General features: G+C 46.6%; 1 protein-coding gene across 3 annotated transcripts; it reads left to right on the plus strand.

Annotated features, from left to right (window-relative positions):
* The first annotated feature begins 2,794 nt into the window (after window positions 1-2,794).
* LOC119374067 (GATOR complex protein NPRL2) lies at window positions 2,795-91,145 on the plus strand. Of its 3 annotated transcripts, XM_037644130.2 has the most exons (12): window positions 2,795-2,908; window positions 2,976-3,067; window positions 3,183-3,351; window positions 3,421-3,529; window positions 11,222-11,358; window positions 15,476-15,496; window positions 24,585-24,682; window positions 72,813-72,943; window positions 76,891-76,962; window positions 84,857-84,974; window positions 90,470-90,627; window positions 91,014-91,145. In XM_037644130.2, exons 1-12 carry the CDS (start codon window positions 2,819-2,821, stop codon window positions 91,079-91,081), a joined length of 1,263 nt encoding a protein of 420 aa, XP_037500058.1. In that variant the 5' UTR covers window positions 2,795-2,818; the 3' UTR covers window positions 91,082-91,145. The 3 variants fall into 3 exon arrangements, with proteins under 3 accessions (XP_037500058.1, XP_037500059.1, XP_037500060.1); XM_037644131.2 differs by lacking the exon at window positions 76,891-76,962 and having other exon boundaries at window positions 2,802-2,908; XM_037644132.2 differs by lacking the exons at window positions 15,476-15,496; window positions 76,891-76,962 and having other exon boundaries at window positions 2,802-2,908.
* Window positions 91,146-125,317: the final 34,172 nt, after the last annotated feature.

Raw genomic sequence — 125,317 nt, forward strand, 5'->3', positions numbered from 1 at the left:
CGCCTGTACTGTTTCATAGTTATTGCAGTGAAGACAGAAAAAACCGGGTGCTTCGGCCGCATCCTGCTCACTTTCGAAGCTAGTTTCCTCGAAATAAGCCCACCTGCGACACTTGTTGCACTGGACCATGGTGTCTCCATCATCTTGCTTAGCTTTGCGGTTCTGGCTCCTCGGCATGTTGGACCCTGGTCCGCTTTCGCCACTTGATAATTGTCGCGATGCGCAACCTGTCGCCGATAGGCCCTAAGCCTACCTACCCACCAGCGCAGAAACACGCACACTACACGACACAGCCCCACAAATCCCTTCTCGTACACAGCTCCACACAGCACAGCACCTCACACACATCGCGGGCGGAATCACACACACATATATGCACACGATTACGATCGATTACGATCGATCGCAACACAAGCACAATCGCGAGTGCGGCCATTTCGCTAACGCTCAATGGCCGGTTGGCAGGATCACGGTCACGCGCTACTGGCCGCTGTCGCGGCCACGCGCTGTTTAGCCCGCGGCCACGCGCTGTTTAGGCGGAGGCGTACGTAACCCAAGAGCCGGGTCGCGCTTCTCTGGCAACAGACTTCAGCGACACCCGAGACAAAAAAAAAAAAAAGTTGCACCGGCAGCGAGGTTCGAACCAACGTCCTCGCAGTTCCGAGCACAACACGCTAGCCGCTGCGCCACTGAGGCCAATCGGTTCGGTAGGTCTAACGGGCTGTATTTGTATTTCCACGCTGGACGTAACTTTCAAGACTCGTTATTCTTACGTCCAGACGTAACTGCAACGGCTCGTACCGTTACGTCTAGACGTAACGCTAGACACTCCCATGAAAAAATTACACCATCTCCCGCTAAAGGGGACCATGAGTCGATGCGAAGCCGGAGCACTTGCACGATCGCGTTCCGTTGGCGTTCGTTGGGCATGCTACCGACCTCGCGTCGTGGAACGCGAAGAGGGACGCTACGCGCGTCGTATCTTCCATCTAGCCTGGCCGTTAATTCTCACAGGGCGAGCGGGGAACGCGGTCGACAGGCGGGCGAGAGGGGGGCAGCGTAGGAGAGGAGAGAGAAGGGGAGGGGACGCGCATGCGCTCGAGCTCATCGCGGCGTTGCGCAGGAGAGAATTTCGGCATGTCTAGCCCGCGTTTCAGAGGAAGAGTGGAAAGGGGGAGGGGAGAGGGGGAGGGGAGAGGGAAAGATGAGAGGGAATGTGGAGAGGGAAGTGGAGAGGGGAAGGGGAGAGGGGCAGGGGAGAGGGTGAGTGGAGAGGAGGTGTGTGGAGAGGGTATGCGCATGCGCAGTAAGGGTGGTCACGCCGCACACCACCACCACCGCCGGATTGAGCTCGACCTTAAGATACTTCGCATCTAAAAAAATCACAGCATATCCACGGAGTGAATGATGATGAGTGGGCGAAGCTGCGGAGGTTCACCGGTAAACGGTGAATCTTCCGTGAATTCTGCCCAGTACATCATCACCGACGTGAGATCGGGCGCGTTTATACTAAAGGTTCGATGAGTTATGACGACTTGCAGCTCACTTTAATTTTACATGTACGCTGTGAATTTTCATTGTTTAGAAAACCAATGCTTTAGAAAACGTCTGGCGTCTTTCGTTAAGCAGCTGGCGTATTTTCGTTTTGCTTTAGAAACATCTGGCGTTCTTTCGTTTTTCTTTTACAAAGCATCTGGCGTCTTTCGTTGGTTTATTTCATCAATGAACGGCGTTTTGAACAAAATTTTTATTGTTTAATTACGCACAGGAGAAATCTCACCAGGCACTACCTTGGAGGTAAAGAAAGGCTGCTAATGGGAATGAGAGACAGAAGAAGTCGGCTTTTAGCTAACGCTGCGAATTTTTTATTCTTCAACAGCGCACAGGAAAAATCTCCCACCGGCACCACCTTGGAGGTCAAAGCGTAAGACTGGTTACTCACTACGACTACGACTACGAGGGACGAACGGGTGCCGCCTTAAGGAGCTTCGCCCCTAAAAGCCCATGAGCAGTGAAGTGGGGACACTACGGCTCATTAGTTTTATACAGCTCTACAGCTCCAACTTTCTCCATGGGCTCGGATCCAACGCCAAAGTGTTACGACTGCACTCGCAGCATGGGCACCTGCGCAAATAAAAGCTTTTTTGCACACTAATGTACAAGCGAAGACCTAGCTTATTGCACTCGTTCTCATAAGTGTGTGTCACAAACCTTTTACTAGTTCAACTCTAGGGCAAGAAAGTAACTACAAGCGGTATTCAAGCTGCATTCTGTCGCACAAATTGAACGGTGTTCCCAGGCTACAAGAAAATACAAAAACTGTCACGCTGATCTAAGTAGAGACGCGTACTGCGTGGAGAAATTTCATCGTCGCGCGTAGAAAACATCGCAGAACAAGGAATGCAAGAACTTACCTTGACGTGAGTTGACACCGGCGCGAAGCGCGTTTAGGGACAAGTGGAGCTAGGGGCGTTCTCCTCCTCAGTACCTAGGGCCAGCGGCCGTCTTCAGGGAGAAAAAGTGCCCAGAAGCGCGTTTCAGGCGCTATCGGATGGCGGCGCGACGGTCGGTCCCTGTAGTGGCCACGAAAACAAATGTCGCCCCGGTCGCAGGAGACACTTAGTATTATTGGAATCGAATTCGAAACTCGAATATTCGCACATCTCTAACGAAAAAATATTCGCACATATCTAAGAAAAACGCAGTACTTTAGGCAAAATTTACTAAATAAACGCAGTTTTTTTTTTAATCTAGGGAAGTCTAGGAAAATTTTTTGTCCGACTTGGGGAAAGTCGCTTTCGAAGGTTGGTAAACAAGCATGGCTCTCGGTACAGTTCGCGATAGCCCAATAAAATGCATATTTTTCTGCGAATTTCATCCAACGGCTGGGCCGAAGATAATGTACCAGGTGGGTATTTGCATTCAACTGTAATATGCATCCCGTTGCGTAATATCGAACTGATTGCTCACGACAGGTTCCCGTGAACTACATCAGCGAAGAAACGTTCAGCGCCATCAGCGTCTACCTCATACCGAAGCCCGAACTTCAGCACAAGTTGATCACTGTGTAAGGCTCGATTTACAACTCATTTTGATGACTGAAAATTGGAGCAGTTAACTGCACGCGATAATGAACTGTAGCAGAGTGACTGCGTGACATTTATACACTACCGACTTTCTAGGAACATGTGCGAAATGAAAGTGATCGGCTATCCAGTGGGGATTGACAGCGCCGAATATGACAGGAACAGGCTTATGTTCAACCTCTGCTTTGTCTGTGACGCCAAAATGCGTACAATCCAGTACGAGCCGATCGTGAGAAAGTTGGCAAACTACCTTACCACCCTTGAAGTAAGTGGTGCCACTAGCCTCGGTGAACGTTTTGTTTACTAAAGCGATTGTGCGTTTGGCCCAATGCAGCAAGAGACTAATTTCATCCGCAATGACGCCAAGAAGTGCCAACTGCCGGAAATCATGTCGAAGATCCTCCACGACTTGAACATCAAGCGGAGCTGTTCAATTCCAATAAGTATGCCTTCACAACAGCCTCATTTCTAGGTTCCTAACATCGTTTTTTTCGACGTCATTGCTGTGTTTGTCCTCCTCAGACCCTTTTCTTGAAAATTAGTTACATTGCCCATCCATCGGGACTTTTTAGCGCATAACGACACCGCAAGGCAGAAGACAGGACAAAGCACTACTCTCAGTCGACATTATTTATTGTGCCACTCCCCTCTTTATACAGGACAGATACCAGAAGAACGTGCGTAGTGTACACCATGCGCAGCAGCCACCACAACTTGATCAACCGAGCGCACTCATGATACCGAATCCTAAAAAGAAAATTCCGTGCTAAGCAAGGTTAAAGAAGGAACACTAACGCACTGCGAACCCTGTGAATGTATAAAAGAAGCTTCCGATAATACCCGGGTAGTGGTGTCGGGGCTCTTCTTTAAAAAAATGGTCCTTCTAAACAAAGCTTGACAATTGCACCTTTCTCGGTGTTGAGTTAAATGGGAACCTGTGCCTGTTGGCAGGGATCGCTCATGTTCTTTAAGCCGCTCATTGACGCATTGGCCTGGCTCACCTGCATATGCTTTGCCACAAGAGAGTGGAACCTTGTAGACCACACCAACACTGCATTCTACAGCCTTCAGGTGGTTCTTTTCACATTGCGGTTTATTATTTTCTTTACAAATACGCATGCATGTTGACAGCTTTTGGGGAGCAGAAAATACTAGTAGAACTCGTTGTTGGGCTAGTTGGTGCATTGCATCAAGGAAATATACCCAGCCAGAAACATCCGTTTTCCTGTCTCCTTCGCCATTTCCCGCGTTTGTCTCTTTTCGGCTGGGTATATTTCCTTGATGCAGAAAATACTATTGGAATTTGGTACGTACCTAGTAGCCACATTCTTAAGATTCTAAGCCACTCTGTGGCAATAAGGCACAACTACAGGCCTTAATCAGAATCTTGGAAGAATGCCAACATCATCTTGATCCATAAGAAAGGGGACATCAAGGACCTGAAAAATTACAGGCCCATCAGCTTACTGTCCGTTGTCTACAAGCTATTTACAAAAGTAATTGCTAACAGAATTAATATGACATTAGAGTTTACTCAACCAAAGGACCAGGCAGGATTTCGTACAGGCTTCTCAACAATAGACCATATCCATACTATCAATCAGGTGATAGAGAAATGCGCGGAATACAACCAACCCCTATACATAGCCTTCATAGATTACGAGAAGGCATTTGATTCGGTGGAGACATCAGCATGACGACGCCTATATAGACATAATGGAAGAAATCTACAGCGGATCCACAGCCACTATAGTCCTCCATAATGAGAGCGACAGAATCCCAATAAAGAAGGGCGTATGGCAGGGAGATACGATCTCTCCAATGCTATTCGCCGCATGTTTACAGGAGGTTTTCAGGGCCCTAGATTGGGAAGAATTAGGGATAAGAGTTAATGGAGAGTATCTCAGTAACCTACGATTCGCTGATGACATTGCATTGATGAGTAACGCGGGAATTACAGCTCATGATTACTGAACTGGATACGGAAAGTAGAAGAGTAGGTCTGAAAATTAATATGCATAAAACTAAAGCAATGTGGAACAATCTTGGCAGAGAACAGCGCTTTGCGATAGGTGGCGAGACACTGGAAGTTGTAAAGGAGTACGTCTACTTAGGACAGGTAGTAACCGCGGAGCCGAACCACGAGAGTGAAATAACTAGAAGAATAAGGATGGGTTGGGGCTCATTCGGCAAGCATTATCAAATCATGAATGGTAATCTGCCACTATCCCTCAAGAGGAAGGTATATAACAGCTGCATCTTACCGGTACTTACCTATGGAGCAGAAACCTGGAGACTTACAAAGAGGGTTCAACTTAAATTGAGGACGACGCAGCGAGCGATGGAAAGAAAAATGATAGGTGTAACCTTAAGAGACAGGAAGAGAGCAGAGTGGGTCAGGGAACAAACGGGGGTTAAGGACATCATAGTTGAAATCAAGAAGAAGAAATGGATATGGGCCGGGCACGTAGCACGTCGGCAGGATAACCGGTGGTCATTAAGGGTAACTGACTGGATTCCAAGAGATGGCAAACGCGTGAGGGGGAGACAGAAAATTAGGTGGGTAGATGAGATTAAGAAGTTTGCAGGTATAACGTGGCAGCAGAAAGCACAGGACCTGGTTGATTGGCGGAACATGGGAGAGGCCTTTGCCCTGCAGTGGGCGTAGACAGGCTGATGATGATGATGATGATGACAGGCCTCCTCTTCTGTGTATCACATTTCTCTGGCGCTTGCCTTTCAGCTTCTGAAGCAAAACCTCAGAGACATCACTACCACACTTGGGTAACGTGCACCCGCCACAGTGGTCTAGTGGTTATGGTGCTTGACTGCTGACCCGCAGGTCGCGGGATCGAATCCCGACTGCGGCGGCCGCATTTTCGACAGAGGCGAAATGCTTGAGGCCCGTGTGCTTAGATTTAGGTGCACGTTAAAGAACCCCAGGTGGTCGAAATTTCCAGAGCCCTCCACTATGGCGTCTCTCATAATGATATCGTGGTTTTGGGACGTAAAACCCCGCAAATTACTATTATTATTATTGGGTAGCCCACCTTAAGCAACCTCTTTATTTGTGTGCTGAGGCTCTCACTGGCAATGTGATCGCACATTTCATTATTCCAGACCCATCAAATCATTGGCGCATTTGACAGTCTTTGAGTGCGCAGACTTGTAAGGCAAAAGACCCTTACATGCACATGGCGAGTCTATACAGCAGGCGTGACCTGCTTGTAAGGACAGTTGTAGATCTAGAAACTGTAGTTTACAATCCCTTGTGAGCTGATGTGTGAGGAGTTAAACCTTTGCCATTGTCAGTGAACAGAGTTAATATATTAGCTACTGTGACAGAGCCTTTGTAGTTAGTTTGTTTTATCACAAGAAAATCTTCAACATATCTAAAAATGTGAACCTAGTCATTGTCTGAAACACTCGTGAGAGCGCGGTCAACAAAAGATGAAAAGACATTACAAAAAGCAGGTGCCACACATGAGCCAATACACACTCCATTTTTTTTTTAATAAATAGCTTATTTTCGAACTAGATGTAAGTCACACTTAGCTAAAACTCAGGAAGGGACAAGAATTTTTCCAAGGACATCCCAGTAGCCTTGTGAAAATCTACCTCGCCATTTTCCTCGATGCACGTCGTCACACTACGAAATAGCTCATCGTGCAGTATCGAGTAATATAAGTCTTCAATGTCAACAGAAAAAAATGTTAACTGCTGAATGGTTATCTCTGAGAAAGGAAACAACATCGGAAGAATTTTTTATGCCAAAAGCATCATCGATAGTAGTACATTCATCTGTTTCTGCAAGAGGTGTGTATGGTTTCTCAAAGACAGTGAAATTCGTTTGCTACTGAGGACAAGGAGGGTGATTTCGTGGTAGCTCTGGCTGCAGTATTCAGCAATAAAGCCGTCCAGGTTGTCAACAAGAACTTCATTCCGGCAACAGAAGAAGCTCAAAAGATAAAAAGCAAAGCCGTTTCTTGTTGTATAATATAGGCCTCGCCAAACTTGCTAACGATGTCAAACAATGTAAGATGCTCGCCCTTGGAAGTCTTTTTCACTGCAAAGACTGGCAAAGCAGATGTGTGATTCCGTACTATAGTCATTGAAACCAATCGTTGGCAGAGCCTAATCAGCCGCTTTTTGCAGAAACAGTTGAATGTACTAACTATCGATGATCCTTTTGGCATCAAAAATTCTTCCAATGTTGTTTCGTTCCTCGGAGATAACCATTCAGCAGTCAACGTTTTTTGTGTGGAACTCGATATCACTCCATTGCATGATGAGCTGTTGCGTAGTGTGATGATGTGCATCAAGGAAAATGGTGAGGCAGATTTTTGCAATGCTACTGGGATGTCCTCAGAAAGATTCTTGTGCCTTCATGAGTTCTTTCCAAGTGCTTAAAAAATAAACTATTTATTCAAAAAATGGTGTTATGTGTGGCACCTACTTTTTGTAATGCCTTCATCTTTTGCAGAGTGTGACATTGGGCGAGTGGGTGCATAGTTTAATCAAATGTTTGTGGCGCAACTGAGACAAACAGGAGAAGACGGTATAGGGCTTGTTTTCTTGCTGGTCTCGGTTGCGCCACAAATAGTTGATTAATCTGTGTCTTTTGTTGACCGCACTCTCAAGAGTGTTTTAGACATGACCTGGTTCAGGTTTTTAGATATGTTGACAATTTTCTTGTTGTGATAAAACGAACTAACTATGAAGGCTTTGTCACAGCAGCTATTTTAACTCTGTTCACTGACAAGGGCAAAGGTTTAACTTTCACACATGAGCTCATGAGGGACGGTAAACTGCAGTTTCTAGATCTACAACTGTCCTTACAAGCAGGTCACGCCTCCTGGATGTACTCACCACCAGTCATGGGCATGTTAACAGTAAAAAGTAACACTGTTACAGTTACAGAGTTTCCATAAGTAATCTGTTACAGGTAGTTACTTTGAAAAAGTAACGGCGTTACTTTTCCGTTACTGTAAAAAATAAGTAATCGGTCACAAAACAAATGCTAGAATATATTTAATAAAGACGTACGAAGGCATGCGGGTAGTCAAAACTGCATGTGCTAAAACCCTAAGATGAAGGAAATGTAAAAGAGGGCCCAACACAAGCAATCGTTGTGTACACCTCATTTTATCACAGCAATAGAAGTCCTAGGATACTAGAACTGGGAAAACGTGGTTGATGCACTGGAACAACAGCAGTATCCTAGGACGCTTATTAGCGGTACCCAGAAATGCATGCGAGGAGGAACAGGGAGTGCGTCACAAGTCGATTGTGCCTATTCCCTGTGTTCAAGGTGTATCAGACCCTGTTCGGAGAGCTTTGCGTCCGCTGGGCATACAAACCGTTTTTAAGCCCCGTTATACCTTGGGACATGTGTTGGCGAAACCCAAAGACCAACACCTGCGGATGATCAGAGCGGGATCACCTACAAGTAAATGTGGGGATTGTGCCGCGGCGTACATCGCTGAAACAGGCAGGAAAAACGGGATGTTGCTAAAGCAACCCATGCAACGCATTCTGAGAAAGACGGGGCTTGTTCGACACTGCTGGACAACAGCGCCTAGCTTTGATCTAAACGATGGAACGACGCTGGCTTGTGAACAAAGGTGGGGCGGAAGAAAACTCCTGGAATCGTGGTTCGCTAGCCGCGACGCATTGGCTTGCAACAACCTGAGGATGCCACTTGCATAGGAGGCGAAACGTCTATGTTATTTCATTAATAATTGTTGTGTTAAGTCAGAGTAAACCTTTTACAGTCAGTTCCAAAGAGGTTTTAAAGAATTGCTTAGCTATTTCACGGTATTGGTTCCCGCTTCGCACGGTGCTGCTTTCTATCCGCCTGTCAAACAAGATTAGCTTGGAGCCTCGGACGAAGGAGCCTGCAAATTAGGCATCCTAGTGCTCCACCGGTACGCCAAGAACCCAGAGCTAGAAGCTCAAGTAACAAAAAAAAGATATATGTGCTGAAAGAAAAAATAAACGTGAACTTACCAAGCTGTTCAGTTGCAACATGAATGATTTACGACATCTAGTTAACAAGTAAACTTAAAGTTGCGTTACAGACAAACCTCTGACCTCGGTCTTCTGCAGGGAATGTAATCTTCTTAGTGACCTCCTCTCCTAAACTGCGAGGGGAGCCTTATTGGGGAAAGGTGAATGGTGGAGAGGATATGGCGAAATCGTTAAACGTTGGCCTTTAACATGTGCTGCTATGCATAATTTTTTATAAAAACAGAAGTAACTGTAACGGTATTTCCCGTCACAGTTACTGTGTAAAAAGTAACAGAGCTTAAAAGTAACTTGTTACATCATAACTTCATGATGTAACTAGTTCATCATATATAAGAATTTATCATATGATGGAATTCTTACAAACTCGCCCAGATTTCCCTTCTCATAACTAGTTACAGTTACAAGTTACTGAAAAAGGAACTAGTTACCGGTAACACGTTACTAGTAACTAGTTACTACCCAAGACTGCTCACCACATGCACGTAAGAGTCTTTTGCCTCATAAGTCTGCGCACTCAAAGATTGTGAAACGCGCCATTGCTTTGACGTGTCTCAGATCTTCTTTAATGAAATCGTGTGATCACACTGCGAACGAGAGCTCAAGCGCGGAGTTAAAGATGTTGCAGGAGGCAAATTACCGAAGTGTAGTAGTGATGTCAGTCTCTGAGGTTTTGCTTCAGAAGCTGAAAGGCCAGAGAAGTAAATGTGATACACAGAAGAGGAGGCCTGTAGTTATTGCCACAGAGTGGCTCACAATCTTAAGAATGTGACGACTAGGTATGTACCAAATTACAATAGTATTTTCTGCCCCCAAAAGCTGTCAACGTTGTGCATGCGTATTTGTAAAGAAAATAATAAACCGCAATGTGAAAAGAACCACCTGAAGGCTGTAGAATGCAGTGTTGGTGTGGTCTACAAGCTTCCACTCTCTTGTGGCAAAGCATATGCAGGTGAGCCAGGCCGCTGTGTCAATGAGCGGTTTAAAGAATATGAGTGATCCCTGCCAACAGGCACAGGTTCCCATTTAGCTCAACATTGAGAAAGGTGCAATAGTCAAGCTTTCTTTAGATGGACCACTTTTTTTAAAGAAGAGCCGTGACACCACTGCCCGGGAATTATCGGAAGCTTCTGTTATACATTCATAGGGTTCGCAGTGCATTAGTGTTCCTTCTTTAACCTTGCTTAGCACAGAATTTTCTTTTTAGGATTCAGTATCATGAGTGCGCTCTGTTGAAGTTGTGGTGACTGCTGCGCGTGGTGTGCACTACGTACATTCTTCTGGTATCTATTCTGTATAAAGAGGGGAGTGACACAATAAATGTCGGCTGAGAGTTGTGCTTTGTCCCGTCTTGTGGGGTCATTTTGTGCTGAAAAGGCACTATGGATTTACACCAACTAGCCCGTCGACGCATGGTTCTGCACAATGGCCATGACTGGTTGGTGCTGAGAAATGATCTTTCTAGTGAAACCAGACCATGGTGATGTTTATAATGATTTCATAAACCTTCCTTTCACAGAACTGTATTGCCATAATGAGACATTAGTTTCAGTGCTCCACGGAGCCAGGCACATTGATGGCCACTTCACTTGATGATCCAAGCATACAAGAGATTACCAATCACTCTTGCTGGACATCCACTTCCAGCTGTAATTTAATTAACAGACTGAGGTTAGTACGAATAGTACAAGAGAGGGAATGTTGCAATTTTGTGTAGTGCGATATTGAAACACTCCCTCTTGTGAGGCCAGCAGCTTTCACCTGACTTCAACCAGCAGATTCTCGGGGAGACCTTTAATTGCCAGTAAAGGTTTAGCCTCCTGGCAAGATTTTTTTTAGGCCAGCACACTCTTTCTGACTGCTAACACTGGGCGTATTAATCAACTCGATTAACTAAGAAGGCATTTGTCACTGAGGATTTCAGTTTTAAATTTTTGTCAGAAACATTTTGGTGAGAAACTGTCATCTGCACCCACGCACTCATTCAGAGTAAGTGAAGGCAGATGGGGAACACAGCACTCCTCTCGTGCTAGGATTTTCTAAAAAATTATCTTGCAAGTAGTGCTTCCAAGAACAGGGCTCTTTAGCCTGGCTTGTTGTTCTTTCAGATGAATCAACTACAATTTACCTGAAAGTGACCACAGTGCATGAAGCCCCTCGGTTGGTGTCAGACCATGATGTGCCAATCTTTACAGCCAGTCGCCCTGCGTGCACACCCTCTCAGTGGGACCTCACTACACAACAAGTAAATTTTCACTGCTACCTTGTTGGGTCCATAGGGAAGAGCTCAAATCTCATCCTGATGGGGATGGCATCCAAGAAGGCTCTGCCTCGAGCCAAATCTAATCTGACAGCCCATATTTCTTTTTTAGTATATTGCCCGATGAGTTCAGTACCATAAATATGTCACTGCTCTTTGCTGTTGATAGTATCACTTAGCTCTTTTCAAACAAAACATTTTATTATGATACAATATCAGTGAGAACTAACAGACAACAATGCTAAGGAAAGTATAGGAGATGTTATTTAGAGTAATAGGATATAAATGTGAAGAAAGTAAAGTGGACGAACAGATAACTTGCCGCCAGCAGGGACTGAACCTGCAACCTTCGAATAACGCGTCCAGTGCTCTGCCACTGAGCTACGGTGGCGGTCATCCTCCCGTCCACTTTTTGGGGTATATATGTGCATTTAAACCTAGGAGTGTCAGTCAGCACCAATCGCAGCCATAACGCGTTATTCGAAGGTCGCAGGTTCAGTCCCTGACTGTGGCAAGTTATCTTTTCGTCCACTTTACTTTTTTCACATTCATATCCTATTACTACAAATAATGTCATCTATACTTTCCTTGGTATTGTTGTCTGTTAGTTCTCGTTAATATTGTGTCTAACAAAGAAAAATGAGCCCTCACCTTCCTTCCTTATGATGGCATTTATAATGGACTCTCCAGCTGCATTTTTGCCATTGCCGTGAGGTTCCGTATATCAAGTTGCGATAACATCACTGCATGTGTTCTCTGTGCAAGTGAAAGCGTGCAAGGGCAGCTGAGGCTGGGAATAAATGTGCACGAAAGGCCCGGAGTGGGCCTTGGCAGGGATTAGCTTGCACCTTTGTACTATCCACGGCAAATGAAACCTGAACACGTATAGTGCGCGCCGTCCAGTTATCACCATGGACAGGCACGCATATGCGCAGTGCAGTCAAACCGGATGCGCGCACCTGTCAATGGTGATGACAGGACGGCACACACTATACCGTGCGAAGGCTTTCCGGTGTTTGGGTTTCATTTGACGTGGATAGTACATCCGCTGTGACTGCACCGAGGTTGCTTCTTCACACCAGCATTTTATTGAGTTATGCCAGGAGTTCACTTTACTTTATATAGCATTCCATTTTGTCACTTCACTGCTTCGTCCTTGTGGTGAAACTGTGACTTTCTTATGCTAATACAAAAAACTCGCACGAAAAACAACATACTATCCAGGAAATCGTAAAGGCGAAATTTTACTTAAGATAGGGTGATGCTCTGATAAGGATAGAGTTCCATACCCATGACAATATTGTGAGGCTTTACTGAGACATCTTATATCACGGCCATATCTTTGAGATGTTACAGACACATTATACTGCCCCAAAATTTGTGATAACACAAAAAAAAAGGTTAACGTATATGCATACTTGTAATAACAATTATTGATGTCGTTAGATGGTTGTGAGGTTTCTGAATTTCAGCATGGACTGCAATCTTTATGCACTAGCATTATTGTATCTATACTCCATAAGGATGCAAGCGCTGGAAATTGAGTATGCCGTAGCCAGTGAAGCTGTCTTCAGCTATCTGTTGATGCATCAGGCAGCCTTGCTGGGTCATGTTGACTTTACTACAATCCAACTAGCATTGTAAGAGGTTCTTGGAAGGGCACAGGAGATGCATAGCTGACGTATTCATGCCAGAGTATTCTCAAATGGATGACTGTTTGTAGCATTTATCATAGCCACAGTTTGCCCAGTGGTGCATACTAGATTAAGTGTAGGCACTTGTTGACATTTGTAGAGTTGCGTTTGGGGCCCTTTGTGAAAAATGATGTGCACGTGCTCTGTGCAGCCTCTAGCAGAAAAATGTCCCAACGTGTCATGGTGTTAGACCGAGAAGGAAGGTCTCCCGAGATGGCTGGCTAAACTGTTTATTGATGGGCCATTTGTTACAAAGGAAATTACTTACTAGCAGGACTTCAGAACTCCTCTTGTGGTCGCATGGGGAGTTGAAACATTTTGTTAAAGCAACTGCACATAAAAGTTGGTGATTTCTCGGCATATTTATGTTCCCTACTTCACTTCTACAGTGAACAAAAGCATGGCACTATATGGCAGTACGAGCCTTACATAAAAAAATGTTCCAAGTGAGTGTTTTCAACCTGTGGATAATGCAGCACAGTAGCATAGGTGTCGTGACCTACATTATGCGTTCTCTGCCTCAAATATGTCTGTGTGGCAGCCACTAAGGGGTGCTGGTGTAAAGTGAATTCTAACATTTCTCTCCTGTGGAAATGGCACGGCTGCACTCCTCCAAAAAAACAGTGCACAAGCGTTTGATGAACCTTCAGTTATATTCAAGGGGTCTTAAAGGAGCACTGACATCAAATTTTAAAGTCGAGATGTGCCATTCATTTGATTGCTCGGTATGCATAGGTCTTCTTGGCCAGATTTGAATGGCGTCCGTCGCGTGGAAGTAATTTTATTTCGAGGGCAAACAGCGTACAAAAGCTCAACGGAAGATTGATCTCGCTGCGACATTGACACTAGTGCTACGTGTAAGGTGTGATACATTCCGCAAATACCATCCTGAGTGACGATACGCTAGTAACAATGACGTCGCCGATCTGAGTGTATTTATTGTGGCGCGACGCCAGGCGACGCTCTCACTCCCAGCCAGTGGCTCTCCTCGCTGTCCCCATCCGTGCCTGCGATTCATCGTGTCGCATTGACTAATTTGTCGTGTGCTCCACAGCGCGAGTGCGATCAATCGGAGCGACTACGTGCCAGCATGTCGGGGAACCGCTGCGTAGTGCAGACCTTCTCGTCGAGGCGCGGAAAAAGCGGAAATTGCGTGGCGTTTCATTACACGTACGGTACACGCCAACACGACCACAAGCTATCAAAGTGGAGTAGCCTATAGATAAATAACATTGCTAGCAAGTAACATGCATGTAGCGTTAATGGTGAATGTTAGTTCGTTCGTGGACTTCCTTGCGCTAGCCGGGTTACTGCAGCCGTAACCCTGAGACGCCGGATAGGTGGGGCCATCTGGCGGTGCAAAGAAGAACCTGGCAAGCACAGAATTGTTATTGTAGAAACCTATCGTATTCTATTTCTCCGCTGGTGTGCATTCGCTATGCCGTTATTCCATAGGCCCCTTTGCGTATACCGGAATGCCGTGCACGCCAAAATTCTCTGATATAGCTAATTGAGACACACCAGCGAGTATGGCCCAAGCGTGCGTCCCTGGGCACCTCCTCGTTGCTGCTTGGAACGGCGTCCATTTCTGAATCGCTGTTTTGCAAAGGGTCGAAGCGAAAATGATTCGCGACGTCGCATATCGCGGTGATTCTAAGTTCCAGAATGTCGTCTTCAACACAAGTCGATACTTTTGACGGCGACGACGGCGACGCTGGTGACAAGGCATGACTGAACGTGCTCGCCTAGCAGACGAAATGTTAGCTGAGCAGCTGATCCTCACGTCACTCCTTTCTGTGGACAAGTGGTAAACTGGGGCACGGTCTGGAGTTGACCGCGAGGGAGCGCTGCCAGCGCTAAAAAATGGCGGGCTTGCAGGCCGTTTTGAATCGTGCTAGATACCGGTGATATAAATCAATAAAACAGATAGCCATTCGTCCCTCAGTTGCATTTTCGGTTGCGAATCGCTACTAGGGGGTAGATGACTACTCATCTATGCAAAAATCTTGACATGCGTAAATTTGATGTCAGTGCTCCTTTAATAAAATTTGGCTACTGACTCATTTGCTTTTACTACAGCCTGGCATTTCCCACTTTCTTGTAGCATAAAGTCCTGCAGCCTGACTCATAAACGTGAATGTCTTCTTTGTCTCGCAAGAATTGCCAATTTATGAAGCCGCCTTGCAGCACTGTGTCATGGGCATACCTTTGATGTGTTGTCCTGGTGCAAGCAGCTCATTGTTATTGCGTGCAGTGGTGTGATGTCTGGCTTTCTTCTTTTCATGTGCTGATGTTTGTGGTGCGGTGGCTGCTTATTAATGCCGAGCTGTGTGTGCTCTTTTTCTTTCCTTCCCATGCCCACCTTTATACATCTTTTTTTTTTATTATTTTCCTTAATGGACCATCAGTGGGATATCACAGCAATGCAGGTAAGGCATGTCACATCTGGCACTCTGTTAATAACAGCCATGCTATAACATGTCGCTTTGGGGTTTGGAGTATATACAGTCGAACACAGATATATTGAACCCACATATATCGAATTTTCGGCTATATCGAACTCATAAATTATCCCCTTGAAAATCCTATGTAAAAGTATACAAATTCGCACGTTTATATCGAACGGTATTTTTACCCGCCATCGGATATATCGAACACCGCACGAGCTGGAAGGCGCGCTTCGGCACTCGCTGCACCCCGCGACCTTTGCGGCACCGCGACCTTTGCGGCACCGCGACCTTTGCGGCACCGCGCCTCCGCTGACACCCGATACGCTCGAAAAACGTGAGGGCGAGAGGGCTCTGTGACGTGCCGTTGTGGCTGTCGTATAATTGGGTTCCGAGGCGGCGTAAGAAACATGACCGAACACATTGGAGACCAGGAAGGGACTGCCAGACCCTTTTTTTTTATTCTTCGAAGCTGCCCGAGCGTGCGCAAGCTTGGCATCAATCTTCTTCGTTTTCTTCGCGCGAAAGCGCGAGACACAAACCGAGCGTCGTCTGCTATCGCTCGTGACAGGCTCAGACTGTACTCCTGTTGGACGCCTTCTCCAACTTGCGGAACGGTTTTTTTTTCTTCTCTCTCTCTCTCTTTTTCTCATGCTTTCTCCGCGTTACTGTCAGCTCGGAGAGCAGGAACGAAGTAGCCAGCGGCCTCCTCCTTTCACCTTTTCTTTCTTTTTTTTTTTTTTGTTGCTGTTTTATGAGTTTTGATCAGCCAACCACTGCCCACGCCTTTCGTATTTGCTCAGCCAACCACAGCTCGCGCCTTTCGTACATCGCTGTTGCCCTCGCAGGTAGCCCGGGCCGGGTAGCCATCGCCGCCATCGCGACTGATCGCGAGCGCTTTGTTGGCGGAGTCCACTTCCGTGAGTTGTCGCATACCACCGCATTCCTCTTTTGCGTGCATGCTGTGCAAAGGCGCTGCGGACTGCTTGAATTTTCGACTTCTCGTGTAGCAATGGCCAGCGTCAAGAAGCGCAAGAACCTTGACTTTGCGACGAAGTTGAAAGCGATACAGCGTGTTGAGGTGGGCGAAAAAAGTTCGGCGGTGGCGGATGACATCGTGATACCACGGAGTACGCTGAGCACCTTGTTGAAGAACAAGGCAGATATCAAGGCAAAGGCGGCAGAGCAGCTAACCTCAGGAGGTCGTGTGCACGCTCCTGTGACGATGAGCGCATAGACGACGCGTTTCGTGAGTTGTCGACCCTCTTCCCGGCTGCCGTACCACCCGAAGTGTCTGCGGACGATTTCGTGGAAGTGGACTGCAATGTTCAAGCTGTTGCGAGCTTCGCTGACGAGGACATTGTAGCTGCGGTCGCAGGGACCTAGGATGCCCAGGCCGACAGCTCAAGTGGCGACGAAGATCGTCCGGACGAGGCGGCGGCTACACGTGCGTACTCCGCCGCTGAAGTGGCGGCAGCGTTCGGCTTGATTCGCCGTTGTTTTTGACATGAAGGGAACCGGGCTGTCGCACCTGGACAGCTAAGATAAGCGATTTTTTTTCACGCAAATAAAACATTCTGTTGCATCATGTGTGCGGAATTAGTCGTCATTCTTGAATGCGCCGATTGTAGGTGATCGTCCGCCACTGGTAAGGTCTCGGGACCTGTATTTCTTTATATCGAATTTTTCATATATCGAACTAATTTGCGATCCCCTTCGAGTTCGATATATCCGTGTTCGACTGTATCACCTAATGTTGAACCAATCCTAGGAAATCACTATTGCGGCTCGCTTTGTGTTACCAAACACTCCCAAGTATGTTGGATGTTGCTGCTTTTCCTTTTGCAGGTCTGTTGCCCAAATGTTATTTTTTGGGGTGTATCCATTCTTTGTGGCTCGAGAAGAAAGAAAGTGGCGCTTTTAGGTGAACGAAACGTGGGGTTGTTTGCGGTATATTAGTGCACCTTTCAGTGCATGCCAGCTCACAAATAGGTTGAGTGGACAGGTTTCAGGAAAGCGCAGGAGCCTCGTTATAGCTGGTGCGTGAAGAGGTGCACAGGCCAAGGGTCGACAGGAACACGGCTCAGCATGGCCACGGAGTGCCAGTGCATCGAAGCAAAGTAGCACAAGGGCACAGGGACCCGTGAAAAATGCTACACCACTACAGTGCGCCGCTATTGCTTTCCTTCACATCAAAGCAAGAGCACTGTACTCAAGCATGCACGGACCTGTCAGCACTGCGCTCTATAGTATGCTAAAATTACACAGTAGCTACACTAGTGCACACAGGAATCGCAAGGAGGGAGAGTAATCGTGTTTCGGTGATCCACGCTGGCATAACTTCATTCCCCCGTGCCATGTCTCCCTGTGTAGCTTCCAGTGCGCTCATTGGGACGAGAGAAAGTGCTTAGAGCGTGCGGCAAATTCCTGTAACACCGTTCATTCTTGACAGATTCAAGAACTTTTTGAGGCAATTAATTGGTGAAGGCCGTGAACTCAGATACTGAGATTATTCGATGATTACTTGGAAAAGTGGTTCAGGACCCCTCCTGCGACGCGTTTGTGACTGTCTTATTTATCATTGCAATGCTTGTAGTAATGAATGCCGAGACGAACACAAAAAGAATTAGTACGAAAATTGGTGCACGAAAACTGATGTTATTAGACTTCAAAGTTCAAAACTCGAGCAGACGACGACAAGAAACGTTCCCTTTTGCATTTCACTCTCGCACTGACATCCAAGGCCATTTCCAATCACCGCATGCCTCTTACAGAGACATACCGGAAATCTCGCCTCATCGTGGCCTACACAAAGTGCCTAGCCACTGCTCATTCTGACGGCGTTGCAACCATGTCTACGACGAACCACGTGCGTCGCCTAGCAGGCGGTTTCATGGTTTGTCGTGTAGTGCACACACTGAGTCCTGATGACCTAACAAACCTTGAGCGTGAGCTTTTGCAACGTAGCAATGCCCTGCAGGTAGTGCCGTATCCGTACACACCACTGTAAATTAAAAGTGCGTCACTGAGCCCCGCGTAATGCGAGGGTGGCTCAGAGGGCCCGGATGAAACGCTACCGCCCGATGACGTGGAAGTAAGTGTTTAGAATTTTTCTTTTTTTATTGACAGCATTGTGCCGAACTGAGTGTTGCACAAGTGCTGGTGTGGCCGATGTCGCCCGATGCCGCAAAAGGCAAAACGCGGAAGAGTATCGTTTGATTACCATTCCCACCAGTTCCACAGCCCACCTAGCATCGTGTTTGTTGTTTTAAAAATACATCAGCTAGAAACAGAAATGATTTGTTTCCAAGAAAGCATAAAAAGAGGTTTTCTTCTTTTTATGGCTCAGTAATGTGGCCTAGCTACCACCATATTAATACTACATGGTACTTGTCGCGTCAAGCCAATCAAAACACATGGCCTTTGTCGTCACTGCCACATGACGAAACGTCACTTCCCATAACAAAAAAAGTCTGTGTGTTGCTGTAGTCCGGAATCAAGGTTGTTTATCTGGTGAAATAAAATTATAACGGCTTCGTTTTCTGCAATGCCACTTGCGCAACGGTGTCAGCAACAGTCCACAGTACCGGAACAAGTGTTGAAAATGACATGCTTAATTTGTGTCGCAGGGCCCCTTTAAAGGGGCACTGACACAAAATTTTGCGGCCGAGATAGCCTGTGTGATGGATGCCTGTGAACATGCACATATCATCTACCAAATCTCAACAGCGAATAAATCTTGGCAGGTAGTTTTTATGAACATCGAAGTCCGCATGCACGATCAGCGCTATACGCCACGCCTTGCGACACTGACATCGTCTGAGGTGACCTGACGGTCACCCCCAACTTCCAAGACGTCACAATTGGGGCCTGTATGATGACGATATAGTCGCCATTATGCTTTTGCCATGTTTGCACCAGCAGGCTACTATTCGGCAGCGGCACACAAGTCCGCGGTGGGCGTGCTGAAAGTGTGAAAACCTCAAGAAAGTCGTTGCCATTAGACAACGATAATAACGATGACAGCACAGCACATGCGGCAGGCGAAAGAACACGAGCAGACGACGCAGGCAGTGTGGAAATGCGTCACAGTTCTGTGTGCCGTTTCACACGCTAAACAGCATTAGTAGTTGCACTCGGCAGCTTGTTGTTCTCAGAGCTCTCCTAAACTGAAATTGAGACTAATCAGTAATAAACAGACGGTATTAATTATCTGTCATGCTCTGCAGCAAACGATATGCCGTGTTATGACGAAGATGCACCTAGCAACATATTGCAGCAAAAAGAAAGCACGCCCAAAATTTTTTGTGTCAGTACCCCTTGTAGGAAAAACTTCAACTGTAATTAGTGTGCCATGCTGCATTTTAGGAATAACAGTTTTTTGTTTTACAGTAAATATCATTAAACAGGATGGGGAAAAACATAGATATAAGAGGGAACTTGATAGGAGTGTATGCACCATTAGTGTTGTGATCCAGCTTCAAGGAAGGGAAGGTGTCTAAGCAGTTATGCCTCAGTGATAGCTGTTCTTGTCTCCCTGTTGTATAAGAAAGGAAGTCATTCGAATCTGAAGCAAGTTTCTGCCGGCACATTATTCAAGTGTTGTGCAAGTCCGTGTCACTGTATTCAGTACTGTTCCCGGGCAGATGGATGCACATTAGCATTGTTGGAATCTCCTATAGTTCTTGATTGGAGTGGCCCAGCCCTGCACCTACAGCTGTGTCAGTGAACCAGCCGGCATTGTCTCTGAGGTCCTTTATGTGTACTTCTGTGAGGTTGTTGCCCACCCGTGGATGCTGCCAAAGGTGAACAGGCCTCGACAGTGCACCTTGCAGGCTGGTGCGTGTCGCTATGATGGAAGCCAATGAACAGAGGATTCTAATGACTAGAAAAAGGCACTACTTGCTGGACTCATTCCTCCCTTTCAGCCAGAGAAAAAAAAAAGAAGCTTTTGTGCAGAGCTGCTGAAATTGAATCAAGTCTTGTGGTCTGCCTACAGCACGGGCTTCGTGCACACCAGAGAAGGCTGGCTGCAACCTGGACACCATCTCTCTGGAGCCCTGACTAGGCTATGAACCAGACCACCTTGCCACACTCTTGACAGTGTATGACTACCATGGCAAATAGGCAAAGGCAGCTCTTGCTAGTTTTCCCCTATAACCTCCAAGATTGGCCACATGGCAGTTGTCAGTGAAAGCTGTCTACTACCGTCTTTATACCATATTTGATGAAAAAGTGGCAGTCACATGTCACCCTCTGCAACATTGGTGGGGCAGGGAGCACAGTCTGGGCTTTTTGCTCCTCAAGGTTTTGAACTTTTGTAGGTTTGCCCATAATACTCGACAAAGCTCACTGCTTGCAGGCTTTGAGGAACCTGGTCTGTTTGGGTGCCACTTTGTTTGAGGCAATAATTTGAATAACTTCGTTGTAGCGAGGTTTTACTGTACACTGTTTCCTTCCCAACTTAGTAAAAAAATGTGAGGAGCTTTTCATAGTGCTGAAAACGTTGAAAGTACAGCACTGTGAAAAAAGATATGTGCCAAAAAGTGCCGAATTTGAAAAGAAAGTCCTGAAAAATTTAATCTCTACCTTAACCCAACATTCAACTTTCTGCATGTGCAGCTCTGTAGGTTATGTGCAGCTCTGTAGGTTATGTGCAGCTCTGTAGTACATGTGCAGCTACTAGATCGTGCCAGATCCTTTCATTCTGCGTAAGTCCGATGAATTAGTACAGTTTTTCAAGGATAAACCTAATATTGGATATGCTTTTTCTGTTGACGTCGAGAACCTTTATTACTCAGTACCTCAGCATGAACTACTAGCATCTGTTAAAGCATGCATACAGCAAAACGCAGAGATTTCTTTCCAGAACACGGCGGGCATTAGCTCTGATAACTTTTTAACTTTATTAGATACCTATTTGAACTCTACCTTTATATTATTTGAAGAGCAACTTTTTTTTGCAAAGGGAGGGAGTCTGCATTGGCTCCTGCGTAGCGCCAATTTTATGCGATATTTTTTTGTCCCAGGTCGACCGCGCACTGCACGACGTTTTTAATGAGGGTGGGAGGATTTTACGCGTTTTTAGATTTGTTTACGGTTTTTTAGTAATACTAAGACCACTGGCCGGGGGCTTATACGAGGACCAGGTGGACAGGATTTTAGAGCTTTTTAACCAGCATGGGAAGGGACTGTCCTTTACACGTGAACTTCCTGTGCAGAGCGCACTGCAGTTTTTAGATATTAATTTTAGCTATTCGGGACTACACGTGTGCTCGTCGTATAGACCTCGGGCAAAGAAAGGGATTTTACCTTTCGACTCGTCTCAGACAGTAAAAAGAGCCATTGCATCACTTTGCCTCGAGAGAAGCGCTGAAGAAATCGTGCCACTACGAGGTGCAACGGATGCACAAGTATCGAAGCTGCTGGTGGCAGGCTATCCACCCACAGTGATTACAGCAGTTGCTGAAAGCCTGTTGCAGAAGTGCACACAGCGCATAAACACAGACACCAGTGACTTCACCCAAAAGAAACGTGCTCTAGTAGTCAGTCGTTCCCTATATACATAAGGTTTCGCATAACCTCAAGAAGGTTGTGAACAAGCACGACGTTGGAGTGGTGTTCTCCGCCCCCGACAAGCTCGCCCGACTTTGCCCTCGCATAACTGCGGCGAAAGCAACAAGACGAGGATGCCAAAAAAAGCACCTTTCGCCTTACGTGAAATGCACCTGTGGCGTAGTTTATGATATACCACTGTCATGTGGTAAAAGTTACATCAGTCAAACCGGAAGGTGTGCAAATGACCGTTTCAGAGAGCATGCCCTGAACATAAAAAAGAAGGAAAGAACGCACTTAGCAGATCACATGAGTTCTTGTGGTTGTGAGGCATTGTTTCGCGAGGCAAAGATTCTTGGCAAAAGCCGCAATGAGCAAGCCCGCATGTTACTGGAGGCATTTCTCATTAAGAAGAGGGGGGAAGGGTGCGTTAGCGAACCTTCCGTCATTCTGCACTCGAATGAATTTATCTTCATCGACATGTATATGCGATAGAAAATCTGTTATCTTCATTTCTTGTTTTTTTTTTTTTTTTCATTGAACGGGTCTGCGCATGTGCCAAAGGTATATATATGTATGTTTCATGATGACGTTGTGGCATAAACAGTTGCAAGTAGCACTTGTCCCTTGTGCACCTTTCTTGTGTGTCGTCTTTGTATTGCGCTAAGTAATTTTTGTGAGTACTATGCACCAACTAGGCCCCCAAAAGGTCCTATTAAGCTCTTGCTAAATTGGTGTGGCCTCCTAACGTAGGTATCTGGTAAACACAGCATTTGCTCAAGTGCTCTTGTGGCATCTTAACGGTACTATGTGATGTGCTGTCAGGTAGTGATACATATCATGTGTGGGATGAGTCTTAAGTGTCAGCACATAGAAAGGAGCTCTGCTACCGCTTCATGATAGCGGTGCAGTGATTAGGCTACTAGCTTAACACAATGGCTGCTAGTTTATTCTGTTTAGCAGATGACACAATTCCAAGTTGGACTCATTGCATTAACCACTTGGGCTCGTTGCTTTATCTTTATTGAACAGTAAGCCATGTTGATGTCATCAAGTTGTGTCTTGTTTGTGACTTTATTATTGTGAGCAGCATTCAGTGATGCATGCCTCCTTGTGGTTGCTAAATAGTGCAAATCTGCTGAATCCTCTTGGTGGGCTTATATAAAGAACAAAGCAAGGCAAGAAGCTAGGTGTGTTCGTCAGCGTGCATCACAACCTCGAGCATTTTCCTTTTTTTTTCTTCGAACGCACGGCTTACTTTCAATGTGATCACCAGCATGAGTGCGGGCATGTGGCGGCATCCCATGGCGGCCACAGTAACTATGCAGCTCACGATGCTCAAATCAGCCAATGGTCGGGGTCATTGGGCTTACGGCGCGGTCATTTGGGTATATGGCATCATTTGTTGAGAGAAAAGGGAGCGATCTTTAGCCGACTTTAAGAATCCATTGTAATTTCCAGGCCGTGTCCTGCGCTATAATGTTTGGCCCATGTGCTCTCAGGAGCCTTGACTACCATTTGGCAGAATACTGACAAAAATTACTTAGCGCAATACAAACACAGCACACGAGGAAGGTACACAAGGGACCTTCCTTGTGTGCTGTGTTTGTATTGCGCTAAGTAATTTTTGTGAGTACTATGCACCAACTAGGCCCCCAAAAGGTCCTATTATACCATTTGGCAGCGTTTTCGGACGATGCCAAAAGAGTGTTGCGGGGCCCCTTTAATTAGCAGCTGACACATATGTACACGTAAGTTATGTGGCCAGGGGAACACGCACTGCAGCAATCATTTTCACCGTCAGCCATCTAATTAAATAAAGCCTTTTAGCTGTATTCCTACATCGCTAAGTGTGGTAGAATTCTTCTAGCATGCCCACACTTTGAGATATTTGCCTGCAAATTTTGTCTCATCAGCATGAACCTCTGCCCTTGTATCACCAACTGCCACACTCACAGCCATGCCTAATTTTAAATAACCTGTAAAGGCTAGCTTTAATTTCCTGGTATAAGGATTCAACAGCTACCTTAATAGGAAAAGTGCAAAAATATTGACCAAGAAAGGGAACCCAGTTTGTGCAATGCCTAGCAGACGTGCTTAACTTGTTAGACTGGAAAGGATTAAGAGTGAAGGGCAATTTGTGGTTTGGAGATCCTAATCATGACCTTATCTGTGCAGACTATTAGGATAAGTTTGTTTCAAACAGATTTCTGGCAGCAGTGCTTTCAGCAGTTGTAACATTGTGTCTGCAACAAAGTTGCTGCTTGGAAAACAGTAGTAGTGCATTTGTAACTGCTAGCCTTACTTTCTTGGGGAGGCAAAAGTATTTTTACAGTATAAATGCCAAGAGTTCTCGAGATTACATCATCATTTGTTTTGAGTCCCTCGTTTGGCATGCAGGATTTATGAATAATCAAAGCCCTGCCACTTTTTTTTCTGGTATACACTGAATAATGTGTTGACACTTATCAAGCTACTTTTGAAGGGGAGTGATTTTTGTTCTTGGTGATTTCAGATACTGCCATACATTGATGGCTTCAGGCATGTGGCCAAGATTGCAGTTGAAGCCGATGTTGAAGTTAGCCTAGTCAAAGAGTGCATCCGGAACATGCTGTGAGTGCTCCACTGACAACACTTTCATTGGTGTGTTTATTGGGTGTGTCTAGAAACACGAGGTCCTGGTCATTATTCTCCATTTTCATGAAATTTACTGCTGACACAGGTTGTGGACAATGATTCCGAAGCTACCGTAAAATCCCAAGCAAGCGCTCCCTTTTTCAGGAGATTTGAAATATGCGCCAATGACCGAGCAGGCGTTCCGTCCCCTCCCGCCATTTTCGCTGTTTTATTCACTCTTTTTCATTTACCCGATGAGGCGAATGAAAACAGTGAATGCATGCGTGTTCAATAAAGCATTTCATTAGAAGCTCGGGTGTGCCTTCTTTATTCTGAGCGGCTCTTCCGTCGCCATCTTGGATTTTGATCCATGACCGAGCAAGGCCAAATCTTGTCGGATTATCTTTCACCTTGGGATTTTACGGTAGCCTTGCAAAAAAAATTCATTTGCTTAAAAAAAATGGTACAAATTTTAGCTAACAAGCACCCTTCTCTGCCGTTTCACACTTTCTGAATCTTGAGCCCACTTAGCGAGAAAATGGTACACTTCTTGGTCGCAATATTTATTCCCAACGAAGAACAAAAGATATGTGATCTTATGAGTATGTTATTTCCCATTGCTGTATGGAGGGAAAGAAAAGTCACGAAAATGGTAAACGGCCTGTACCTGTAATTCAGGAATTTACTGCTGTAGGCAAGTTAAACTGATGGTAATAAAACTCAGTAGATGGTTCAAAATTGTGCTGAAACCTATGTGATTTACCGAAAATGCCCAAGTTCGGAAATTGTTTTTAAAAAAGGCTATTTTTAATCATTCATTCTTAAAGAAAACTGGCTCAGCTCTCTGTTATTCTAAAATATTTAATTATATTTGAATATCTCTATGGTTAATGCAAAGTAGTACATTGCCACTCTGTGTAAAAAAAAATGTCTCATTATTTGAATTCCTAATAAGTTGCACTGTGTCAAATACGACCTGCTCAGCCTACCAGCAGTGCCATTGATTTGGTGCTACAAATTGGATGCAGGTTGTTTAAAAATAATTGTACACGGCATAGTCATGAACAAGCTGGTATACAACCACTCATGCATCTGTTTTGTTTCTTGCACCATACGTTCAACCTGAGCATTGGAAGATGAGGTGCCACTGTGATGCGCCAGATCTGGTTGTTCCAGTGTAGATTGCATCACAAAAATTTGGATGTGCAACCCTTTATTTGATAATAAAAAATAAAACAAAAAAAATTCGCATGTCACTCCTGCTGCACAATGTTATATTCGATGTGCCGATAGTAATGTCAAGCCTAAATGACCATGTACTAGGCTTGTGCGAATGGTAAATTTTAGGTCCGAAGCGAATTCGAAGCAAATAGTGATTTGGTTGAAGTGAATTCGAATATTTTATATCACACATTATAAAGGAAAATGAGCATATTTGTCATGACCCAACTAACCATTTAAAGTTGAAACAAGACATATGCATATGTCATTCTTTTTGATTCAAAGGGAAGTGGAAGCAACTTTAAGTAATAGCAGGATTTGACTTTCGGTAGAATGCAAGTGATAACCTGTAAAATATGTTACGTTTTAAAATAACAAGCTATATATATATATATATCACAAGCTTTTAAATTTAAAAAATGATGAATTGATGCGAGGGTAATACAGTAAAACCTCATTCATTCGAACTTTGTTATTTCGAAATCCCGCATAATTAGAAGGATTTCTGCGGCCCCGTATTTTGCAATGTAAATCTGAGTGGATAATTTGAAGCGGCGGTCAGTACCAGCCCAGTTAATTCAAAAACTTTGGGTGCAATGTGCGAATTCCCCGATCCCGATTTATTTATTTATTTATTTATTTATTTATTTATTTATTTATTTATTTATTTATTTATTTTATTTTATTTATTTATAGATACTGCGATCTTCTACAAGATCTTGGCAGCGTGGTACATATATAAGTGCACAAAAACAGAAAAATAACAACGGAAAACAATCAATGAGTTTGTTCGCACATGCGCTTAAAAGAACAAAACAAACAGGCAAGTGACGTTATTCCAAAATTCTTACAATCAAACAGACAATGAGTTAGCATGAGTAAAAAAAGGAAAAGAAAAGAAACGCATGAAAAACATCTCAGCCATACAAGAAAATCCTTCCTACTGAAGGTGCGAATCAAATTGCGATAGTGAATCCTGTGTCACAGTTTTATCGGGCAATATGTTCCAATCCACTATCGTTCTAGGAAAGAAAGAATACTTAAAACAGTTGACACGTGTCGTGAATGGTGTTACAGCTAGTGAGTGTCTGTGCCTGGTATCGTATCCTGACGAATATGCCAGAAGGTGGGACGTGTCGATCTTGTACTGACCTTTCATTAGTTGAAAAAAGAATTTTAAATGACATACGCGATTTCGATGAGTAACAGCAGGTAAGCCACTTTGAGATAGAAGGTTAGTGGTTGAAGTGCGGCCATACGTATTGTAGACGAATCTAACAGCTTTTTTTGGTAAGATTTCTAGTTTTCCTACGTCCGTTTTAGTGAACGGGTCCCATATAATTAAGGCATATTCTAAAGCAGGGCGGACGAGTGTTTTATATGCCAAGAGACGTATAGTTAATGTCGACAATTTTAATGCTCGTCTTAAAAAGAACAACTCACGGTGGCACTTGGCAAGCACTGTGTCAAGGTGTTTTGACCACGAGAGATCACTCGTTATGTAAAGGCCCAGGTATATATAATGCGTAACTCCTGACAAAGGAACGTCTTCTGTACCATAGCAATATATTAGTGGCTTCTTTTTTAATGTTACCCGCATACATACTATCTTTTCAAAATTAATACACATTTGCCATTGCTTACACCAATCAACTACCTTATTAAAATCCCCGTTTAACCTAAGTTGGTCTTCTTCCGTTGTTATTTCTTCATACAACACGCAGTCGTCAGTGTAAAGCCTGACTTCTACAGATAAGTTAGCGACGATATCATTTATATATAACAAGAAGAAAAGTGGTCCAAGAATGGATCCTTGCGGGACGCCAGACTTGACAGGAACTATATCTAACAGTGTTTTATTTAAACTAACAAATTGGTGGCGAGTAGTAAGGTAGGCTTCAATCCATGCTATCATTTTGTCATTTTTTAACACTGCGCGTAGCTTATGAATTTGTTTAACATGAGAGACTTTATCGAAAGCTTTGCTGAAATCCAATAATATGGCATCAGTTTGTTTCCCTTTGTTTATAGTGCTAGCAAAGTCATGCACGATCTCAACAAGCTGAGTGGTTGTCGAGCGGCCTTTTCTAAAACCATGCTGCATATCTGTCAAAACTTTATGTTCGTTAGACGTTCGTTAGATGCTGTGCATTGGCCATACTGCGACCAAGGTGCCGAAAACCTGCACCAAGAAGCAGAGCAGATTTTGAAGCATCGTTCCCGAAGCGCTGCTGCCAAGCCCACAGCCGCAGATTTTGCCGCAAATCCACAGAAACGACGGCCCTTAGGAGCCACAAGGCAATGCAGTGTGGCGATACTAATGAGTGACAAGTGAAGCATCCCAGCCTTGCTGCTGCCAGCGCAAGAAAAAAACTAAACAAAAGGCGGTCTCGTGGTCAGCTTAATTGTGCGCCTGCGAAAAAGACGTGCTTCACTTCAACACAGCGGTGACACATGGGCAGCATGACGCATGCTTCTCTCAATGTCAGCGCGTCATGATTTACCCATTCTTTCTGGGAAAATAGAGAAATTAATAAAGGGCGGTCTGACGGAATTCGCGATGTATGCGAACCGCCGATTGGCGGTTGTTCCAGCAATTTGCGCACTTGCACTGCTGGTGCAGTACTTGCCTGCAACGCCTACTTCGAAAACTCAGTTCGAAAACTTCAATGACCATCTTTTCCACCAAGGACACATCGCGAATTCCGTCACACTGGTCATTATTAAATTCTTTATGTTACCCGACACACGCAGCACCCACAATCACCACTCCGCGTCACCCACCCAGACTGCAGTTTTTCAGGAGCTATATCACGGCATGAAAACATTCTACCATCAAGGTTTTCTTCCCCGAGATTTCCTGGAACGCCTCCGTGGGTCCTGCCTAAACCGCCTATTAGCCTTGTGATTCCTGGGATTACGAAGAAGTCGCTAGTTTCATCGATTGGCCTCAAACAACTGACCCTACATCACATTTATACAGCGTACGGCAGTACCGTGCACGTGTACACCGATGGATTCACCACGCTATGTACTTCTGCTGCAGCCTTTGTCATCCCACAAATGGTTATAGCTCGACGGTTTAAAGTAGACCACAAGGCAACATAAACTGCCGCAGAGCTTGTTGCCATTCGTGAGGCAATAAGATTAATTTCTGGAGAGCAACCTTGTACATGGACGATATTCTGCGATGCCAAACCCGCTTTGCAAACCATTAATTGCATCATGAGACAAGGTCCATATTATATTTTAGCCATAGAAATTGCGGAGCTTCTTCACGTTGCTTCAGTAAATGGCCACCTCGTCACCTTCCAGTGGATTCCTGCCCACTGCGGCATAATGGGAAACGAAGAGGCAGACACCAAAGCTAAAGGAGCCTTGACCAGTGGCCCTGAAGTGTGCATTGCGTTTTCACGGCCAGACACGAACGCCCTGCTTCGGTGCGTAATGCGTAAGCTCACACTTGAGCACTGGACCAAACCGGAGCGACGACACCGGTGATTGCACGAATGGGATCCGGAAATGAGGTTCTGCATGCCTCTTAAAGTAAAACGACACAACGCAAGTATAATTCAACGAATTCGTCTTGGTGTGGCCTTCACAAGACGTTATGCACATATCATTGGCTGCAGTGACACCGGTCCCAACTGTGATCACTGCCAAGTGCCAGAAACACTTGAGCACATATTTTGTACCTGCCCAGCACACGCACGTGAACGACACAAATTGATTTCCTCTACTGAAGGATTGCATAGTAGGCCATTAACTGATGAGGTTGCGTTGGGCCCTTGGCCTGACGCCAACAGTACAACTGTGGTCATAAGAGCGGCCACAGCTTTCCTACAAGCCTCTGGACTGAATGCGCGGCTATAGCACTGCGCCACCTTGACGTGACTGTACATACTCACCTCCCTTACCATCGTCATCCATCACTCTCTTTTAGATGCAAAGCATCCCTTGCTCGGGGGTATGTCCCGTGGCGTCGGCCTTGGCGTCTGCACTCACACTACGCATGCGCAACTCTCCTGATTCCCTCTCTCCTACAGCTGCGGGTTACTCTCTCCAGTTCTCTCCCAGCAGCTGCTTGCACTTCTCCTGCGTTCTCGCTTCTGCTCTCGCGGCGCATGCGCTACTCTCCTCCTCTAGTCTCCTCTCCTTCAAGTGTGAATATAAAGCGGGTAGAACGCTGTGCGCGTTGTCCAGCGCTTGCTTCGGTTGACTCCTCTGAAATGCGGGCTCGACATGCCGAAATTCTCCTGCGCAGCGCCGCGATGAAGGTCAGCGCATTCGCGTCCCCTCCCCCCCCCTCTATCTCCTCTCCTTCGCTGCCCCCCTCTCGCGCGCCTGTCGACTGCGTTCCCCGCTCGTCCTGTGAGAATTAACGGCCGGGCTAGAGGGAAGACACGACGCTCGTAGTGTTCCTCTTCGCGTTCCACGACGCGAGGTCAGTAGCATGCCTGAGGTTGGTAGCATGCCTAGCGAACGCCAATGGAACGCGATCGTGCAAGTGCTCCGGCTTCGCATTGCCTCATGGTCCCCTTTAGCGGGAGATGGTGTAATTTTTTTTTTCCCCCTTTCCCCTCCCCCGGTGTAGAGTAGCAGGCTAGAACACGCTATCGCTCAGGCCGACCTCTCTTCCTTTCTGTAAATAAACATCTCTCTCTCTCTCTCTCTCTTTATTTTACTAGAAAGAATGGGTGAATTTTCGCATCATGAAGCGCTGATGCTGCGAGACGCAGGTGACATGCTGCCCGTGTGTCGCCACTGTGTTGCAGCGAAGCATGTCTTTTCCGCAGGCGCGCATTTCAGTTGACCACGAGACCGTTTTTTTTTCCCTCTTTTTTTTTCTTGAACTGGCAGCAGCGAGGCCCGCCGTTTCACCGGTTTAGCGGCGAAATTGGGACCAGGTATTGTTGGAAGACATAACCTGTGTAGCCGCAAACTAGCAGGCAAAGCAAACAACCGCCTCTGATTACTTCCAGTAATTCAAAGTTCCTTGCATCCCGTTTTTTGTGTGTTTAGTTAATTCAAAAACCCAGTGACTGAATTAACGAGGTTTTACTGTGTGTTCATTTAAACTTGAAGTGAGGCTTCGCGGCAGTGCGGATTTCTCCTGAAAAGGTGTATTCACGGTACGGCACATCTCCACTGCGGTGAAACCACCTTTAAGGCCGAACCATATAGAGCGTTTTTGCCAGCGTTTTCCCGGCGTTTCATACGCCGGCGTCCCTCAACGTCAACGCTACCGGTGACGGTGGCCGAAACGTTCACCTCTGGACGGTCCAGACATCACGGGCGGCAGCGTCGATGCCGGGAGCAGTTCGATAGACGCAGAACCAATCAGCGTGCGGCTGGCAGCGACTTCCGCTACATAACGGCGGCGTCGCTGCTGCCAAAATGGCTGCCGCCCGCCTCGGTTCTAATAAGTCGTCGCCGTGCACTGTGTGGCCCTTAAGTTCTAAACTGATGCTTGTATTTGACTTAGCTTGTTCCCTAGAAGTTTCAACAGCAAAGTGCTCGTGATATCTTTGAACTCTTTCTGAGAGCCGTACTCAAGTCCATCGGTAGGCTTAGCAGGAATGAGTGTATTGGCCGAATACGTGGCCTCAAAGATGTACGGCAGCTTCAAGCTCAGAGGCCATATATTACAAGTTCGTGGTTCTTCTTAATGCCAATAGCTGGCGCTACAAGTCAAATAAAAAAAAAGAATTTTCGGTGGCACTGTGGCTCGTTTTTTTGCACCACAGAACTGCAATTGAGACATAAAAGCTATAATCAGGAGTATATCTTGTTGGTCCATTGACGGAAACTGTACACTGCTTTATGAGGTGTCAGGTTCATTCCCTCTGGACACACTGTGCGACGCTGAGTTAACGCTCTTCATATGGTTTGCCGCCCTCTCTGACGGCGTTGATGCGACGACGCTGAGGGACGCAACGTCATAAAATGCCGGCAAAAACGCTGTATATGTTTCGGCCTTTACAGGGGGTTACATGCGGTTTATACATGTCTATTCGTTCATTTCGAATACTTTGAAATTTCCTAGAATTTAAATTCGTTTCGAAGCGAATTCGAAGACTGTAATATTCGTTCGAATATTCGAAGAGCTGGAATATTCACACAAGCCTACCATATACCCTACCCCCTGCACAAAGTGGTACTGCTGCCACTTGCATGCATCGAAATTAATTTAGGCATTATAACAGAAACTGAGTTATGCAGACACTGACACGCCGTGAGCCACAAAATGACGCATGACTGTGGCACTTGTTCGTTATAAAACGCTATTTAAACAGCCAACACCTTCGTCGGTTGACGAAAAAAGATGCCACACAAGTCGTTTTTAACTTGCTACATGTGGCAGTGCAATTTACAGGTGGTGGCTGCATTGAGTACATAGCCATCTACACATTTTTTTCCTCGGCTGCCACGAAACCACCATCTCAGTCCATCTCATATATGCTTTACAGCAATAAATAAAATGTGTTGCGGTGAAGCCTTCCGATATCTTCTGTGATGTCACGACACGTGGTCTTTTGTCTGCACTCGTTACCAACACATACACTTGCTCCTGGGCTAGTGCACTTGTTCTGTGAATATTTGCGTGCTTAAATGTTTGGAATTATTGAGCATGATGGGGTGCCAGCCATATTAAGTCGTGCAGATGAGAGACCGTATTCTGAAAGCCTGCAATTCCAAATAGAAGGTGCTCATTTGCAACAACCTTTTTTTTTTGTCCTTTCTTTGAAAGGATATGCTGCTCGTTCTCTCATTAGGTTGATTTTCCCGTTTTGAATGATGTTTTAACGGAGTACCAACACAAAATATTGCGGCTGAGATAGCCTGCGGGATCAATTCTCGTGAACATTATAGGGGTTACTTTGTAATGAACAGATCCGCGCGTGCGAAACTGTCCCGTCTTTGGATCACACCGCGCACTAGAGGAGTGTAGTTACTCGCTACTAGTGCTACGCAGCAGCCCTAACAGTCAGAGCTGTGACCCCCTATCTCGGGTTCGCGTAAGTTGCGACCGCGGCGGGTTTCAGGCCAGTGGTAACAGAGACAAGTTCTTTGCCTGACACAGTTTATTGTGCCAACAGCGCCACCAACGCAACAAAAATACAGATAAAACGAAGCGGCGGAGAGGTTCCGCACGACAACGTGAAAAACAACAACAAAATGGGAAGCACACGAGATTTAGAGCGATAAGGTTCGACTCACCTCTCGTGGCTTCGCAGTCCGGCCCTGAGGCAGTAAGTTGCCTCACGATAGACCGGGCGTTGCGCAGGGGGTGATGGCGTCTGGGTGGCTCCCGACTCGATCCAGCTGTGTTCGTCACCGCTGCTCGAGTCGAAAGACAAGGCGGTCCCCAAGGGAGCGGCGTGCGTCCCTTGGGGTCTGGAGAGGAGTCTCTCCAGAAAAGGGCAAGGAGGGAAAACGGGCATCTCGACTTCGGCCAGGGAGCAGGGCGCGAAAGGCTGCGGGAGCGGCACGTGCCCTCTCCCACGCAACCCCCCTCGCCACTGCGCGTACAAACGTAGCGCGAAGCCGAGGTGCCGCCGCGTTGAAGACAATGGGTTGCGTGTGCACCCCCACACCCCCCCCTCCTTAATTGAACCCTTTAGCCAAAAAAAAAAAAGAAGACCGCCATCACCTGGGGCTTAAGAGGAGGGGCCAAATTAAATTAACACTTCAAAGTCCAAGTCCACCAGCGCGCAGTCGGTTTCGTCCACGACCGGCGTCGCTGGTCCGTCGGTCGACGCCGTTTCAGGTGTGGCGTTGGCCGGTGTTGACCACTGCTGGATGGTCGGCGGCTGTGACGGTGGATCCACCGGGCCTGGCGTCGTCGCTCCCGAAGCCAGCGACGCCACCCACCTGGCGAATTGCGGCTCCGTTTGAAGGCGGCGGATGATGTCGTCCGTCACAGTGGCTGCGCTTCCCGCTCTGTCGTCCTTTTGTGCCGCCGCCCACCCTTTATGTAAGAGCGAGCGCCCGTGGACCTCATGCAACAGCAGTCCGCCGCACTCCCAAAAGGTGGACCCAGGTGTCGGCGGGAGGCAGGCTCCCCTCGCTTGTCGGTCGATGTCGGCGATCGTCCGCCCCCGGAATGGCGCGAACAGCCGGTTCTCGGGCTTCGAGCGTTGCGCCCACTCCTGTTTCTTCCACGGTGCCGCCGAGAAGTAGGAGGTGGGCGGCTCCGTGCCGGCCTGAAACGTCCAGGTGGCGACCGAGCGCGTTTTGTGATTCCAGACGGATTGGCGCTGCCTCCGCACCTCCCTGGTTGCTGGTGTTGGGCGACTTATGGGCAGCGGGAATCGGATAGGCATGGCGCGGCCGCTTGTAGCGTGCGCCTGGGCTCCGGCGCAGGCCAGGACAGCGCCTCTTCGTGATGTCGGCTTGTACCGCACCCTGCGCGGACATGGTGTTATGAGCTGTTGTATGTTGCCGTGCCGACACGCGAAGCGATTACGAACGAAGTGGATGCGTCGTGCTCTGTCCAGCGGCCTCCTCCGCTCGCCTCTCGTTCTTTCTTTCTCTCTCTTTCGCTTCTTTTCTTCTAAGGTGTTTGGAGTCGAAAGTCCCCCGACGCCTGCGGCTGGCCGGCTGCAACCCCCGTTCTGCGCAGCGGGATACCACGCTCGTACCGCGGGTGCACTCCGTAGTTCGGTCGCCGGGTCTGCAGCTCTTCGCCGGGCTGTGCAGTGGTTCCGCGAATTCTTCTGCACCAAGGCCATTTGGGACCGCAAGCTGTTTTGCTGTTTTTCTTTCGCCTTGACTCTGGCTGCTGCTGTAGGCTTTGGTAGAACACTGTAGCTTTAGTGTCGCCGCTCCCTGGGAATGCGTGCGTTGCAAGTACCGGCCTTTGGGGCAACTGCCGGCAAAAACGGTCGTTTTGGCTTGGCTATTGTTGAAGTGCTGCCGATGGGTGATCTGCGACTCGAACAATAAGTTAGCCCCTCTCTTACTCTCCGAAAAAGCAAGCGCGTGCTCGCTCTCGAAGGCTGCATGCTAGATATCAGAGGAGCGTCCCATCCGATATCACGCACAATAAAGCCCCTACGAACCGGACAGAGTTAGTTCTGCCGAGATCGCAAGTTGTAACGTCGCACTGAGCCCGTATGTCGAGCCGTGCCTTCGGATGCCACTGCCTGCGGGTGCGGGGAAGCGTTTCCCTCGGGCCACTCGTTCCCTCTGTCATAGTAGGGTTTGAGATCACAGACATGCACCGGTCCGCCGATCGGTCTTAGCGTTAAGTCCGTCAGCTTGTACACGAGAGAAGAGACAGTCTCTCCTACCCGGTACGGTCCTATCCACTTCGGTGCCAGAGAAGCTGAGAATTTCTTACTGGCATTGCTTAGGACATGATTGCGCTTCAACACCAGGTCGCCCACTTTGTACTGAACGTCCCGATGAGAGCGGTCATACTGCGCTTTCTGCTCTTCACGAGCAGTGCTCAGGTTCCGTCGTGCTTTGCCCAAAGCCTCCGTCACCTTCGCGCGCAGCCCAGCTGCATAATTGGCGCGTGCCGACGAAGCAGCCAGTTCCGTGCTGCGTTCCTGTAGAGTATGTTCTACGGGATTCAGCAGCTCTCTCCCAAAATTGAGAGTGGCGGGGGTAAAGCCAGTCGAGCGGTTCACGGTCGTCCTCAGAGCAAATCCGATTTCAGGGACGCAATTGTCCCAATCCTTGTGCGTCCCCGCAAAAGCAACAAGCATGTGCTTGATGTTGCGGTTTACACGTTCGGTTGGATTTGCCTGGGCGTGGTACGTGGTTGTTCTCTTGTGCTTAATGCCCAGGGCTGCACAAGAGTCCACAAAAATTTTGGCGGTGAAATAGGACGCATTGTCCGTAATCAACTGCTTTGGATAGCCGAATCTCGTGAACACTTCGATGAGCTTTTCCATGATAATGCGAGCTGTCAGCCTTCGTAGGGGGAACAGTTCCACCCACTTAGTGAAGTGATCTGTGACGACGAGAAGGAATTGGTTTCCTCTCGGTGTTCTTGGGTAAGGTCCCATGACGTCACAAGCCACTATTTGCCATGGTGTTTGGCTTTGGATCGGCTGCATGAGCCCGGGTGGGCGTCCACCACGCGGCTTCACGCGTTGGCACACATTGCATGAGCGGGCGTAGCGTGTTACATCCCGTTTCATGCCTGGCCAGGTAGCAAAGCGGCACAATTTAAGGTAAGTCTTAGGGCCACTTGCATGCCCAGCGATGCACGTATCGTGAAAGTAGCGTAACAGTGCTCCTCTCAACGTGCGTGGGATCACCACTTTGAAGGACTCATGTGTATCCTTCTCCGCAGGAATGTATCTCAGCAAAGTGCCGTCAGAGTCAAGCAGGTAGGAATCCAACGCGCTCACAGCATTACCAGCTGTTTCAGAGCGCCGCGCATTAACAGCAATACCAGCTGCATCAACATGCGCCGCGGCCGCGCCGCCGGGCTCCCGGAGCCCCTCAAACACCTTTTTGCAAAATGGATCCTCCCGCTGAGCCTCTAATAGCTCCTTCCTGCTGAACACGTTCCCCACTGAACTGACGCAGTCCAAGTGGTTAACGCTCTCCTCAATTGAAGGTGGGTTGTCCGCCCTTCCGTGAGGACTCTCGCCGTCGAGCAGTGTAGCAGTTACTCTGCTCTTAGGCTGAGTTTCAAATGTGTCAGGATGGGTATTAATGTTACCCCTCGTGACAACATCGAGCGTCGCAACAGTTACGTCGCTCTCGGGCACGACTTCGGGCGAGGTGAGTTGAGTAGTAATGTTACTCTTCTCACAGTCAACGGGCGCGCGCGAAAGTGCGTCCGCCACAACGTTGCTCTTTCCTTTCCTGTAGCGAACGGTAAAGTCGTATCGCTGCAGGAAAAGTGCCCATCGTGCAAGCCTGCCGCTCGGCTCCCCTAGGCGTCTAAGCCAAGTTAGTGCCATGTGATCAGTCTCGATAACAAATTGAACTCCATCAGTATAGTAATCGAACTTTTTCAGGGCAAAAATGATTGCCAAACATTCCTTTTCCGTCACTGAATAGTTTTTCTCTGCGGGAGTCAAGGAGCGGCTAGCAAAAGCTACCGGCCGCAAGCCACCTTCGTGCTGTTGGAGCAAAACCGCTCCTAGGCCGAGGTCGCTGGCGTTTGTTTGGATCACAAAATCTTTGCTGAGATCCGCTAGCCTTAATTCAGTGGTTTCCGCAAGCGCTTTAATGAGGTTGCGCAGTGCCTCCTCTTGCTCGGGACCCCATCTCCACCGCTCACCTTTCCTCAACAGAAGTGTCAAGGGGGCTTGCAGTGCAGCGCAGTCTGGGATAAACTGACGATAAAAGTTCACCAGCCCCAGAAAGCTTCTCAGTCCGCCTATGTCTGTCGGTGATGGATAGTTCAATAATGCCTGAACCTTGTCATCACACGGCAGAAGGCGACCGTTATCCAACGTGAAACCCAGTAGCGTTACTCGGGTTTCGGCAATCTGAGTCTTGGCCGGGTTTAGCGTTATTCCCGCCGGCCTCAGACGCTCCAGCACGTCCCTGAGACGGCGTAAGTGCTCATCAAAGGTTCGTGAGTATACCACGACATCGTCCAGGTAAGCAAGAGCGTAGTGCCACCTTGCATCACCTAAGACACGGTCCATCAGGCGCTGGTAAGTCGCAGGCGCACCGACAAGACCGAATGGCATTCGGGTAAACTGGAAAAGGCCCCTGTGACAAGTGAAGGCAGTCTTCTCTCGGTCACGGGGATCTACCTCCACCTCAAAGTATCCTCTGCTAGCATCGAGCGTAGTGAAGTACTTCGCTCCGCCAACATTGGACACGATCGAGGGAATGCTCGGAAGCGGATATGCATCCTTGCGTGTTACCTCGTTCAGGCGACGGTAGTCAACACAAAGGCGGGTCGTCCCATCCTTTTTAGGTACCAGTACCACGGGAAAACCCCACGGGCTTTCTGACCTTTCGACAACGCCTGTATCGAGCAGTTCGTCCAGAGCGCTGTCTAATGCTTTCCTCTTAGCCAAACTCACCGGCCGAGGATTGCATTTCCAAGGAGAAGCATCGCCTGTCTCAATTTTGTGCCTAACTAGCGCAGTGCAGCCAGGCTGTTCTGTGAATATGGCGTCATATTCATTCAGAAGCGATGAGAGGCGAGCTTTCTCTTCCACCGTCAAACTGCTTGAGCTCTTGAGCAGCGGGTGGTCCCTTTCACCCCGCTCTGCAGTGCACAGTGCCTCCGCAGAGGGGGACGGGGGACGCGCGCGAGGGGAGCCGTTCCTTCCGGCGCGTTCTTTCTCCGCGGGTCGGTTTGTCGACCCGGCTGAACCATGTACGAGTGACTTTTTCGGGCAATTGTTGGGACGGTCTGCGCGCGAAGCATCATCGAACGTAATTGTCTCTGACGCTTTTTGAAAGGAAACGAAAGGTTTCAGGGTGCTACATGCTCGCTCCCTATATCCTCCGTTGCAGACATCAATCACAATGCCCGTCTCGGCGAGGAAGTCTCTACCAAGAATGATAGGAACCGACAGGCCGGGGAGGTAAGCTAGGCGTCGCCGCCTGACCCGTTTCTCCCACCGCACCACTAGCCGAGCGGCAGCGCTTGCTTGCGCCGAGCCGCTGGCGAGCCGGAAAGTCACATTACTCGATCTAAGCCGGATAGCGTTCCGACAGAGATGATCGTACACTTCGTCGCCAAAGAGTGAAGCGCTTGCTCCCGTGTCTAATAGCGCAAAAAACCTGCGCCGGGCGACTGTTAGCTCAATAAGTGGCACTGGCGTGTCGTTGGGTGGTCCAGTACGACAAGCCAGCGGGGCTAGGAGTTCATGTGTCTCACTCAGCACCGCTTTGTTTGCCGCCGGCCATGCAGTGTTGCTCACCGGCGGCCCCACTCGTTTCCCGAAAGCGCGTGCTCTCGGCTTGCGGGTTGCCAACAATCTCGGGCGAAATGCCCCGGCTGGTTGCAGCGATAGCAGAGGGTGGTCGGCCGCGTTCGGGCTTGGCGTGCTGTGCCTCGCGCCGTTTGGCCACCGTTCCTCTCTATCGGATGCTCCCTTCCGGGCGCGCTCCGCTCTAGTGTCCTCGGGTCGGTATGTCGACTCCGATTCTGCATACCTCGGCCATCTGCAGCGTGTGCTGCTCGCATAGCGTACGTGTACGGGTCAAGAGCCCGGTCAGATATGTCCCAACCGCTACTCGAGTGCCCGTCACTGAAGGCAACTGCACCATTTCCCTGTGGACGGATGCGAACATTGTCTCCGTTCCACGCGCATCGCGGCTCAAGTGCCTGCGACGCTGGGGGTGGTGGTCGGTACGCACGTGAGGCGAGTATGTCCGCCTGTATGCGTTTTGCCTCCGAGGCCAGCTCGTCCAAATCCCTGAACTTGCCGCCTCTCAGATATGCTGCGAAAGTGGGGTGCGCTTGTCGCGTGACTCGCTCCACCTTCTCGCAATTTAGAGCCGAGGGGTCAGCAATACGATAGAGCTCGTCCATCGCCCTCACGTACTCGAGCAAGGATTCGTCCGGATGCTGAGTACGCCGCTCTAACTCGCGCAGCATGCGACGCTGGTAATCAGCGGGTAAGAATTCGTCGCGAAACCTCGCTCGGAATTCGTTCAGCGTGCTTGACCGGTGGCCGGTAAGTCGGAACCACCAGTCAGTGATACTGGAACGACGCGTTCTAGCATCTCGCCATCGGACAACCCCGTTGCCTGCTGGTAAGTCAGCATGCGGTCAAGGTAATCATTGGCGCTGACTGTGTCATGATACCCGCTGTAGGTGGGTAAGTCCACCTTTACGCTTGGTCGCGCAGCTGTGCTGGGCCTCAGCAGAGTGTTCTGCACGACACCCGTCAAAGTCTCAATCAGGCGCAAGGCATCCCTTAACAGCTGCGGAGACTCGCTCTGGCCAGTAAGGTCTGGCACAGGAGCTGATTGCGTTGAGCCGGTATGCCGCTGTGGCTCCCTGCTTTCCGCACGCTTGGACAAAGGGCTCGGCGTAATGTGCCTCGTGCCTTCGAGCGGACAATCTAACGGAGGGAGGGCCTCACGTGTAGCGCCACCCTCATCGAAGCAAATCAGCAGATCCCCTTGGCTAATGTTCGCCGCAGGGTCCGACTGTGCGGTAGCAGTTACCGCCGCTTCGAATTGTTGCCTGCTGGCAGCCACCCTTGACAGCGTGAACAGCGGCTGTAAGTCAGCCTCGTCTGCTGCCATGGTTGTTCGTGTAGTGGCAGTCACTCACACGAACTACTCATCCTGTTTAACCACTGGCCCCACGTTGGGCGCCAAATATAGGGGTTACTTTGTAACGAACAGATCCGCGCGTGCAAAACTATCCCGTCTTTGGATCACACCGCGCACTAGAGGAGTGTAGTTACTCGCTACTAGTGCTACGCAGCAGCCCTAACAGTCAGAGCTGTGACCCCCTATCCCGCGGTTCGCGTAAGTTGCGACTGCGGCGGGTTTCAGGCCAGTGGTAACAGAGACAAGTTCTTTGCCTGACACAGTTTATTGTGCCAACAGCGCCACCAACGCAACAAAAATACAGATAAAACGAAGCGGCGGAGAGGTTCCGCACGACAACGTGAAAAACAACAACAAAATGGGAAGCACACGAGATTTAGAGCGATAAGGTTCGACTCACCTCTCGTGGCTTCGCAGTCCGGCCCTGAGGCAGTAAGTTGCCTCACGATAGACCGGGCGTTGCGCAGGGGGTGATGGCGTCTGGGTGGCTCCCGACTCGATCCAGCTGTGTTCGTCACCGCTGCTCGAGTCGAAAGACAAGGCGGTCCCCAAGGGAGCGGCGTGCGTCCCTAAAAAGGGGCATCTCGACATCGGCCAGAGAGCAGGGCGCGAAAGGCTGCGGGAGCGGCACGTGCCCTCTCCCACGCAACCCCCCTCGCCACTGCGCGTACAAACGTAGCGCGAAGCCGAGGTGCCGCCACGTTGAAGACAATGGGTTGCGTGTGCACCCCCACAACATGCATATATCATCTACCAAATATCGACTGCAAATACAGCTTGGGAGGTATTTTATATGAATTCTGAAGTTCGCGTGCCCGATCCAGCGCTATCCACCGCACCTTGTGACATTGACATCATGCAAAGTGACCTGAAGGGGACCCCCAAACTTCTGTGACGTCACCACTGCGGCCAAGCGCCGAGATGCCCAACTAAATCATGATGTCATAGTCGCCATTGTACTTTTGCCGTGCTTGCGCCAGCAGGCTACTGTTGGGCGGCTGCTCGCGAGTCCGTGCCCATGGCGAACTTGTGGAAGCCTCGAAAAGTCTGCCACCAGGTGATAACGATGACGGCAACGACATCGCGCTGCACATGCCGCATGCGAAAGACCATGAAGGCAATGCAGAAGTGTGTCACAACTCGGTGTGCCGTTTCACACGCTAGATGGCGTTGTTGCACACGGCGATTTGTTGTTCTCGGAGCTCTCCCCAGGGCCGTACCCAGGAATATTTTTCGGGGGGGTTTGCGTGTAGAACGGCTGCCATTTTTTAAGATTTGTACTGGCTTATTTTCGTGAACAAATCAAGTACATCGCTTATTTGTAATAATTCGATGATACTTTTCAATTATTTGTACCCAAATGAAAAAATTGGTATGTTAACCTCAAATTCTGGTTAAAGCAAGAAATAAAAGTTTGGACAATAGCACCACCAAAGCCGGGGACACCGCGACCGACGACTCCTGATGAAGTAACACAATGTAACCGCGGTACAAAAACGGTATGTAGGTTTTACAAGCTGCCACTGTAGCGTCGCCAGCGCGAAGTCGGCGACGGTCGTTCCGTACGTAAGCAGAGACAGTGAAGAGATCAGAGACGTGTGTGGGCAAAAAGAAAACTCGTGATATTGCAGCACAAGGAATCTAGTACAACACTTAATGCCAACTAACAAAATACATATAAAACCAATAAATCAGCTTACAAGAGAGAAGTATTACAAACTGCACAAAACTAACAAACAATAGAACTACAGATGAGAAAGTCCAAAGGTATAAACAGGTGAAGGCATACGTTTGATGACCGGCAGCGTTGAGTCCACGACGATCGGATGCGAGAAGTCAGAGAGAGTTCTGGCACAACTGCGATGTTGGCGGTGTTGCAGCGCTGGTGTTTCCAGGAGGCTAGTGCTTGAAGCCGATCTCAGGTAGGTTGAGCTTACTCGAGATTGAAGTCCCGATTCCTACGTTGCAGGCGTTAATTTCGCGTCACAACTAGACGAACGGCTAAGTTTAGGTGGCCAGCTGATACAGAGCCACACTAAAAACTTCTAGAAGGGATACTTCTTGATCTGCTTCTACACCATGTTGGTCAGCAACTAGACTGCTTAGCAGGGCAAAATCCTGTGCTTAAATCGCCCTCTGTGTCCCCTCATTCTCGTCCTGGGGGAAAAGATACCTCTACATGGGTCCTGTTATGTCTGCCGCTCATAAGTCGATCGTACCAAGAGACGGCGCGGCACTATGCATTATACAAAACTTCTTTCGCGGCTCTCTCGGCATGGTCTTTGACTGTGCAATTATCAAGGGAAAGCAAACGGCTTCCATTGGGGCAGCTCGCTCCCACGCTGGCGCCCACGAGTTCCGAGTACGCGACCGTTCTCAGCGGTCGGCTTCGGGATTATAGCCCGAACGGGTGGGAAAATGAGGAGAGCAAGCATCTCCTGCTTGACCCCCAAGCGCTTTAGGCGCGCCGACGGCAAAGAAGGGTTGAGACGCAACAATGCACGGTCCGAACGCGGGAACGCGAGGACACGCAAATTGTCTTCCCGGAACTACCGTCACCGGGGGTTCGACTCGATGAGCGTGAGAAACTGCGCGAATGCCTCAGGTGTGCGATACAGATGTATTGCAACCGTGGGAACTCCTGAGAGCGTGGGGTAAAGAGAGAGCCATGATGAGAAAGAGTGCCAAAACGCCTGTCTGCACTGTAAAAGACACTGCTGTCGAGATTAGGGACAGCCCAGTAGGGAGTGGCTTAACATGAGGATAAACGGATTGGATAAGGGAATGTCGAGGCGGACCACCAGTGGCCACCCCCCCTTTTTCTTTGTTACCGCAAGGTACTTAAGACTGGACGGAATTCGTTTCCCTTCAGTCTAGGCTGTAATCACTTAACTGATCGATCAGTAAGACTCCGTACGATGCAACTTTCGTCTGGGCCGTAACCACTCGGTGGTCGAACAGTGAGACTCGGTTCTTCGTATGTAGAAACAGTGTTCTAGGCTCTAACTTAAGAAAAGTTAAGTAGAAGAGTAAGATGCTGTTGATGTCTATGTTATCATCAGTGTGCTTCGGCAAGATGTACATATGACTGTAAATATTTCGCTGCAATATACCTTCAAGTTTTCATTACCTCCAACCTGCCTCCTGCTTCATCGACGTCGATCATCTCCTTGACGGGACTTCAACCCACATCAAGGAGAAAACGAACAAGAAAAAACATAACTGGCGCAGTCTGACAGGGATCGGCGAGCTCTACAGCACCATACACTGGACCAGCGCTGAGAAGACCCGAGGGGCAAGGCATCCAACAGCCAAGCGGCAACGTCGAGACGATCCCACAGCAGTCAACTCCGGCGCCGTGGAGGAGATCCAGGAACGACAGAGCATTCAGCAAAGGGTGAGCAGGATTTCTTGCGTCTTTCTCAAGTTGGCATGGCAGTTTATGTGTAGAGCACATGGTGAGAACACGCGGGGGTGCTGAAACAATGGAGGCTCATGGAGATGAAGGTGCGAGTGTAGCGGATATGGATCGGAATCGAGAGCCATCAAATAATGGTAGTCTAAATTCTGATAAATCAGCTGAGGCGAGAGTGCCTGCTCAGAGGCAAGAATCGATGCAGCAGGCATCTCAGGTTTTGCCGAATTCAAGTGAAACTAGAATGCTCGAACTTGAAATTCAAAGGCTTAATCTTCAGATTGAGTACGAAAGGCTAGTGCAGAATAGAGTGAACGCTGACCGTCTCAATGACACGTTGTCCAGCCATGGGTCGGGGACGGGTGATCATAGGCGACTGGGTTTTGACTCTATCCGGCAATGTGCAAAAGTGCTGAAAGGGTTTCGCCTGCCGGGTGACGCGGATGTGCCATTATGGTTTGAGGAAGTAGAAAAACTGTTTGCTACTTACCAAGTACCGTATGAGAGTCGCGTGCATTTGGTTATACCAGCACTAACTGAGCGAGTTCGTTACCTACTGCGTAACCTCAACACTGAAGAGAGTGCAGATTACGAGGCAGTTAAAGCAGCAGTGCTGACGGAACTGAAGCTTTCTCCGGCAGAGTATCTGCAGAGGTTTGAAAGGGCAGTAAAGTGGAAGGAAGAGACGTGGGCGCAGTTCGCGTCCCGCGTGAAAACTTATTTCTCATACTACCTCCAAGTGAGAGAGGCCGACATGGTAGAAGTGATGGCCGAACTCATGATTGCTGACCGTATAAAATCGGGACTAAGTATGGAGGGTCTAGAGTATGTGAGATTAAGGGAAGGCGAGGGATGGCTTAGGCCAACTGAGATCGCTAAAGTGCTCCAAACTTTCGAACAAGCGAAAGGGAAAGGGCGTGCTTCAAAGCAACCAACGGTAGAAATGGGGCAAAAGCTGGCGACACGAGTTGAGAAAGGGGCTCTGAAATGCCACTTATGTCACGGCTCAGGCCATTTCGCTAGAGAATGCCCGAAGTCTAGTGATCAGGAGAGCAACCCCAAAAAGGCTATCGAGCCAAAGCGGAAGGTACAAAAGGTAACGTTATCCCACGAGACGGAAACTGAAATACCTGATGGAGTACTTAGCGCAAAGGTGAAGTCTCTGAAACACGAGGGTCAAGGCACAAATAAACTGCAGTTGATTCCTGTATCATGTGCAGACGTATCCGCCGATGCGATTTTGGATACAGGGAGTGAGATAACTGTCATTCGGGAGAGTCTGCTTCCGCGAAGTTTAGTAGAGCCGTCTGGCACGGTAAGATTGGTGTCTGCTTTTGGTAAAACTATCGAGGCAAGGCTAGCTACGTTGCCGGTCAAATTAAATAGTCCGCGAGTGGTGACGCAACCTCAGAGCGTCGACCTACTCTGCGCGTTAACTGATGAGCTCGTCGAGGGCACAGATTGTTTGTTGACCGAGGAAGATTGGAAACTTTTGTTGAAGGCCAGCAGCCCTCTGGCACCCTGTCGAGCACCGGCCGAGCCTGCTCATGAGGCAGAACAAGCAGTAGAGAAACCGAAAGTAGTGGCCTGCAATCTTACCTTGGAGTAAAAAGACGTTTCCGGGGAAGATGCGCAAATTGATGAAGAAAGGAAGGCGTCGTTAGGCCAAAGAGAAGAGTTCCGCAAAATGCAGTTGGGTGACACTACGCTAAAAAAATGTTGGGATGATGCTCGTAGTGGGAAATCCGGCATGTTCATTTCAGACGGACTGTTATACCACTGCGACTCAATAGCAGGCACTCGAGTGAGTCAGCTAGTTGTCCCCAAAGATAAGCGTACTGAGGTAATGCATTTAGCCCATGAGTCACTATGTGGGGGGCACCTAGGGCCAAAGAAAACAAAAGCTCGCATTAGGTATAACTTCTTTTGGCCGGGTATGGTGAAGGAGATATTAGAGCATTGTCGTTCGTGCCATGAATGTCAAATTCGTTCAGACAGGCGTCGCACGGATAGGGTGCCTATAACTCCGCTCACTAGACCCGAACACCCTTTCCAAGTTGTCAATGTAGATGTAATCAGACCCCTAGACACACCGTCAGCGAGAGGGCATAAGTACGCGCTGTGCTTAGTGGACCTTTGCACGAGGTGGCCAGAGGTGGTCCCACTGCGCTCTTTGACCGCTAAGGCGACTTGTGATGCACTGATTGAGATCTTCAGTCGCACAGGCGTTCCGGAGATGATCTGCTCCGATCAAGGCACTAATTTTAAATCTCAGCTCACTCAAACGATGCTGGAGAAATTAGGCTGCACACCAAGATTCTCAACCCCAGAACACCCAGAGAGTAATGGAGTTGTAGAGAGGTGGAATCGAGTACTGAAAAACATGTTGTATCATGTCATTCAGAGAGACTCTAAGAATTGGGACAAATTGATCCCAATGGTTTTATGGGCTTATCGGGAAGTTCCCCATGAGGTAACAGGAGTAGCTCCGTTTCGTCTATTGTATGGAAGGAATCCCACGGGACTGCTTCTAATACTGCAGAGGACGTGGACGGGAGAAATGCCGGTGCCGGCAACATTGAGAGAAAGCCCCGCTAAGTATTTACAGCAACTTAAGGAGCAGCTCGAGACTGCCGCTAATATTGCTGAGCTGATGAGTGCAACTCATCAGGAGAGTTACGCCAGTGCGTATAATCGCAGCACCAGGCTCAAAGCTTTTAACGTTGGCGACCAAGTTGTGGTTTTCGACAATGATCGGAATTGTAAGATGTCACCTAAATGGCTAGGCCCATTCACAGTGGTTGGACGTGAGCGCGAACATTCTTACCGTGTTGAAACATCTGAAGGAAAGGTGAAAAGTGTCCACGCCAACAACATTCGACCTTACTATGCAAGGGTCAGTCATATTGGGGTAGTCTTCGATGAGGACCATGATTTTGGGGAGGTGGAATATGCTCCACAACCAACCACTATAAAGCGGGAAGAGCTAGTGCTAACGAGCGAGAAGGTTGCTCACCTTGATGCTGACGCGCAGGCGGAAATACAGGCGCTGTTCCAAAGACATTGCACACTCTTTGACGGCACCCCGAGTATAGCGAAGGTAGACGAACATAAGATAGAAATAGAACCGGGCCACCAGCCAAAAAAGGTGTTTCCTTATCGGGTGCCGGAACTATTAAAGAAGGAAGTCAGCCGGCAAGTTGACGAACTTTTGACTTCGAAGTTGATCTACCCCACGGAGAGTGAGTTCGCACACCCGGTGGTATGCGTCGGAAAAAAAAGATGGGACTATCCGCATGTGTGTGGACTACAGGGCGTTAAATGCCGTCACCAAAGCGGATGCGTTCCCTATGATGAATCCTCAGGAATTGATTTTCCGAGTAGGCAGAGCGCAGTTCATTACGGTAGTGGACCTTAGGCGCGGGTACTGGCAGGTACCGATGGAAGAGGAGAGCCAGAAATTCACCGCGTTTGTAACGCACGAGGGTCAGTACGCATGGAAAGTGATGCCTTTCGGGCTAAAAAATTCCGCGGCAACCTTTCAAAGAATGGTGAATAAACTCTTGTCGCAACATCAAATGTATGCCACGGCATACCTTGATGATATTGCTATTTTTTCTAGCACTTGGGAGGAGCACTTAAAGCATCTCGACATTATTCTTAAGGTCTTAGATAAGGCGGGACTGAAAGCCAGTCCGGAGAAGTGTCAGATTGCGCAATCCCACATACATTACCTGGGACATATTGTCGGTTCAGGGACACATGCACCAGACCCTGAAAAAATAGCAGCGATTAAGAACCTGGTACCACCGCGCACCAAAAAGGAACTACGCAGCCTGTTAGGACTTTGCGGCTACTATCGCGAGTACGTCCGAGGATACGCAGAGGTGACGAGCCCGCTCACGCTGTTAACAAAGAAAGCGGTACCTAATAAGATACCCTGGCCGGAGGAAGCCCAGGCGGCATTTGAGATTCTCAAACAATCTTTGTGCGAGGCCGTGGCGCTTAACACTCCAGAGCCATCTCAGCCCTACTGGCTCTTCACAGACGCATCAGCTACGGCGGCGGGAGCATGTTTGGCGCAAATGTCAGCCGAGGGGCAAGAGAAGCCTATCGCCTTTGCAAGCCACCGCTTCTCACCGACCCAGATGCGTTGGTCGACCATTGAGAGGGAAGCGTTCGCAATAATATGGGCCTTAAAGAAGTTTGACTACTGGCTTTTTGGTGCCATAGTAAACGTCGTTTCCGACCACAATCCGCTGTCGTACCTTACCACTTCGACTCCGCACGGGGCGAAATTGACAAGATGGGCGCTGGCGTTACAGCGATATCATATGTCGGTACAACATCGGAAGGGCGTATGTAACGGTAATGCGGATGCATTATCAAGGCTCCAGAATAGTTTATGGAAGCCATCAGAATAACAGTGCCATGCCAACTGGGGGGGACGTGAATGTTCCTGCCCACTTGCTGCTGTATATTGTGGACTGTGTGATTGTCAATTCAAGAAACAGACATTAGTGATCATACTGCTTGAAGCAGCAATGGTGTGCTTGATGGTTTAGCATGTACTTGTTTACGTTTCTTGTATTTTATTGTTGTGTTGTCTCGCAATTGTGTTTGATGTTTGTGTAGACGGTTGTATGGTTAGAAAGTCCAGTGACCTAATCGCGGCAGTGATTTATCGTACCACTGAGCGTAGAACAGCCCAGTGTACTCTTTAGGGGGGATGTGTTATGTCTGCCGCTCATAAGTCGATCGTACCAAGAGACGGCGCGGCACTATGCATTATACAAAACTTCTTTCGCGGCTCTCTCGGCATGGTCTTTGACTGTGCAATTATCAACGGAAAGCAAACGGCTTCCATTGGGGCAGCTCGCTCCCACGCTGGCGCCCACGAGTTCCGAGTACGCGACCGTTCTCAGCGGTCGGCTTCGGGATTATAGCCCGAACGGGTGGGAAAATGAGGAGAGCAAGCATCTCCTGCTTGACCCCCAAGCGCTTTAGGCGCGCCGACGGCAAAGAAGGGTTGAGACGCAACAATGCACGGTCCGAACGCGGGAACGCGAGGACACGCAAATTGTCTTCCCGGAACTACCGTCACCGGGGGTTCGACTCGATGAGCGTGAGAAACTGCGCGAATGCCTCAGGTGTGCGATACAGATGTATTGCAACCGTGGGAACTCCTGAGAGCGTGGGGTAAAGAGAGAGCCATGATGAGAAAGAGTGCCAAAACGCCTGTCTGCACTGTAAAAGACACTGCTGTCGAGATTAGGGACAGCCCAGTAGGGAGTGGCTTAACATGAGGATAAACGGATTGGATAAGGGAATGTCGAGGCGGACCACCAGTGGCCACCCCCCCTTTTTCTTTGTTACCGCAAGGTACTTAAGACTGGACGGAATTCGTTTCCCTTCAGTCTAGGCTGTAATCACTTAACTGATCGATCAGTAAGACTCCGTACGATGCAACTTTCGTCTGGGCCGTAACCACTCGGTGGTCGAACAGTGAGACTCGGTTCTTCGTATGTAGAAACAGTGTTCTAGGCTCTAACTTAAGAAAAGTTAAGTAGAAGAGTAAGATGCTGTTGATGTCTATGTTATCATCAGTGTGCTTCGGCAAGATGTACATATGACTGTAAATATTTCGCTGCAATATACCTTCAAGTTTTCATTACCTCCAACCTGCCTCCTGCTTCATCGACGTCGATCATCTCCTTGACGGGACTTCAACCCACATCAAGGAGAAAACGAACAAGAAAAAACATAACTGGTCCAATCATGCACTTTTCGTTATTAGAAACTCCACTGTAAAAATATATTGACCACACCCCTTTTGAGAAGCTGGGCGATCCTTTTCTTCGATCTGGCAGCATTTGTTCACCCACAGTGTGAACTCTGATTCGATGACATTAGCCGAAGGAATGTCGCCAAGGTAAAACTGCACTGCATCATCAATAGCAGAAAGGCTAGCCGATGCGCAGAATTTCGGCAGCAGCATGTTAAAGGGACCGACAACTGCCCAGAACATGAAATGAGATGACTCCACTGATGGAAAGATTGTCCGTCGCATTGACTCAAGCCAACCCTGTTTTTTTTCGTGAGAGATGGATTTATAATTTTATTTCTTAATTGAAAGTCGCGAAAAATGACCTGTGGCGCCTCTGGCAGCAAAAACATGAATGATCCGATGAAACCGGCCACGTGACCGTTGATTGCTGTACGCGGTCGACGATTTGTTTGTTAGTATTGAAATATTGTTCGTTTCTTTATATTAAAAAGTATTACTCCATAAAAATGTACATAAAGGCCTGCATTAGTAGTATGCGTTAAAGTGGCGCTGTCTCGCGTGACGTAATGATTCCATGCTCGTCAGCGTGTCTTGAGCAACTTTTCAGCATGCTCATGCAACCGTGCACGCAGTTTCCAGGTCGCTAAGATTTTGGAGCGACATAGTTTTGCTACCTACACTTCATCTCAGAAATGACGCGCGCTGCTACTCGGCGCGGCCCCGCATATGCGTAGTGACGTTTTCAATGACTTGGCTTGGCTCGTGCATCGAGAGAGTAACGACGCCGGGACAAGCCACTCGTGACACAGGCGCAGGCAACCTTGGACGCATGCGCTCGAAACGCGGTACAGATACAGGGAAGGTGTATAATGCCACATCATCTCATTGTAACAGCTTGTTATTTTCAAAAATAGTTGAAAAGCTCTAAATAAAGGTGGTTAAGCGTAGTTACAAGAACTCCTTTGAAAGCAGAACAACAATAGCTTTCACAAATCGCGAGAAGGGCTGGCGGCATTGCTATCAATTCTCAGCGTTGCTGGAGGAAGGCTCCGTCCGTGTTTAGAGCCTTTCAAATCGAAAAATACTGCTTGTAAAATAACTACGTGCTTTTGGGATTAACTACTGCAGCTACAAACACTGTGAAGGGTGAGCTTTCTGGCGCGCCACAAAAAATTGGGTCGAGAAAAATCAGTTGTCGGTCCCTTTAAGGCCAACCACGACCTTCTTATGGGCATCAAACCGGTCTCTTAATTGATTTTCGAAGTCCGCCAGCAAAGACAAATACACATTCCTCCGGTAGTACTCTTCAGGAGTAGCAGAAGATATGTTGCTTCTTTGCATCTGCCTTCCAGTGATGCGTGGTAGGGCCATCTCAACATTTGTGATCTTCAGCTAAGAGAGCGACTTCAGAAAAATATTGTTAAATTCTGTTTCCGCACTAGCCCTTTTTGTGGAAAGAACATCTATAACATTCTCTACGTGATCACACGCTTGAGCCAAGTCACAGTCAATTTTTTGAAGAAACTTGCGAAGTGGCAGTGTCAAAGAGAAGAGGTCGCTACAGATCTGAAGCGAAACGACAAACTTGGGCTTCATAATGGCATTGAGCAGTTGAGAAGCTTTTGATGAAGTATCAGATGACGTGGCCTTTTCTTCCAAATATTAGAGGAATTGTACAATAGACACGTACAGTTCAAGAAAACGCTGAAGTGCATCGTGGCTCTCTACCCACCTTGTTTGGCAGAAGGAGAGAACTGATTTTATTTTTTCTTGTGTTAAGTCTTCTACTTTATCTTGCAGTTGGTTCGTCCTCTGTGGCAAAGCTCTCACAAACGTACAGGTTGAGGATACAGTTCCCAAACAATTGCGGATGCTGGGGAGTTTGCATGCGTGAAGCAGAGCGAGGTTCAACAAGTGGGCGCTACAATGCACGTACAACGCTTTGGGCGCTGTTTGGCGAATGAAGGCTTGAACACCGTTTAGGTTGCCGCTCATTGATGCCGCGCCGTTGTATCCTTGCCCGCTAAGTAGGTTCAGGTCAAAACCATGACCTCTAAGGCTGTTCAGGATTGTGCTCGCCAGCGTCTTGCCAGTGAGATCGTACATGGGAACGAAATATACAAAATCTTCTTTAAGTATGGGTACTCCCGACGTGTCGTGTCCAACGTACCTTACACATAGGGAAATGTGGGCGGTGCGAGATACATCAATGGCCTTGTCAGCTAGAACTGAAAAACACGAACCTGAGTTGACGTTTTCAACTATCTTTCTTTGTATGATTTGACCACAGAGGGTCATCAACTCATTTTAAATTTTCGGGCTCGTGTACAGCGCATTCGCTGGAGATGTTTCCATGTGAGATCTCAAGGCGGCATCTCCACATTTTGCCCTCATCCTAAGCAGTGCGCAGAAATTTCCATCATTTTCAATGGCAGCACTTCAGACATATTTATTGGACCAGAGTCGTCTGTGCTGCGAAGCGGTACTTCTTGCCTGCCACAGAAAAGGATTGTTTCTATTATTGGCAGCAAGTTCTTGCGGTTTCCTTCCGCCTGCTTTTTAAGGCCGTGGTCAAGTTGTGTTAAGATGTCATGCTGTGAGCGGGACCGGACTGCTAAAAAGTTATACGATAGCGTTGTTGACATGGCATGGTAACTGCTGGATGCATAGCTCTTAAAGGCGTCCATGGCTTTCTTGTAATTGGTGAACTCCTTAGTTACAAAACAGCCCAAACGCTGGTGCTCCCCTTTTCCTGCACACTCGCTTGCAAAGACTACGCAATATTTGCATAATGCTCCTTGAAGCTTCTCTGAATAAACAAGCCATGGGTAACGATCTACCCAGTGAGGTTGGAACTTCAGATTTCTTTTCCCTGTGGCTGGATAATCATAGTTAGCCGGAGGGGTCCACAGATCAAGCAGCAGCTTCTTCGTCGTCTCTGGATCATTATTGTTTACATTATTGCTTTTTGAGACAAACAGCCCCAAGTCAAAAATATTTACACTCGTCGCACAGAGGGGAGGCGAACTAGAATGTGTAGGTGCCATGCCACTCACCTTCCTTGGGTATTGCCCAGTGGTAAAGGCGTCACTTTGCACAGCGTTCACTGTAGAACAAAGGTCACTTGGAGTTGCACTGCGGCCACCATCATTTCCCGGCGGCGCATGGGTGTCGTGCTTGTGTTCGTTCTCAGGTGATTCACATAAACCGGTTCATTTTCCTGAGTCGCTACAGAAGTTTCGACGTGCTTGGCTTTCCACCAGTGCTGAGGAAGGCGAAGTTTTATCCTTCGAAGGAGGCGGCTCTTCTTCATCCGCTTCATCGGTTCGGACTTTCTTGAAGTAAGACGCAAGACTCCCTTGCTTTGGTGTTGCAGAGTGTCTTTTCATTTTTGCTGGCGCAATCCTGTGCACGCACACAGAAGTGGCCAGTGGCTCCAAAGAGACGTTTGCAACTGCCTCGACTGCTTGGCGTGAACGGCGGACGATTTTTTTTTTTTCCTCTCTTATCCGCTTTATAGTGGCTAGAATGTAGAAGTATGATGAACGCTCCGGCTTCCGCGTGGCGCATGTGTTTTCTGAACGCCGCTACAGCTGGTGCGCATGCAGGCCCATTATTGTACTCGCCGCCACTGCTGCAGCAAACTGGATTAACGCTACTTAAAGACCTTTTCACAGAAGGCTCCATGGGCACTCCATACTCCCCTTGATAGACGTGACACCCCAAGAATGCACTGCCGAGACATTTGCACTCCCGTGGTACAGTCTAAAAAGGAGGTGTTGCTCCTTTCCTATGAAAAAGTCACCTTTTCACAGACTGGGCGCCTGCGTGCCCTGGGCGCCTGCATAATTCTCTCTGGACTGCGCTAATTAAATAGCCGTGACCCCCCAAAAATGCACTGTGTAGGCTGTGACGTCAGCCTCTGTACTCCCGCGCGCAGCCCAGCTTGGCGGCGTTTTTTCTCTCCTGTGAAAGTTGATCGCTGGTGCCGGATTGTGTGCCGGCTGCGTCCTCGCTTTGTGCGCTTTGTAGGGAGGCGCATATACCTTGTGCGTACAGAAGAGGTAGATTTCCTTGCGAGTGGTTAAGGTTGTTCGAAGTTGCTTGGATATGCCAGTCTTTCAGTAGAAGTCATCTTCGGTGATTCGTTTCGGTGGCGAGGACTGCAGTTTGTGAAAAGTTTATCCTGTAGCCTGTGTCTTCGGAATGCGCCGCTGAGTTGTTACGCTTAAGGGTTTCATTCCCTGGCAAATTTGCGCACGTCATGTTGGTATTGCCGTTGCTGTCGAACCGTTTACCTTCACAGACGGAGACGCGCTTTTCGTAGGAACCCGAAGCCGACACGTGCGGTCCGCACAGACGTATAACTTCTCCAGCGGCAATGCACAAGGAAAGCACCTGGAATCAATAAAGGAGCTGCTACGGGGTGAAAGACGAAAAAAAAAAAAAATAGAGACTCGAAGGAACGGGAGGGCGAAGTGCAAAGCTGTACAAATAGGGCAGGTGCGCGTGCGGGGGAGGGAGCGCTGAGGTGTTCTGGTAAAAGGGTAGGTGTGAGGAAAGGAAGAAGAGAGAAGCAATGCCAGGAAAGTTGCAGTGTAACTTTGGCAGCTGGTGGTCGCTGTGAAGGTGTGTAAATGTTTTAGTATCACCCGAAAAGTTAAAGCATGAAAAAATTTCGGGGGGGGGGGGGTCAGAACCCCCTCACCCCCCCCCCCCCCCTTAGTTACGGGCCTGGCTCTCCCAAACCGAAACTGAGACTGGTCGGTAATTAACAGACTGTAATTATCTGTCGTGCGCTGCAAGCAATGTGCCGTGTTATGACTAATAGGCTTCCAGCAACACATTGTAGCAAAAGAAAAAAAACTCCGCACCAAAATTTTTGTGTCAGTACCCCTTTAACACTTGTCACTCGCTGTATGTGTCATGTTCGCCTTGTCGCTGTTACTGCACACTGCAATACACATCCAGTAGATTGCAGTGAAGCCAGCATGCGACATTTGTCCACGTGAAGAGCCTGATTGGTTGCTGCTATGTGACAGTTGGTCTTGCCTCTGTGTTTACATACACTAACGGCATTTCCCCGCAGGGGTGTCTGCAGAAGCAGGCATTTGGTGTGTAGCGACACCACGGAACCGAGCTAATGGGGGGTTTCACCCCTCCCCCGCCTCGCCGTGCATGGCTTAGCCGTGTCTGGGGAAAAGGGGATCCTGGGGGTTGAGCCGATGCTGGGTGATTGGACCTCTAAGGCCCCCCGGCAGAGGCAACATGTATACGGCACCCCTGGGCTAATCCACCCAGGGGAAATCTCGGCAGTCGCCTTTTCCTATCTCTCTGCCTGCACATCTTCGCCTTTCTCTCCCTCTTTTTGGCTTTAATGTCCTCTCCTCTCTTCCAGTAACTTCACTTTTTTCCTGGCGGCAAGGGTTAACCTTGTGTGGGTACCCAACTTTGGCTACACCGTATTTGGTTATAGCAGCCATGTACAGCTGGCGTTTGCGTTTCCTTCACGTCTCGTAGCGTCTCCTCGTTGGGCTCGGTGGTGGGCGGCTGTCATGGCTGCCGAAAATACACACTTCTCATGGGATCGCCGAACCCGTTTCCAACTGATCGTACCCTAAAAAGGGTACGCACCGATGCTGCCTTCTAGCTCTCGCCTTAAAACAAGGAAGCATTTCTGAAATTCCATATCATCCATTGTGAACAACCATCCACAAAAGCTCGAGCAATCTCTCCATTTCTTGTGGCAAAGTGCTTAAGGCAAACCATCGGAACAGGTTATAAAGCCACAAAGCTGGCAAGCGGTGAACTGCTGCTTGAACTCAAAGATAAAGGCCAGTATGACAAACTCGCGCACCTTGTGGCATTTGGTGACAGCCCTGTCTTCGTTAGCGCCTATTGAACCATGAACACTGTTAAGGGCGTAGTCTCTGATGATGACCTAAAGGAACTAACTGAAGAAGAACTGCTTGATGGATGGAGGAACCACAACGTAATCCATGTGCAACACATCAAAATCAGACGAGAAAACACAGAAATCCCGACAAAGCACATAATACTTACATTTAGCTCCACCGCTCTGCCCGACACCCTTGAAGCTGGATAAGTCAAGCTCCCTGTCAGACCGTTCATTCCAAACCCGCGACGTTGGTTTAGATGTCAAAGGTTTGGACACGCATCTCAGAGCTGCCGAGCGCAGCTTACCTGTGCAAGGTGCGGCAAAACGGGTCACTCTGCGGATGACTGCAGCGATGATGTATATTGTGCGAACTGTGATGGTCCTCACCCAGCGTACTCCAGAGCTTGCCCAGCCTGGAAGAAGGAAAAGGAAGTAATAACTATCAAAGTAAAGGAAAACATAACCTTCCGCGAGGCGCGACAACGTATTTCGTTGACGTTTTCAAACAGACATCTTTTGCCGAAGTGGTACAACAGGGGGCGGCACCACTACGGCCTTTTGCGGTTGCCCGAACCACACGCAGCGTGCCGAGGCTAGCGCCGCTGCCCCCACGGTGTGTTCCGCCAATCCCGTCCTGCCTCCCCCCAAATCGGCCACACCAGAGGCCTCTGCAACGTCTGGCAGCAGCCAGGGCTGTGTAGAGACCAAGGACGTCCCTTCGACATCTGGCATGGACACTAAACCTAGTCAAACAGCGCAGGCAGCGCCTAAGGAGCAGCGAGCCTCCCTCAACCGCTCCAAGAAAGAGGAAACTCGAATTACAGGCTCTGTAAATTGAGCCTACCTCCTTTCTGACACACACACACAGCACAGGTTAGTTTCAGGATGGATACTATAATTCAATGGAACGTCAGAGGCCTTTTCCACAACCTCAGTGACGTCCAAGAACTTCTAAGAAAGTTTCAAGCGAAAGTGCTATGTGTGCAAGAAACGCACTTAAGTCCAAAGCACACAAACTTCCTCCAACAACACATTATTTATTGTAAGGATCGCGTGGATGCTGCTACATCATCTGGTGGTGTAGCCATCATAGTCGATAAAAGTATAGCAGTCCAGCATTTACCACTCCAAACGGCTCTTGAAGCAGTGGTCGTTCAAGCCGTACATTTAAATAAACTTGTTACGATATGCTCCTTATACATAGCGCCACATTATCAGCTCCACAAACACGATTTAGAATCATTAATAGATGAGCTCCCAGAGCCCTTTTTGATTCTTGGTGATTTTAATGCACATAATGTCCCGTGGGGCGATTCTCGCTGTGACGCTCGAGGAGGTCTTCCTGAACAGCTTCTTTTTACATCTGGGTTATGTGTCTTGAATACGAAGAAGCCCCTGTATTTTAGCCTCGCAAACAAATCATACTCCGTGTTTGATTTCATCACCTTTGCTTTTAACTTATTTTAAATGGAATGTTTTTAAAAACCCATGTGGGAGTGACCATTTTCCGATAATTCCGAGTACGCAAAGTCAAAGTAACCTTCCTCTGCAGGCCCCTCGGTGGAAGGTTGACTCAGCTGACTGTGAACAGTACCCACATCTTTCTCACATGACATGGGCTGACTTGTCCACCTTAAGCATTGATGATGCTGTAAAATATTTTACAGCTTTCCTACTGGATGCCGCTTCTAAATGTATTCCCCGTGCGAGTGGCATGGATTCCAAGCGACTGGTTCCCTGATGGGACGATGCATGCAGGAGTTGGAGGAAGCAGAACAAAGCATGGGCATTGCTCCGCGATTCCCTGACAGCAGAAAACTTGAAAAACTTCAATCACATCAAATCCCAGGCACGCGCCGACAAGCTAGACGAGAGAGTTGGACAAAGTTTATATCAACTCGTACACAGATGAGGCAGAGGTGTGGAATAGAGTAAAGAAGGTGAACAATCAACAAACGTATTCACTACCATTAGTAGATACCCAGGGTGAAAGCTTGGAAGATCAAGCTAACTTCTTGGGCACACGTTTTCAATACCAATCACGTATAAAAAAACACAACTTAGAATGCAAATGTTCAAGAAATGAGGCATACAACCAACCTTTCCGCTTTGCAGAACTGCAGGCAGCGCTAAACTGCTGCAACAAATCGGCCCCAGGTTCTGATCGCATAATATACCGGATGCTGAAACACCTATCACATGAAACACAAAAAATCCTCCTTTCGCTTTACAACGCTATATGGCCCTCCAGTGAGATCCCCTCTGCTTGGAACTAAGCTATTATAATTACTTTTCTAAAACAGGGAAAGGATCCATTGTGTGTTTCAAGTTACAGGCCAATAGCATTACCAAGTTGCCTGTGTAAAGTATTTGAAAAAATGATTAACTGCTACCTAATACACTTCCTGGAATCAAACAAACTGCTTGACCCCTATTAATGCGGGTTTCGAGAAAGTCGTTCCACAACAGACCATTTAATACGCATTGAGGCACAAATTCGCAAAGCATTTTTCCATAAGCAATTCTTTCTCTCGGTATTACTCGACATGAAAAATGCATACGACACAACATGGCAGTTTGGGATACTGAAAGGCCACTCACACTTGAGTATACGAGGCAGGATGTTGGCTATAATCGAAAGTTATCTGTCCAATCCCACATTTCGTGTCCGAGTGGGAAATGTCTTATCCAGACCATTTGTTCAGGAAACGAGTGCCACAGGGTGGTGTCCTCAGCTGTACACTTTTTATTATAAAAATTAATCCTTTGCGTCTGTGCATTCCACACAGCATATTTTATTGTGCATATGTCAGTGACATTCAAATAGGTTTTAAGTTGTGCAACCTTGCAATGTGTGAGCGGCAGGCGCAGCTTGGTTTAAACAAGGTGGCCAAATGGGCAGACGAGAATGGGTTCAGCCTCAATCCACAAAAAAGCACCTGCGTCCATGGGCGTCCGGAGGGGGGTGCAAGGGGGGGCAGCTGCCCCCCTCTGGAATTTCGGATAATATCTTTCTATGCAGTAGCAATAAGCTGCACACGTTCGTTAGCACACAAAAGGTCCGCATATCAGTGTGAAACGGCCTTCAGGGTTGCCAGCCAACTTTGCACGTTATTACATATTATTGACTAACCTTGCCGGTCAAGTCACGATAGTGAACCCCCCCCCCCCCCCATGGATGCACCCCCCTGGAAAAATTTCTGCGGACGCCCTTGCCTGCGTCCTATTTACCAGAAACAGAGGCCTGCACCCCAATCTCGACATTGACCTGCATGGTCAGCGGCTACCCGTCAAAGTGGAACACAAATTCCTAGGTTTAATCTTGGACACGAAGCTAACCTTTGTGCCACACATCAAATACATTAAAAAGAAGTGCATGAAAGCAGTGAACATTCTAAAGGTGCTGTCACACACAACATGGGGTAGTGACAAAAAGTGTCTCATTAACTTGCACAAAAGCCTTATACGCACACGCCTAGACTGTGGAGCCATAGTGTATCAGTCCGCCACACCAAGCGCTCTGAAGATACTGGACCCCGTCCATCATCTAGGTATTCGTCTTTCTACGGGTGCCTTCAGAACAAGCCCTGTGGAGAGTCTTTACGTGGATTCAGACAAGTGGTCGCTTCATCTACAGAGATCATACTCATCTTTCGTGTATTTTCTCAAAGTGTATGCAAACAAGGAACACCCCACATACTGTACCATAAATGACTTATCCAGCTCTCAACTCTTTGAAAACCGTCCTACAGTGCGAGAGCCCTACTCACTGCGTGTGAGAGGTTTGGCAAAGGAATTTTCAGTCCCGCTCCTCGAAAACAGCCTGATGGCTCCCGCTATACAGCTCCCACCATGGCAGTGGCAGCCTATAGACTGTGACCTGCCCTTCGTAGAAGTCACGAAGTGCACCCCTGTTGCACATATTCGTATGCACTTTTTAGAATTACAGCACAAGTATTCTTGCTCCGAATTCTATACTGATGCGTTGAAGTCTCATTCTGGCGTCTCATACGCAGCGGCTGGCCCATCCTTTTTAGATGCCGGCTTGCTACATCCTCAAACAAGCATATTTACGGCAGAGGCTCACGCAATATTGTCAGCCGCTAAGCGCATTAAGGAATCAAAAATACCTAAAGCTGTTATATACACAGATTCTTTAAGCATTGTGAAGGCTTGAAAACCTCTAGAATTCACAAAAATCCTGTGCTTGTTAAGCTGTGCTCTGTCTTGTGTGGAATTTATGCATCCGAGCAGCACGTCGCGGTATGCTGGGTGCCAGGCCACTGCGATATAGAGGACAACGTACTGGCTGACCGGCTTGCCTCATCTGTTCACACAGACGCGGCCAACACGTCCACAGCAGTTCCAGCAATGGACCTCAAGCCCCTTTTAAGGAGAACACTTAGAGCTTACTGTCAGCGCTTGTGGGATCGACAAACTCAAAATAAATTACATGTTGTCAAGCCGCAGCTTGGTAATTGGCCACCAGTCACGCCGTACAGAAGTCACACACTGCAGGAGTGGTGACACAGGAGTGGTGACACAAAAATTCGGACACAATTTGACTGTTTCATCACACTAATGGGTGCATATAGGTGGCATCTGTACAATCTCAGCCACAAATACAGCCTAAAAAGTATTTTAATTGAGTTTTGAAGGTTGTAAAAGTGCCGAATCAGAAATAGAAGCAAAAAGCGATGATGTCATCGAGCCGGGCCTTTTTGTAAACAGCGTACATCACGAGTTCTGGCCGGGTTACCGGAGGCATGTACGAGACGGACAATGCTGGTGGCGACACCTGATTATGCATAGCCTAACCAGAGACCTACAAAATAACATTGCAGCAACATACCCACTTTCTGACTCTGTGTAAAGCATTAGCAGTGAGATAATTAGCAACTTACAGTGTTGTCATTGCTTTTTTTTTTTGCGACAAGAACAGCAACGCGACGGAGAAAACAGAAAAAAAAATTATTGTAGTTGGACAAAACTCCACAAGATGTCGCTACCGGCTCCGCGGCTGCAGAGCCGTATATGGGGAGAGTCTGGCAAATGGGTGGGGCAGTGACGTCGCGGTGTGGCGATGACGCCGTTCATGTCACCGCCATGCCTCCGCTCCGGCGCCGTCCGCCATATGTAGTTTTTCCACGCGACGGGCACATGGCTGAAGTTATGTATGCGCTGTTCATTCGTGAAATCTAGCGCTGCTAAACAAATTGCGAAAGAGAAATTGTGCAAGCACATTGTTATACAACTTTAATGAAGAATATGGAAAGAATTATATGCGCCCAAATCATCGCGAAACTGACTTCTAGAGTTGTCTACGCCGATTCAAGTCCACGACATTCTACGCAACGCGCTGTGCTTTTAGAACACAGCTCTTAGGCCCGTTCCTGCGTTGATCTGCATCGTCGGTGTAACCGATAGAGCGAACGAGGACGAAAGACAGCAAATATGGAGTCTGTCGATATCACGAGCCACTGGCCTCTAACATCGCTTTCTTCCTCCATCATGTGCGCTCGCCCTTCGGTCGGAGCTCGTGCGCATGCAGGGCTGGCGGGTGCGCTGTGACTTGTCTTGCTTGTCGTGATGGGGATGTCGATGTCAGCGTTTCGCTTGGTTCGTGACACCTGCAATGCGCAGGGTGGTGTGCGTATAGCACTCGAGCACATGTGGCAATATGTAACTAATGTTCCAATGCGGATAGCCAGAACTTCAAACACAGTTGGCATTGCCTCAACACAAAGCTGCACTCAGAATTCGCAGGAGGGAGTATCGTAATCATCGGTGACTTATCATGCTATGAAGACCTGTGGGTTTGCATCTATTTTGGTTTGTTTTCTTGATTAATTTTTTTGAAGCTTGGGTGCAATAATAACAACGCTTAGTAATATTTCTGACGCTGAAGATGTTTAGTACGGTTCAGCTGCCGCTTCTCTGCACAGTGATCTCGTGAGAAGTTTTGCGACCCTGCGGTGATGCTCGCTCCGAAGTTGGAGTTGAATTGTTGAGTGTACTATATATATAACGTTGATTTCTTTATTTGCTTCGGGAGCGGAATACCGGCAAGTGCGCAAGATCACTACAGTCAGAAATCGGATCTGCATGCTCACGCTTTCAACAGTATGGGGGTGTTCATGCAAGCAAAACATTGCTTTTAGGGCGAACACCTTAGATGCCTCATGAAACGCGTGAATTGACTGGAGTCCCGAGGCTTCAGCGCCAACACGAGTGAGGCAAAAAATAATTATGGTGACGTCACCAGGACCTCGTAGATAGCTCAAATTTGTGACGTGTCAGTGACGTCATGCTGACGTCAGATTACGTTACGTCATCTGATATTGTCATCACATGACATCGGCGCTTTGCACAGCCTCCGTGATTGCACCTATGACGTTTTAGTGAAGTCATCACATGATTTTTACTGCCTCCAAGATCAAAGGCGTTGCAAGCTTTCTGCTCGTCCCCAGGTCCTGCACAGCCTCTGTGATCGCCCGTCAGCTGGGTTACGTCATCTGATAACGCCATTAGATGACATCGGCGCTTTGCGCAGCCTCCGTAATCGGTGGGCCGATCGCGAGTGTTAAATCAAAACGATACATCGTTCTGCTAGTCTGCGATAGTGGACATCCTGTTGGTTTGCTTTAGAAAATAATTTTTCTGCTCAACTTCTTCACGCTCTATACTTCCTAATCACGAAATTTCAAGGAGCACATGAGGGCCCCTTGCTATAGAAGAAGAGCTGCCTGCACGAGCACAGACATCGTGCACAATACTTGCATGACTAAAAAGCGCAAGGTACGTTCGCTTAGCACAGGCGCTGATTAATTTACATGCGCGAATGAAGCGTGAAACTAGCAGCATGTGCACAAGCGGCAACACAGCGGTAAATGACACCATAGGCTGACAATCACAGAAACGCAGACCACATAACGTACAACACATGCCGGATAAGCGCCGCAGCTGACACATGGCGGCACTAACCCACCATATCGAAATAAAGCTTCCCCTCACAACATCACGGTAACATCCCAAGCTCGTGCTCAGAACACGCGATAATTTATGTAAACGCAACACATCAGGCTTGACACTTATAGCGTGATCGCTGCAAAATTTCAATCTGCCCAAGCGTTCGAAATGCGAACCATAAAACTCCTTTTTTCAGCGTGACAAAATAATTTTTAAAGATTGTGCGCCTGAAAGGGCCCCATTGCACAACGAATAATAAGTCTGTGTTAATGGTACGCTGTTTACAATACCAGCAGTATTCAAGTGAAATACTCAAGTACGTATCTCTCATTACACGGAGCAGTCGGTCGAGGTCCATTTGCTGCGTCTAGTGTTTCTAATCCAAAGGCATCGTCGCTTCTTTTCCTTGGGATGCCTAAAACGGCTGAAACCCTGCGCGCTGATGTTTGAGCAGCCAAGCGCGCAACAACGGGTCATCGCGCGTAACAAATTCACGCATGAATGCGAGGAGCAGTCGCCATGAATGCACGCGCGAGACCATATGTAGCTTCGCAGAAATGCTTTGCAACCTACGCGCTCCTCAGCAATCGTGTAAATGCGGCGCGGCGTGTTGCCGCCCACCGCCGCCGGCGAGGAGAGAGGGTTTACGTCACGAGAAGAGGGCGGTGCAGGGGTGGGGCGCAGAGAGTGGTGAGACGAAAGAATCGCCAAACTCTCCCGCTCGATCTCGGGGTGAATATTGCCCCGAGATCGAGCGAAGTCGCCGCCTGGCGGCTACTGGCTGAAGCGCGCCTAGTGTGGATGGCTCCCGGCGTCGTCTGCTAGCCGTGGCATGTTTGCATAGGCACGTACGTCATGCACGTCTTCAAAGGGCAGTTTGTCTGTTGTGTTAGTGCACTCTTAAATGCTTGTACGTGTACTTACCACGATGTACAAAAGCAGTTGGCCTTTCTAGGCTGTATATGCATTGTAAAAAGATCAGTGAGTGCAGTTGTCGAGAGTGCTCTGTGTGATTGTCGTGCCCTGCCTTCGCCAGGATCATTTCAGTGTGGGTGCCGCATTGTGGTTCAAGCGCATCGTAAAGTGCAGTGGGCGTCGTCCTAAACATGAGGAGCATTGGCTATCGTGTGAATGCAGCGCTTTAGCGACCCAGTGGTAAACAAAAACAAGGCTTTAAGCCATGCAGTTGCGTGTCACACTTGTTGCTGGGTGTATAATTGTATGACTGTCTTTTATCAGTTACGTGACAAGCTTTAGTTGTACTTAAGATGTGTTTTTATTGTACGGTCCTGGTCCTACTACAGAGTGATATTTTTGACAAGTGAAGTCTGCCTCTTCGGTACTTAAATAATCCCCTAAAAAGAACAAAAAAAATGGAATGACACCGAAGTGATAAAACTCAAGTTTCCGGGCGCTGTTATAACTTGGGAGGAAACGTGTGCTAAAACACTGGTGCACTTTGATTTAGGTTTGCGTTACAGAACCCATATGGTCAAAAATCATATCCTTGCAATTTCACGCAGAACCTTATCTCTTTTTTTTACGTTATCTTGAGCTTTTGTGCGGCCTTGCTATAGATTGATGAAGGCGGCAGTGAGCACCATTGGCATGAAAAAAAAAAGAAACAACTCACTTTTGTCCCATAAATTAACCAATCCTTTGTTGCATCATTGTCCTGCAGGTAATGAATCGAAGAAAGTTCAGTGCTGAACTGCTTCCTTTTTACACTGTTACTGGAATAAAATCAAGCGCGTAGGTGTGAAAGATCTTCATAGAGCTAAAGCGCTGACAGCCACGTAGGTTTTCTGACTAAATTTCTTATGAATTGTCCTACATATCATAGAGAGCTGAATAACAAAAAAAAATATACGGGTGCGCAATCATGCACACAGGGCACAGAGTGATATTCGCTAGCCAGATAAGAAAGAAGTAAATACGTAATTAGTTCAGTTGCGCAATAGCACTGCGTAGTAGGCAGGACACAAGCTATGGAAGAAGTGCTGTTCGGTAGCCAGGTAAGCAAGAAGTAAATACGTAATTAGTTTATTCGCGCAACAGCACTGCGTAGTAGGCGGGACACAAGCTATAGACGAAGTGCTGTTCGGTAGCCAGATAATCAAGTAAATACGTAATTAGTTCAGTCGCGCAGCAGCACTGCGTAGTAAGCGGGACACCAGCTAAACACATTCAAATATAAACAGCAAAAAATGTCATAAAGTGCAAAACCGCAGACTGTCACAGAGGAGCATCCCTTTCATTGGCAAGTTGCGCTTCTCTCACAAGCAATAGTAACATTCTCCGTGTTATCTAGGGCAAGCTCCTCGCGACGGCATGCAAAGTTGCAACGCGAGCGCTAGCTGCCATGTCGGCGGCCGCGGACTACAGAAGTTGCGGTTTGGTGCCGAGTCAATGAAACATTTTGCTGTTGTTGCATTTAGAAGGGGTGACTTACATGCGTGCGTGTGAAACACTCGAGTACTCGAGTGGTGGTTTGTGGTCGCCACCGTTTTCAACATCGCGCACGCGCAGTGTGTTACCGCGGCGACTTCCCGTGACAGCGCATTTTTTCCGCGTTCGTTATGTCGGCACCGCAGGTCCGCAGATGCTAACCATTCAACATTTTCAAATGTAAGCAGATGCACACTTACGTCCCAGTCGCATGCCTCGATAGTCGGAATCGCGCGCTTGCCTGTTGGTCATGTTTTGCACACGTGCAACCTTTCAAAAATGTTGTTTTGGTTATAGTGCGGATATTCGCGACACCGGCGAGACACCGGCGAATTATGTTATAAGCAGGGTGTCGGAACGAAATGTTTTTCGTTTCGGTTTTAGTTTCGTTCCACCACAAAAAGTTCCGTTCCGTTTCTGTTCCAGAACGAAAAAAAAAAAGTTCCGTAACGGTTCGTAACGTTCTTTTTATGCAAAAATTTGAAGTTAAGATAATCATAAAGAACATTGGACTTAGTTACTTGCCCTCCTCTTAAGAAAGTGGGACAGGGGTAAAACACGTTCTTCAGAGGAGCGGAAGTAACTGTACCACCGATTTCTACCAACTAGCACAAACCACTATATCCTTCAAAGTCAGAGTATTTATTTTCTCAAAAGTCAATTACGATTTTTTTAGCGGGCTCAATGCTTTGCGTCAAGGGAGTGAGCACGATCTCAGAAGCAGCACGTCATTTAGTGTACTCCATGATGTGCGAGACTGCTGTTCTGATACAAAATCGCCAGGCCGGCGCGGAACACGCAGCACAGTCACAGCAAAAGCTGGATGAGTGGCCTTTCTAGAGCCCGTTGCATAGGCCGGCAAAAAAACTGGAGCTCACTCAGACTCACTCAAGAAATATATTTTGCTCAGTGCTCACTCGGACTCAGACTCACCAAAACTTTCCTCAACCGGACTCACTCGGACTCAGACTCATTAACTTTTTTCTCAGCCGGACTCACTCAGACTCAAACTCACCAACATATTACTCCGACGGACTCACTCAGACTCACGGTTTCACCTGAGTCTGAGTGAGCCTAAGGGAGTCGGACTCATGAGTCCGCTGGCATAATATTAGCTTTTCCGATCATGGTGTCAATCGTCTTAAACGCAAGTATCTTACATAATCAGTGCTCTACGATATGCCATTTCAAATACGAGTTGTCATCATAAATGATATATCGTAATTATCATATATTGGTCAAGTAAGGACATTTTTATGAAATACGCGACTCACACGAGATATTTTTATCAAGAACTTCCCATGAGAGTTGGCAGGGGGATGTCATGGCACCCCTTCCCCTAACTCGCACCTCTGGTCAATGAATATTGAGGTAGGGCATGAATGCTAGTCTGCTGAGATATGTGTGTATAGACTTGAGTATAAACGTAAGCCGATATAAGGCTTATAGTAATGATGAAGATGAGTAGATAGGACCATAAGTCAGCAACAAGAGGTGGAGCTCACTCGGACTCACCCAAAAAGTATATTTTGCGCTTCGAGCTCACTCGGACTCAGTCTCACCAATATTTTCCTCAACTGGACTCACTCGGACTCACACTCACTAAAATTTTCTTCAACCTGACTCACTCCGACTCAAACTCACCAAAATATTATTCATCCGGACTCAGTCAAACTCAGACTCACAGCCTCACCTGAGTCCGAGTGAGTCTGAGTGAGTCGACTCATAAGCGAGTTTGCCGACCTATGGCCCGTTGTAGACTCTCTTGTGGCAACTAATGCAAGCACATATGCAAGGTACCCACTACGCCATAAATCATCGTAATTTTTCTTAAGTAGCGAAGCACCCACAATTCCATTTTTCGTAAATCTTCGGAGAATCATGGTACACGCTACACATCTGTAAGGCGTTATGTGCACTTTGTGCTGTGACTGATGACGATGAAGAATTATGGCTGAGACCTTTGTAACCGGTTGGAAGCATACAACAACAGACACGTTGCACAATTCGCATTGTGTGACGCCAGGTTGTTATTTTACTCTTCTTCTACGCTATATTACATATGTTAACACGAATCCTTGCCCGACAAATGACGCCTGTATATAGTATTTTTGCGAAGGAGTTACACGCACAAGCGTGGCACTGTGGTGGAATACTCGACTGCCAGGCAGAGGGCGCGGGTTATGATCCTATCCGATCCTAGAAATTTGTTTCTCATTTAAATTTTTCTTATTTCGCGCGATAGCGGTTACGGACACCAGCGGCGGCGGGCAACTATGGCGCCGAAATCGGCTGTTGCGATCTCATAGCAGCTTTCGCTGTAACAAACTTCAGCGCCCACAATGCCCTCTCCACGCTGGCCTGCGTGACAGGTGCGCAAAAGTCCACTTGCGTTAATATAAAGATCTCTGGTTGCCACTATTCTCGTTTTTCGCACAATTTGAACATTGCTTTGGAATTCTTGCCTGAGGTACGCGCGAATACTGTACCCTGAGATATGCATAATTGCTCACGTTGCATGACCTCAGTTGTTCCGGATTGCCAAGTTTTCTCTTAAACCGAAAAACGATTGAAAAAATTTCGGTTTCACTCCGGAACGAAATAATAGATAACGTTTCGGTTACGTTTTCGTTCCGGTCAAAAATATCGTTTTTTATCGTTTTTCGTTTTGGTTTTCATTCCGTTCCGACACCCTGGTTATAAGCGGTCTATGCTGTAATACTTCTATGTTTTACCCTCATTTAGCGCACGGAATTTTAGGCCCATATACAGCCACTTAACATAACCATCGTTCACATTCATTATCATGTCCTGGCGCTCTTTGGCCATCAAATGGCCCTTGCGCCAATAAACAACATATATCATCACCATAACAGCATTTACTATTAGCGCACGAATAGGAATATGCACCAAAATATCACAGACATGATCTCGTACTGCCCGAAGTATTGCCAAACATCATTTTGTATGCTCCATACATGCTCCAAAACACATTTTATTCTGCTCCAAATTTCTATAAAACACAGTTCCTTCTGCTCTGAATGTGCTCCAAAACAGAGTTTTCCCTGCTCTGAAAATTGCTGCAAATCCTGAATTGGCTGGACCACTACTGTGTTTTGTTCTTGAATCGCTCAGCTTGCTGCTTTGACTGCTAGTACCCAAACGGCATGGCGATATTTTCGCACTTTGCAGTGCATCATTGTTTCATGCTGTACTAAAACTCTCTTAAAGGGACACTAAAGGCAAATGTTCAGTCGACGTTGATTGCTGAAGCAGCGTTCCAGAAACCTCGTAGTGCTTGTTTCGTGGCAAGGAAATGCTTATTTTTTTAAAGAGAATCACGTATTAGTGGTTGGCACAACGTTAGCGCACTTCAAGTCACCCGCCTGGAAAGGGCCTCTTGATGCAGCGTTTGCCTTGCCCAATGTTGCCCGCCTTAACTGCCCTGCAGCCGATGCTGCGGTTTCTGCACTGAAGGGCACATTTCAAGCCTTGGCCAAGTTGCGGTTGATCTCGTAATCCTCTGCACAAAAGTGCAGCGAGCACACATGCAGATTTCTTGGTTGTTTAGCACACTGTCGCAGAGGCATGGCACTTGGCCACTTCGGCGTAGGGGTTTATTTGCAGCACCCATTGGAAAGTCACGTCGATTTCTTTGCGGCAGCTGCTGTTGCTCAAGCGGCACACACCATTCAGGCACCTGGCAACATAACAGGGACGCGGCATTTTGACGAACTTTCCGTTAGAGTGAATTTCATGAGCGTGCAAAGCACGCGCAACATTACGCAATAACAAAACCACCACTGAGACACGACCGTGCGAGCGGAGAGCAGCCTGACAAAAACGGAACTTTTAAACCACCCGCGCCGTTCTCCTTGGTAACGCCAAGTTCTTTTTTTCATGAATGGAACATGTGTCGACGCGGCTGTATGGGACGCTGACGCCGATGAGGAACAAAAGGCCCGGTGCCCGGAGCGCCAGCCAGCTAGAAGAAAAGAGTAGCAGCCGAGACCCAAGCGGAACTCTTTATTTCCAACATGGTGTCTGAATATACACATTGGTACAGCACCACCTGAGGGCGGAATTACTGTGCAAGAAACCGAAACCGAAAGACCATGACACCACAAAACAGAAACGCACAAGCAGCATTTTATTACGTCTTGTAATGTGCGGAATATTTTTTAAATATAAGTAGTTCGAGTACTATGAATTAATCATACGCAGGACTCTTGACGTCTTCGGGCTCATTCCAAAATGTCCCACTGGTGGCGCATATCGTGTCCTACATTTACCTTAATTTCTCAATTAGTAGAGCACTGCTGTTGATAATACTGACGTTTTAGGCGTTCTCAAACATTCACCTTTCACTCTGACAGAAATTGTTATTTGGCTTTAGTGTCCCTTTAAATAGTGTTTTGCAAAGATTCAGTGTGTATAACACATTAATGCAAATGCAAGCATTTTCCGCTATAACGAATCTCTAATGAAGCACAGTAGGCAAAGATGTGCGTCTGGTGTTGCACATGAAGGGAGGGAGTTGAACAAGCCAAGACAATCCGCAGTAAGAAAGAAGAAAAGAAAGGCTCTGGCTGCATTGCCATTATACAGTAGAACCCCGCTGTTACGTTCCTCACTGCTGCGTTTTCCCGGCTGTTACGTCGTTTTCCGCCGGTCCCGGCATAGCTCCCATAGGATACAATGTATTGGGAACCCCGCTGTTACGTCGTAACTGTCGGACCGTTCCCGTATGATACGTCGCGAAGTGCGCCCGGAGCCGACCGAGTGACTACCAAAGAGAGCGGCCATGGTGCATTTTCACGCAGCTTGGCCTCGTTTGACCGTAATATTAGCCGCATGAGAGGCGCAAGCAACAGAATCTTTCAATTGATGCAAACAAAAGCATGGCCTTCGAGATTCAAATTGCAAAGATGGCGTCTATGACGTAACTGCTCGCGAAAGCAAGGCCTTCGAGATTGGCATTTACTATTGACAAAAGCATAGCCTCTGAGATTTGCATTGCACAAACATGGCGTGTATGACGTAATTGCTTGCGAAAGCAAGGCCTTCGAGATTGGCATTCACTTCTGCCATCGCGTTGGCGTAGACTCATCATCATCGTTATTTGTCGGAGAACGGGAGGAGTTCGAGCTGGTTGGAGCTCGCATGGTCGTGCGTGCGGTTCGCGGTCGGACTCGCCGCGCCGGTCGTGATTGCGTTTGCTTAGTTCTTTCATGCCTAGAGCTGTTGGTGTTAAAAAAATCACATACGTTGATTACATTTCTGTGGATGAGGCCGTCCTAAGCTCCGCGTTTCTATCCATCGACTAGATCGCGGCTGAGCGCGCCAATTTTCGTGCTGCTCGTAAGAATTGAAATAAAATTTTGTACCACTAAATATTTTGCCGTTTTTCCTGTTTTTCGGCTCTTACGTTTCCCGTCTCTTACGTTTATTTCCTACGGTCCCTTCAAAAACGTATCAGCGGGGTTCTACTGTAGTAACAGCAGTACTACATCCTCCTCTTTTCCTTTTTTTTTTGTGCAACAGGGTTACAACAATATTGGCCGTAACAATATAATTTTTATGACACTTTAATATTGTTATAAGCGAGTTCGAATGTACATGTGGCCTATAACATAACAGAGGATATTCATAATGCTTGGTGCTCCAGCAACACTGGGTATGTCCGCTATTTTCTGTTGGGCGCCGTCGCGGAATCGTCTGCTAGTCTCCATAAGGAGGGGCCACGAAGAGGCTGAGCCGCAGTCATTGGTGAAGCTTTCAGACCAAGAAAATGCGGTTATTTCTTTCGTCATCCCACGCCGAACGGTCAGCAGACCTCACTGCGCTGCCACAAATCGACGAGAACTCAATATCGGAGCTCTGAGCACTTAAAAAGTCATCCGGACGGCAGCTGCAAGAGGCGCACCGCTTCGCAAAGCCGAACAGCTGTTCTGTAGTGTCGTGCACTTCCGATCTGAGGTAGACATTCAAGAAAAGTGTTCGTTGCAGAAGAGCTCTGACTGTCAAACATCTAAGATAACCGTGCAATGCAATACATCTCTATCGTATTTCCCACTGCGATTTTATACATGCTTCATAAACACTCGTCAGATATCGACACCACATTGTTTTTGCGTGGCCTGTGCAACGCTGTGCTGCTTTCCTCGGCTAATTTCTTTAGCCACAAGTATCTCTACACCCTCCACAGTAGCATGTGTCGTAGTTTTTTCGAAATAAACAAGGCATGGACATGTGCATGAGCGGTGCACCGCAAACCAAACAAAAATACTGATCACGCATTTCAGCTGTATACAAAGACAGTGACCCGAGTACTGTTCTTTACTGCACACTGGTTGCTTATAATGTTTTGTGGTTGCAATATGTCGCGGGGATTTAGTATTGTCATTCTGGTTTTCTTGAACGCTATACGTGTGTGTTCATTGACATATATTTTTAAAATATTGCGCTCTTAGCTTTCACATGCCATGGATGCGTGCCAAACCGCACGCTATTGTGAACAGCATGCAAGGGCTTGTGATCAGTGGAAAGATGAGTGCGATGATCTACCAAAAAACAGCTCCATCTACTGTACGGCTCTGTAACTCTTCACTCCGTGTTCACAGCAAACCGAAGAAAGCAAAAAAGAATGAAAGGGGTGCAATAAGTGAAGGGCAGACGCGCACAATGCCTTGGGAAGCTTGCAAAGAAGAGATGCCTGTTGGAATCTTCGCGCCGATCGAGTCTCGTGTGGCGGCAGTGATTTACTATGGATGCGCGCAGCAGCGTCTGTGGCACTGCCTGCACTCGTTTATATACGTAAATCATTGCTTTTGTTGATCTGCAACGTTAATGTTGATCAATCATGCTCTCTCTCACGCATGTGCGACGTCGGCAGTCTTTTTTAAAATGCATATATCATAATATATTGTTGTGTAAGTCTGTGCGACACCGGCCATCTTTTTTAAAATGCATATATTGTAATATATTGTTCTGCAAGTCTAGCTTACGTTGCAGGCGAGCAACTAAATTGCACGGAGAAATAAGAACTGAGGTTGAAGAGCACTTTTGCTCGTGCCGATCATTTCCAAACCAAAGCACAGTGCTGATCTTGTCGATGAAACAAGTTTGCGTCGGTACATTCTTTTTCTTCATTCAGGTAACTGATAAATTCGATTAAAAATAGTGTTACCTTGTCTCTGGCATTGTGAGGGCTCCCTCGTTGCCTGAACAGCACACGAAGCATTGGAAAGTCATCGTGAGAATGAAAATAAAAAACCAGAAGCTAACACCTGAAAGGCTGTAATATGCGACTTGTTTCATTTTGGCACCCAACAAAACATGGCGGATTGAGGTTGTGATGGCGCTGTATATATCCCCTATTGATATGTGTGTGCAAGGCAACGCCAGGACCATTTCTGAAACTGCTGCTACTTTCTGGGGAACTGTCACCATTGCTCAAAGGGAGAATCAATTCGACAGTACTGGGAGGGTGAAATGAAGCCATTTCAGGAAGTTGCACAGCTGTATCCTACAGTGGCTCATAAAAGAGCCAAGGTGTCTAGCCAATCCAGAAAATATGGCCGTGCATTGATGGATTCTAAAAGACTGGGCGTGCAAACACGGACACAAGAAAGAAGTCAAGACACCACAAACACCTACTAGCAACTGCAAAGGTGCACAACAGCGGAGAAAGGCGCGAAAACTTATCTACGCACAGGCAAACCTGTCAATCCGCCACAGATTGATAGGTTTTCGTGTCTTCTTTCTCTTCCACTGTTGTGCGCCTTTGCAGTTGCTAGTCGGTGTTTGTGGCGTCTTCTTTCCTGTGTCCGTGTTTGCACGCCCAGTCTTTTAGAATGAATACTTACCAACTAGCTCAGCTCTCTGTTATTCTAAGCATTGATGGAATTCTGCTGACATTCGGCTCAGTGTGCTGCAGGTACACCCAAGTCGACCAGTGGAATTTAATTCCTCTGCCACAGAGCAAGGAAGCGTTACAGATGTAGTGGAATTTTTCAGAAGTAACACACTGCAGTTGTCTAGTTGCAGAGAACATTAATGCCGTTCAGAATACTTCCACAGTGACTGTGCATTAATGCATTGTGGTACATGTTTGCACATATTTTTGTACATATTTAACCATATTTTTGTGCCATTGCAGGTATTATGGCATAGTGCAGCTGATTCCTCTATTCCTCTACTCTGCTGTGTATGCGACGACACCAGAAATCAGGACTCTTGCAACAGACACGCATGTCCAAAAGGAGTGCATTTCCTATGTTGCCAGACAAGGTGATGTCCTGCTCTAGTATTGGCGGTTGGCTTCCAAAGCTGGCATCTACTGGGTGGTGTTCTTTTTTAGACTATACAGATTTTTATTACAAAAGTTCCATGACAGTGAGGCACCCAACAACTCTCCGTTGAAGGCTGAGTAACAAAAGCTTGTTGATTTATTATGAACTTACAGGGACAGACAACCGCTCAGAACATGAATTGAGATAACCCCACGAATGGAAAAATTGTCTATCGTATTGGCTAAAACGGGCCCCGTTTTTCTCATTACATGTGGATTTATATTTTAGGGGCGAAGCTCCTTATATCATCACCTGGTCGGTCGTCGCTCCATGCGGCGTGCCCCCGCCATCGCATCTCCCGGATCATTCAATAGATGGCGCTGTCCCATAGAGATGCATGCAAACCGCAGTTGAGTGACGATATACTAGATGGCGCTGTCCCATAGAGATGTGTGCAATATGTGTGCCAAAAAAAAAAGAAGAAAAAAAAAAGGAAAACAAAGAGAAAAAAAGAAAAAAAAGCAGCGGCACCCTGCACGCTAGATGGTGTGCAGTGATCAAAGCGGCGTATCGCTTTGATTACTGCTGGGCGAAACCACTCAACATTTCACAGTGTAACCATGATTGCTTCAGGAGCTTCGCCCAAGCTCTTCATCATTCACCCGTGGATATGCTGTAATTTTTTTATTTCTTCACTAAAGTTGGGAAAAATAACTTTTGGGGCGCCGAAAAAAAGCGAAGGTACATAAGAGTGTGATCACGTAATATTTCTTTTGCTGGTGTTCACGGCTAATGTTTTCTGTATTTGTGTCTAAACATTCTTCTTTAATTGTAATCTTTCCAAACTTAAAATTTGTAGTTGTTGTAGATGTTGACGAGTGGCAGCATGAAAGTTGATAGCTGAGGGACTAGCGGCACCTGGCGACAAAAGTATTCAAAAGTGGCTGAAAATATCAAAATGAAGCTGGTTAACCTCAGTTGCACTCACTGCTGTGAAAGTAGAACGTTGAGCTTAACGAACAGCTTTCGAGGGGGGCTATCGGCATCACTATCAATTCTCAGCGTTGCTCAAGGAAAGACTAACTTTTAACAGCGAAGTTGTTTAGCAAATCGTTTCTTGTCCGACGAACCAAAAAACTATCATCATCATAAATGGGCATGTGCCACAGAAATTGGGTAAATCCCACTACTCACCGCTGGTCTGCTAAAGAGGGAGAAAGTTACAGTTAGCCCAACAAATGTGCAACAGAAATTGGCTAAATCCCACTACTTACCACTGGTCCACTAAAAATGAAGGCAAAAACTATCATCATGATAAATGGGTATGTGACACAGAAATTAGTATGTGCCACCTAAATCTAAGTACACGGGGCTCAAACATTCTCGCCTCCATTGAATATGCAGCTGCCGCGGCCGGGATTCGATCCCGCGACCTGCCTTGCACGGCTTAGTGCAAGCTTCTCCAACTTTTTTTAGTGGCTTCTCAGATTGAAAAATGCTGCTTATAAAATATCCACATGCTTTTGGAGTCAACCGCTGCAGGTTTAACCACTACAAAGGGGGAGCTTTCCATTGCACCGCAGAAAACTGGACCGAGAAAAATCAGTTGTCAGTCCCTTTAAAGGGACACTAAAGACAAATAACAATTCATGTGTGAGTGAAAGGTCAGTGCTCAAGAAAATCTAAAATGTCAATAATATACACAGCAGCGCTCTAGTAATCAAGAAACTAAGGTAAATGTAGGATACAATGTGTGCCACCAGTGGGACACTCTGGAACAAGCCCGATAATGGAGTAGTGCCTCAGCACAATTAATCGCAAGTATTCAAACTACCCTTGACAAAAAAGTGCATTACTAGTTAGAATAATATGCAACTCGTGCACTTCAGTCTCATTCATGCAGAAAAGAACTAATCCGCTAAAGCCCCTTGCTCCGTTGTGCCGGCTGTCAGATAGTAAAACAAGTAAAGGGCGAGCAAGGCTACGTCAGAAGGTCATTCTCATAGGGGGCCAGTTTGAATTGCGCTAACGGTATGTGAACCAGTAAAACGCAATCTTCTTCCAAACTAAGCATTTTCTTGGCACAAAACAAGCACTACTAGGTGTCTGGAATGCTATTTCAACAATTCACATCACTTATTATTTGCCTTTAGTGTCTTTAAGGAAAGGGCATCACAATATGTGGCGTGCCCATTTTTTACAAACCCAAGAAGTCGCTTGTAATTTGAAGTATTCATTATCAAATTTCAAGGCCTTAAGCATGTTGGGAGCGCACGAAAGGTGGCTGCTGTGTTATGTCAATCTGGAATGGCCCAGCGGCTATGAGAGACGAAATTTGAATATAGGCACGTCATGGCAGCATGTTAGTGCAGAAAGTGGCATCTCACCGGCTCTGCCTTTGCCTTTGATACATATCTTTTTCATGCTGTACGCAAGAAAATCGCAATTTCCATTTTTTGCCCACTGTAAACTCTGGGCGGCCATCGTGACACTTTCTGGCAGACAAATAAGGCAGAAGTTGCGGGGAAGATGGTTGCAGCCTTGAAGAAGACCGCTTGTCAAAACAGCTCCAAGGATTTTCTTGCAAAGAGTGCGATGGGCTCAAGGGGCACCTATTGATACAGATAAGCTGTCCACATGCATATGTCATTGAGATTTGGTCGCTTCTTCATCATAAGAGCATTTCAATCCGATGAATGTGCCCCCACAGTGCCAGTATTGTCTGGATTGGGACCTTGAAATTGATTGATCAATGTTTTTAAAATTATTTCTAAAAATGTATGCCATCAATTGTGTTGCCCTACAGTTTTTCCAAATAAACAACTGCCGTCAAGTTGATAACAAAAATGTTGAAATGTTTTTGTTAAGCACTGTTTTCATGAAAACTTCAGCAGTCAAGGTACGGGCTTCAAAGATGACAGATGCCTTACCATCATAGCATTTTTATGAAGATCTATATCGTCCAAAAAGACACCCAGCATAGTGATGGCTACCCACTGTGGATGTGTTATTGTCCAAATCTTTACTTCTATATTTGAGCAGTGTGCTTGATTGAGCTGGTTGGTGCATAGTAGATGAAGCATAAAACAGCGCTTGAGACGGTATGAGATGAAGCGCCGTGTGTGTGTCTTCATCTCATCCCGTCTTAAGTGCTGTTTTATTCTTTATGTACTTCTATATTTGCCACCTTCACCTAATATTCTGACGTCAGATTCGCTGCATTACAATTATTGCCCTCCAGTTTCTACATTGCATTGTTTTGTGAACATTGCAAGAAATGTTTGAAAGGTAGTTACCCTTAACACAACAGAAAGTTGGCCGAGTTGGTTTTGGCTCATGACAAAGGCGTGAGAAAAATGACAAAAAAAAAAGAAAAATACAGGACGGCGCACTAATTTTATTTTATTCAGGAAAACATACTATTTAAAATAGTTAATCCCGATAAGCCGAATGCATCGACAAAAGATTGGTCGAGGTTCAACTTTTGTAAGCCTACGTATCACAAGCGAAAGGTGTTTTGGTTGGATTTGCAAAGACTATGCACACAGGCGGCAGCTGCAGTAGCCTTGATCTTGGCACGCTGCCATGCTTGGTAAGCTCCTCTATAACAACCTTTTGCTCCATTGTTTCAACAGGCAACTTTGCCTTTGCTCGAGATTTCACAGCCAGGACTGGGCAAAAATACTTTGATATTGTATCACGATACGATACAAGAGACTTGGGCAAGAAGTACTTGAGATACAGGTACCAGATACTTCCGGAATTATTGTATCTGATACGATACTTCCCAATTAGGATACTTGGGACACATTTGCAAATTTGCTATTATAGATCGATATAATGAAGCAGCAAACGCTTATGTATGGAAATGTTTACTGTAATATGTATTTCTTTACTGCGAGCAGCTTTGTATAATTTCAACAAAATATCTGTTTGTATCCCAAGATATATCTCTTTCTCACTCAATGGATGGATGCAAGAACTTGCTTTTTTGGAAGAACTTTATTGTCGCTCAAGGTATATATTAGTTTCATTCGTAAGCTACTTATTGGGATTTGTTTGGCTGCTTAACATGACAGCTCTTTATGCGCTGCAGTCAGTGGATTTTGCTTGACACTTTTGTAACTGATGGGTGTCGCCGCTCTACTTGCCGACCAGCTAGTGGGTTGCCATCTACTTGCAAGAACGTGAATAAGAAGCCTCTGCACGATGATGCAAATACTGCCGTCGAGTCTTACCTTGTCCATAAGCTTATTACCGTTTCGTGTCAACTTAGATGTTAAAGTCAGACAATAGGAAAACTCAGTGCAATGGAAAATAGCATAAAACGACTCGTGGGACGCTCACGAGAAAAACGGAGTGCTTGGTATTATGTTTATCAAATCCCCTTCCAAACATGTCTTCTTATAATTTCTATTGTTATAATGTAAACTCAGTTTCACAATTTTACTAAGTCATAAGCAGACATTTTGTTACTGTATACTCTAGGCACGCCCAGATTATTTTACCTTTGTCCTCAACATTGCCTTGACATAACAGTAAACTCAAATGAAATGCAGATATCTAAATAGTAGGAATGACGCAGACAGTTAAAAAAATTAAGAATAAAGAAGAGAACGTATTTTAGCAGCACGTTATCAAGACATATTGCAGTAAACAGAGGGGGGGAAAACTATATTGAGGCCTAGGTAATGCATGGGATGCAAATGGAGGACAGCAAAAAGAGCACATGTGCTAGCAATGAAATTATGATTAATAGATCTTGAATAATCTAGCAGGAAGAACAAGGATTTGTATGCCAAGCAGACACGTTACAAGAATGTAAGTAACCAATTGCAATTACATCCTTTAAAATGTAATGGATTACAGTGGTCAATTACAGAAATGTAATCGATTACTTTGGCATTACTTTCCTGCAAAACTTTATTGCTTTAATGCAATAACGCAAGTCTACTCAAACTGCAATGAGCTACTGTGGCTTCCATGGTAGAGGGAAGGCTCGAGGCTTGCGTGAAGGCTGGGAGGTTTACTGTGGCTTCTGTTATATAGTGTTGCACGTTGTTAACTTTCAAGAGTTGTTTTTCAAAGTTGTCATCGCTGATTCTTCCATGTTTCCTCGTTAAGAGGTTAGCTGCTGCACTGAACACTCTCTCAATGCATGAGCTGAAGGGAAGGTTAGTACTATAGCGTAGGAACACCTTGCGCCCGAGCTAGCGCAGTGCTTTGATGCTGTTGTCCATGTCCTCTATGAAGTGTCGCGCTTCACTGTTGCTGGCGCTCGGGTAAGGCGTTGCAGGTAAGGCCAAAGAAAGGGGGAAAAAAGAAGGCTCTGTAGGGAACCTACTCTGACAGGACCGGGATCCCTACAGAGCAGTTGCATATTTTTCAAGACGTGAACTGTCGTAGAGGACTCTGTACAACTTGATTTTGAAAAAAAAAAGGAATTGATTACCGGTAATCAATTACAAGAAGATCTAATTGCATCACCCAGAGCGTTAGTTTTAAAAAAGGTAATCGATTTTATGTATTACAAAATTACAAGAAAATGTAATTGATTACAAGTAATTGGTTATTGTAACGCGTTACATACAACTCTGACGCCAAGATACCTTCTGTTAAGTAAGTGCTTCTTCCATTGCATCTAGCACTGACGCCGGTGGTGTGACGAATGTTAGACTCTTTTGCATATAAGTCAATCTTATCATATGCAAGTCAAACTTACATCCACAAGATTTTTCAGATCGCTGCTAGCTGTGTGATAGCCACGAGACGCAAAGCAACCCCATTCTTGCATTCTTCAAAGTGCGTAACGAAGCCTGAAAGACTCCACACGCATTGCAGTACGCAGAACAGTACAGTGTTTACGAAGAAGTGTCATAATACCGACAGAACTAAAAAGAAAGAAAATATAGAGAAAACAAAGGTCGACTGCGCGTAGACGTTCGCGCACTTGTTTTTGTCGAGATCGTGCTGAGCACTACCATGTGACTCTGCTTCGCCAATAAGGATGCGCAGACCTCATTGCCTTCCCTCGCTGGAGGACTCTGGGGGAAAGATAAAATAATGCCACTACCTGTGGTTTTATTCAGGTGGCTTAGTGGCAGATGTATCGGCTTAAGCGGAATTCAACCAACGTTTATCGTTTCACACGGTAGCGTTGCGATCGCAGTACCTTTTATCTTAACAATATATTATTTCATGTATCGGAAATACACATACAGATACTCGTCTTGCTAGACGTATTGCGATACCAGATACAAGATACTGCCCAGCACTGTTCACAGCCTGCCGTCTAGCTACATCTACTGGATGACTGGATTCAGCCTGTTGCTTGCACTGAAGCACAGGCACAGATGGCCCAGCCGACATGCCAGTCATGGCGAGACTGTGCAACCAAGCGCTGCCAAAGCAGGCTACACCTAGTTGTGTGGTACCTCAGTAGGGTACGAATTTGGGCCGGTTGGTGCATGACTTAGAGTAGAAAACAGCGCTACGAGACGGGACAAAGAAAGGGCACAAACACGGCGCTGACTATCAACCAAATGTGCTTTATTCCACCAGTCCGCATATTTATACTCCACCATGACTAAAGAATGCATAACAAAAAAGCAGAAAAAACCCGGTCAGCCTGCGCAATGACAAATCCTTAACTCGACAGAAATGCTATCTTCTTCGGAAGCAGTGAAATCGAGGGGAGGCTAACACGTGCCTCGCCGCCTTTACAAATGTGATACGCTTCAGAAACGAGACGCGCACGTTCGTCATACTACTTTGATATGAAACTCGAATCTTTAAAAAATGGCTTTTAAAGATTCGAGTTTCATATCAAAGTACTATGACGAACGTGCGCGTCTCGTTTCTGAAGTGTATCACATTTGTAAAGGCGGCGAGGCACGTGTTAGCCTCCCCTCGATTTCACTGCTTCCGAAGGAGATAGCACTTCTGTCGAGTTAAGGATTTCTTGTCTTTGCGCAGGCTGACCGGGCTTTTTCTGCTTTTTTGTTATGCTTTCTTTAGTCATGGTGGAGTATAAATATGCGGACTGGTGGAATAAAGCACATTTGGTTGATAGTCAGCGCCGTGTTTGTGCCCTTTCTTTGTCCCGTCTCGTAGCGCTGTTTTCTACTTGAAGTGGTACCTCAGTTGCGACACCTCTCTGCAGCACATCACATGGCGCGACTTGGAATGAGAGAGACGCATGGAAGTAAGAGCAGCAGGTGTAGTGTTTGAGAGTCGATGCGGCTCTTATTTTGCCAAGACCGGCTGGGCACACCTTGGGTTGAGCTTGTGCTCCGGTGGCTCAAGGTAATAATAATATCTGGGATTTAACGTCCCAAAACCACGATATGATTATGAGAGACGCCGTAGTGGAGGGCTCTGGAAATTTCGACCATCTGGGATTTTTTAACGTGCACCTAAATCTAAGTATACACAGGCCTCAAACATCTTTTGCCTCCGTCGAAAATGCAGCCGCCGCGGCCGAAATTTGATCCCGCCAGGGGCGTGCCCGGGGGGGGGGGGGGGGGGTTCGATTTTGCATGTGTATATATACACGCACGCACGAACATAAAAAAAGGATGGTTGAACCCCCCACCCCCGAAAAAAATTTCTGGCTACGCTTCTGGATCCCGCGACCTTTGGGTCAGCAGTCGAGCGTCATAACCACTAGACCACGGTGGCTCAAGGTCATGGCGATGCGATGAATGACCCTGTGAGACATGTAGTAGTGGAGCCTTTGCTCTAAAAATGATATAAACACACTACAGTCTTACGAGAATAGAAATCTGGGCGAGTTTGTAAGAATGCATCATAGAGCAGGTAGCACAAAAAATACGTAGGCACAAGCCAGGAACATAAACACGAGATGAGCGCTAACTTCAATCTAAAATTTATTCTCAGAATCCACGCCTATTTATCAACCAGCAAAGATCAAAACACCACATCGTCACCCAAGAATGTACATCTTATCCCACAATAAATAGCATAACGCCACAACATCTTTATCGGCTCTTACAACAAAAATTATACACGCAAAAGGCAACGGAGTGAATATTAGCTAAAAACAACGCGAGTGATTACGGTACGCGTGCTCAGACTAGAGACTTTTCTCACGCGGAAAGTGTAGGTGCCAGGTTTACTCTAAGGAAAGAGAACTCACAGGGGTGTAGGCTCGGAAGGCTGGCTGACACACTCGAGATCGTTCTTTTGAATCAAAAAAGCTTCCACGATCTCTCTGGACACCTTATCAGGGTTACGGTACAACACTGTTGTGTCAGTTAAAAGCGGTTCACAACCGCACTGCCGACAATGCATCGTGAGATGCGAGTATGGTGAACCTTTGAGAGAGCTGAAATGCTCTCCGAGCCTAATGTCCAAACATCTGCCCATCTGGCCGATGTATTTACGTCCGCATGAAAAAAGGGATGCAATAAACAACATTGAAAGTGCAAGAAACAAAACGCATACCGTGCCTAGTGGTACACTTAGCCGTTTTGTGGTCGTCCTTACTGCACATGTGCCTCTGCAGTCTTGGACAAATGGCATGGTTGATCAGAGTTGCACATTGGGCTTGTTGGCATAGTATTGTGTAGGATTACGGTGTGACACACCTAACGCAGGACAAGAGAGAACACGCACACACACACACTTGGCGCTAAGTTGCAGGAGCAGATTTTAATTGCGTTGTAAAGAGATTTATTGGCAGGCACTCTGAGACGATGCTGCACGACAGCGACAGTCAAGGCGGGGCCCGACTCTCAGCATGAGCTGCGTTCTCTCCGAAAGGAGCCGAATAGGGCAACCCACTAGAAAGTACTGGAGAGGACAGCCCACTGCAGAGTTCCAAGGCTTCACTACAATTACCCCGGGTGCGAAAAGGAAGCCGCCTGGCAACCTAACAGCTTGTCACTATGAGCGGATCATGGTAGGCCTTGAGGCACTCTACGTTGACAATGTCGCGCCCTCGATGGTGCATGTCGGAAGATGGTTCAATGGGTTTGGTCAGGTAGTTTACAGGGGATGCGCATTCGACTACACGGTAGGGACCTTCGTATTTGGGCAGTAGTTTTGAAGCGAGGCCAGTTGCAGTGGTAGAGATCGAGAGCCATATGAGCGCTCCAGGGAGGAATGTGGGCTCAGAAGTGGTTGTGTCACCACGAATGCTCCTCTGCCGCTCTTGGTCATGTGTAATGAAGGTCTTGGTAAGCTTGCAACATTCTTCAGCGAGTCTGGCTGTGGCAGAAATAGGTGCACACTCAGATCGATCCGGCTTGTATGGAAGGATTGTGTGCGACGGGTGCCTGGCATACAGTAAGAAAGTAAGAATGGCATCCCAATTTGTGATCGGCGGCGATGTACATTGAGAGCATGTCGCCGAGCGTGCGGTTAAAGTGTTCGGTTAGGCCATTCGTCTGCGGGTAGTAAGCAGTACTTTTTTGTGGTGAACAGCATGGCACTCTTTGAGAATGGCTTCGACCACTTCCGACAAGAAAACACAGCCTCAATCGCTGAGAAGCTCCTAGGGGGCACCGTGGCGCAGCACGAATCGGTGTAGAAGGAAGGAGGCAACATCGCTCGCTGTAGCTGCTATAGGAGGGCGGCGGTTTCGGCGTATCGCATTAGATGATCAACAGCGACGATGGCGCAGTGGTTACCAGCCGACGTCAGAGGAAGTGGTCCATACAAATCGATGCCCACCTGCCCAAACGGACGGTCAGGGCAAGGTAACGGTTGCAGACCTACCGGCAACTGGTTCGTTGAAGTTTTGCAGCGCTGACAATCGATGCAGGAGCAAACGAACTTCTGCACGTAACGGTACACCCCTCGCCAAAAGTACCGTTAGCAAATGCGGTGGTAAGTTTTCGATACCCCAGAGCGCGCACACTGCGAATCAGAGTGGAACGACTCGCATATGTCAGAATGCAGACTGCGGGGTATTACTAGTAGCCACTGGCGGGCGTCACGAATGGCGAAATGGTGGGCTTGATGCAACACGCGAGTGGATGGTATTGCCAATGGATCAGTCAGCAAGTCTATCAGTGAGGCAATTCATTGATCCTTGCGCTGTTCGGTAGTGATGGTTTGGATGTCGATGGAAGAAACGGCAAGGTGAGATGTGGCTGAGCTGTGGGCATTGTCGTCGGGCAAGGGAGAGTGCGACAGGGCGTCGGCATCAGCATGTTGGCGTCCGTTGCGGTACAGCACGCGGATGTCAGTCTTGCAGGCGAAGTGCCCAACGGGCAAGATGGCCTGAGGGATCCTTCAGTGACAACCAGCACAGTGCATGATGGTCGGTGACGACATCAAATGGGTGACCATACAAATAAGGTCGGAACTTCGTAAGGGCCGAGATGATTGCCAGGCATTCTTTCTCCGTGACGGTGTAATTGGTCTCGGCTTTAGTAAGCATACGAATTGCATATGCCAGGACATATTTCGGGAACCGAAGTTTTTGCTGTGCAAGGACAGCGCTGAGGCCAACACTACTGGCGTCCGTGTGTACCTCTGTAGGGGCCGTAGGGTCGTAGTGGCGTTGTATGGGAGGAGACTTAAACAAACGACGGACCTTTGCGAAAGCGTCATCGCACTCCGACGACCATGAATTGAGGGGCCCGTTGCTGCCAAGGAGCTTCGTCAGCGGCGATGTGATAGTCGCGAATTTTTGTACGAAGCGCCGAAAGTAGGAGCATAGTGCTACGAAACTGCGCAGTTCTTTGACGGATGTAGGTTTGGGTAATACGAGTATACACTTTTATTTGGCTGCTGCACTCCCGCATCCAAATGAAGCTAGGATCCCACAATTAAAATCAGCTGGTAAGTTGTGTTGGGATAAACATGCACATAATTTATTGCGTTGGCATGCGCAATTTCTCAGTTGCGAGCCGGCGTTCGTGTAGTCTATTTCTTAGTCCGTATGTGCCGTGTTGCATGTTTATCTCAACAAAGTAAAATCAGTTGTTCAAAGTCACCTTAATACTACTCTGTTATAGTTGCTTAGAAGGAAATATGGCTCGATGTATGGCACTAATGTGCTGTTGTATGCATGGGAGTGCCAGGATGACTTCAAGGCCAATTGCCTCTGTAGGACAGCCAGGACTGCTAGCTACATTGAATGGAGATTGCACAAACCAGCAGATCTTTTCTGTTGTTATCAGTTCACAAACTAGTAAAAGAATACTTGCATAAATGTTTGAATGGATGTAAAGGTGCAAGTCTGTGTACCTTTGTGTACTACAGCAATGCTCGCAGTACAAGTTGGTATTAAAAATGGCAGGCTACAACTGTAGAATAAGAGACTAGGTGGTGTTGGCTGCTGTTACGCCAGAGCAGTGTATGTCAGCTCTCCTGTTTTGCTACTGCAACATGTGGTTGCTTACCTTCTTCTAGCTCAGTAAATGCACTGGCCAGGGTCGCAGTGATTGCGTTTCATTCTTCATCGGGCGAGAAATTCGCGAACACGAGGCGTTGCTGGAGCCAGTGTTTCAACAAGGCCACGAGTGCCCACCTCAGCACGTGTATGTACATGCTTCGTACCCTCTCCTCCCACCCAAACAAAAGAGGAGGAAAGAGCAACTGTGAAAGCTAGGCTTTATTGGGAGAGTCGGATGTCCAAAATCTAGGAAGCTACCTCCCCTTCTACCGTTTCAGCGCAAATATCCCACCACCACTCCATGCTTTTCTTCTTTTACTGACCATTTCCTTTCTCTTTGACTTGCTCAATTTGCGCCTCCAATCTCACAGTTGCCCTTTCCTCCTCTTTTGTTTGGGTTGGAGGGCACATACGCTAAGGTAGGCTGTTGCGGCCTTGAAGAAGGCAAGACCGCTTGTCGGAATGTTGGATTTTACCCTGAACTTTACTTAGATTGTCCGTCAGGTGCAGGTGCACATTTAGAAACTTTTGTTGTTGTTTTAGGTCGACCAAGGCCAACATTTAGGTCAATTTTCGAGATGTACTGCAGTTTTCACCTGAGCAATAGCGTTCGGGATGTCTGCGCCCGGACTAATCCACACAGCCTTGGAATAGATGAAAGGTTTGTACCAAGACATTGCTAAAACTGTTTTGCCATTTGCAAGTCTTCTAAAGTGAAGGCAGCAGCACTGAAAAATGTGATAAAGATGTAAACAATCCAAATGTTGCGATGTGCAGGAAGTGAACTGCCTGCACTTGACAAGAGAGAATACCGGGAAATTTTTTTCGATGGCTCTAAATTTTTTAGCATAGATTCAATGTTCACGTGATCTTATCCTTTTCATTTTTCACCACTGCCAACCTACCAATGAGCATGGGTCGTAATGACCATTTATAATCAAATTGTTCTTGCCCACTATCAGCAGTAGCAAATTTAGCCATGCAGCAATCTGCTCATACACTAGAATGGTCATACCAGCGTCTTTGGGCAGCAGTCACATTAAATTTCAATGAAACATATGTTCTCTGCAGTTGAAAGTATCCCCCAGCAGTCTCGTACGCTACCCTTCTTTTGGCATCAGACTCCAGTGGTCTGCCTCCAAGTTTAGATCATTCAAATACATTTATTTCAGCATAAAGCCATCTATCTGGTTATCTTGTAATTTTGGTCTCCTTGAGACTTGCCTGTGTCCAAGCATTGCAGTATGAATTGTGTAATTTGAAGGTTGTGGGTTCCGATCCCACTGACTTGACAAAGGGGCAACGTCATAATCGCTACACTACAATGATGTCCCCTATGCTTTCCTTGGTGCAATTGATTTTTTATTCACTTGGTTGCTTCAGGCAAAGAAAGCTTATCTATCTGGCTATGTTGTGATTTTGGTCTCAGAGATTTACCTTTGTCCAAGCATTACCTTTGTCCAAGCATCATGTGCACTCGATACAAGAGAGTATACTTGAGTGGCTTGACAAATTGTCCTTCCTACAGAAGACTGCATTGAGCATGTAGATGCAAGTAAATGAATCCAACAGGCTATGGAAAACATAGGGGACATTGTCTAACTGTAGTGTGGATCGTGTGATTTGAAGGTTGTGGGTTCCGATCCCACTGACTGACAAAGGGGCAACGTCATAATCGCTACACTACAATGATGTCCCCTATGCTTTCCTTGATGCAGTTGATTTTTTATTCACTTGGTTGCTTCAAGCAAAGAAAAAAAGCTTATCTATCTGGCTATGTTGTGATTTTGGTCTCCTAGACACCTATGTCCAAGCATCCTGCACTCGATACGAGAGGGTACACTCATAATCGCTACACTACAATGATGTCCCCTATGCTTTCCTTGGTGCAATTGTTTTTTTCGGATTCACCTGGTTGGTTCGAGCGAATAAAAAAAAAGCTTATCTATATGGCTATGTTGTGATTTTGGTCTCCGAGATTTACCTTTGTCCAAGCATCATGTGCACTCGATACAAGAGAGTACACTCGAGTGGCTTGACAAATTGTCCTTCCTACAGAAGACTGCATTGAGCGTGTAGGCGCAAGTAAATGAATCCGACAAGCTATGGAAAGCATAGGGGACCTTGACTAACTGTAGTGTGGATCGTGTGATTTGAAGGTTGTGGGTTCTGATCCCACTGACTTGACAAAGGAGCAACGTGATAATTGCTACACTACGATGATGTCCCCTATGCTTTCCTTGATGCAATTGTTATTTTCGGATTCACTTGGTTCGAGCAAAGAAAAAAAAAGCTTATCTGGCCATATTGTAATTTTGGTCTCCTAGACACCCATGTCCAAGCATCGTGCACTCGATACGAGAGGGTACACTCATAATCGCTACACTACAATGATGTCCCCTATGCTTTCCTTGGTGCAATTGTTTTTTTCGGATTCACCTGGTTGGTTCGAGCGAATAAAAAAAAAGCTTATCTATATGGCTATGTTGTGATTTTGGTCTCGGAGATTTACCTTTGTCCAAGCATCATGTGCACTCGATACAAGAGAGTGTACTCGAGTGGCTTGACAAATTGTCCTTCGTACAGAAGACTGCATTGAGCGTGTAGACGCAAGTAAATGAATCCGACAGGCTATGGAAAGCATAGGGGACATTGTCTAACTGTAGTGTGGATCGTGTGATTTGAAGGTTGTGGGTTCTGATCCCACTGACTTGACAAAGGAGCAACGTGATAATTGCTACACTACGATGATGTCCCCTATGCTTTCCTTGATGCAATTGTTATTTTCGGATTCACTTGGTTCGAGCAAAGAAAAAAAAAAAAGCTTATCTGGCCATATTGTAATTTTGGTCTCCTAGACACCCATGTCCAAGCATCATGCACTCGATACGAGAGGGTACACTCATAATCGCTACACTACAATGATGTCCCCTATGCTTTCCTTGGTGCAATTGTTTTTTTCGGATTCACCTGGTTGGTTCGAGCGAAGAAAAAAAAAGCTTATCTATATGGCTATGTTGTGATTTTGGTCTCCGAGATTTACCTTTGTCCAAGCATCATGTGCACTCGATACAAGAGAGTACACTCGAGTGGCTTGACAAATTGTCCTTCCTACAGAAGACTCTGCATTGAGCGTGTAGACGCAAGTAAATGAATCCGACAAGCTATGGAAAGCATAGGGGACCTTGACTAACTGTAGTGTGGATCGTGTGATTTGAAGGTTGTGGGTTCTGATCCCACTGACTTGACAAAGGAGCAACGTGATAATTGCTACACTACGATGATGTCCCCTATGCTTTCCTTGATGCAATTGTTATTTTCGGATTCACTTGGTTCGAGCAAAGAAAAAAAAAAGCTTATCTGGCCATATTGTAATTTTGGTCTCCTAGACACCCATGTCCAAGCATCGTGCACTCGATACGAGAGGGTACACTCATAATCGCTACACTACAATGATGTCCCCTATGCTTTCCTTGGTGCAATTGTTTTTTTCGGATTCACCTGGTTGGTTCGAGCGAAGAAAAAAAAAGCTTATCTATATGGCTATGTTGTGATTTTGGTCTCCGAGATTTACCTTTGTCCAAGCATCATGTGCACTCGATACAAGAGAGTGTACTCGAGTGGCTTGACAAATTGTCCTTCGTACAGAAGACTGCATTGAGCGTGTAGACGCAAGTAAATGAATCCGACAGGCTATGGAAAGCATAGGGGACATTGTCTAACTGTAGTGTGGATCGTGTGATTTGAAGGTTGTGGGTTCCGATCCCACTGACTTGACAAAGGAACAACGTGATAATTGCTACACTACGATGATGTCCCCTATGCTTTCCTTGATGCAATTGCTATTTTCGGATTCACTTGGTTCGAGCAAAGAAAAAAAAAAAGCTTATCTGGCCATATTGTAATTTTGGTCTCCTAGACACCTATGTCCAAGCATCGTGCACTCGATACGAGAGGGTGCACTCATAATCGCTACACTACAATGATGTCCCCTATGCTTTCCTTGGTGCAATTGTTTTTTTCGGATTCACCTGGTTGGTTCGAGCGAAGAAAAAAAAAGCTTATCTATATGGCTATGTTGTGATTTTGGTCTCCGAGATTTACCTTTGTCCAAGCATCATGTGCACTCGATACAAGAGAGTGCACTCGAGTGGCTTGACAAATTGTCCTTCGTACAGAAGACTGCATTGAGCGTGTAGACGCAAGTAAATGAATCCGACAGGCTATGGAAAGCATAGGGGACATTGTCTAACTGTAGTGTGGATCGTGTGATTTGAAGGTTGTGGGTTCCGATCCCACTGACTTGACAAAGGGGCGTCATAATCACTACACTACAATGATGTCCCTTATGCTTTCCTTGATGCAATTTTTTTTAGATTCACTTGGTTGGGTCGAGCAAAGAAAAAAAGCCATCTATCTGGCTATGTTGTGATTTTAGTCTCGGAGACTTACCTTTGTCCAAGCATCATGTGCACGCGATACGAGAGGGCACACGCGAGTGGCTTTACAAATTGTCCTTCCTACAGCAGACTCTACATTGAGCGTGTAGACTCAAGTAAATGAATCCAACAGGCTAAGGAAAGCACAGCGGACATTGTCTAACTGTAGTGTGGATCGTGTGATTTGAAGGTTGTGGGTTCCGATCCCACTGACTTGACAAAGGGGCGTCATAATCACTACACTACAATGATGTCCCTTATGCTTTCCTTGATGCAATTTTTTTAGATTCACTTGGTTGGGTCGAGCAAAGAAAAAAAGCCATCTATCTGGCTATGTTGTGATTTTAGTCTCGGAGACTTACCTTTGTCCAAGCATCATGTGCACGCGATACGAGAGGGCACACGCGAGTGGCTTTACAAATTGTCCTTCCTACAGCAGACTCTACATTGAGCGTGTAGACTCAAGTAAATGAATCCAACAGGCTAAGGAAAGCACAGCGGACATTGTCTAACTGTAGTGTGGATCGTGTGATTTGAAGGTTGTGGGTTCCGATCCCACTGACTTGACAAAGGGGCGTCATAATCACTACACTACAATGATGTCCCTTATGCTTTCCTTGATGCAATTTTTTTAGATTCACTTGGTTGGGTCGAGCAAAGAAAAAAAGCCATCTATCTGGCTATGTTGTGATTTTAGTCTCGGAGACTTACCTTTGTCCAAGCATCATGTGCACGCGATACGAGAGGGCACACGCGAGTGGCTTTACAAATTGTCCTTCCTACAGCAGACTCTACATTGAGCGTGTAGACTCAAGTAAATGAATCCAACAGGCTAAGGAAAGCACAGCGGACATTGTCTAACTGTAGTGTGGATCGTGTGATTTGAAGGTTGTGGGTTCCGATCCCACTGACTTGACAAAGGGGCGTCATAATCACTACACTACAATGATGTCCCTTATGCTTTCCTTGATGCAATTTTTTTAGATTCACTTGGTTGGGTCGAGCAAAGAAAAAAAGCCATCTATCTGGCTATGTTGTGATTTTAGTCTCGGAGACTTACCTTTGTCCAAGCATCATGTGCACGCGATACGAGAGGGCACACGCGAGTGGCTTTACAAATTGTCCTTCCTACAGCAGACTCTACATTGAGCGTGTAGACTCAAGTAAATGAATCCAACAGGCTAAGGAAAGCACAGGGGACATTGTCTAACTGTAGTGTGGATCGTGTAATTTGCAGGTTGTGGGTTCCTATCCCACTGACAAAGGGGCAACATCGTAATCGCTACACTACTATGATGTCCCCTGTTTTCCTTAATGCAATTATTCTTTTGGATTCATTTGGTTGGGTCGAGCAAAGAAACGAGCCGCTTGGAAATTTGTGCATTGAGAGTAGCCAATGAGACAATTTTGATGCCAGCAACTGTTGAAGAATGCGTCCATATTAGAGACCTCCACCTTGTAGGAAAACTTTCGGCTCTTTTTTTTTTTTTTTTTTTTTAGAGTCTAACAGACGTTTAGGGGGCACTATTTGTTTTTCTAATATATGTTGATGGGATCTGAAACCCACAACCTTCGAATTTCAGATTCTCCATTTTGTTGCAACACATTCTTGTGAGCTTCTCATTTTCATGACCCATACACGAGAAACAGTTGCAAGTGCAGTAGGAGACTGGCATTTTAATTTTTATTTTTCCCCCCTTAACATGTGGCTGATCAGAAAGCTTGTACAGTATGGTGTTATGAAGGGCCTCCTGCGTCGTCTGCACAAGTACCCAATAGACCTGAAGCGGGCAGGAGACAGCACTTCTAAGATGAAATCTGTGTCCAGGTATTTTGATGGAGCTCACAGCTACGACGACATATGTGCCAAGACAGGTGAGTTTCTGTACGATCCACAGAACATGAACATCTTGGGCATTAATTGGTGTGGAGGGATAGAAGGCCACATTGTTCCAATGCACACCACCTTGTTGGTGAAGCTATGTAGCAGAACAGACCAAATATTGAAAAATTGCAGTGTTGCACAAATTACAAGAATTGCGTGTGAATTGAGTGTTAGTGGAGCGAGCTCTGCCCAGATTTTTTAAGGAGTACCAGTTATTCTGTGAACTTTAAGCAATCTCTGCAACTTCTGGCTTCAGTTTGGCAAACACTGTCACTAATGTGACTTTACAGAAATGACCCCCTTTAATTGTGCACAGGCACTGTTTAGTGCAACTGATGCATCTTCAGATATATACTTTTCTTTCTTTTTTAAACAGGGATGAGCTACAAAGAGCTGGATGATATACTTGACAAGGATCCCAATGTGTGCGTGTGTTGGAAGTAACCAGACATGTTTGGCGCACCAGCTGTGTACATATGTTATCAAATAAAATCTATGAATAAATGTATTCTATTGCTCTTCCAATTGTGATTTATGTGTATAGCACACAATCAAAAGTGACATGCAGCAATGCATGGTAGCTTCATTTATTTCTGCATACGCCACACTGCAGCAAGGAAAGACACCAGAGAAAATGGTTACTCTTTAGGGGCGAAGCTCCTTTGGGTGTGGGTCTGTCCCTCCTCTGTAATATGTAGTAGTAGTAGGTAGCCACCTCTAGTTCTTGGAGTGTTCACTAGATGGCGCTGTCGTAGCCACCTCTAGTTCTCAGAAAGATCCCTAGATGGCGCGGAGGCGCTCGCTGCGTTGCAGATACGTGCTCTAGTCTCCCCCCCCCCCCCCCTCTCGCCTCGCGAGACCGACGCAGGCAGCGTCTGCTAAAGAGTTTCTCGATTGAAAAAAAACGACTGCTCGTGGTGCACAACCGTTCACTAACCAACCCGTATACAGGTTGTCCCACATAACTTGTGCCAAGACTTTGAAAATGAAACGCACTTCAGAGACAAATTGAACCAAGCGTATACTACTCGCACTAGCCTATAGATACTCGGGCTATTTTTTATTTTCCCCTAAATTAATTAGTTATTTTTAATTACCTAACCTTTTAATTATTGGCTGAAAAGCCAAAATATGAACACAGCTGTACAGCACTTTTAAAAACCACGGACTGAATTGTTTCCTGTACGATACGACTCGCGGTGTTATTTTTTCCGCGTTGTAAAGAAAGCCCGCGAAATTTGAAAAGAGGCAACGTGACGGGCCGCGAGCGCACTGCTAAGACTGTGCTGCTCTCAAACGTGCAACCGGTGAACGAGGTTGCCCGCGGCTGCCACGAGAAAGCGACAGGGTGCTTTGAAAGTGGCCGGTGTTTGGGCGTCCGTCGTTCGTTGAATGACGGTGCAAATGCACGCTGCTGGCCGAGCGCTGCCACGGTGATAAAGCGGTCACGACTGCGAGGAAAAAAAAAAACAGCAGGTTTTGATTCTGATTCATGTAGATAGGGCGAAAAGCGACCAAACGATGAAATGCATGGAGGAAGATGAAATGCCTCGACGGCTCTCCCCGGTTCTACTGGCGCGGCGTCGCTCGGCGTCGCGTCATGGGAGAGGAGATGGCTATCACGTGACCGCTCTATGGCTTTTACAGGCTATTCTCACGTCTTGGACCGTTAAACAATGCATATTGAATTGGAATTAGAATCGAGCCTCGGCCAATCCCGTGCAGCTCATAGAACGCTCGCAGGCTTTACCAGGCGTTTGATCTGGTTGTCTGCGGCTCTGCGCAACGCCACCTCGACAAACTTCGTTTGTCTAGATGGCGGTAGTGGCGTTGCTCTGCGGCGGCTTCGAGTGAGCGAGGAGAAGCGTCGGCGCGCCGGCGTCTTTTAATACTTGTTTTTTTTTTTTCGTCGTTCGCGCTTCTTGGGTGAGCGGCTGGGGCGCTGGGGCCGTGCTATCGCGCTGCCGTTTGAAAGTGGCCGCGCGCGCCCTTTGTTGACGCGCTCGTTTGTGACAAAGCAGCTGTCATGCCGTACTCGAATGAGCAACGAGCGGATATGGCTCTGGCCCTAGGTGCATCACGCGGAAACAGAAGGGAGGCAGTCAAGCTGTTTCAACGCTGGCATCCAGGTACAGTGGCGGTCAAAATTTTACGGACCACAGGAACGCGTGGCAGACAGCATGCACCGAGACGCCTTCTCATGGCTGCTAGCAAAGCTCTAGCGCACGCACTGCGCATGCGCATCCTTGTTTGCCTGCCGGCCTTCTCGTTCGCTCGCTTCAAGTGCGCGAGCACCCGAACGCAAGAGAAAGCGCAAGGTGCCGCTTCTGCAGTCGCCGCGGTAGCCCCGAGCGATTTGCCTAAAACTTTTCTAGTTGGCGAAAACTTCGCCCTGGTGTGGACAAAATTTTCGTCAGCTTTCAAGATTTTTCGTCTTCATTTTTTAACCCATGTTTTTCTTGTAGGTTTGTGCTAGAAACCGGTCGATGCCAAGTTTTTTTCTTTCATAGCGCATATGAACGGGCGGAGGACAGTTGTACCGAGCACCACAAAATAAATTTCAGGATGCATGAGTTCCGCGAATGGAAGCTGCTGGGTAATCTTATCCCACATGTCGATTTGAGACAAACTGACGCGCTGCGGAGCGTCTGGGAACAAAGCGTAGAGTGCGGCGCGCACCGAGCACTGCCAGTACAAGTTACATATTTTCGTCACGATATCATCGTTCAGTGCTTCCGCTGCGACATTCCGTGGCACCAGCGGCACCTCACGCTTTCTCCGACTTTCCGGTGCGCGAACACATGAAGCGAGCCACGGCCGGTCTGGAGGCGCGCGCTCGCTCCTTCCTTTACGGCCTGCGCACGGGGGGCTGTTGCTACCTATGGCCGCAATTTCGTGGGGGCGCTCCGAGCCAACTGCTCCTAGAGTCACTCGAAAATTTCAGAGTACCGCAAAGGTAGGCTGCACGCGGGCAACATTGGGCGGCGGCGGCCATTTCCCTTCCGAACCGTCCAGCGCGTTGGTAGCGTGTGTTGAGAAGTGACCGATCTTTTCGCCTCGATGCCGTGTTACGGTCGGCGTAACTTCAATATGTGTGTGTGTGTTTCTTCAAAAGGATATCAGAAGTGATTTCGAGTCATCGACAGTCATGAATATACTGCGCGGTAAGCGGTGTAGCTAATGAAACGTGCGGCGAATGTTGCCATGTGCTCGCGAACTCTCTTCGTGGCTTCATCGGTCTCTTTTCGTTTCACGGCCGGGTGTGTTCGCAAGGTCCGGAGCTGTATAGTTGCATTCGCGTAATGACCGTGCGAGATGCCATTTACTTCGACACTTGGTGAATGTGGACTGCTTGGGCTAGCTTTGCAGTCGGTGCTCAGGTTCACTTCATAGCGCATTCCAGAACATTATCGAACATCGCGAACATTCAGCATTGCGTCCTTCGACTGATCGCTGACGCATACCTTACTTGCGCACCATGCTTGCTGTTCAGCTGGGTGTTATCTGTAATAGAAGTAGTGTGTGTACGGTAAGTGGAAGTTGTGCGTGAAGTATTTGTCTCGGTTCGGAACGCCAGCAGCCGAACGCACGGGCGAATCGGCGTGCGGTAGGTAAGGTGCATCTTATTTTGCGAATACGTTGTCATTTCCTAACAGATAGGTAGAAAATAGGTCATCGAAAATGATTGATGTCACTACTCAGTTGTTTGATTTCCTATTTTTTGTCTCCTTAATATTCCCAACGTTGCAGTGCATTTGCAAATATTTTGCTGTGTTCCGACAAAGTCTTTTTTTTTTGCGTTGCCAGCGCGTAAACAGCTGGGGTTCGGCTTCTGCACTGCTTTTAATTTCAACGTTTTTTTTTTCGCAATGCACTCTTGTTAAAACTTTCTCGGCGCAGTGCTTTATGTTATTTTAATCAGGAATAGCACATCCCGAAACCTTTTAACGCGCATGCTACTGCAACACACTATGTATATAGATCCGGGGCTCGCATGAAATCGATTCCCTCAATGCGTGGGAGGATGAGCCGATTTTTTTTTTTTTTTGCTGTGACCATTTCTCACCCACTAAACAGTATTGTAAGGGTACGCTCGGCGCAATGCAGCATTAGCAACATTTTTTAAAATAAAGTACGCTTAATAACATTGCCTTGTACCAACTTTATCAACAGAGTTCCACGCTTCAGTTTTGCGCAGTGGCAAATGGTCATGCGACAATCGTCTTCAAGGTATACAGTAAACAGTTATTATTTTAATAAGTCTTCGATTTCGCTCTCGTGCGCGACACGCTTATAACTCGAAATGCATGCACAATCTGTTCAACAGATCGAGATATAAACAGCCGAGCAAATAGAAAGGTACGTAGTATGTAGTTTTCATCATCGCTGAACATAGCGAACAGAAAAGGTGAAGTATCCTGTTGCATGAGAGTTTTTCCAGCAAACTTTGTGTAGTTCACTACAGAAAGGAGTGTTCTTCGAGGAGGGCGAATTCATTTCGCGGCCAACTATGTAAACACGTACAACGACGCTCTTTGACGTTAATGTTTTTCACACGGAATGCAAAAATATATGAAATTCCCAGAGTAGCTCACCAGCAACGTTCGGTTACTGGTGAGCTACTCTCTGGCATCTGCATGACGCTTTAAAACAGCGACGAAGTACTTCTAGGGACCGTGGTACTGCTAAATGTCCGGCCGCGCTCTGCATTCAACGCGCCTGCACCCAAAGCGCTTGGAAGGGATATGGCGGCGAGAGGTCACGTGATGCGAGTAAGCCAATCGCGTCGGCGGCGGCGCGCGGAAAACAGATGCGATACTCTGAAGTTTTTCTAGTGACTCTAACTGCTCCTAGAGTGCCTCGATGCGCTCGTTCGCCTCCGCTGCATCGAGGCACTCTAACTGCTCCCCGGCCGTTGCGGAGGCTAGCGCGCGCAGGGAGTGCTCGGCTTCCGACTTACCGTGGCGCTTTCTGAAGTTACTCTATAAGGTATTCATGGTACCAATGCGATAGAAACATGGTAGTAAGTATGTATGATGACTCTGGTAAATTCCGCTTTACAGAAGTGGTGGCGCAGGCCGCTCATAAGCCCGCTTCTGTTGCTCGGCAAAGCATCGACGCGGTTATAACGCAGCCTTGTTTTTTTTTTTAGGTTTCTGTAACTTCGAGAATAAGTAAGAGGATGAACATTGCATTTGGTTGAGGAAACGGTTTAATCATGGTTTAGGAAATGTTTATTTCAAATGTATGTGCCGGCCGTCGCTGTACTTGAAAATAACAAAATTGCACATTTTTGTTGGAGGCATCTTAATTCGTGATTTAATATTGAAACAAATACTTCAAAAAAGTGAAAGTCACTGCATAATGGGGACGGCCGCGCTGCAGACGAAGAGGAAACATATAAAACATTCAGAGAATCATTTCAATGGGAAACAATGTTTTCCTCGGTACTACAACAATATGCGCATGGAGAACCGAAAAAAAATATCACTGCTGGTAATACACTGTAGTGACGATCACAGTTTAAAGGAGTCAAGTCTGTCACAGCCTGATATGCTTCCGCGGGAGCTTGTGAATAAAACCGGAAGGCCTGTCATTCTGATCTGTTAACTTTTTTGTGTAGTTAATAAGAAGAATCCGGAGAAACTTCTCAGGAAAAATATGAGCCAGCACTCTCGCGTGACTCTTGTCCACACCTTCCGGACAGTCCAGAAGTGGCGAATCTTCAAGGTATGGCTCAACAGTCAATTGCAGAGTCTCGAGGATTTTCGTTCGAGGAAGATATTTGACTGCTTTCTCGAAGAACGTCACAATTGTGTCCAGCATTGATAGCAACTCCGGCTTTGGGTAGTGTAGATCATAGGCTTCTTGCTGACGGAGAAGATGATACAAAGGACTGCTCGTTTTGTTTGTCGTCACTAGCATGGCGCATGTTTCGCAACCGACGTCAGTGATGAGTTTGGCAATGTAACCACCTACATACACCAAGCCTGAATAGGCAACAGAGTTCGGTGGTTTGCGAGGAGGTTCTCGCAGAGCTTCAAGTTCCTCAATAACATCTTCCGAAATAGACATCGCCGCTTCTTCAATGTTTTCGTCGCGAATGCCCATGTATTTTGAAGGTAGCGCCTTTTCCTTGACAATGTGAGTCAAAGCAGCTGTGACGGCTCTTGCGTCTAGCGCGTCATTGCCCCCGCACATTGCCCTCAATTTTCCAAACATTGCCTCTATAGGATCACTGTTAAATTTCTTCGTGAGCACATAGTTTACTCCTTTTCTCAGAAGAAATTGGACTGTCTCCACTGTGGACTTTGTGGTGAAAAGCAGGGCAGTGTACGTCTCGTCTGTAAAGTTTCCTACGCCAGCGGTGACAGAAGAATCCTGGATGCGCTTAATGTAGCCTGAAAATTCATTTTCCAGCCACAGCAATCGGCTGTCGTCCTGCTTTGAGATGGGAAGTTTGCAGTCATTTCCACTGTACGTAGTGTTGTGAATGTCGAACTATCTCTTTATGGCTTTCATGAAGTTGACTGTGGATGCTGCATCCTTGAATAGAACAATAGAGGAGTTGCCCCTCAAGTTTCGCAGATGTTCCAGTGCGCCAATGACTTGGAGCGAGAATACTTGCACTGCACGCATTACATTCATCTCTTCCAGGTTAGATGGGTAATCCCCCCTGTGACGTTGTAAATATGCGTGGCCCACCAAAAATGCACTGCTGTGGCAGCTGGGGTTCTCTAACGTGCACCTAAATCTAAGCACACGGGCCTCGGGCATTTTCGCCTCCATCGAATATAAGGTGGTCGGGTCTTAAAATATATTGTTGTTGCTAGTAGCGCTGCGTTCCCTCTTCTATTGCCGAGTGCCGAGAAAGGCAGACTGTCCCCACACGCACCTGTACTTCCTTCACCGCTTGCTACAACCGAAAGAAGTAATTAGCACGAGAAATTGGCCGGGCACAGCTGGTTTACAACACGAAGCGCATGCGGCGAAACGCGCTTTGGGCGGTTAGGGTGCCTTGATGCGCGTTTTGTTGCACACATCGAGGCACACTATGGGCGGTTGGCTCGCGACGCCCTCACGAGGAGCGCGCCGTCGTGACTGTATAGAAAAAGTTCCATTGTACTCCCGGCGGCTGCTCAGGCCGTAAGGAAAGGAGCGAGCGCGCGCCTCTAGACCGGCCGTGAGCGAGCAAACCGAGCAAACTAGCAGGCCGGCAGGTAAACAAGGATGCGCGTGCGCAGTGCGCGCTCTAGAGCTTCGCATGCAGCCGTGAGAACTTTGTTGCAGCAAAACTTCTTTGCAGACTAGTTGGTTCATACTTGTAAACTCGCCCTTACTGCGCAACCAGCAGGAAAGAAGAAGGGAGACAGGAAAGAGCGCTTTTCTTTGCGCTTTCCTGCGCTCTTTCCTGTCTCCCTTTTTCTTTCCTGCTGGTTGCGCAGTGAGGGCGAGTTTACAAGCCGTGAGAAGGCGCCTCGGTGCTGTCTGCCATGCGCTCCCGTGGTAGGGTGCCCGTGGTCCGTAATATTTTGACCGCCACTGTACGCGGCCGAGCTCAATGACCATTGTGCGTACTTATGAAACGCTGAATAAGATTAGAATAACAGAGAGCTGAGCTAGTTGGTAAGTATTCATTCTAAAAAGACAGGGCGTGCAAACACGGACACTTCTTTCTTGTGTCCTTCTTTCTTGTGTCCGTGTTTGCACGCCCTGTCTTTTTAGGCTGAATAAGACTGGAACATTTACCACGAAACGGCACAAATCTTCAGTTTTGGGCGAGGAAGTGGAGAGGAATATCCTGTCCAAGCTTTCTGCAGGTCCCCAGGCAAGTGTCCGTAGTGTGGGTGCTGAAGCTGGTGTCTCGAAATCTTCGGTGGGGAGAATACTAAAGAAGAGACAACTTCATCCCTACCACGTGCAGCTGCACCAAGCATTGGAGCCTCGCGACTTCCAGAATCACACAGACTTCGTGAACAAGGTACTTTGGACCGACGAAGCTAACTTCTCGCGCAATGCTCAAGTGAACCTCCACAACGCTCACTATATTCAATGTGTGGTGTGGCATTTACGGTGGTACTATAATCGGACCTGTCTTCTTCGACATCACACGTACAGGCGAACGATATATGTCAAGGATATCTTGGATGGACCACTTGAAAATTTTCTGTGCGAAGTTCCACTGGCTAGGATTAAAGATATCTGGTATCAGCATGATGGACCTCCTGCGCACGGAAGCAGCAATGCGTGCAATTGGCTGGATAAAGTTTTCCCGCAGCAGTGGATAGGGCGGCACGGGCCCATTGCTTAGCCAGCAAGGTCTCCAGATTGAAACCCCCTTGATTTTTTTCTTTGGGGGTACGTCAAGAGTCAGGTATACCAGGCACCAACCACAGTATCAGGTAATCTAAAAGAAAAAAAATAAGGCAAGTTTGCAACTCCATTCCCGAAACCATGGTCAATAACGTCACGGGAAATCTGATAAAGAGATGCCAGAGTTGTATTGCAGCAGATGGCGACCTCTTTGAACATGTTCTGTAATCGCGGCTTAATTTTACGAGCACCGATCACCGAAAACAAAAAAAAGTCTCCTCATGCCGTTTGCCTACCAACGCCACCCGTGACTAGCTTCACGTCGTCGCCTCCTTTTACGCATCTCAAGTTCAAAAGAGACAATAAAGCTATTTTCTTGTTTTATTTATCCGTCTCGGACGCTTATCTAGGCAGCGCTCGGCCAGCAGCGTGCATTTGCACCGTCATTCAACGAAAGACGGACGCCCAAACATCGGCCACCTTCAAGGCACCCTGTCGCTTCCCCGTGGCAGCCGCGGGCGACCTCGTTCACCGGTTGCACGTTTGAGCAGCACTATAGGCTTCCCAAGCAACGCTTAGCGGCGCTGCTGCTCTTGACAGGCAGCGCCATCTCTGGCAAAAAAAGAGAAACTGGGGTGTACGCAGCGCGCGTTTTCCTTTCTCCACCGCGTTGCTGCTCGCTTGTGTGCACGTGCAGAGCTCTCGCGGTGCACTTGCGGCGCCTCACAGTGTACCGCTTGCAGTGCGCCTTCAAAAGGATTTTCAAGCTTGACTGGCACTTCCGAAAAGCGAACTTGATAAAATGAGAAAGGCTCGTCAATCACGATAACAGTGAAGAGCAGACGATCGACGACAACGACACCCGACTCAAAGCAAAATGCATTTCCCAAGTCACGATTACACCGTGTAGCCGTTCCTTCGTCGTACTCGAAAGCAGGCATGCAGTCCTGCTGCATTGTGAACTGTCACAAAAGTTTAAAAATGACGAAGAGCCGAAAACTTCATGTCATGTTGTACCGTTTCCAATACAAGCAGTGCGAGGAGCAGAGGCCTCAAGACAATCATATGATTGTTGTTTTGATATGGCATGCTCACAGTAGCAGCCGTGTACTTTCGTGAACAAACATTTGCGGCGTGCGAAAAAAAGATTATACGGCCATGGCACTGCTTCCTGAGAAGGTTAGAGTGAAGTCCTCTGTGCCGCTGGAGAATCACCCGCCGATTAAGACGCGAGGCAGCTAGCTGAGCTTTAACCACTGTGAAGCAAGATGAACTGCTCGCCTCGTTTTTTTTTTCGGCTGTCGCGTCATGCTTGCACTCTCTTTTTATTAGGATATCGACTTGACAGGCGTATAAAACCTGCTGCGCCAACGCGGCTAGAAAATCGCACAAAATCAGAAGGTGGTTACTTCAAGGTTGCAATTGCAAAGCATGTATTAAGTGCCAGTTATATTTAGCGGCTTAAATATATATCACCCTAATAAAGTGACAAAAACAAAGCAAACCTGCAGAACGATGTCAAAGCTTGCTGAAAATGCACAGACGTCCGTTCCGGCGTGATAAAGCAGCCTTCCCGACGCGTGAAATGCAGGCGCCGAACTTCTGACAATGTGCCAAGTTCAGATGAATTCAACCAACCGCGCAACGCTAACGGTATAACGCGAATGTGAACGTTCAACGACGACGGGTAGGTCTCACGAGCACGGGGAATCAAAACACAAAGTTCGCGGCCGAGATAGCCTGCTGGATCGATTTTCGTGTACGTGCGTGTACCATCTGCAAAATATCGACTGCGAATAAAGCTTGGAAGGTATTTTATATGAATTTTGAAGTTCGCGTGCGCGATCCAGCATTATAGGCCGCACCTATTGCATTGACACCCTCGGAGGTGACCCGAGGTGACCCCCCTACTTCCCCTACGTAACCGTTGTAGCCGGTACAACAAGTTATGATGACGTCGTAGCCGCCATTTCTGTTTTGACGCGCTCGCCGCTGCGCTGTTGGTGTCTCAAGAAAATTGTCGCCAAGAGACGACGATGAGGAGGACGACGGCAACGAGGACGGTGATGGCGACGACATCGCGCAGCACGTGCGGCAAGCGTGCGAATGCGAGGAGACGACGCGAACAGCGCGGAAGTGCATCACACTTCTGTGTGCTGACGTGATCGAGCGCTGCAGCCGCTAGGTGGTGATAGTTGCACCCGGAGGTATGTCGTTTTTGAAACCGAAACTGACACTGGTCGATAATGAGGAGCCTGTAATTAATTATCTGTCGCGCGCTGCAGCAAACGATGTGCCGTGTTATGACTAAGAGGCCCCCAGCAACACATTGCAGCAAAAAAACGCGAGGCCAAAATTTTTGTGTCAGTACCCCTTTAACAACGCGAGAAGACAGCGAGTAATCATTACTGTAGTCGCTGCGTGCATGCGCCGCGTTACTTACCGATTCAGGTAGTCGGAACGAACGAAAGCGATGAACTCTCAGACAGCCAAAAGAGAAGGCAAGTCTTGCCGCCTTTATTTCTCGAGCGACACGCCCGGGAACTGATACAGTTTAACACGTGAATCGTGTGCCTTGGTGTTGTCTGCACTGTTGTGGCTGGCCACTAAACCGCAATACTTCGGACCACGCTTGCGCTTCCGCGGGGTCGCTTCTGCCATCGCGGAAATGCGCAGCTTCGCACAGCAAGCCTCTCGGTTCAACGTACCCAGCTGACGGCCCCCCAGTTACCCGCACCGAGAGAAGAACGCGTGCGCACGTGCGCTACCGCTACCGTGAAAGGGGCTGAGTCGGCCGCGCCTAAGGTTCAGAGCTTTCCGACAGAGCCGCAGCGCGGCTGGCGCCCGCAAACTTGAGCTTGGGTTCCCTATACGGCCCGTCACGTGGCCTCTTTTCAAATTTCGCGGGCTTTCTTTACAACGCGGAAAAAATAACACCGCGAGTCGTATCGTACAGGAAACAATTCAGTCCGTGGTTTCTAAAAGTGCTCTACAGCTCAGTGTTCATATTTTGGGTTTTCAGCCAAGAATTAAAAAGTTAGGTAATTAAAAATAATTAACTAATTAGTTTAGGGGAAAATAAAAAATAGCCTGAGTAACTATAGGCTAGTGCGAGTAGTATACGTTTGGTTCAATTTGCCTCTGAAGTGCCTTTCATTTTCAAAGTCTTGGCACAAGTTATGTGGGACACCCTGTATATAGGCACTGGATTTTGACCTCCAAGGTAGTGCCTGTGTGAGATTTCTCCGGCGCGTGATTAAACAATAAAAATTCACAGCGTGCATGTAAAATTAAAGTGAGCTGCAAGTCGCCATGACTCTCACCGACCCTTTAGTATAAACGCGCCCGATCTCACGTCGTTGATGTAATGGGCAGAATTCACGGAAGATTCACATATGGCGCGTGTCATTGGTGGAAGGCAATCGTTCGATTTAGTGCGGCGACGTACGCTAGGGGGACCGTTGTAATGAAGGGACCGCGTAAACCAACAGTACAATAAAAGTTTGATGTTTAATATATACACGGTGTTTCTCACGTGTTTACTTGATCATATACTGGGCAAATTACTCTGAGTATTCACAGTTTACCGATGATTCCCTCCGGAGCTTCGCCCCACTCATCATTCACCCCGTAGATATGCTGTAGATTTTTTTTTATTTAGCGTCCAAGCAGAAACGTAGCACGATACATTCGTGCAGGCTGACACCACTGACCTCCATTAAAAAGGCTGGACGGCGCATCCCCGCTCTGCGAGGCGGGCGCTTGTGAAGCCACAGGAAGGTCCCCTATTTGCCCCGGAAGCTGGCGTCTTCTGTCCGTCTCAGTCGCGCAATTCAAATATTCTCGGGTGGCAGCTGTTGTTATGATCGTTTTTCTTTTTTTATTTTTTCGAACTCTGCGATTACGCCTCACTTTAGACGCCGACGAACGCTACAGGAAAGATGACAGACGCCGTGCCGACACCGTCCGAATACGGCGGAGTGCTGCAACGCACAAAATGCGTAAAAAGTAATGCAACTTTGAGGTACTTACGTGTGAAATGTCTTCCCTGACGACTTTTCTGGTCGATTCGTACAGTTAACTGCGCTACAGGCAGGTATTTCTTTAAAAAAGAGAGAAAAGCTCTCTTCCGGGACAAAAACGGCGGTTTCCGGCAGTCTTAGAAGTAACTAGTAACGCGTTACCGGTAACTAGTTACTTTTTTCAGTAACTTGTGACTGTGACTAGTTACTATTAAGTTAGAGGAACTTGTAACTGTAACACTGTTGCTATTTTACATGGTACCTACCTGTAACGGGAAATGCCATTACAGTTACTTCTATTTTTATAAAAAAATATCCAACTGCAACACTCGTTCCTCCTTTACCATATCCTGCATACACCTTTCTACAATAGGGTTCCCCTCGCCGTTTAGGAGAGGAGGTCGCTAAGAGGATTATCTTCCCTGCAGAAGGCCGAGGTTAGTTTTTAACGGAACTCCAAGCTGACTTAAACTACATATCGTAAATGAATTACGTTGCAACTCAACAGCTTGCTAAGTCCACGTCCCTTTGTTATTTTTTTTTTCGCTTTTTTCGGAATATATGGTGATTTTTCTCACTTGAGCTTGTAGCTCTGTTCTTGGTGTACCGGTGGAGCATTAGGACGCCTATAGTCTCCTTCGTCCGTGGCTCCGAGCTAACCCTCTTTGACAGGCGGCTAGAAAGCTGCAGCGCGCGAAATGGCTGAGAGCCAGCAATACCGTGAACTAACGAAGCAGTTTTTTAAGACCGCTTTGGAACTGATTGTAAATGGTTTACTCCAACATAACACAATTATTAACAATATGACATAGACGTTTCGCCTCCTATGCAGGGGGCATCCTCAGGTTATTGCAAGCCCACGCATCGCGGCGAATGAACCACGATTCCAGGAGCGTTCTTCCCCCTACCTTCGTTCACGAGCAATTGTCGTCCCATTGTTTAGGTCAAAACTATGCGCTTTTGTCCAGCAGTGTTCAGCAGGTCCCATCGTAGAACGCGTTATAGGTTGCTTTAGCGACATCCAGTTTTTCCTGCCTGCTTCGATGTAAGTCGCGTCGGAATCCCCACATTGTACTTTTGTATCACCCCGCTCTGATTGGCTCCGATCGTCCGCAGGTGTATGGTCTTGGGGTTTCGCGCGAACACATGTCTCAAGGTATAACGGGGCTTAAAACGGTTTGTATGCCCAGCGGACGCACAGCTCTCCGAACAGGGTATGATACGCCAACATAGGGAAAAGACGCAATGGACGTCGTCTTCACTCGTGACGCACTCCCTGTTCCTCTTCGCATGCATTTCTGGGTATCGTTAATAAACGTCGTAGGATACTGCCGTCGTTCCAGAGCATCAACCACATTTTCCAGTTCTAGTATCCTAGGACGTTTATTGATGCGACAGAATGAGGCGTACACAAGGACTGCTTGTGTTGGACCTTTTTATAGGTTTCCTTCGTCTAGGGTTTTACCACGTGCAATTTCGACTACCCGCACGCCTTCGCACATTTTGATTAAATAATATAATTTCTTTTGTGATCTATTACTTATTTTCTACGTGCCCATGACTGGTTTCCGGTGGCTTCACGCCCGCGTTCTCGATGCGCCATCCAGATTCTCCTAGTAGAGATCAGTGGCTGACACATGCGCATTGCAAATACGACTTTTTTATTCTTTATGTTGACAAAAATTATTAACGAGTTGGTATAACATGGTGCAACTCGCCTATTGACCTGTTTTTCACCCCTCTGTGGCGTCAGTGGCAATTTCACACAGAGTAATGGAGTGCTCTTCAAGCTGCCCGTCGAAGTATGCGCAGACATTTTTTTGGATAAGTTCACCTAAGTGTTAATTTAAGTGTTTTTGATTACTAAGGTTGAGCGTTGGGCTAGTTGGTGCAGCGTAATCCAAAAGTTTCACAGTACATGCAACGAGGACGAGCAAAGAAGAGACACACACAGCGCTGAACTTACACCTGGCTTTTTATTTTCCTGCCACGGCAATATATGCGCATTTTTCACAGGAAAAAAAAGTAAGCACAGAGCAGACGATGTATACAAAAATCAAACGAACCAGCAGCCCATCATCAATATCACGTTTTGTGATAAAAATTCACTTTCCTTGCTCGAAAGAGCAAGTGACGCAACACTGATGCACTTTTTGTCAAGTTTCAAAATATCCTGGGCTTCTTATGATAAGATTTCGCACGCTATCCTATTTTTGTTTCTTGAGAGCACACGTGTGATTGAAAAAAGGCCGGCACCCATTGAATTTCCAAATGCCCACTGATAGCCCTATCTACCTGTTATCCTAAAGACGTTTATTAAGGCACCTTCCGGTCTGACCGACATATTCACTGTGACAAGATAGCAGAATACAATACACGACGTGATCTTCACGTGCAACGAACCTATCTTTATGCTCGATGGTGCACATTTTTCGGGGTCTTGCGTCAGAATTTACCTGACGGCACATTGTCGGCTGAAAAAATTTACACCAGCTCGCTTGCCAACCCGCTTTACGTTGTCTAATTTGATGCAGGTACGGGATTAATGCGACTGACGGCAATTATGCAACCTTCATACAGATAAAAAAATACTACACTTACCTGCAAGGCATGTTGTGCTAGTCGCTTCGTTATTGGCCAGTCTTCATTTGCATGCCTTAGTCTACATGAAACCTCATTAACACTTTCGTGACCGCACCTATTCCCATCGATAGTATGTTATCGATGACTTCAAGTTCAAGTTTTAGCACACACTGAGCGGTTCTGGACAGCTAACGCAATAGAAAGGGTAAAATAGCATGTCTTATATCAGTTTTGTTTGCGAGTTTCTTTTTTCCACCGCGGGGAGATTTTTAAAGCTCGTTCGCAGTCGGGTAGGTGAGCGCTCGTTGTTTCAGACTTCGCGTCGCGGGTGCTCCACAGAAACGGCGAATTTCGATGGATTCCGATTAATCTGAGCGGGAATCTCTGGATGATGGTAGCAGCACAGACACGGAAGCTGACTTCGATTCCCCAGGCTTCACTACGGACGGCGAAAGTGCGTCAAACCTCCCCGGAACATCAGCAGCTATCCGCCGGTAAGTTTCTTCTCCCCGGGTCGTTTTATCGCTACCGCGCGTCGATGTAAACGTATCCGGTGCGTACTAAAAAAACAGCTCTTATCTGCAAGGTGTTAAAGGAGTACTGACACGATTTTGAGACATCGCAAAAGGGACATTTTCCGTTTCCTTGGTATGGAGTGTCAACGCTGTCCACACACCGGTGTCGGAGAACACGTATAAAATATTTTTATTTGACTTTGAAGTTTTCGTCGCTGAGCATCTGCAAGCCAGCCCCACTACAATGGACATTATCCCGACGAGTCAAGACAGTTCCCCCCGAGTTTGCGAGTTCTGCGTCCTGCATGCAGCCTAAATCGTAGAAATCACTGTCAGGGTCACTGGACGACAATTCACTCATCGTTGTTTGTGCACCACGAGCAGATGACGGATTTGCCGCTAGTACGTCGCGAGTTTCTGTATCCCTGTGACGTCACACTGACATGAAACGTCACTGAGAAGCCGCCCCCTCGATATCGAAACCGAAAGTGTCTTTTTAAGGTAGCGGTAATTAAAATATATACGATGCATTCCCAGGCACCACAATACTCGTTTTAGGTTTCTCGACTCCAGTATTTTTATTTAGAGCAACAATCCGAAATTTTTTTAAATTCGTGTCAGTACTCCTTTTTCATTCGGGCGGCAGCATTTGGCGCCGGCTGCAGAAAGAGCGCAGTTCTCTCCGCGAAGACGGCGCGGAGTGGACTTTGACCAAACGCTCCGGTGTGCTGCGCGGCGGAGTCTTCGTGTTGTTTTTCACCGCAGAAGTCGTTGCTCACACAGATAAGTATGCGTGGATGCATACTTTCGAAAAGTCAACATACAGTGAGAGGGACGGATCCACGGAGGGAGGTTACTGAAGAGAAGATGAGCAAGTTCGCGCACTCCACGCGTACATGGTAATCGTTGAAGTCCCGCGCTTGCATTGGTGTTGGTGTCGACGACACATATTTCCAGGCCTTCGTCCACCGTCAGTGATGCCACGGAAAAGGTTCTAGGCTTCTTGAGTGTCTCCGATCTAAAGACGACGACCGTCGCATCCCACGAGAAACGTCACCGCGCGTCTTCTCTATTGCAGCACATGAACGATTCTTCTACGCTACTTTTCAACACCGTCGGAACCTTTCAGTGGATGAGAAAATGGTGAAATCTGAAGGTCGGTATGGTATTCGGCAGTACATGAGGAAGAAAGAGGTCAAATGAGGGTACAATTATGGATTTTTGCAGATTTGGAACAGGCTGCACTGTTCAACGAATACACAGGAAAATTGCAAAATACCAGAACTGCAAACTATGCTAGGAAAGTTGAACAGAAATTTTTTTTTCCCGAAACATGCGCAGCCAGCTTTTCGAGGCATCGGGTGATGGCATGTAGGCACCAGTGCATTTATTCTTGTATTTATGTAACTATTCTTTGTACTTACAGAGCTTATATTTCCACTATTATTCTACGAGGGCTTTGCGTTCAAAACGTATATTTCGATTTTTTTTAATGTTTAACCTTTGCAGTGTAGCACTGATGTTTTTATGAATCTTTTTTTCATTTTGATGCATTTTTCTTTGATAATTTTTTATTACATTCGAAATAAATCCGCTGTTTGGAATTAATACTGTTGGAAAGACAAATTCTTCCTTTATCATTTGATACCCTACACTTAGCATCAATTATTTTCTGTGGCAGGAAAAAAATATTTCCTGCCACAGGAAATTTTATTCCTGGACTAGCCAAAAACAACAGATTTTTCCGCGGTCACGAAAGTGTTAAGGTGGTGTGTTCAGATTTCTGTAAAATGCGCCCAGCCTGCTTCATCACGCTATTCCACATTCACATGCTGTAAGTGACCTCGGAAAACACAGCACGCTTGACCAAAACTGCAGACCCCACAGCGTGTAGACTCACCCAACTTGAGAATCAAACATGCACCATATGAATCCTGGAATCCTCCGCTGGGCTTTGTCCGTAGTTCCATTGGCGACCGTCCGCTTTCTAAAACCTACCATAGCCATCTGTAACATACTGAGCGCGCGCTCACTCCAAGGAGAAGTCTTCTTCGTCATGGTCTTCGACCGCCTTGATGATGATACGTGAAGAGCGCGCGCTCGCGCCAAGAATTCTTCGTCTTATTCTTCAACCGCCTTGATGATATGTGCAGAGCACTTTAGGGGCCCGGGCTGCCGTATGCTGTCCTAGCTTGGCGCAACGCAGACAAAACCACGTGTGCTGGCACGCGCTAGCGCGTTCAGGCCTCTCTCCGCAATCGCGTGATGGCGTCGGGGAACGAGATTCTGCAGACGCGCGATGAACCCGCGTGGCGTGCTCCAACAAGAGTTCGGGACGAGTAACATCAACTACAGTGAATTCATGGTGTGCTCCACATGCAAGGACGCGTCAAAGTTAATTTATTTCGAGGGCAAAGAGCGTACGCAAGCTTAAAGGGGATTTCATCATCCTGCGACATCGACACTACTGTGACGTGTTCGGTGTGGCGCATACCATCCTAATAATAACAGCTGGGGTTTAACGTCGCAAAACTACGATATGATTATGAGAGACGCCGTAGTGGAGGGCTCCGGAAATTTCGACCTGGGGTTCTTTAACGTGCACTTAAATCTAAGTACACGGGCCTCAAACATTCTCGCCTCCATCGAAAATGCAGCCGCCGCGGTCGGGATTCGATCCCGCGACCTTCGGGCATACCATCCTGAGTGACGATGCACCAGTAGCGATGACGTCGACGATTCGAGTGTTTTTATTGTGGCGCCGACGCCTGGAAACGTTCTCCCTCTTCATGCCTGATGTACCTGATGTTCGTCGCGCCGCAATGAGTGATTTCATGAAATTACAAGACGCAAACCACAAAGAAAAGACAGGCGAAAGGAAAGAGCATGATTCGACATGTGTTCGTCAGTCGGCATGTCGGGGAATTGTGTTGGAAGCGCGGAAAAAGCGGAATGATTGTGTTGTTTCATTACACGTGAGGTACACACCGACACGTATAGAGTAGCGTATAGATAAAGATCATCGCTAACAAGTAACACGCAGGTAGCGTTTATAGTGAATTTTAGTTCGTCCGTAGACGTCGTTGAGCTAGCGTAATACCGGGTTACTGCAGCCGTAACCGTGAGGAGCCGGATAGGTGGGGCCATCTGGGGGCGCAAAGAAGAACTTTGCAGGCGGGAAAGCTGACGTATTCTATTTCTCCGCTGGTGTGCATTTACTATAGGCCTGACTGGCTGCCCAGGCGGCGCTGCGAAGGATGGATGGATGGATGCTATGAGCGTCCCCTTTATAACGGGGCGGTGACAAGTGTGCCACCAGGCTCGAAAAAAAAAAAAAAAGAAAACCTTTACTCTCTTTTTCCCTTTTTTTTAGCGTTGGCCTAGTGTCTTTACTTCAATTAAAACTATTTTACTCCAGAAGACAAAAAAAAAAACCTTAAGTTTTCAGCTTCGTTCTGTGCCCTTTACGGCAGAATGTCCTTATTTTTTTTTCCCCATTATTTATTTTTGTCCTTTCTCTCTAGTTTTCTGCCACCAATACTCTAACCGTCTCTTACTTATTTCAATCGCGGGTGTGTTCAGCTTTCCATTGTCTCTAAAACCCAAGGCGTCATGTAGGCTCGTGCCCAAACGTACACCTGGGTGGATGTCTCCACATTCAATCAGAACATGCTCCGCCGTTTCCTGATCTTCCCCGCAGCACGTGCATTGTTCTTCTTCTTTACTGAATCTCGCTTTATAACTACCCGTTCTAAGGCAACCCGATCTCGCTTCAAACAGTAAAGCGCTTCCCATTGAATTGTCGTAAAATGCCTCCCTCCTTATTTCATTTTTGCCCTTCCGGTAGTTACTCAAAGCCGGTTTTTTCTCCATAGCTGTCATCCAGTAAATCCTCTCCGCCTCTCTGACTTTTCGCTTAACGCTCTTTGTTGACATACTGCTTACACTACCAGCCGTATATTTACTAGTGAGCCTCCTAGTTCTTTTTCTCCACTGTGTGTCCACGCTCTTCCTATATAAGTAACGGAACACCTTCTCTGCCCATCTACTCTCCTTCATATTCCTTAGCCTTTCTTCGAACCTTATTTTGCTCTGAGCCTCCCTCGCCTCAAAACCGGTGCTAAAAAGCGCCCCCTACGACAAGTTCTTTGGTTTCGAGTAGTCAGACATGCGGCCGCATGCAGCACTGAGCTCAGATGCGCAATGGAGCCGCCGCTGTCGGTTGTGCTGCGCTTTGGATCTCGGCAAGTTTCTGGCGTGGCTGAGTTCTTCAGGCCAAGCAATCTGCGTAAACGCAAGAAGCTCGTCAACGTCAAGTATGTTTACGACGTGCAGGAGATTGAAGGAACCATTTCGGCGCGCTGCAACTCGCAAGTGCAGCGAATCTCATGCGACGTTGAACTCGATTTAAAGGACCCCTGACACCGAATTTGGAAACTCGAGATGCTTGTGTTGTTTGATAGTCCTGCATGTGGGGGCACTTCTGACCGATTATGAGTGACGAGCGTTGCCTTTAAGATATCTTAATTTGGTTTTAAAGTAAGCCTGAGTGCTCATCTGAATTTTGAACTCCTATCAACATAACCACTAGTATGACGTAGATGTAGGCCCCTTGTGACGTTGCAGAGGTAAAGCAAGTGTTGTCGACGTCACAGACAGAAATATGCGCGGTGCATGCACTGTGGTATATTGCGAAGCATGTTTTCTTTCCCACCTTCTCCTTCTTCGGTACGTGTCGGCAGGCAGCGTGAGCTCTTGCTGTTAAGAAAGCCGACATGATTTGCATTGCACGACGAAACGGAATCAAGAAAGGTGCAGTGACGAAGGCTAGCCGTCGGCGGCCCGAATGAGCGCATTCGGGTCGTGTGCCGTTTTCTGCCGCATTCAGTCGCAAACACACTTTTTTCCCATGCACGGTCGTAATTTTCAACATTTGCTTCTAGGGAATTCGTCAAATTCTGTCAGCGTGCGGTGGCGGTCGAGAAGCGACGGCGCGCAATGTTTACAGCCAGCCGCTGGAAGCAGCCGGCTGTAAGCTGCCGGAAAAATCGTAGGCACATACGCAGGGTGACTCATGGCATCGTTTTTCTCGTTTCGCACGAAATGCCGGCTGCATATCCTCGTGATCGCCGTCGGCAGCCACGGCGTGCCGCCTGGACTGCACACAGGGAATATATACATATATAAACGCGTGCACGCGAGTACGAAAAGTAATCAGCACGTTACGTTGCAAACCACGTTTTGCTCGCGTACTCACTTCACGCGTCGGACGGCACGTATCCAGCGGTTCCGTCGCTCCACTTCGTACGGCTTTCAGGGGAACCAGTAAAACCGCACATTAGGATCCTTACCCTCATGTTCGACGCGCTTCGAGACCGCGCGCTGCTCAGAGCCGTCGCCCAGACCACCTGCTTTCGGCACGGTTTGTTGAAGCAGGGATCGCTCGTCAAACATGTCAGACTCTGCAGGCATAGCGGACAAGTTCCTGCGTACGTTTTAAGCACTTTTTGAGCCTGAAAACTAGACGCAAAATTAAGTAAAACGCTTAAAGCCACTGAGAACTGCGTAACTCGCCGGTCGGCGTCCATTTTTGACTACCCAAGCAACTTCGGCGCACGCCACCAGGCTCCGCCACAGTACTCAAAACTCCAGCGCGTATTCCATAGACCCCTTTGCGTATACCGGAACGCCGTGCACGCTAAAATCCTCTAATATAGCTAATTGAGACACCAGCGTGCATAGCCCAAGCGTGCGTCCCCGGCACCGTTTTAAAAACGTTGGTCCCCGGGCACCTCCTCGTTGCTGCTTGGAACGGCGTCCATTGAATCGCTGTTTTGGAAAGCGTCGAAGCGCAAATGATTCGCGACGTCGCGAATCGCGGCGATTCCAAGTTCCAGAATATCGTCTTCAACACTAGTCGACATTTTTGACGGCGATGTTGGTGACAATGCATGACTGAACGTGCGCGCTTAGCAGACGAAATGTTAGCTGAACAGCTGAGTCCCACGTCACTCAGAAGTGGTCAGCTGCGGTGCTGGGGCGCGGTCTGGAGGTGGCGCTGCCGGCGCTAAAAAAATGGCGGTTTTGCCGGCCGTTTTGAATTGTGCTACATACCGGTGATCTAAATCAATAAAACAGTTATTCCCTGAGTGGCATTTTGGGTCGCGAATCGCTACTAGGGGGTCGATAACTACTCGTGGATCCAAAAATCTTTGACATGCGTAAATTTGATGTCAGTGCTCCTTTAACATCGGGCAAGGTGCCCGTGATGAACGGAACTTTAAAGGGACTGTCTACCGTCCTTCATCGCTTTTCTGTTTTGTACCGCAATCGAAAGCATACCGTCTGAAGTGTGCAACCTTGCAGCGGTTTCTCTGGAAAGCGAGTAGAAAATTTTAAAACAGAAGTTTTCGATCTGCGTTCGGTCTTCTTCCATTGGTGTGAATACGCCCCACAACACTGGTTGGTGGACGCGATGACGATTGTAGTGCCGGTATAACTTAAAACGGAAAGCACATCTCATTTCTGTAGGATTTCTTTAATTTCGCTGAACACTAATGCAATGAATGTAACAGTCGTTTTAAGCGCGCCATCGGTTAAATGAAGCCTATTATACGATTACAGAACACTAGTTTTGCTATGATTGCAGTCTATGCGTTTATTTTAGCACTGCTGCCGCAATCTTCCCACAGACGTTTCTGTAACGGTCTTGCAAGCAAACGATGTAACGAAACTCCTGTACTGATGTAGCGATGATAAATGCATGTCTTCACAGCGCAGCACGCGCGAGACATCCTAACGACAGTGCAGCGTAACGGTACAACCAGCGCGGGGTGTTGAAGCAGACGAACTCGAAAGCGGCGGCGTCCGCAGCGCCGCCAGGCGTCTTTTTGGACGCGTGAGATAAAAAAAAACAGCAAAAATTACTTTTTGACGCATTCGAAAGCTGTTTCAAGAGCGGAAAATACTCTCAAGTTCTACATGTTTGTTTTTAAGCAAAATAAGACCACTTTGCTGTTGGGTGACGCTAGCGGTCATTCTTTCACGGTTGTCAGCATCAGGTTAAAATTATAATTCTTTTTTTATGGGACGAAAGCGCGCTCGTTGCCGCCGATGTGACGAACGATCTTCTCATTTTCACCACAATCAAAAAAATTTTTCGGAGCGGTAGAACTTTAAGTCGACCCATGCGCTCCTTCGCATCCCCACATGGTTCCCTTTAGTGGGAGATGGTGTAATTTTTTCATGGCTACAGTGCTTATGTATCATACAGCTGCTGCTGTATCAACTGCTTCCACGCACTTCAACTGCTTACACGCACATTTGGAATAACAATGCGTTTCTCAAAATCACTTTGAAGAAACTAACTTAAAGGTTACTAAAAGAGCCTCCGCGTTTCACAACGTTTTTGTCCAGTCTTAGCATTGTTGGAATGCTTTGCACATTTTGAAGTATCGACTGGGCCCCCATTAAAGGAGCACTGACACAAAAATTTTGCACCTTGTTTTTTTTTTGTTGCAATAGATAGCTTATGATCCACTTATCACGGCTGCAAACCTCGTTTGCGCGAGTGCGCGACGGTTATTTATTTAGAGACGTTTTTAGAGCGCCCAGTCGCAGTTTCGGTTTCAAAGCACCGAGCTGGGCAGCACTACTTCCGGAGGACGGGTAGCCACAGCTGGCCACGTGAACACGCAAAATTGTGACGTAGGCGACGCGCGAGCGTGAGTGCGGTGGGCGCCGAACCAGGCGAAGTGGCGCCAGCTATGGAGGATTAGAAACAACTAACAAACGCGTAATCTATGTCCTCCGAGCATTCGGAAGCGCCCATCTCGACTCGCTAAGCTTACAGCATCCATTATTTGACTATGGCTCTCAAAAACGGCGCCGAATCGGGACGAATACATTGCTGTCGAAGCTTAAGGACATGAATCTAAAGCAAATGGAAGCATCAGTTCGGAACTTACACGTTACAGAGCGCACGGCGGCCACTTGAGAGATTCGAAGTGGACGACAACCGCTTTTGGCAGTGCTGCCATGTTTTTCGGAGGCGCGAATGCCTCGCCGGCGAAGCTTGCCGTGCAAGTTGGACAGCTCTCGCGCGTGCGGCACCGCGCCGTTGCGGCAGGCTTGCCGCTAGCGTGAGCGGGCCATAACATCTGCCAACGGGCACGACGAGCGAACAGCGGAAGAGAACACAACTCACAACTAGAACACGCCAAGCCGCAGGCACGGAGGAAGAAATGGCAGGTAGCACGGCACAAGCGCAAGGGCAGCAAGGGCACAACCAGCCACCAGCCAACACAAACTCGTGACGTAGGTTTGTTTACACACCCCCCGCGTTGATGTCGGCGTCGCGAAGCGCTCGCATCTCGCTCAGTCGCGCGGCATGCACTTTAAAATTGATTTTGAATATGTTCTAGGCTATACTGGCCCTTGATATTTCGTAGACGCATTATCTCGCCTTCGAAATTTTGTGTCAGTGCTCCTTTTAAGGAATTTTAAACACCCCAAAAACTGTCAAGCTTTTTCATGTTGTTGCGGAACTATTTCATAAGTTACAGTAATGGAATGGGGCCAGATGAACAGTACACTTCTTGCAGAGGAATCTATGCAGCAGGCACGTAGGCAAGGGGGGGGGGGGGGGGCGCGAAATTTGTCCGGCCTTCTATATTCCCGGGCAACATTTGTTTTATTTTTGCCATGGAAAGACTTTCTTTCGAACAATTAGGCCTTGGACCCCCTCCCGAAAAAAAATCCTGGCTACGTGCCCGCTATGCAGGACCCCCTAATTGCAGAACTGAAGACGCCATTAGGGAAAATTGCATTACACGTACATCACTGCCACTGCACCATGCAACTTAATTAGCAAACATTGGAAGATTGGCCATCATTTTTGGGTGGCAGGCTCCCTCCTCCCCTAGCACCTGCCCCTATTCCACGCCAGTTTATTACAAATCAACTGAAACATTGTCGAACTTGCACGGCATTCTTCCAAGGTCTGCTCCAATCAACACACCTTCCAAATAATGTGATGCACCCGACACACCACACATCCATCACCGTGGTTATGGGCACAGGTAGTTGCAATGCCCTCATTGGCATACCAGTTCGCAAGTGCACACTGGCGACATCCTCATCTAAAGAATGCAATTGTCTTACCATAATATTTATGTCTACAGTGCCGAAATTGATGATCAGCCTATATTTTCTTTATTCCTTTTCTTCTGCACATTAGCGCATCATTACTTCCTCCTTTTCCTTATTATGCATTTATCACCTCTACTCTTTCTTGTTGCTCATAAACACAACTATTATGAACATGCACATTGTAAATCAAGCCATATAGTGCCTTCCTATTCCCAGCATGTTTTCCTGCTCTTTTTCCTGGTGATGCATCATACCCTTACACCACCAGAGAAGTTTTACATTCCTCAATTGTTCTACCACTATGGCATATTATCTCTGTTGCTGAAGCAACTATTTGTGTTCATCTTGGTAGAAGCTTTTACATTCACTCACTCGCATATCACCCTGCACATATACAAAATATCAGCTTGAGAACTTGTCACTTGTCTATTTTATATAATGGGCCTATTACATTCCCCAGGGGCGGCATAATTGTTCTACCACTATGGCATATTGTCTCTGTTGTTGGAGAACTTTTTGTTCGGCGAGTTGGTGAACGCTTATAATGCTTTTAAGGCGCGAGAGAACACAAACACAAGGAGGGACACGGGACAGAGCGCCACTGACAACTTTGTCCAGTTGTCAGTGGCGCTCTGTCCCGTGTCCTTCTTTGTGTTTGTGTTCTCGCGCACCTTAAAAGCATTCTGTTGTTGAAGCGCAATCATCTTGGTAGAGGCTTTTACATTCGCTGACATGCAAATCACCCTGCATATATACAAAATATCAGCTTAACTGCATACATTGCCATGCGCACTTCTCTATTTCTATGTGATGGGCCTATTACATTCCCAGGGGCAGCATAATTGTTCTACCACTATGGCATATTATCTCTGTTGTTGAAGAGACTATTTGTATTCATCTTGACAGACGTTTTTACATTCACTCATGCGCAAATCACCCTGCACATATACAAAATATCAACTTGACAGCTTGCATACATCGCCACACGCACTTCTTTCTCTATTTTTATATAATGGGCCTATTAAATTCCCATGGGGCGGCATAATTGTTCTACCACTATGAGACATTATCTCTGTTATTGAAGCGCAATCATCTTTATAGAGGCTTTTATATTCACTGACTCGATCACCCTGCACATATACAAAATATCAGCTTGACAACTTGCATATATTGCCATGCGCACTTCTTTCTCTATTTTCATGTGTAACCTGTTAGCTGTTACACATGTAAACACTGATCTTACCCTAATCAGGACCCTGCCTGATTTTTTTAGACTCTTCTGATAAGATTGCGTGCACAACGAGAACAGTCCCATTTATTCTGGAAGGCCACCAACGTTAACACTTTATCTACTATCTCGACCCGTGCTACTTCTTAAAATATTATTGCAAGTACATCTATGATCGTGGTGGGAATCGTTGCGCATTCAATCGGACGAACACAGGAAGGAAGGACAGAGTAAACGGAAAGAGCGCTCTTTCCGTTTACTCTGTCCTTCCTTCCTGTGTTCGTCCGATTGAATGCGCAACGATTCCCACCACGAACATGCACCAACTCGCCCAGCAAGAAGTTCTTCTAAAATACATCTATGAAATCAATCTCCACCATGCTTCGATATCTTGATATCTTGGCAGGTTCTGACCCATCCTACTTTTTAAAATACCAATTTAAGCAAGTCTATAAAATCAGTTTCTGGTATACTGCAATGTCCTTGTTCAATAGCGCATCATTAGTATACCGATTTCAACTACATAATTTTTCATCATTTATATACATCTCGACTCATGCTACTTCTTCAAATACCATTATAGGCGCGTCTATAAAATAATTTCGGGTATAGTACAACATTTTCGTTCAATAGCACTGTTTTTTTACTATTTGCATACATCTCCAATAATGCTACTTTTTCAAATACCACTATGAGTATATCTGTCATATCAATCTCTAGTATACTGCGATATTTTTGTTCAAAAGTGCATCATTATTCATATTTCATTGTACTCATTTCATCCACGTCACTTCAAACACAGTTTATCATCATCTACATCTCGCTTAATGTTAACCTTCAAATACAACTGAAAGTATGTGCATGACCTGAGATACTGCAATATTTTGGTTCTATGACGTGTAATTACATTTCATTTTATCGTTTTCGACAATGAAATTTCATCCACAATTTATCATTATTTATAAACTATATCAACCCGTGCTACTTCTTTGAATACCACTGCAGTGCGTCTATGACATCAATTTTTACCATGCTTTGATCTCTCGGTGCAATAGTGTGTCATTAATCATATTTCATTTAACACCTCTGACCAAACCATTTCAACAACCAGTTTTGTTTACTTATATACCATCTTCCCCATGCTACTTGTTCGAATACAATTATATATATATATATATATATATATATATATATATATATATATATATATATATATATAGTTACATCATTATTCGATATTCCAATTCAGTAGCGTATCATTCACAATTCATTTCGTACCATTTGATTATACTGTTTCAACAACTACTTTTCGATACTCATACCCAATCTTGACCCATGCTACTTCTTTTCACCAGGCTTCTTTCTATATCTTGGTTCAATAGCATATCATTATTCGTATCTCATTCAACTCAGTTGGATCATAACTTTTTTCAACCATTTGAAGTACGTCTATAAAAAAAATTTCCAACATGTTCGATATCTTGGTTCAATCGTGTGCCATTATTCATTCACATCCTTTCAACATGGTGTTTTTAGTTGCTTATATACATCTCGGCCGATGCTACTCCTTTGAATACCAAGATAAGTATGTCTGTGAACTAAATTCCTCTTTATGCTACGATATTTCATTCAAAGCATATCATGTATTACAATTATATGGACACTATCGGCGGGTTTTTGCCGTCGCTGTCATGTTCCGTATATGTAAACGTATGCATATAGATAAAAAAGCCACGAAGAAAAAAATTTCGAAGCACACGATTTAGATTCCAACCTGCGACCCTTTTTTGCCGTCGCCGTCATGTTCCGTTTATGTACACGTATGCATATAGATAAAAAAGCAACAATTAGAAGCAAAAGTTTCGAAGCGCGCAGCGTTAGACGACTCTACCACGCGCCATGCGTCCTCCAGCATACTAACTGCGAGCTATTTAGATACACTATTTAACCGCTGGCGGTATGCAGAGCTCAGGAGTGCTTCAGTGTATTCACCCACGAGATGGCGCGAAGGGCCCTTAACACTTAGATCTTCTTTCGGTTTGATAACTGTCCTTGAGACGTGCACTTAAAAGTGGCCCATTTCTGTACCCACTCGCAATGTGGAACACCGAGAAAACAATGCGTCGAACACCACCGTGCGGCAGGAAACCCAGATTGGAGGCCTTAAAACAATGCCTCCAAGCCGCTGGTTCCGACGGGCTGAGAATAGATGTTACACGAAGCAGGCGGCGTACAAGACACGCAAATAATGATATTCTTGTCATGACATGTTATGTTCGTCATACACTTATCTCGTGCTATGCAAATTGTGGTAATTTAAAGCCAACCACACGGCCATGAGAGCATAGATATCCAGGCCGTTAAATCACGATTTACGTGACCTACATGTCACGAGGTCACTTAGTTTCGTCATACGCTAATGTCATGCTGGTAATAAGCCGGCTCGTCAGGATATTAATGTGTCGAACGCCACCGCGCAGCGAGACACAGAGACGCACAGGCGTTGCTCCATGCGCCGCAGTTTAAAAAAAAAAGGACGTTGGGTTGTGCGTAATTGACACTTACAGTGCGCATGCTTAAACACAAAGTAACAACTGTGACAATTAGTGCGCGCTCGTCCTGTGTATACCTATGTGTTCTTTTAGAGCGTCAGTCTTTGTGCTTGAGCAGCGCGGTTAAAGTTTGGAGCTGTTTGCCGTTCTTCGTGCGACATTCCAATATGATATATGTTGATATCGCATTCATTGCTTCGTCCTTGCGGCAAAACTGCGACTTTTTATATTGCTCACATTTCAGCCATATTCGTATACAGTAAAAGCTCGTTTATTCGAACTCGAATGGGACTATAAAATTTTTCGAATTAGGCGAAGTTCGAATTAGTGGGCGGGCGCTAAAATGAACGGCCATTGCGCCACACCGTGCGGGCAGAATCTAAAGAAGCCACCACTGGACTCGTTATCGCGAACTAGGCGCAACTACACGTTTGTGGCAGTTGATCTCATAAATTATGTTCATGGAGCTCTAACAGCGAACAGAATTGATCAGTCGGCGATACGCCAGAAACATGCATCGACATGCATTTATGTGAGCCGTGAGCCTTAATGTCAAAATATGATGTTATTTATGCTCCAAAACACATTTATTTACCTGGCAGAGTTAATGCAATAAAAAGTTAAGTAATTAGCATTTGCTTGCGTTTCTTCCGTCACGACTCCACGAGCATCGTTTGTAAGTTGCCCAAGAGCTCCAGTGCAGCGTCCAAATTCTCATCTGCCGACAAATTCTGCTGTTTTGTTGTTTTGTATCTCTAGTAAACTTCGCTTGGTTTGGTTTTGCAACATATTGTGATCGCTCTGGGCCGAATTCTGCTAGGAGCGACGAAACCAGGGACTCCCAGTTCAAATTGACCGTTGCGGATACAAACGCGTTCGAATTATCGGGAGTTCTCCCCCATAGAAATACACAGGGCTGTGCCGGGACCAGGAGGTCAGTTCGAATTATCTGTAAGTTCAAATTAACAGAGTTCGAATTAACGAACTTTTAGTGTATATCGAATCGTAAAAATATCCGTGCCAATTCTTCAAATATCATTATAAGCATGTCTATAAAATGAACTTCTGGTATACTACGATATTACTGGTTCAAAAGCACATCATTCATATTTCACTGTACAGATTTCAACATCATTTCAAGCACAGTTTATTACTACTCATATGTATCCCGCCTCCTCTACTTTACAAATACAACTACGTCCATGACATCAATTTCTTGTTTACTGCGATATCTAGGTTCTACAGAATGTGATTAATCACAATAGATTTTATCAATTTCAACGACAAAATGTCATCCGCAGCTTATTATTTATATAGTCTCAATCCATACTACTACTTTGAATACCACTGTAGCGCGTCTATGCAATCAATTTCCACTTCATGTCGTGATGCCACAGAATGTCAGTGCTCGTATCTCATTCAATTCTTTTTGACATACCATCTCATCCCATGAAGCTTGCTTAGATATCTTGGTTTGATAGCGTGTCATTTATTCAAATCTCACTGAACTAATTTCGACCACACCCTTTCAACCCTTCTCTTAGATACGATCTCGACCCACGCTGCTACTTTGAATACTATTTTGAACACGTTTATGAAATCAATTTTCACTAAGCTCCTATGTATTGGTACAACAGCATACCATTATTCTTATCTCGTTTAACTTGTTTGGATCACACTGTTGCAACCATTTTTTGTATACCATATCAACCCATGTTACTTTTTCGAATAGAATTTTAAATATCTCTTATGAAATAAATTTCGACCATAGCTGTGATCATCATAATCAGCCTGTCTACGCCCACTGCAGGGCAACGGCCACTCCCATGTTCTGCCAATCAACCTTGTCCTGTGCTTTCTGCTGCCACGTTATACCTACAAACTTCTCAATCTCATCTACCCACCTAATTTTGTCTCCCCCTCACGCGTTTGCCATCTCTTGGAATCCAGTCAGTTACCCTTAATGACCACCGGTTATCCTGCCGACGTGCTACGTGCCCGGCCCATATCCATTTCTTCTTGATTTCAACTATGATATCCTTAACCCCCGTTTGTTCCCTGACCCACTCTGCTTTCTTCCTGTCTTTTAAGGTTACACCTATCATTTTTCTTTCCATCGCTCGCTGCGTCGTCCTCAATTTAAGTTGAACTCTCTTTGTAAGTCTCCAGGTTTCTGCTCCGTAGGTAAGTACCGGTAAGATGCAGCTGTTATATACCTTCCTCTTGAGGGATAGTGGTAGACTACCATTCATGATTTGATAATGCTTACCGGATGAGCTCCAACCCATCCTTATTCTTCTAGTTATTTCACTCTCATGGTTCGGCTCCGCGGTTACTACCTGTCCTAAGTAGACGTACTCCTTTATAACTTCCAGTGTCTTGCCCCCTATCGCAAAGCGCTGTTCTCTGCCATGATTGTTCCACATTACTTTAGTTTTATGCATATTAATTTTCAGACCTACTCTCCTACTTTCCGTATCCAGTTCAGTAGTCATGAGCTGTAATTCCCGCGTTACTCATCAATGCAATGTCATCAGCGAATCGCAGGTTACTGAGATACTCTCCATTAACTCTTATCCATAATTCTTCCCAATCTAGGGCCCTGAAAACCTCCTGTAAACGCGTTGAATAGCATTGGAGAGATCGTGTCTCCCTGCCCTACGCCCTTCTTTATTGGGATTCTGTCGCTTTCTTTCTGGAGGACTATAGTGACTGTGGATCCGCTGTAGATTTCTTCTATTATGTTTGTATAGGCTTCGTCGATGCCCTGATTCCGCAGTGCCTGCACGACTGCTCATGTCTCCACCGAATCAAATGCCTTCTCGTAACCTATGAAGGCTATGTATAGGGTGATATCATGGTCCAATAGTGTGTTTATCATGTATTTCATTCAACTCTTTTCTACTATATTATTTGAACAGTTTTCTCCTGCCAAGCTGTGTATTACAGCTTTTGCTGCAGCTCCTCTGTAAATGTATTCTCTTTGAGGCAGAAATAAATTACATATTATTATTATTATTATTATTATTATTATTATTATTATTATTATTAAATACTGGGAAAACACGAGCAGTTTTCCACATGCTAGGAAATGTGGAAGTGTCCAGGCAGTTATATTTAATAACTGCCTGGACACTTCCACATTTCCTAGCATGTGGAAAACTGCTCGTGTTTTCCCAGTATTTAAGTCGGGCTCTAAGACAGATGTTTCTAATTATCGCCCGATTTCTCTACTATGTGCCACATCAAAGATCTTCGAACTGGCTCTTCACAAAATATTGTATTTTAGTGTGAAAAACTCACTGATTCCAAATCAACATGGTTTTCTTGCTGGCCGCTCAACTACCACAAATCTTGCTAGTTTCATGACGCAGATCTCCACACCTATTTCTCAGAGAGGACAGGTTGACGTAATCTACTGTGACCTGAGCAAGGCTTTTGACGTAGTCAGCCACACACTGATTATGGTTAAACTTGCGAACTTTGACGTTGACTTGTCGATTGTGAATCTCTTGCACAGCTATCTGCTCAATAGATCTTGTTATGTTGCCGTAAATGGCCAAACCTCTTCTTTGTATAAAGTGACTAGTGGGGTCCCTCAAGGGTCGGTATTAGGCCCACTCCTATTTTTAATTTACGTTAATGATGTTTCTTTTGCCATTCGTAATTCTTCTTTCCTCTTGTATGCCGATGACATCAAGATATTTAAGGAAATTCATTCAGTTAACGACTGTCGCTTGTTGCAGTCAGATTTGTGTTCTTTTTCCGAATGGTGCAACGGCAATAACCTTTCTCTAAATACCTCAAAGACAAAATTCATGTCTATCACTCGCAAAACATCTAGCGTGTCATTTCAATACTTTGTCAATTCTGTGCCGTTATGCAAGGTTTATGAAATCAGTGATCTTGGTGTTGTTGTTGACAGCGCGTTAAACTTTTCTTCTCACGTTAAGCGTGCTGCTATGCGGGGCCTTCGTTCTCTCGGATGTGCTTGTAGAATATCTCGAGAATTCAGGTCTCCCATGGCCCTACACAAATTGTACACGGCAATATGTCTTCCGCAGCTTGAGTATGCGTCCGTGATATGGAATGGCATTGCTCAATCCAGCGGTAACACCATTGAACGAGTCCAGAAAAAATTCCTCAGCATATATAACCATCGCTTTGCTAAAAATAACTCTGGATCTCGTTCAAATACTGCTGAGTCATTATCACTGCCATCACTTCACTGCCGACGAAATCGTTCTGATCTCTTATTTCTCTTCAAGCTAGTCCACGGTTTCATATCCTGCCCTGTACTTCTCAATTGTGTTAATTTTCGAATTCCGCGTAAGTTAACCAGAGAGAACAGACCGTTTCATGTACCCGCCTGCTTCTTCCAACACTCTACCGTTCACAGAATACAAAGTCTTTATAATATTAATTTTCTTGATCTTGACGTTTTTCATAGTCCACAATCACTGTTTTTATCCGAGCTTTGCACTGTTTTGACATAGTATGGCACAGTGTACAAAGTCTTCCCTTCTCCGTCTTTCCGCATAGTTATATATGTGCAATCTAATTTTTTATTCCCCTTCAATATTTCTCATATTGTCTTATTTTACTCCTCCCCTTTAGTGTTCATTTCTCTTTGTCTACGTGTTTTTGCTCTTTTTATTTCTGAAGACTGTCTGTATTGTATTGTTTATTTTTATTGATTTTATTTTTGCGTGCGCCTGCACAAAGACCTCACGGTTGTTCCTAGGCACGTTAAATAAATGATTGATTGATTGATTGATTGATTATTATTATTATATATACCATCTTGATCCATGCTGAATATTATTGCAAGTACGTCTATTATATCACTTTCCACCATGCTTCATTATCCTGGTTCAACAGCGTGTCATTATTCCTTTCTCATTCAGCTCTTATTTCAAATTGTAGTGCTACATTAGACGAGGACAAGAAAGGTACATGACAGGACGGGCGCTGTCTAGAAGAAAGGTACATGACAGACGAGGACGGCCATCCTCGTCTAATGTAGCGCTACAATTTTAAATAAGAATGTATCACCAACTAGCCCCACAACGTGTTTTGTTAAGTGATCATTCAGCTCGTTTTGATCCCACCATTTTAACTGACTTTTTTATACATTATATCGACCTATGTTACTTTTTCGTATACCATTGTAAGTGCTTCCATGAAATCGAGTACTGCCATGCCTCGATATCCTGGTACATTAGCGCATCATTGCTCATGCTTTTTCTTTACATAAATACAATCTCCACCCAAGCAACTTGCTTGAATTAAATGATAACTACATCTATCAATTAAACTCAATTTAACCACTTTCTGACAATATATACCTAATCGACTCATACTACTCCCTCAAGTACCATTACAAGTGCTTCTATGAAATCTATTTCTGGTATACTGCGACATAATTACTTTCATTTCATTGTACTACATTAGACCACAGCATTTTAAGCAATTTTTAATATTTACACACATCTCGACCCATCCTACTTTTTTTAAATGCAAACATTATTACTGATATTTCTACATACAAATTTCAACCTTGTCACTTCAACTACACTTATAAAGTTTATATACATTTCGACCCACCCTACTTTTAAAATACCATTATATGCGAGTCTTTATAAAAAATCAACCTCGGGTATACTGCAATATTTCGGTTCAAAAGTGCTTCATTATTCACATTTCACTGTACTAATTTTAACCGCATCATTTCAAATACTGTTTGTTACATACATCTCAACCCATCCTCCTTTTACAAATACTGACATGAGTTACATGAATTTCATCACAGTTTAATATCTATATACCATCTCAACCCATGCAAGTTGATTGAATACGAATGTAAGTATGCCTGTAAAATTGATTTCCACCACACTTCGATCTATTGGTTCAATAGCGTATCAATATTATTATTGATATACATCTCGACCCATCCTATTTTAGCAAACACCAATATACGTATGTCTTGAAGCCAATTTCTCGTATACTGCGATATTCTGGATAAATAGCTCTCGTTATTGACTGCTCATTGTACTGATTTCAACTTTATCATTTCAACCACTCTTTTTCATTAATTATATATATATATATATATATATATATATATATATATATATATATATATAGTTCAGTTTTTTTTTTTCAAATACCATATAGCCACGTCTATGAAACAAACTTCAGGTATACAATGATATTTCGATTGAACAACGCGCTTATCGATTTACAAGGATAAATTTCACACACAATATATAGTTATTTATAAACAGTCTCGACCAACACTACACTTGGTTGAATAC

Source organism: Rhipicephalus sanguineus, chromosome 11 (assembly GCF_013339695.2).
Source record: "Rhipicephalus sanguineus isolate Rsan-2018 chromosome 11, BIME_Rsan_1.4, whole genome shotgun sequence".
In the NCBI taxonomy this organism is placed as follows: domain Eukaryota; kingdom Metazoa; phylum Arthropoda; class Arachnida; order Ixodida; family Ixodidae; genus Rhipicephalus; species Rhipicephalus sanguineus.

Bases quoted from the DNA above. Each gene is read 5' to 3' on its own strand.
- LOC119374067 (XM_037644130.2), top strand. From the start codon at position 2,819: ATGGCTCTCGGTACAGTTCGCGATAGCCCAATAAAATGCATATTTTTC. The intron at 72,944-76,890 runs GTGATGTCCTGC...TTGTATCCCAAG, and splicing joins TTCCTATGTTGCCAGACAAG to ATATATCTCTTTCTCACTCA. The intron at 84,975-90,469 runs GTTTGTACCAAG...GTGGCTGATCAG, and splicing joins AGCCTTGGAATAGATGAAAG to AAAGCTTGTACAGTATGGTG.